At 42.6% G+C, this 144179-nt stretch overlaps 2 protein-coding genes and 1 long non-coding RNA gene across 3 annotated transcripts; 1 reads left to right on the top strand and 2 right to left on the bottom strand.

The window, feature by feature from the left end:
* Nucleotides 1–3028: 3028 nt before the first annotated feature.
* LOC120437881 (E3 ubiquitin-protein ligase TRIM21-like) lies at nucleotides 3029–7531 on the bottom strand. Its single transcript, XM_039608435.1, has 2 exons — nucleotides 7508–7531; nucleotides 3029–4953 (listed from the first exon to the last, which is right to left on the bottom strand). Exon 2 carries the CDS (start codon nucleotides 4942–4944, stop codon nucleotides 3247–3249), a length of 1698 nt encoding a protein of 565 aa, XP_039464369.1. The 5' UTR covers nucleotides 4945–4953; nucleotides 7508–7531; the 3' UTR covers nucleotides 3029–3246.
* Nucleotides 7532–32108: 24577 nt separating this feature from the next.
* LOC120435055 (NLR family CARD domain-containing protein 3-like) lies at nucleotides 32109–84918 on the bottom strand (the record flags this gene model as incomplete). Its single annotated transcript, XM_039603850.1, has 8 exons — nucleotides 32109–32221; nucleotides 41173–41718; nucleotides 41867–41913; nucleotides 65674–65847; nucleotides 77525–77698; nucleotides 80203–82000; nucleotides 82146–82347; nucleotides 84844–84918. Coding segments are annotated over 8 exons (3129 nt in total), but the record flags the coding sequence as incomplete, so codon positions are not given.
* Nucleotides 84919–131789: 46871 nt separating this feature from the next.
* Nucleotides 131790–133112, top strand: LOC120437897. The gene is made up of 4 exons (XR_005611483.1): nucleotides 131790–131967; nucleotides 132655–132720; nucleotides 132815–132853; nucleotides 133079–133112. It is a non-coding gene; the product is annotated as an uncharacterized LOC120437897 (long non-coding RNA).
* Nucleotides 133113–144179: the final 11067 nt, after the last annotated feature.

A 144179-nucleotide genomic window follows, 5' to 3' on the forward strand; every position in this document is an offset into this window, starting at 1 on the left:
CTAAACGCGTAGTGAGGGTGTGCTGGGAACACCTAGCAGAGGCCCCAGTCCGTGAAATCTTCAACGCACACCTCTGGCAGAGCTTCAACAGCATTCCGAGGGAGACTGGGGACATTTAGTCCGAATGGACCATGTTCAGCATCTCCATTGCCGAAGCTGCTGCATTGAACTGCGGCCACAAGGTGGTTGGTGTCTGTCATGGTGGTAACCCCCGAACCAAAAGGTGGACACCAGAGGTGAAGGGAGCCACCAGGCTGAAGAAGGAGTCCTATCGGGCTTGGTTAGCCTGTGGGACTTCGGAGGCAGCTGACAGGTACCGACAGGCCAAGCAGAATGGGTGAAGCAAAAACTCGGGTGTGGGAGGAGTTCGGAGAAGCCATGTAAAAAGACTTTCGGACCGCCTTGAAGAGATTCTGGCAAACCGTCAGGCGTCTCAGGAGGGGAAAGCGGTGCTCTACCTGCATTGTGTATAGTGCTGGCGGAGCGCTGCTGACTTCGATTGAGAAAATTGTCGGGCGGTGGAAGGAATACTTCGAGGACCTCCTTAATCCCACTGACATGGCTTCCGAGGAGGAAGAAGAGTCTGGGGATGAGGGGGATGACACGTCAATCGCTAGGAGCTAGGTCACTGAGGCAGTTAAACAACTCCTTGGTGGCAGAGCCCCTGGTGTGGATAAGGTCCGCCCCGAGTTCCTGTAGGCTCTGGACGTTGTAGGGCTGTCCTGGCTGACATGCCTCTACAACCTTGCGTGGAGATCAGGGGCAGTACCCCAGACCAGGGAGGTGGTCTCCATTTTAAAGAGGGGGACCGGAGGTTGTGTTCCAACTACAGGGGGACCACACTCCTCAGCCTCCCTGGGAAAGTCAATGCCAGGCTGCTGGAAAGGAGAGTTTGTCTGCTAGTCAAGCCTCAGATACAGGAGGAACAATGCGGTTTTCGTCCTGGTCGCGGAACACTGGACCAGCTCTAAATCCTCTGAAGGATACTTGAGGGCGCATGGGAGTTTGTCCAACCAATCTACGTGTGTTTTGTCGACTTGGAGAAGGCATTCGACCATGTCCCTCTGGGTGTCCTGTGGGAGGTGCTACGGGATTATGGGGTGTCTGGCCCATTGCTACGGGCCATTCGATCCCTATACAACCGTCGCAAGAGCTTGGTTTGCATTGCCGGCAATAAGTCGAACTCGTTCCCAGTGGGTGATGGGCTCCGCCAGGGCTGCCCTTTGTCACCAAATCTGGTCATAATTTTTATGGACAGGATTTCTAGGTGCAGCCAAATGGCAGAGGGCTTTCACATGGGTGGCCTCAGAATCTTATCTCTGCTTTTCGCGGATGCTGTGGTTCTGTTGGCTTCATCGGGTGATGGCCTCCAGCTCGCACTGGAATGGTTCACAGCCGAGTGTGAAGCAGCGGGAATGAGGATCAGCACCTCCAAATCTAAGGCCATGGTTCTCAGCCAGAAAAGGGTGGAGTGCCCACTCCGGGTCGGGGATGATTTCCTGCCCCAAGTGGAGGAGTTTAAGAATCTCGGGGTCTTGTGACGTGAAGTGACGTGAGAAGGGAGCTGGAAATCGACAGACGGATTGGTGCTCTGGCTGCAGTGATGCAGATGCACCGGTCCGTCGTGGTGAAGAGAGAGCTGAGCTTAAAAGCGACGCTCTCAATTTACCAGTCGATCTATGTCCCTACCCTCACCTATGGCCACGTGCTTTGGGTAGTGACCGAAAGAACGAGATCATGGATACAAGCGGTGGAAATGAGCTTCCTCCGAAGGGTGGCTGGCGTCTCCCTTAGAGATAGGGTGAGAAGTTCAGCCATCCGGGAGGGGCTCAGAGTAGAGCCGCTGCTCCTCCACATCGAAAGGAGCCAGTTGAGGTGGTTCGGGCATCTGAGGTGGTTCAGGCATCTGGCGCCACCTGGGTGAGGTGTTCCAGGCATGTCCCACCGGGAGGAGGCCCCGGGGCAGACCCAGGACACGCTGGAGAGATTATATCTCTCGGCTAGCCTGGGAACGCCTTGGTGTTCCCCCAGATAAGCTAGAGGAGGCTTCTCTGCTTGTGCTGCTGCCCCTGCGACCTGGCCCCAGATAAAGCGGAAGAAGATGGATGGATGGATGGAAATTATGTTAAGAGTTACATTTTAAGCGTTTGTTAATGGGTTAAATTAGATAAAACAAGCGGAATAACCGATTGGGGAAAAAGCGCTGCAAATCCCAAAGATGTTGTGGTCAAAGCTCTTTGAAATAGTTTGTACGGCATAAAGAAAAACACAGGTATATTTCAGTATATTGTTACTGAGCCCAAACCGCCGTAGTCACTGGTAGTGTTACTGAAGGAGGAATTCTCCCTTAAAAAATAAAAAAAACAGTAAAGTGTTCTTTAACAGTTCGACATTGATAGAGTTACAGGTGTTTAATGGGTTTGTTTGTGTGTTTTGAGAGTTCAGACCGAAAGGGATCGCACAATCGTGTGTGAGTGAGCTTGGTGTGTGTATGTGTGTGTGTGTGTGTGTGTGTGTGTGTGTGACTGCAGCTGTTCTTTGTGTTTTTGCGTGATCGTTGCCTCAGGGGGAAAAGTTGTGTCTGGGTTCAACAGGTAGACTAACACAGACTGAAGCTGTCAGGAGCCACACACACTATATTCTTTAAATCAAAATCACATGTAAACATTTTTAATGACAGCTCAGCTTTAGCATCCTATTCATTCTGTGATTGCAGCCATTCCTAAACTCTCTGTTTATCTTTAAACCAAATCATCAGAACATGGAAATATAATCATCACATCAAAATGATGTGAGTGGAAGAATGCAACAGTCTGTGCTCCACCTGCTCCTTTCTCCTCCACACCTCCAGGTGGAGAACATGGATGTATGAATCTCTACAGAGTTCTTTGAATATTATCTATCTTATTGGTTTTCAGTGAACAAAAATCCTCACAGAGCCAAAATAACCAGTTTGTATCGAGCATAACTCAGCTGGACTCCGAATGCTCCGTATAACACCCACACATGATTCACTCAAAGCATTTAACAAACTTTATTGTGAAATGAAGCTTTTGGACATTTATTCTCTGATATTTGCTCTTCAGCTTGAGTCTCCATCAGTGGGAACATTTCCTGATTCAACTTTTCTTCTGTTTGCATCAAACTCCATGAGAATCAAAGTGTGAATCAGAGTCCTGATAATCAGATTCTATAGAAACATGGAGACTGTAGAGGATTTACACTCAATATGTTCATTTGTTCCCTTCAATCAGAATCAGAATAGAAATCAAGTGGTTCTTCCAATGAAATCAGGGATAGATTAATGTTACTGACAGGACAGATGATCAGAGGTGCAGAGTTTTTACCACCATCATTCAGACTGGGACTGAAGTATGGGTGGAGTTTGTGAGTGAAGGAGCAGCCAGTAAAGGAGTAGATCAGAGCTGCAGCACCTACATCATAAAAGGAGACCAGACCCTCCTCATAATCCACAAACACCCCCACCTTCTCAGGACCAGGATGAAGACAGAGATGGACTGAAGGACCAGCAAGAGCTTTGTACTCATTTCCTTTTCTCAGCCACACAGTCCAGAAACCATCCTGAGGTCTCAGTCTGATTATTCCCTTCCTGTTGATCGACTCTGTGGCCACTCCTAAAGCCCACTCAGTCTTTCCTTTAACCTGAACTTCAAAGTAAAATCTGCCTGAAGAGAAACTCTGCTCTCCTAAAATCATAACACAGTCAGAAAATCTCTCTGGGTTGTTTGGAAGATTCTTCCTCACATCACTATGATACACTTGTTTTCCATCATCAGACAGGATGAGTTCAGGATTTGCTGTATCAGGATCCAGAGTCACATCCACCTCATACTGCTGGACCCTCTGCAGCTCAGCCTCAAACAGCTTCTTCTTCATGAGTTTCCAGACTGTCTCCTCCAGCTGAGCCACAGCTCTCCCCACAGTCCCATCATATGATGGTGGACGGACTCTGACCTCTGTCCAGTCCTTGGTGGGTGGAGCAGCATTCAGGGAGGAGAAGCTTTGGAGGAGGTGGAGGTGGTCTTCAGAGTGTGAGAGCTGCTCCACCTCAGAGCTTCTCTCCATCAGCTCAGAGATTTCCTGTTCCAGATCTTTGATGAGACCTTCAGCCTGTTTCTCTGTAGCTTCCTGTTTGTCTTCGATCTCCTTCATGAGCTCCTTCAGGCGTCTCTCAACAGACTCCATCAGGGCCATGAAGACCTGAACACCTTCTGCTTTCTTTCTGTCTGCAGCATCTTCACTCATCTTCACCGACTCTTTGACCTCCTGAATCTTCAGTCGTCTCTTCTGGATCATCTGCTGAATCTCAGCCTCTGTCTTCTCCAGCTCTGCCTTCTTTCCTTCATATTCTTCTCTCAGAGGAACAAACTCGTGGTTCTTGTGCTCTAAAACAGAGCAGAGCATGCAGACACATGTCTGGTCGGTCTTACAGAACAGCTCCAGAAGTTTATCGTGCTTCGTGCACATCCTGCCTTCCAGGTTCTCCACAGCATCAATCAGCTGATGTCTTTTCAGACGTTTCACTGTCAGATGAGGCTCCAGGTGAGTCTGACAGTAGGAGGTCTGACACACCAGGCAGGACTTCAGGGCCTTCAGTCTGGTTCCAGTGCAGAAGTCACAGGGAACTTCTCCTGGTTTGGCAGCTTGTTGCTCTGAGCTGCTGCTGCTGGCTTTCTGCTGAGCTTCACGTCTGAACTGAGCAACCATCTCAGAGATGAAGGTGTTGACCCTCAGCTGAGGTCTAGTGTAGAAAGTCTCGTTACACATGGGACACTGACACATGACATTCAGGTCCCAGTGCTGACTGATGCAGGTTTTGCAGAAGTTGTGTCCACATGATGTAGTGACTGGATCAGTGAACACATCCAGACAGATGCAGCACAGAAACTGATCTTCAGATCGCAGATTGCTGGCAGCAGACATGTCTGCACTCTGACGGAGAAAGAAAAGAAACATTTTATTCAAAATTCACTTTAAATTTCATTTTAAAAAGAGAAGCAAGCATCAGTAGTCTGAGGAGCTTGGAAAGAAAAGTGTCAGGACTTCTTTAAGTTTCTTGAAGACGTTTCATCAGAGAAGCTTCTTCAGTTCTAAGAGTAACTGGTGGAGACCCGGCAACACACTCAGACACAAACTGGTTCATCCCAAACACAAACTGAACAACGTAGTGTCTGCTGTACAGTGCAGCGTCCAGATGAACAGAATAATTTTTGGGGATGAACATAAATACAGTTGTTAAAATTGTCGTTGAAATTGTGTCTCCGACTGTTTTACAGAAGGTCCAAGATTCATCCAGGTCATTTCTATATTTGAATAAATTGGTTTGTTGAATATATTCCATGAATTATTGTGAAGTAAACGTCCTCGACCTTCTTAGTGACTAAATACTTCTTATTGTAAGTCCATATCAAGGAGCCATTAATATTATAAAGTGACTGTTCCAATAGAACTGACATTGAGGAGTTGCAGGACAATGAATCATATACCTCAGAAATGTGTAATTAACTGTTTGATCCAGTATATTAATGGCATTTATGAGAACATGTTTATTCAGTGGTGTCTGTATATTTGGTCCATTTGTGCGTCATTAAAAACTGTCCTGTTTTCTCTCACAGATACTGGAACATCACAGCTCCTCACAAACTCAGGATATGGAAGAAGATGACCTTTTCCAGTCACTCGCTGGGATACATCATTCATATTATTCTGGATCCATTTCTCAGAAAAATTTTATTTATTTTTGTATTTCATATATTTGTTTGTCCAAATCAAAGATTTATGTTTGTAGAGAAGAAGCCAACATGATAAAGCCTGTGTGTGAAAATGAGATAAGTGAATTTTATTGAGATCAAAATCACATTTAAGGAGGAATTCTGTCCTCCAGTTTGTTTAAATAAGCTTTGGGATTAAACACCATCATCTATGTTTGTGTTTGATGACATGTTTGATCCAGTTCAGCTTGAATATTACAGCTGATGTATGGAACTCTAACATATTTAAACACTTGATTATCATGATGATTTAGTCCACATCTGTTTAAATAATGAGATTTATGTTTCCGCACAAAGTTAGAACGTGAAGCATCGACTGTTTTCCAAATGATTTAGGAACATCTGTGACTCTTACAGGATACACAAAGGCTACGTTCACACTGCAGGTCTGAATGGCCAATTCCGATTTTTTGATTTTGATTTTTATGTCTGCTTGTTCACACGACAAATAAAATGTGACAGCAAACGTACTCTAGTGTGAACGCTCAAAGCGGCCCGCATAAGCAAAAGCAGACATCACACACAACGCGCTCTGTTTAGACCCAGAGCAAACAGTATTGTTTGACTGTTTCAGACTTTACGTTTCCCAATTTTGCTTTAAGTTATAAAGTTATTTTGTTATTTACATATGGCCTAATAATTATCGTTATTGTTGTTTTAGAGAGGAGCGGTGCTTCAAAGGATAGTTGCAGATTTGTGTCAGAACCTGCAGATTATACAGTACAAATAAAATGTTCAAGTGAGATAATCCCTCCTTGTAAAATGTTTGAATGACTTTTTTAAGTACTGACCAAAATAAGATAAGATGAGATGAGATAAGATAAGATAAGATGAGATGAGATGAGATAAGATAAGATAAGATAAGATAAGATACCTTTATTAGTCCCACAAGTGGGAAATTTCATGTTAAGGCTGCTATTGCATGCAATGGCGGCACCATCTTTCCCTCCGACCATACATACATTACACAAAAACATCACATGGGGAAGACACGTCAGAGAGGTATAACAATGGAAAAAGCACCACATGAGGAAAGATAAGGAGAAAAAAAATAACTCCCCCCAGACTGAGCTCCAATAGGGAGATCAGTTCATCAGGGATCAGGGAGATCATTGCTCTTTAGGGCGATCGTGGCTCAAGAGTTGGTAGTTCACGTTGCGATCAGAAGGTTGCCGGTTCGAGCCCTGGCTCAGACACTCTCGGTCGTTGTGTCCTTGGTCAAGACTCTTCACCTACTGGCAGCAGGCCTCTGTCAGCCTGTCCCAGAGCATGCAATCCATTATTATTTAAACAAACTGTTAACTGTATATTTCTGTACATTTACGTATTATGATTCATATTGCCACATTCATTGACCTTGTTTATAGGTAATTTCATTGTTTAATCATGATAAAATGTTCCTAATTTAATGTCTAAAAGCGTTTGGAAAAGGCAGAATCCCATGTAAAATTAGCGCAACAAACTGTATTGTCATTACTGGAAGTAACCGTATTTTTATGAGGAAGTTATTTTCTGTTATTTTACGGTAGTATTTTGGCGCCCCAGCTGCCGGAATATTACCGTTTTTTTAAGATGTTTTTTTTTAAACAGTGTACAGTGGATCTGTGGTTACATGAGCAGATTTCTATGGAAGCAATGTGACTGTGATGAGTCAGCATGAAGTGAACAGAGTGAAGATTTGTGTAGAAACAGGAAGTGTGATCAGCTGCACTCACCACTGTTGCTGAGAGAAACCTGATGGACTCCCCTGAATTTTCTTTTAGAAACAAACAGGGCTCGACTCCAGTTCTGCTGCTGCTCTCTCACACTTTCACTTCTGGAAAATGACACTGAACTTCTCATTTTTGCTCCGCCTCTTCCTGTCTCTTCCTTTACAGGATTTAGCCAGTCTGTACTCAGTGACTTTGTGCAGCGGGTGGGAGAAGTGAGGAGTGGTGTGTGGATTAAAATAAACACCTCCCTCTGCAATTGGATCTTGGACTTCCTAACTGACAGGCCCCAGTCTGTCTTTATAGGAAATAAAACCTCCAAAGTCGTCAGACTGAGTACAGGATTGCCGCAGGGCTGTGTGCTTAGCCCAGCCCTTAGTGGTGGGTCTCATCATCAACAACAATGAGTCTGAATATAGAGGGGAGGTACAACACCTGGTGGACTGGTGTCAGAATAACAACCTGTCTCTAAATGTTCAGAAGACTAAAGAGATGGTTGTTAACTTCAGAAAGGCCTCAATGGCCCACACCCCACTGCACATCAACGGATCTGCTGTTGAGATGGTCAACAGTGTGAAGTTCCTGAACACCACCACCATCATGAAGAAAGCCCAACAACGTCTTCACTTTCTTAGGAAACTGAAGAAGGCCAGTCTCCCTCTTCCTATCCTCACATCATTTTACTGGGGAACCATTGAGAGCGTCCTCTGTTGCTACATCACTATCTGGTACAGGAACTGCACCCTCGCTGAAAAGAAGTCTTTGCAGTGGATAGTGAGGACAGCAGAGAGGATCATTGGAAGCCCTCTCACATCCATCTCCCGACTCTATGACAGACACATCATCCGACGGGCGAACAGCATAGTGAAAGACACTTTCCAACCCTTGCATGCACTGTTCTCCCTCCTTCCATCTGGCAGACGGTTTCACAGCATTAAAACTGTAACGACCAGACACTGCAGACACTGCAAGAGCTTCTTCCCCCAAGCAGTCAGAGCCCTCAACTCACTACCACAAAAGGACTGACATACACATGCACCTCTACAAACACCTTACAGTACTCATCAAAAGACTCAAAAACAACAAGAACTTTCACAAATCCGCTTCAAACTGGTCCTGGGAACAATATGCTTATTTGCACACTCAGTCACATAGTTACTGAACACACATCCAAATGATATTATATTTGGACATTTTGCACGTCTTTGTCATGTCTCGTCAATAATATCCTGATAATAACTTGAAACTGGTATTCAATGTCTTTGTTTATCTTTCTTTATCGTACAGTTAATATTGTATAGTTACCATTATAGTATTGTATAGAATTGTATAGTTAGTAATTAGTACCTTTTTATCCCTTAATTTTTATCAAAACGTAGCATTTTACTTATTTGTAATTCCTAGTTTTATCTCTTGGAGATATATCCTTTATATATTTATAAATGCACCATGGGGGGCTCAGGGTGAAACAGCATTTCGGTACACTGTATACTGTGTATACTACTGTACTGAAAATAAAGCTCTTGAATCTTGAATCTTGATTCACACAGTAATCTTATTGACACAGCATCTTATTGAATGCAAAACACCTGATTGTTCTTTAAATAGTTTGAAATGGTTATTTAAAAAATCAAGGTAAAAGGTAAATGACTGCAAATAACTTTGTTATTTGTTTGCAAAACTTGTGCATAGGATTTTAAACTGACAATTTATATTTGCATTTAAAGTTATGAAATATGATTCAATAAACATGTTTGTGGTTGTTACAGTAAAAAAAATATAACTTTTTCTACTCTGATTTTATGTTTTTTGTCTGATTTTAGATCAATTGCGTTAATACGGTATGTGAAAATGAAAACATAACTGTAAATTCAGACACGTGAGGTTGTGCTGAAAAGGATGAAACCAAACATCATCATTAAGTAACGCAATAGTTACTTGTCAAGTAATTAATTACTTTTAGAATATTGTAACTCAGTTACTGACTCATTTACTTCTTCAAAAAAGTAACTAGTAACTATAATTAATTAATTTTTCAAATTGATGATGAAAAATCAATTTGAAAATGATCTAAACCAATCACAGTGGGTGAGACAAAAGACTGTTGTAACTGAAAAGATACAGAGAGTCTCTCTGTGTGTGTGTGTGTGTGTGTGTGTGTGTGTGTGTGTGTGTGTGATGGTATAAAAGGGACGCTGCAATGCCCCAAGGTTAGAGCACTCATGACTGTAAACTTGTTAAGTTTTAATGTGTGTGTTGTTCTCCTGCATGCAGTAATAAAATAGCTTGACTGCAGGTCAGATGTGTTGGTTTTAGATGTGTCCTTGATCCAGCACAGCTGATTTAAATGGTTAAATTACCTCCTCAACATGTCTTGAAGTTCTCCAGAGGCCTGGTAACGAACTAATCATGCGATTCAGGTGTGTTGACCCAGGGTGAGATCTAAAACCTGCAGGCCCTTGAGGCCTGGAGTTGGACACCCCTGCCTTAAGGTGACATAGCAACAACCACATGTGTGTCTTTGTTGTGTAATGAACAGCACTGAAGGACTCCTTTGAAAAGACCAGTTCCTCAAGGCTCTTAATACCATATTGTTTTCTTTTTTTTACATCATTAATAGAAAGACTGTTTTCACCCCCATTTTGTGAATCAAGCTGTCACAACAACCCATCGTTTGTTCACTACAAGACACAGCCCATATTTAAATCAGGGTGGGGAAACATGATCACACTTTCACCAAACAGCCCAGAGGACCAGGGCTGTATCGTCACTGATTCAATTCAGTTTGGACTCAGACAGTCAGAAATATTATAACTCTAATCATTTATAAGTACATATGCATATTATATATGTATAAAAACAAAGCTGATACTGTGAGACTTCATCAGAGGTGTGAGCATCACAGTGTGGAATGCCAAGACTGCCATAATGAATTAATTAAATACACCATTAAATAATTAATTAAATGTGGCAATAATTAATTAAAATTGGAAATAATTTATTAAATAAATATTTTTGACATATTGAATTAATTATTTATTTATTTCCACACTTAAATTAATTATTGCCACATTTAAATAATTATTTAATGGTGTATTTAATTAATTCATTTTAGCACACTTGAGTCCTTCAGATCTCACCATGAATTTATTGTGTGGATGCCCTAAAAGGGCTTCCACACTATTGAGATCCTGTTTCTCTTTAAACTTTATTCTTCAAGTTGCTCCCCGTTTTTGCCGTGGATCTACTCCCACAGTTTTCAGCCGATTTTCTCCGCTCAAACTCTAAACTGTTCTGCTATTTCTGCTAATTCCGCTATATCTTTTGGTGTTTATTACTATTATACTTTTTAAAATATTACACTTTTGTGTCCCATTGAAATGAATGGGAAACTTCCACAATTCTGCTAAAACTTGCTTGTTTTTGAAACTTAACTACATCCTCATGCTTTCACCTAGAAACTCCATTCAAATTTTAAAATGTTCTCAGATTATTGGGCTATTCCTGTTTGATTCAGTTTTTTCAGATCTTCTACCGTTTTAATCTTATCTCTCTTTAAGTTTTCAGTTGCAAAATTGTGATTTTTCAGAAAATACATGCGTTGCTATGGTTGCTATGCAATTAAGTCAGAGTGAGTGCTGGTCCGTTCTGAATTTTCTCTTCATGTCTAAACAACTTCTTGCTACTCGCTCAATTTCCACTCAACCCCGACAAATTATACATCAAAACGTAGGTATTTTTGCTGGCTTTCAGAAAATGTCACCATCACTGTTGTGGAAGTTACAGATTTTTATCAAATCGCCTCAGACCAACACAAGGTCTTAAAACTCTCCATACAAAGTCAATGGAGAGTCTGTTCAAAATCAGCGCTGGGACTCTCTAATGAGAGGCATTTTCAAATCGTCATATCTCTTAAACAAAGCAAAGTTAGGACATGAGGCTTGTGCCAATATATCTTCAGACACTGCTGACACTCACAGTGGAAGCAGTTTTTACAATTATCTTACCGTTGAGCAATGAATTACGTTTGTTTGAGGGGTGGAAATCTGTCCTCCTCTCAGTTTTCAAACTCCGAAAATGAAGCCGTTTCTTCTCTCGTCATATCTCCGCGACAGAGGTACAAAGAGCAATGAAAATCGCAGTCAAAGTACACCAAAGTCCGCTGATTCACCCAGTACAAGAATTATGCCGCTAGCCCTCCTAGTTTTTGAGTTACACGACGTTTTGTAACACCAAAAAACGGCGTTTTTTTGCCTCTCACCGCGATCTAATTCTGAATGATCAAGTCTCTGTCTTTCAGACCCCCGCCCCCTTTCCAGGTGGTGCAATCAGTAATGACACGGCTCTGCAACTCAAAGGTGGTGAGTTCAATCCCACCTTGTTCAACATTTTTTTTTCACTACAAATTGATACACTATCACAGACGTGTAATTTATATTGCTAATTTATTACAATTCTGCAAAGTTTTATGATTTTAGCAGCTTTTCTAATATGGACCTCAGATTCTTGTTAACGCTCCATGGCAGAAACAAGTACACAGCCTGATGAAGCAGACTGAGGCAGTACCTCTGATTGGTGAATTTGAGCAGAACCAGGTTGTTCTTTCATTTCATTTCTTTATTTATTTCACACATGGTTCAACAGTGTTTCTTTTTCTACATACAGAACCTTCTGCCTCTTTTCAGCAGAAATTCTGCTCATTCACCTCTTTTCAGCGCAACGTTCTGCTTCTTTCCCTCTTTTCTGCAGAAATTCTACTGAGTCCCCTCTTTTCTGCAAAATTTTCAGCCTTTTCACCTCTTATCAGCACAATCCTCAGCAGCTTCTGCTCATTCCACCATAATTGTCAGTCTCTCCAGCTCTTTCCTTGTGAGAGTGAGTTTGGCACAATGAGATGAGTCATTGCCTTGAGTCCAGGAGGGCTGGGTTCGAATCCTGCTCAGGGTGACGGGTTTTTCTTTCACCACCATGCAACTTTTCAGCTTTTTCAGCTTTTCAGCAGAAAGCTTCACCGTTAAGGCATCCACACAGCATTTTCGCAGGAAATGCAAATTTTTCTAGTTCTTTATTATTCTAGTTGCTTCCGTACGTTTTTCGCCGTGGAACTAGTCCCACAGCTTTTATCCGATTTTCGCCATTCAAACTTTAAAAAATTCTGCTCCTTCTGCTAATGATGGCTATGACTTTTGGTGCTCATAACTTCTATACTTTTTGAGATATTGATTTTTTTTTGCAATATTTTTTGCCCATTTTTGCCATATTATCAGTGGCCTCACTGATTTTCCTTGCCGGGATGACCTGTGTTTTAGCTCAGTGAGATGAGCATCCGTTCTCAGACTGGGAGGCCGGGGTTCAAATCCCGCTTATGGCAACATTTCTTTCAGTTAACAGTTAAACTTTTTTTAACTCTTTTCAACACAAATTTCAGCTTTTTCACCCCTTTTCAGCAAAATTTTCAGTTTTTTCACCACTTATCAGCACAAATCCCAGCTTTTTCTGCTGTTTTCAGCAAAAACCTCTTTTCAGCAGAAATTCTGCTGATTGAACTCTTTTCAGCAGAATTTTCAGAATTTTCACCTCTTTTCAGCCCAAATTCTGCTTATTCACCTCTTCTGCAAAATTTTCAGCCTTTTCACCTCTTATTAGCACAAATCTCAGCTGTTTTCAGAAAAAACCTCTTTTGAGCAGAAATTCTGCTGATTCATCTCTTTTCAGCGCAACTTTCTGCTTCTTTACCTCTTTTCAGTAGAAATTCTGCTGATTCACCTCTTTTCTGCAAAATTTTCAGCCTTTTCACCTCTTATCAGCACAATTCTCAGCAGCTTCTGCTCATTTCAGCAGAATGGTCAGTCTGTCCACCTCTTCTTTGCAAGAATGAGTTTGGCTCAGTGAGATGAGTAACCGCCTTAAGAACAGGAGCGCCAGGTTCGAATCCTGCTCAGGGTAAAAAATTTTTTTTCACCACCATACAACTTTTTGCAACTTTTCATCTTTTTCAGCTTTTCAGCAGACAGCTTCAGCGTTAAGGCATCCACACAGCATTTTCGCAGGAAATGCAAATTTTTCTAGTTTTATCTGTCAACCTCACCCATGAAACCCAGGGGGCGGGGTTAACGCTGATCAAGTCAAAACCATTGCTTTGGCCTGGTGGTCATTGTTTTTAGCACAAAACAACCTGCATGTTGAAACTAACAGAACTGAACTTTGAAAAACCCTGTTTGTGTGTCACCAAATACACTTTTAATATTTTTTTAGCCAAGAATGTAGTGGTTTAATCCTCAGATATCTGGTCGGTTTGTCAAGATACAGCCTCTTTGCAAAAGTGCTTCGATGTTTTCGGACATGTCTGCCCAGCCCAGTCTCACGGCAAAGCGTAGGATAGACCCGCTTGCCTCCCAAGCAATCAAGCTGTTATTACCGCCAACAAAGCGCAGGCCCCAGTACTCAGCTGCCATAACCTCCGCTGTACACTGACTTCATTTAGGTAAAGTGCTATACAAATACAGGCCATTTACCCTTTACTATTCATTTACTGAGGTTATATTTATCGGGTTTTTATTTCCTGATGTTCGTATGTGTCATACGTGTTTCATTCGCCAATTCTGAATTATAACTAACATTAAAAACATGTTTAAGGAGGAGAGAGAACAAATAAATCTGATTAACATCTGATCTTTGTGTTTTTGTTCAATAATCAATGTGACCTGTGTATAAACACAAACTTTATTAAAAGAAATAACGTTGGTGTTTCCGTCATGTAGTAATTGCTAGGTTTAACTGTACAAAGGTTATTCGACACTATGAAACACATACAGACATGTTCGGCTAATATTTTTATTGTGAATATTAATCATGAGGGTGTGGTGGACCACTAGAGGGTTCCACTCACACCCAGTATTGAGGAAGTGTGTTGCTGTGTTTTGTGGCGCGATGTGTTCAGTTGATGTTGGAGAGGAATAAAGAAGGAGTGAGAACTGAGAGCTCTGTGTCGTCCATGCTTACCTCCACATTAGTGACCCCTGACTCGAGCATGCTACGGGCCGAGGACAATGCAGACTCCGCTATGGATGCATCAGCGGCTGCCGGTCCTCCGCCTCCTGCTGCAGCTACCTTTGCTGTGGCGCTGAAACTGCTGGACTTTTGGCTCCACGATCCCCCGTCGTGGTTCGTGCACGTGGAGGCTCATCGCGCGATGACTCTCCTCCGGGACCCACCCGCCCAAGGGAAATACGCCGCCCTTAAAGAACTGCTTCTTCAGCGCTATGCCCTCTCCGACGCTGAACGGGCCGAAAAGCTCCTCACCCTGTCAGGCTTGGGTGGCAGTACTGCTCTCGAGCTCATGGAGAACATGCTGTCGTTGCTAGGGCCGGATGACGGGGGATTCCTCTTCGCCCACCTCTTCCTCCACCAACTAACGGCTGTCGTGAGAGCTGTCCTCAACTCCCCGCTTTTGGCTGCGAAGGATTATCGCTCCCTGGCTGAAGAAGCAGATCGCATTCTTCTGGCTAGCCGCACTTTCGACATTCACGCCCTGGCTACGGACCCGCCGGCGGCACCTTCCACACCTCCACCTGCCTCCCCCGGAGCATCCGCCCCTTTGCTGACGGCAGGGATTGCTACACGCCGGCACCGCGGAAAGAGCATATGTTTCTACCATCAGAGTTTTGGCGCCAGAGCGCGTTGCTGCCTGCCGCCTTGTGCTTTCACGGCCCAGGGAAACAGACCCGCCAGCGCGCCGTAGCAGCCGCGACCGCTGGCAATACAGAAAGGCTGCTCTTCATAGAGGACTCGCGCTCCGGGAGACGTTTTCTCGTGGACTCCAGCTCCCAGAAGAGCCTCCTTCCCCCGACCGCTGCCGACAGACTAGCAGCGAACTGTGGGCCGCAGCTCATTGCAGCTAATGGCTCTCCCATCACAACGTTTGGGGAAAGGTTGGTGACTGTTTGGTTTTATGGCCGGGATTTCCAGTGGAACTTTGTTGTTGCCGCTAATTCTGTACCTATTTTAGGTGCTGATTTTCTGTGTGCCCATGGACTGCTTGTCGATGTTGCTAACAGACGGTTAATTGATGCTCTCTCGTTTTCTTTGCTACCCTGTTATACTCGGGCCGCTGAGCCCCTGATTCAGACTAATGTAGTGACCTCCGGGGATGCTTTTCAGCGTTTGCTTTTAGAGTTCCCATCGCTGTCTGTCCCTAATTTCTCTAGCACGGTAACGAAGCACGGGGTTGAGCATTTTATTCCCACGGTCGGGCCCCCGGTGTTCGCACAAAACGGAGTCCACGTTCTGATGGACTCCGTTTTGCGCGGGCTGCCGTTCGTTTTTGTTTACCTGGACAATATATTGGTGGCCGGCTGCTCAGCGAGCCAGCACGAGTCCCATCTGCGCCAGGTTTTCCAGCGTTTGGCGGCGCACGGCCTGATCATCAACCCTTCCAAGTGCCAGTTTGGGTTGCCTGTTCTGGATTTCCTCTGGCACCGCATTTCCACTGACGGTGTGGTTCCGTTGCCTGACAGAGTCCAGGCTTTTTCAGCCCCACGTCGGTTAAAGCGTTGCAGGAGTTCTTGGGGAAGATCAATTTTTACAACCGCTTTCTCCACAGGGCTGCCCACCTGCTACAGCCGCTCTATGCTGCCTTAAAAGGTCAAACAGCCAAAGATCCTATTGATTGGCTGCCGGAATGGATCCAGGCGTTTTCCGCAGCCAAGTCTGTGCTGGCTGATGCCGCCCTGCTGGCCCACCCGTTTCGGTCGGCGGAGATCGCGTTGACCACCAGCGCGTCCGACGTGGGAGTGGGTGCCATGTTGGAACAGCGGGTTTCAGGTCTCTGGCAACCGCTCGCCTTTTTCAGTCGTACGCTCCGGGATGCCGAACGCAAGTACAGTGTTTTCGACAGGGAGTGTCGACACTGGGGTGTCCTCCAGTATTTATACATTTCCGAAATCACATTGTAGTGACGTGTACTGAACACAACATGTTATATAATGTAAGCAACTACCTGAGAAACATCAGATACAGCAGATAAATTAATTATAGGCCATTACTTTTGTATCGTTTATTGCATTTATGGAGGGAGAGGTGTAAAAAGGATGTATTGTTCCGACAACAGTTAATCCTTAATATGTTTTATGTGTGTGTTTTTGTGGTTGTGGTGGTGGTGGTGGTGGTGGTGGGGGGGCGCCAGAGGGAGTGTTCGCCCGGGGCGCCAAACAGGCTAGGACCGCCACTGGCTTTGACTAACCACATTTTTTACCATATTAAAAACATATATCAATGATGTATTTCGATGGGCTGTAAAATCCCTCATTTACTTTTAGAATTTTATGAAAAGTTTTGCACTCAGTGGTGAGTGATGTAGTTAAAATCATTTGTGCGGGATTTTGTCAGTCACAGTTTTTTGAAGCTTTTGTCTCCACGCAGTGTTTTTCAGTTGTGGTAATTAAGCTAAAGTGACTCAGTCCAGCAACATAACTGGCTTTCATTTTCATGCTGTCGGAGCCCTGTGACTTTAGTGCAGGCACAGCTCACATAGAGGGATGATGCGAGTTTCCAGTTAAACTTGGTCGGTGTATCAGTAAGACCCATGCTCAGTCACGATGTTTATGTTTCTGTAGAACGATCTTCAAGACAAAGGTACATTCAGGAAATAATATAGTAATATGTGTTTAATCTGACATAAGTCTTTCATAATTTGTATCTTTAACAAGATTTATAACTGCAGAAGCCTTGAGGTGGATAGTTTATGCTCAAAAAGTATTCATGTATAATAAATTAACCTCTCTGTCATTTTAGTCAGTAAAACTGTTTGGTCGCCTTAGGGCATAAATGGATAATAGTAAGAATGCTCTGTATTTAACGTCAAATTAACACCCAATGGTGTTTGGATACAGAGATGATATTGTGTAGATTAAAAGGACGTCTTTTCAAATATAGGAAGATATATACATATATGCATACATATAAATACATAAACAGTGTTATTTCATGTCATGATCTGTCACCAAATCGGTACAGAAAATAGGGTCTACCCCCATTTTAATCTAATAAAGAGTTTCATGGTTTTATAAGTGAACCTCACCTTTAAAAATTTTAGTATTACTTCAAATTTGTCTTTAACAATTTGTGTGTGTAAAATTTTACTTGGGAGAGTGTGATTGTTATTAATGTTGTGTTCTTTTCAGTTGTTGGAAGATCCCTCAACTTAAATTCAGCTGATCAGTATGTAGACTATGCATTTTAAATAAGTTGTGATGGATGATTGTATTAAATTAAACTACTAGTTTTGAAATTGAAGCAGAAGAAAATGACTAATTTGACCCTACTTAATCTAAGTTAACTCTGCCCATTTACATTTTATTCTAGGTTGAACGAGATAGAGTTCCATGTAATCACTGATGACCAAATCGAGAAGTTGGTTCTTCCATCAGGGATCCCACCAACAGTAGATGACTGCATAGTGTTGTGAAGGATACCTTTGGGATTTCAAACGACTTCAGTCTTCAGTATTTGACACCAAAATTTCAGGACTACTTCACTATTCACAGAAGTGACCAGTGTCAGGTGGGAGTAACGTGTTATGCTGCTATTATTTGCTGCTATTTTTTATGATCATTATTACTATTCCATTAATTATTAATATTGATATTGCATTTAGATGTTTAAACATATTGGCACCCAATTAAGCTTTTATTACAAGTCCAGCGAGAACCACTTTAAACTGTTGAGTTGAATCTATAATTTTAAAGGCTTTTGAATGTTTTTATATTCTTACACTGAAGTCTTCAGTGGGGGAGAAACTGAGTTGCAGGCTGACAGGAAACGGCGTGCTTTGCAAAAGTGAAACCGAAAGCAGAGTCTGAGTGCAAGTACTGTGAGTAGGTTATGAATCTGTAGTATTTTATTATGCATTTATATCTTGGGATTAAGCTTTTAGTAGAGGCTTTTGATTAAAACATTTATTCAGTAGATTACATATATAGTTCCAGTTAGGTTATTACATGTAAGGATGAGCCTCTGTTCTGGTGAAAGGTCAGAAGTGCAACGGGTGAGATGAGAGAGCATTTAAGGACGAGACACACATACACACACACATTTGTAGACTCATTTATATAGGTAAGAGTTTAATTATGTTTTGCTTGCAACTGCAAAGTTGTGCCTGCATGAGTGACAGTTTGTGCAGAACGTGGGCCTGATGTTCCAGAAGATAAGCCTGGGCAGGATGGTGACAGGAAGCACCTGGGTTCGAGCCAAGACAATGTTCTTTTTAAACTATGTTAAAAGTCGTCAACAGAACAGTTGTGGTTTTGGATTGACGTATGCTGTATTGAGTCTGCCTGGCAACAGGCAGACTGCCAACCCTATAAAGCCTTTGTTCTGACTATTGTAAGACAGTTCAACACTGAAATCTGCACAAGTGTTGGACTCCGCATGTGTGCATTAAAATCTTCGTCTAATTGCACCAGGCCAGGTCAGTGGTTATTATTTTTGGATTCCTCCTCAATATCTGAACCTTAACACCAGATAAAAGACAAAGACACTGTGAAGGTTGTTGGCATCACCCTGGTCATCCGGCCAGTTTTCGACAGCCCCTCTGATCAACTGTCAGCTGACTATGACTCATCATCCAATCCAGTTGTATCCAATGCAGACTCTGCTGCAACCACTTCTCAGGACACCATTATTAAAAAGGCAGAACTTGTTCCCCATTCCACAGTCAGCATAGGAAACTGAAATGCAACTGGAAAGAGCCACTGAGGATTATAAAAAGAATGTAAATCTTCTGCCCACCTCCAAAGTAAAGACTGACATTCTCGAGAAGTTGGCTGAAACTGTATTTTCAATTATGGCCTTCCTATTATATTATTATTATATTATATTATTATTCCAAGCACTAGTGAAAAATTTCAGTGCATACAATCTAAATTAATCAGAAAAATGTTATATTATAAATTTTGTATACGTTTTATATTCCACAATAAAAACAATTACTGTTTGAATGTTCTCTTTGTGAAATTGATTCATTTTACTCAGAAAAGAAATTAAATTAACTTGATTTTCTCTTACTATTCAGTCATTGTCCATCGTCCCGATACCCAAAAACTCCAACCCATCTAGCCTCAATGACTACCGCCCAGTAGCCCTCACCCCCATCATCACTAAGTGCTTAGAGCAGCTGGTCTTAGCACACTTCAAATCCTGTCTGCCCCCCACCCTGGACCCCCACCAATTTGCATACCGCCAGAACAGGAGCACAGAGGATGCAGTCTCCATCGCACTGCACTCTGTCCTCTCACACCTGGACAACAACAACACCTACGCCAGAATGCTGTTTATAGACTTCAGTTCAGCATTCAATACAATCCACCCCTCACAACTCATCAGGAAACTGACAGACCTGGGCATCAGTTCCCTCATCTGCAAATGGTTACTGGACTTCCTGACCAACCACCCCCAACATGTCCGGCTGGACAACCGCTGCTCATCTACAATCACAATGAACACCGGTGTACCACAAGGCTGTGTGATGAGCCCTTTCCTCTACTCCCTCTTCACCCACGACTGCAGACCTGCTGATGGTTCCAACACCATCATTAAGTTTGCAGATGACACCACGGTGATTGGCCTCATCAGTGACAACAATGAGACTGCCTACAGGGAGGAGGTGGATCATCTGGCTGAGTGGTGCAACAGAAACAACCTGCTGCTTAACACTGAGAAGACCAAGGAGCTCATCGTGGACTACAGGAGGAATGCTGACCCACATCCACCCATCCACATTAAGGGGACGGCTGTGGAGCGTGTGAGCAGCTTCAAGTTCCTGGGAGTCCACATCTCCGAGGATCTCATCTGGACGACCAACTGCTCAAGCTGGTCAAGAAGGCTCACCAGCGCCTCTTCTTCTTGAGGACTCTGAGGAAGAACCACCTGTCCTCAGACATCCTGGTGAACTTCTATCGCTGCACCATCGAGAGCATCCTGACCAACTGTATAACAGTCTGGTACGGGAACTGCTCTGCCTCGGACCGGAAGGCGTTGCAGATGGTCGTGAAAACTGCCCAGCGCATCACCGGAGCACCACTTCCTGCCATAAAGGACATCTACAGGAAGCGGTGTCTGAAAAGGGCTGGGAAAATCATCAGAGACCCCAGTCACCCATCGCATGGACTCTTCACCCTCCTGCCCTCTGGGAGGCGCTACAGGAGCCTCCGGACTAAGACCACCAGGTACCGGAACAGCTTCTTCCCACACAGCTGTCAGACTCCTGAACTCTGCCTCCTGACATCTGACCCACGTTAAACTCATGGACTGAACATACACACACCCACAAGCACCTACACACACACACAATGGACAACTGTACCCTCAAACACACAATAATAACATGGACTGAACCACCACTCACAACCACTAGCACTTTATATAGCCTCTGTAGAAATTATCCACATATCTCACTTATCTTAACTGCACTACTGTATAGTTCTGTGTAAATAATCATTCTGTACGTACAATAATTTTTAATCCTACAACTGTTTATAACTTGCATAGTTCACATTTCTGTATAACTGTATATCTCATATTTCTGTATAGTTTTTATTTCATATTTATATCCTGTTCATAGCCTGTACATACTTATAGTTATAGAATATTCATAACATACTTCACACTGTGTACATTATAACATACCATAATAGACCCATTTCTGTAATATACTTACATATCTATATTATTGCTAATATATATTGTAATATATCTATATCACGGCTAAAGCACTTCTGGATGGATGCAAACTGCATTTCGTTGCCCTGTACCTGTGACATGTGCAATGACAATAAAGTTGAATTCTATTCTATTCTATTCTATTCTATTCTATTCATTGTTTATAAAGTTTAATTGGAAAATGCTGCAGTGATGGTGGTGGAGCAGCATTAATGATGATGCTGTAGAACAACAGGAACACGGGGATATCAGACTGTTAGTGGGTTTAGTCATTCCTGCTGCACTGTTTGTCCTTCTTATTGAAGTAACCTGCTGAGAGCTCACACTGTTCTCTGTAGAAATTATGTCAGTCTGACTCGTCACATGTTTGGAGGCGTGTTTGATGTTTGCTCTTCTGGAAACTCTTAGTATCAAATATGGAAGATGCAAAGGAGACACGCTTCAGTCTGGACCTGTTTCTGTAGCTGCCACCATCATTCTCCTCCTCTCTGGAGCTACACTTCTGCTTCATCTCCGCCTCTTTTCTTCATCCTCCATCTCTCTTTTCTCTTCTCCAGTGTTCTGCAGCCATGGAGCCTCACAGCCATTAGCACACCCATACCTGAGCAGCTAGCATTACCCAGCATGCCGTGCAGCAGTGTCAGTTTGTGAATGTGCAATAATTCCTGCTCCAAACTGTTTCTGTTTCACAGATTGCTGTGTGCCGTGACCTTTGACCTGCTAAAGTGAGTCAGCTGTGGATTATTCATTGTTGTGTCTGATACTTAGAACTGTGAGGAAGACGCTACACAGTTAATCAGGGTCCCCTCTCTCTGAATCAGGAAAGGTGGGCAGGCGGCGTGTGGGCGCAAGGGCCATACGTTGAGTATCACTGTTTGAAATGTGAACATTGTTCTGCTGCAGTCAATGGACTAAACCAGAGAAGAAGAAAACAGACTATACCATGAAGATCCTCAGTGTGGATCAGTATAATATCAGCCTGATGTCTGCAGTTTAGTGTCAGCACAACTTTCACATCATATTCATCTCAGCACAACTAAAACATGCTGACTGACCTCAGAGTTTCAAGTCCACATCCTGGACTCTCCAGGAAACCACACAGCTGCTTCACTCCTGAATCCTGCAGCTTGTTGTTGTTACTCAGGTCCAGCTCTCTCAGATGGGAGGGGTTGGACTTCAGTGCTGCTGCCAGATAATCACAGCTGATCTCTGACAAACCACATCCCCTCAATCTGTATAAAGAATGAAAGATGTAAGTTTATTAGACAAAGTGTGAGCTTGAAATCATTCAGTGTTTCATCATCTGTTCAGAGCTGAAGAAGGTTCAGAATGTAGAAGTTTAGAAAATGGAAACTCCAAACAGCTGAAGCCAACAGGAAGCAGCTTCAAACAAACACAACAAGAGAAAAAACTCTGAATGTTTCACATTAAAGTCGTACATTTATCATAAAAACAGGACAAAGACTTGAAAAAGTCGTGTTTTTCCTTCCAGGAACCACAAGGCTTCACTTTTAAAGGTGAAGTGTGAAAGAAATGGACATATTTGAAGTCCAACACCTTTTTCCAGTCACATTATTAAAGCAGACAAACTACAAGCTCATTTCCATTCCAACAAGTCATCTTCTGACCTGGACTAACAACACTGGTCTCTATGTGCAGCTGGCTGTGAGACCAGTGCTCAGGGAGCGTCTACAAAGTGCAACACTGAAAGAACATCACACATTAATTTGCTTCCAGCACTTTCACACAAACATCTACTGTCATTATTGTCACCAAACTCTGTGGATCCTTTATTGCAAATTCAAATGGGATCAAATGGTCAGACAAAAGAGGGTTATGAGGAAATATGATGAAATGTTGTGTATTAGCAGCAAGTTATTGAATCATTTTCCTCATAAACCAAACAAAATGATTGACAAACATGTTTTTACAAACTCAATGTTGGACTTGGATCAGCAGGATAAGCTGATGTTTAAAGGCATTTGAGTCTCGCTGTATGAGAGTCCAGTTATTCCTCAATATTTATGGATGATGTTCTAAATTAGGCTCAAATATGTGACAGACATTTAATCCCATTTCAGTTTGGCCTCATCTTGGGCCGGATTATCCAACACACACTCAACACAATAAAAACATGAGCATATATATGTTTCCTGATAAAATGATGTGACAGGTAGAACAGAGTAAAGTGGTGGTGTTACAGCCTTTCTCCCCTCTGCTGCCGAGGCTGTTAGTTTCTCCCAAACTCAGCTACAGGACTTCCACATGAATGAAAGCAGCAGAAGTGGCTTTACACATGAAAGAGGAAGAGGAGAAGAAGAGGAGAGGGAGGCCACCCTGACCATCACTGCAGCTGAAAACATCACACTGCCAGTAAAGTTAGTGAGAAAATGTCTGTGAAGGTTCTCAGTCATGCAGGTCATCGTAGTCAAAGGAGTTTGCAAAGAAAAGCGTCTGGACTTCTTTGAGTTGCTTGAAGACGTTTCACCTCTCATCCGAGAAGCTTCTTCAGTTCTAAGGTCAAATGGCCGAGAGTCCCAGATTTAAACCCAGTGGGAGTATCCCCCCAAGGAGGGACAAAGGACCCCCTGGTGATCCTCTAATCACATGAGCCAAGGTGTGAGAAAGCGGGTGTGGGACCTAATCAGCCAGGGTTTCGGGTGAGCTCATTGTGAAACCTGGCCCCACCTTGTCATGTGAATTCCTGAGGTCAGATGGCCCAGGATGTGAGTGGGCGTTAAGGCGTCTGGGGAGGGAACTCAAAACTGTTTTGAGTTCCCTCCCCAGACTTGGTGAGAAAATGTTGAGCAGGATGAGCTGCTGGCTAATCTGGAGGCTGTAGCAGCAATCACCGATCAGCCACCGATCAGCCCAATTGTGACCAGCAGCTCACAATTGGAGGTGGCTGTAGCTCAGGTGGTAGAGCGGGTCACCTACTCACCAGAAGGTTGAAGGTCGATCCCAGGCTCCTCCAGTCTACATGCCAAATTTCCTTGGGCAAGATACTAACCCCATGTTTGCATACTGGTGGTGGTCAGAGATGACTGTGAACAGAATAGATGTAACAGTAGTTGTTGTACATGTACAGACCATAAATATGGAGTCCAGCTGTGTTTGATGCTGCTGGGCAGACTGACCACTGGGAACCTCTGAGCTCTGCTGGTCCACTCTGGAGGAACCATGAAGAATTAGATCAACACAGGATAAAGATCCAGTAGTTTCTGCTCAAATAACTTCATCTGACTCAAGTTTCTCAAGTTTTAAACTCTCAGATTGTGAACATATCAGTAATTTTCAGTCTGTTTTCATGGACGTCCTTTCAGTGGTGATGTCAGGGATGATTTTGAAGAAGCTCATTAAACTGAACCATCAGCAGATCACTGCTCCAACACCAGAACATGATCCGAGGTCTCCCTCCACCACCAGAACACCAGCTTTACTAACGTGGTAGATCAGTGTAGTACAGATCAATAACTGATGAGTCATTTGATCAAAATCACTGAGTGCTTCACATCTGACCCTCTGATGTTTCTGTGGACATTTTGCATATTTAATGAATGTCTGACAGTTTTACATTCATTCTATGAATACAGTGGAAATGTTGTGTTATAGTCTCCATGTTTTTTCCAGCATCATAAATTCTTTTTTAGATTAGATTCTTTTTTCACAGCTGAAAAACAACATTTCTGCATGAAATCTGCATCGTCCACTCCAAAGGTCACAATCTGAAGGTAACATCTGGTTTTGTTCCCTGTGATTAAATCTGAGCATCAGTATGGTGGGATTATCCACTACATCCACACCACTGTGGTTCAGTGTTGTCCTGATGGAGTAACAGCAGCCAGTATGATCCAGGCTTTAGCTGCTGGGTCTCTGTGTGACCTCTCAGACTGTTTAACAGATCAGACACAAAGAGAATCAGAGCAGCTCTTTAAAGACAAACATGAACCCACTCAGGTCACACTTTCCCCACAGATATGAGCATCACTGTCCTCAAACAGCAAATGACCAAGTCTAACATTTTGATCTTTCCTCTTTCATTGTTTTCTCTTTAATGAATCTTTGTAACGATCTGAGGATGTTTCAGGTCAGATTTATCCAGGAAACACAAACATGTAAAGGAGTCATCACAGCTCTCTGACCTCGTTGGTCCAGGTTCACCACTGAAGAGTGGAGGGTGATCTTTGGACCGGTCACTCCTCACAGACGGACAGCTGGACCCTGCAGACTCTGCTCTGTCCTCCTCTTCCTCCATCATCATTTACACCGATGTGTTTTATATATGCATGTGTAAAGTGAGTGTGAGAGCCCTTGTCTGACACTGTGTCTGACACACAACCTGTCCAAAGGGGAGGGGTCTGGCTGCTTCCAAATACAGCACATTTCATTCATAATGTTGTCAATCCAAGCCCCTTATATATTAATTATTTTTTCCTGGGTTGTGTGAAATCCCAGAAAAAAAAAAAAACCCTAAACAAACTGAATCTGTGCACTAAGATGTAGGTCTGGTTGTGTTGTGGTGATTCTCGGGTTAGGGGATGGGTGTTGACACTGGAATACAAAATAACACCAATGGAAGATGGACAAGAAGAGGTCAAAGGTCATCTGGTGCTCAGTTTAGAAAAAAGAGAAAAGAAAAAAATGTAAGCAGATTTGTCTTTGGATATTAGCAGGTATTATGCAGGGCTCTAGAGTGCGACCAATTTTCTTTTCTTTTTTTAAAAAATTGAACAGTTTTTATTCATTATCAAGAAAAGCATAAAAACACAACAAAGCAGACAAACAACAAACAAAAAAACCCCAAAGGGAATATATTAAAGTCATTATATATCTGTACAAATACACATATGGGGTAAAGAGGAGAAAAAAAAGAGAGAAAAAAAAGGAAATATATTTTCGCTCATTTACCCACAGATTTAGAAAGAGAAAAAGATAAACTCCAAGAGTGAATTGTTGTCCTTTACGCTTACTTCCTATTTAACTGAGAACATCTTAATCACAACCACCCCCCCTCAACAGTTGGGACAAATCATTTGGCAAATAAAAAACCAAAGGGGACCAAACATTGAGAAAGAGACCCTCATTTCCTCCTAAAATAGCAGCAGTTCTTTTGTGAGGAATAACTTTAAATAATTCTCTGTACCACAAACTCACAGAGGGAGGTTTATCCTTAACCCAATTAATGAGAATACATTTCCTAGCTACCAGCAATAGTTTGTCACATAATTTGCGCTGCGAGTGATTTAATGTTAGTTCTTTTGAGGGTAGGCCAAGAAGAAAATACCCAGGGTCCCTTTGGAGCAGATTGTTGAGATATGGAGCTCCAAAAGCTTTTGATTAATTTACATTCCCAAAAGTAATGAAAAAAAGTGCCAGTTTCTTTTTGACATTTACTACAAAAATGGGAAATATGAGGTGCAATCTTATGCAAGACATTAGGAGCTATGTAAAGGCAATGTATGATTTTGTATTGGGTTTCTCGCAAGCGGTTGCAAGTAAAAGTGGAACTACCTATGTTAATGGCTCCTTTCCACTCCTCTTCGGTATATTGATTATTAAGATCTTTCTCCCATTTATGAATAGCACTCAATGTGTTGCTACTGAGAGTATATAGGAGAGAATAAAAGGCTGAGATAAAATGAGTTCTGTCTTTTCGCTTAATAAGAAATGTCTCAATATCATCATATATAACTATTGCTGAAGACTGTGGAATTTTAGAATGAACAAAGTTACGAACCTGGAGAAAGCCAAAAAAGTGGTCTCTAGGAATATTAAAATTTGACTGCAATTGCTCAAAGTTCATCAGTGTGTTGTTTTGAAACAAATCGCCAATTACCCTTAATCCCTTTTTGTGCCACTTATCGAACATACATTATGTAGGTATTATGCAGGGCTCTAGAGTGCGACCAATTTTCAATGGTACGACAAAAAATATCCTAGATCACACGGACGAATTACAATGGCTGTTTGTTAGCCAATGCATACTATCTATCTGTGTGTGTGTATATGCATGTGTGCACACACACACAGATAGATAGTACACACACACAGATAGATAGTACACACACACATGAAATAGACTTATTACATGTAAAGCAAGATATTTCAAGCCTTTATTTTTTTATAATTTTGATGATTATTGCTTGCAGCAAATGAAATCCCAGTTTCAAACGCTGGACTCACAGGTAGGTGAAGGTTGGTGTTTATTGTAGACGGAGTGAACGAACAGAACAGAAGCAGGAAATGGCTGGCTGGAAAGACTAATGACTGAGTGACTGACGTAACTGACGTAACTGACGTAACTGAACAGCGACAACCTAACTGCGACAATGACACGACAGTGAACTGGTAAAACTGAGGAACTTAAATACACAGACTGGATGATGACAACAATTGGCAAGAGGTGAGTACACGGCTGAAGATAATGAAACAAGAAATGGAACATGTAGGAAATAAACAGTGAAGAACAGAAAACACTGAGTCAAGGCGACGGCGTGGGAGCCGGCGGTGACGGCAGAGCGGCAGCTGCAGGGCCAGCAGGTGCGGAAACCTCTGGCTGGCTGATAGGGGTGGAAATAATGACTGGGCGAGTGATACTGACAGGTTTAGCAGGGATTATTCTGGCACCGAGTTAATGTGATCTGTGAATTGTGGTACGTCCTGAGATTTGATTTTCACCCAGGTGTCATCCTCATATCTGAACCAATGGCTTGGTGGTGTTCCAGGTTAGGATAGCAAAGCCCTCTTTTCCACTTCTTCCATGTACAAATTGGCCACGATGGGTGAAACTGGGGAGCCCATGGCACACCCATGTTTCTGCCTGTAGAACTGACCCTTGTATGTGAAGTAGGTGGAATGAAGACACAGTTCCAAAAGCAAACACACTTGGTCGATGCTGAGAGTGGTCCTGTTGCTGAGGTTGGTGTCATCCTGTAATCTCTTACGGACTACCTCCAACGCTTCCATGACTGGGATACAAGTGAAGAGAGATGTAACGTCGTACGAGACCATGGTTTCGTCTGCCTCCATAATGACATCTCTCACCTTCTCAACAAAATCCAGGGTGTTCCTGATGTGGTGTTCAGAGCTGCCCACCAGCGGGTTGAGGATCGAAGCCAGAAACTTGGAGATGTTATAGGTGACCGAGTTGATCATGCAGACAATCGGTCTGAAAGGTGCACCCTGTTTATGTATTTTCGGTAAACCATACAGACTTGGTGTAGACTCCCCTGGGTACAGCCTGTGGTATGAGGTCTGGTCAATAGCTTTGTCCTGTTCTAACTGCTTCAGACAGTCTATCACCCTCTTCCTGTAGCCACTTCCTGGGTCTCGTTTCAGGGGCTCATAAGTATTTTCATCACTGAGGAGTGACAAAATTTTCTCATGATAGTCTTTCTGGTATAGCAATACTGTGCACCTACCCATATCTGCCGGAAGGATCAGGGAACTGACCTCCCAGCCCATTGTTCCTTCAGTGGGCTGCTTTCAGTCATTATGCAAATGTACTGTTTATAAGATTGGAGAAACCTGCAGTCAGCTGAGACTGAAGAAGTCACTTGGATGAGTGACGAAACGTTTTTCCCACAAAACGCTACGTCCAGATGAACAGAATCAACTTTTGGAGATTTACTTTCCTGGATGATTGAGAATCCATCAAGACTTATGCATGTGCATGTGGCGATATTAATCCCAGGAGCCACATTCAGGTAAAAGTGTAAGAGCAAATGATCCATCAATAAAGGATAATGTTGGATCAGTGTTTCAATATTTATATCTTTTATTAGATGTGCATGTGGTTTGGTTATTTGCTTTTTGGTGAAAGTACACTGAGAGAGGACTTTTTTATTAGTGATCTTAATAATTTTTTTTTTCATATTAATGTAATTTTTTATCTAATTGAATACAATCTATTTGTGTATGATTGTCAGTCGAAAGAGGGAGAGAGGAAAGAGGGGAACGTGAGGAGAAAGTACAAGGTCAGGAAGAACCCTGTTAGAAAACAGACAGGGAACAGTGACAGGCAAAACAGAAACTGTTTAACTGCTTGAGAGAGTTGACCACCAAAAAGTGATCGACAGATTTGCCAACCTCAAGCTGAGGCGACATAGGTTAAAATAAAAGAAAAAAATCTGCAGAGCCATATTAGTAGTATCTGCAGTAAACATCTTTTCATACATTGTACCATAGGCACAATTTTTTTTATCAATATTTTGTACATTTGTATATTTCAAGGACTCTTCTGTTTTTGGAGTGTATTTTTATACATCTGTATTGTATTATTCATACACATTAAAAGTGAATCTCTGTCCAAAACATGCACTCAGTTTACTTCTTACTCACTATGAGCATCATTTTCACCCAGTAATTAAGGTTAGGATATGTATTTTTTTTTATCCATTCTTCGTTTACAGCATTTAAATAACCTTTATCAGATTTGATGGTTTTGTTACAGACTTTTCAAAAAAGTGTTTTGCTTTTCTTTCACAAATGTGGGGATTAAATTGTGTTAAAATGTACAAAACAGTGATGTCATGTTTTGTGACGAGGACCCAGGCAGAGAGAGACTTGATGAATTTAAGAATCTTATGATTTAATAAAGAAATTTGCAGACTTGCACAGAGATGGTAAAATTATGATGACTGATAACAGAGATGAAGACAACAGACGATGAGGACAGGGAGGAACAGGGGTTTAAATGCACCAAGGAGACAGTCAGAGGGAACTCGGGACAACTGGAGACATTTAAGGATGCAGGGACTGACAGAGACGGGGAAGAAGTCTCATCGTGAGGAGTACAGTTTATCTTGCCTGGCTGGGCAGCTCTCTGGGTGCTCAGCACCCCAAAGCTCTGATCCTAGAATCGCCCTGGTATAAATGATGAGGATCTGCAGCTGTGCAGCGCTGACATCACTGAGTTATTTGGGAGAACAGCGAGAAACTCCCTCATGCAGCTCACTTAAAGTTCACACACAGATTCATTCATCAGAATCAGCTCAGGCTGAAAATCCTGCAGCAAACACAGCAGAGCGATCAGTGCTGCGTCAGTGGATCTTTACTGTCACAGTCAGTTTCACAACTCACCTCACCGACTGCACTTCAACTGTTCAGCCAGAGTCACAAACTCTTTATCCATGTGCAGCTGTATGAGATGAAAGTCTTTAAGGTGGACTGATTGTGTGTTCAAATACAAAACTAAGACAGAGACAGAATCAGGGAGCAGACATCAGACACAGATCATCGCTGCAGTTCTTCACTTTCTCAGACTCTGATCTTCATGTTGATGCTTTGATTCTCAGTGTTTACTCTCATGAAAGCTTCACATGGATTCATGTCACCTTTAAACTAAAGCAGGTGAACTTAGAAGCAGGACAGCAGCAGTTAATGAGCAAAGACTGCATTTATACTCAGACACGTGTCAGGAGGAACAAACAGCAGGATCAGGTTTGATTCGCTCCCGGAAGAAAAGATCTGACTACACAAATTAAAGAATAACTCCTGATGTGTTGTGTTTGTGGAGCAGAGCTGTGAATATTAGAGGAGTAAATATTACAGAAATTATAAATATATACATACATATATGTATATATATTAGGGAACATGTACAAATGAGAAAAACCATTTAAAATATCTTGCTGCAAACAGTCAATGAGTCAGAGTGATGGTGAAGAATTGCATTTGTGTAACTGTCACAGATAAAGTGGAAAAATCCACTCTGGGCAGAGGTCACAGAAAGAAAACTAAAAAAGTCCGTACATGCAACAGTAGCTTAGCAACATAACAGAGTCATGACTGTGATCACAGGAATGAACTGTGCTGATGAAACTCCTTCCTGTGACCACCTTTATTCTTCAACACAATTAGTCCTCAAGAATATTTCTCCAGACGGAAGGGAGGCAAGTGACGGAAGTGACGACAAGGTAAGGGACTCATGTTGTAACTGACGTCAGACGCTGGAGATTTTGGCGGAAAATTAAAGCGAATGGTAGTTTAGATTTGAACAAATTCCTTTAAGCTTCAATCTTACCAAATACATTTATCAATTGTCTTACAACTAACGTTATTTGTCTAAATAATCTCCAACACCCTGGAGAACAACGGGGAGAGTTTAGAGGCTCTCCAAGATTATATTGTAGCGGGCCGGGGTTGTTCGGGGATGTTATGGACATTTATGTTCTGTTTTGCAGTTCTGTTTGTTGTGATGTTGTCATGGTAACAGGTGACGCTCCCTCTGTGTGTGTGTTTCCGGTGAGAGAGCGCCTTTTTGTGTTGTTGTTTTGGTTGCCGCGCTGAGCAGTTGCTAGCGGCAGTCCTCTCCGGAAAAAGGGCTTAATAAACGGCTGTGCTTTCTGGCTAGCTCGCCGAAAGCAAGACCAAAGAAACCTCTGTCTCCTCCGTTTCCTGAGCTCGCCACAATATTGATCAGTGCTTTCAGGATCTAGTGATGAAGAAGGCCCAGAGTGCAGTTTCCCCGGCTAAATATGAGACGCCGTCGTCGAAAAGACTTCGCCCGGCAGATTCCCCCGGCACAACATCGCCAGCCGGCAAAGATATTGCCGACATACTGGAGTCAATCGACAAGCGATTGTCCACTTTCGACGCAAGGCTGTCCTTGGTGGAGCTTCTTCACCGGGAATTTAAATGCTTATGAGAATCCCTGGAGTTCAGCCAGCAGCAGGTGGAAACGCTCGCTGCTGAAAATGCCACGCTAAGGGAGTCGGTGAAATGTCTCACAGACAATGTTACTGAGCTAAATAGAGAAAATAAAAAAATTAAAGAAACAGTTATTGATCTACAAGCTCGTAGCATGCGTGACAATCTGGTATTTTCTGGTATTCCAGAAGCCGCTGGAGAGGACACGGAGACCACGGTAAAAAGCTTTATCAAAACCCACCTAAAGCTGCCGGAGGACACTGTGAAGAACATCGTCTTCGATAGGGTGCATCGCCTCGGCCCCATTCGGGCTGCAGCCGGGAGACCACGTCCTATCGTGGCCAAATTCGGCCACTTCAAACAAAAGGAACATGTGAAAAGTCATGGCAGGGAATTAAAAGGAACGGACTTCAGCGTGAACAACCAGTTCCCCAAAGAGATCCTGGAACGACGCAGGGTCCTCTTCCCAATCCGACGCGGCTTCATCCAGAAGGGCTCCCGCGCTGTCATCGCTGTGGACCGGCTGTACGTGGACGGACAGCTCCACCGCGACCCCGATATCACTCCGTGGCTGTATTAACTTCACACCAGATAAGAATCCGCTACACCCTTTCCCCATCCACTCACACTAACTTGCATTAACTTAACATTAACTTGCATAATCTGTTTAACTTAGTAGTATTAAATCGCATCTTAAGTGTGATATCATAGCAGAATTAACACCGTCACTCTCCGTCAATGGTTTAATTGGAATGTTTCCGTTTTTTGTTTCTTGTTTTTTCCTCTCTCTTTTCCCCCTCTTGTTTTTATGCTGCTCACCCTTGTCCTTGGTTTCTTTCTTTATTTCTTTCTTTCACTGCTTCGATCACCTGCTTCCACACTCATCCACAAACAACATCCTTTATTTCGACACATACGCTTTGCACGATCACGCACAGTCATGCGCTCAACGGCAGCACATTTACATCAGTCAGACAGCGCACACAGTCGTATAGGATACACACACTTAAGCCAAGCGTACTCATATTAGTAAATATGCAAACACATAGTCAGACTCAGGGAGCATCTCGCCACGCATTTTTTCTCTCTCTCCCTCTCTTTATTTATGAACAAGTGATGTATTCTCTCCACCTGTCTAAGCGACACACACAGCATACACCCCTAGTTATACACAGACATCTGTGGGTGCACTAAGATTCGTTACATGGAATGTAAATGGAGCTGGCTCCAGAGAAAAGAGGTTAAAAATATTTAACCAACTCAAAAAACTACAGGTAGATGTTGTCCTTTTACAAGAGACCCACAGACCTCTTAGAGGTTCGAATGAACTTAAAACACCTGAGTTTCCTAATGTGTTCTCAGCTTGTTATAATTCTAGACAAAGGGAGTAGCAATTTTAATACATAAAATATTAATTTCACAGTACTCGATACAGTTATAGATCCAGAGGGCAGATTCTTAATCATTAAACTATCTATACTTGATAAAAAGCTATGTATTGTAAGTGTATATGGTCCAAATGTTGATGATCCCTCATTCTTTCACGGTTTTATCAGTGCACTCTCTGAACACTTAGATGGCACACTTGTTCTTGGAGGCGACCTCAACCTGGGACTAAATGAAGAAATGGATAGGCTCAATACAGCAGGAACTCAGCGTAATTGGCAGTCCACAAATATAATCAAACAGTATATGAGCGACTTTGGTCTTTGCGATGCATGGCGCTCCCTCCACCCCACCAGTAAAGAATATACTTTCTTCTCACATGTTCATCACTCCTACTCTCATCTGGATTATTTTTTGGTCAGCAGCTCACTGCTGAGTGACATTTCAGACACTGAGATTCACCCTATAGCTGTCAGCGATCATGCTCCTGTATCTTTAACACTAATGCACAAGAATAATACTACGCCAAGTAAAAACTGGAGATTTAATACATCACTGCTTAAAGATGAAGAGTTTATCAAATACTTTAAAAAAGAGTGGACTTCATATTTAGACTTTAATGACACTCCCGGAACATCAGCTTCTCTTCTATGGGAAGCAGGGAAAGCCGTGATGAGAGGTAAAATAATCTCTTTCTCATCACATAAAAAGAAAAAAGAAAACAAAAATATTCAGGAATTAGAAAAAACCATCAAATCCCTAGAAGAAGCCTACGCGTCCCACCAAGATCAGGAAACACTGAACAAAATACGCAAAACAAAACTAGAATTAAATGAGATAATTGATAAAAAAACAAAATTCTTAGTACAAAGACTACGCTTACAAAATTATGAACATAGTAATAAATCCGGTCAATTTCTAGCAAACCAGCTAAAAATAAATAAAGAAAAAAACAACTATATGTGCTGTTCAAGATTCATCTGGGAACACAATATATGAACCAAAACAAATAAACAACATTTTCAGGGATTTCTATAAAACGTTGTATTCACCACAAATAAACCCATCTAAAAAGGAAATTGATCAGTTTTTAAACAACATAACTCTTCCAAAATTATTAGACTCTCAAGCAATGGCACTGGATTCGCCACTGACATCAGGTGAACTCCAGGAAGCCCTGATAAGTATGCCCAATAATAAGGCTCCAGGTCCAGACGGCTTTCCTGCAGAATTCTACAAAGAATTCTGGACGATTCTAGCACCAGTTTTTTACAGAACGTTGTTGGAAATCAAAGAAAATGGCAGACTTCCATCAAATATGAATTCTGCAAACATTAATCTCCTACTAAAACCAGGCAAAGACCCTGTATATCCCTCAAGCTATCGTCCAATATCCCTTATAAATGTAGACCTTAAAATAATCTGCAAAACTCTCTCAAAGAGACTAGAGAAAATAACCCCCCTTTTAATTCATCCTGACCAAACTGGTTTCATAAAAGGTAGGCACTCATCAATAAATACACGTAGATTACTTAATTTAACAGACTACTCATGCAGTAAAAACATTGAAACCATAATATTGTCTCTTGATGCAGAAAAAGCGTTTGACAGAGTTAACTGGAAATTTCTATTTGCAACTTTACATAAATTTGGTTTTGGATCTTCTTTCATCAACTGGTTAAAAATATTATATAATTCCCCAACAGCTTGTGTCAGAACAAATGACCAGACATCCTCCAGCTTCAGTCTCCTGAGGGGCACCAGGCAGGGATGCCCACTCTCCCCTTCACTGTTTGCAATTTTTATCGAACCACTAGCAGCAGCAATTAGACAGAATTCAGTAATTAAGGGCATAAAATGCAAGAACGTGGAACATAAAATCAGCCTTTATGCGGATGATGTGTTACTCTTTCTCCAAAATTCACAAACCAATATCTCTGGGGTGATTGAATTGATAAACTCTTTTGTCTTTACTTATACTGGTCAATAGACTTTAGTCAACACATGATTGAAAGGTGTTACACATGAAATAAAAACAGTGTTTCATCTTTATTCCTCTGAAGCAGCTGCATTATAACCAATCTGCTCCTTTGTGGCCTTTAAAACAGCTTAAATAACTGTTGTTATATTTGTTTCTGCTCCTCTTGGACAGACGACTCTTGAAAAGACATTTTTGAATTTCAATGTGACTTTAACTGGATAAATATGGGATATATAAACGTCCCTCTGCAACAAACTGATTCCAGCTTCTACCTCATGATAGGAATGTTTTTGTGGCTCAAGATGACCTGATATCTTTCATGATGGAGACATTTGACACGTTTCACATATTATAGACCAACAAGTTATTCATAGCAGTTTAAATACGGGAGTCACTTTTTTGGGCCCAGCAGATAAAACAGAGCCAATATTTCCTTCTTTATTTAAGTGACGTGTGTCACAGATGTGACCTAGTAAAGTGTAGCTGAACATTAGTAACGTTATTAACACTCTCAGCTCGTCCTTGTTCCAGACCTGAAGATCCTCTTCTTTCATTCAGCAGCAGCTTCAGGTCTCTGATGGTCCAGGCTTGTTGTTGGGAAACAGCCCTGCTGGGATGATGGTGTCCTCACAGAAACAGTCAGTGATGCTGTTGATCTCCATCACAGAGCACGTCCCAGTCTGCAGTCTCAGTCCTGCAGGGCCTCGCTGGCTTCCTGACTCCACCCAGTCAACAACAGGAAGTGTTTGAAGTGCAGGAACAAACTGAGGCTGTGGTCAAACAGGAGTTTTTATCTCCTGGCTCTGACTCTCACTGCGGCCCCGCTGCTGTGTCAACATGTGTTTGTGCTAAACAATGATGGAAAGTGTTATAAATGACTTGTTGGCCTCTGATCTGTCACAAACAGCTGAAACGTGTCTCTCATGAGTCACATGAAGGTTTCTGACAGAAAGGACAAAATGTAGCTGCAGTCAGTTTGTGTCATTTTTATATTTATTCATCTGGGAGAAAAATCTGAGGGACATTAAAATGTGTTTTCAACAGAGACAAGAACATAAATATAACGTCACAGGTAAATGAACATATTTCAAGTAAACAGCTGGACTGATCAGGTCCAAACACAGAGTGATCAACAAACAGCTGTCATATCTTTATATATCAGCTCTTTATAAATCCTGTTCACTGCAGTCTGTTTACTAATAATGTCAAACTGTTAGAAACACAGAAACATCAGAATCGTCTTTGTTGACATAAACCTGTCTGGGATCCTTTGTTGTTCTTTTGATGCAGAGTTACATTATAAATATAAAGAGTTATTTCAGAGTCTCATCAGTTTTCCTGCATGTCTTTATTGAACACATCAGCAGGGCTGAAGCTCTCATGTTAAACACACACTGATCTATGGACACGTTCATGTGTTTCTAACAGCATCATAACCAGGCTGTTATCAGCTGCACTAACATGATGTCACACACACTGAATGTAACAGTGACAGTTTACATCATCACACAATCAGCTGTGATTGTTTCACTGTCATCAAACTAGTCAACAGGAAGTAGAATCAATAGAAACAATCATTTACTGACAGCTTGTCTGATGTAAATAAGTGCAGATTATGTATGAAGTATAACTGCACACAGTAACTGTGTTACAATAAGGACTTAACAGCGCCCTCTGCTGGAGTGTTTCAGTACTGCGTTAACAAGAATACACCACCTCCTCCTCCTCCTCACACCACCTGCTACAGCTCTACTCTTCTATGACTACAGTCATCCACAGCACTGATGTGAGGTCACATGGTTCATATGTAAGGAGCACAGAGACGTCCTAGCAGCTGACCTCAGGTCAGTTTAATGACTGTGAGCAGCAGCTGTGTTATTGTCACTGTGACAGGGAGACACTCTCAGACACAGCGCTCATGTCAGCTTGTTCTCATGCAGGAGGATCAGGAGCTCCATGTTTGTCTTCATGTTTGAATCATGATGTGTTTGTGCCATCAGAGTCTGTCATGAGTACTCAGGGTTTCACAGCAGCTCTTCTGAATGCTGACGAGGACTCCAACCTCATGTTTCACCTCTCTGAGCTTCTGATGTCTGTGAACACTGTGTTTCTTCTCTGGGCTCATCTGGACAAAAACACCTTTCTGTGTTTGGCTCCAGCCTCATTCTGACTGACAGGAAGTGTGTTATCCATGAGCTTCTTTGTTTCCTGCTGTGTTTCCTGTCTGTGGACAAACACGAGTGTTTCAGCTGAGGACTTGGTTCCTTCCACCTGTCCATACAGGACATCACGCTGTCTTTTCTCTTTAAATGCAGCTCCAGGTCCTTCCACGTGCTGCTCTGTATTTGTGCAGTTTGTAGTGTGTCCTGGGAAACGTAGCACACATGGTGTTCTTCTGGTGTTTCCTCCTTTCACTGAGTGTGAAACACTGACGCTGTGCTGTTGTTCACAGAGCTGATTCTAGCTGCAGCTGGACTCTGTCATCTAACTGAATGTGTTGGTGCTGATCACGGGGCTCTGAGGGGAGCAGCAGGAGGACTCTGGATGCTGACGTCAGTGTATCTGTGGAAGCTCACACAGCGTGTCTCTGTCATTCAATATTGTGCTATATATTGTATCTATGCAAAGATGAACAGACTGTGTGTTCACTGGTCTCTGTGCTGCTGACTGCTTTGCTGCAGCTCTGATGTCATCATCACTCCCTCCTCCACCCTCAGCAGTCCCAGCATGCTGCTGTGGTGCACCCCACCCTCACTCTACACCTGAGCCATAGACCACACCCTCCACCTCAATATACACCACAGTTTTCTCTGCTATGGAAATGAGATCAGGAGGAAATCAGGAGGAAATGCAAACAAACCCTGACACTGCACCATCGTCGAGCTCCATGGCAACAACAACAAACAGCCTCACATATGTTAACAGAGGCTGTTAGAAGCACAGAGTCTTTACAGTCTTTCTCCTGTTTGTACACAGATCTCTGCACATCTTCATCACAGTTACTCACAGACGTGCAGAGTGTGTGGATATCAAAGCTAAGTTTCCACCATGTTTGTAGTCTGTACTGGGACTCATGGAGCATCTCTCTATGAGCACTCAGTGCTTTAAACAGTGAGTCCCAGTTTAACCAGCAGCCTTCACACCACACATCACACAGACATGGAAACTTCAAACCCTCAGACTGAAGTCACTGGCAGTCTCTGGCACCAGCGACTGCGCTAACAAACATACAGCAAACAGTGAAGGTTTGGTAGAGAAAGCTGGTTGGGTAATACCAAGTATGCAGCGGAGAAGGCGGGGTTACATTACTAGATGATTAAACATGAAACTATTTTGCTGATAATAATTGAAACGATTAAAGAAAATCAAGATGATTCATAATTTTATAAACAGGAATGATGAAATTATATTGGCTGGATCTGATTATTGGGGTCATGACCCCGTAACTTCCCATGGAAATGACGCGCCTGGTCCTGAGGTCAAATCCACCATCTTTGTTTCAGTGCTTCATGTTCTCCCGTGTTTGTGTGCGTCCTCTCCGGTACTCCGCTTCCTCCCACAGTCCAAACACATGCAGTTAGTGGGGTCAGGTTAACTGTGAGTGGTTGTGTCTCTGTGTTATTCCACCTTAATAAATGACTTCCTGTTAGCATTAAGTGCTTCTGTAGGACTGATGTCATTTTCATGGTTGGATCATTTAAATGAAGCTGGACTCAGATGCAGTAAATAAGTTGATTGATCATTAATGAATAAAGCTGGTCAAATCCATCACGTGGACACATGTGATTGTGTAGTATTGATCCCAATGCTGGTATTAGTCCTGGATCAATAACACTGGATGGATGCGTTCAGCATGGAGCCCTGAGCTGTGTTACAGACAAACATGAAACTGACAGGTCTGTGTCATTCACAGTCTGTAACACTTCTAAACAACAGAGGCTGACCCAAGTGCCTCAGAGCCAGGCACGCTCACATCACAGCTCTCTAAAGAAGTTTCAAAATAAGAGCTGAAAGCTGTGTTTGCTTGTGTTAGCTTATTATTGTGGAGACTAACATTCAGTGATCATGTGTTCAGACTCATAATGATCACTCTCATAAATCCTGATCTTTGTATTTACTGTGTGTTGGATCAATAACTGAGATTCATCGTATCACACAGCTGTGCTGCTGCTGCTGCTGGTGATGTCAGCACATCTGGAACAATACGAGGTATCTGCTACCAGACTGAGCAGGATGTGAGACCTGTGGACTGTTTAAAGCTGTCCCTCCACAGCTCACTCAGACCTGATCCACACCTCAGTGAGATTCTCTGACTTCCTCAGTAGAGACAGAAACCATTCAGATCTGGGACGATCAGCTGACTGATGATGTCACACAGACTGTGTTTTTCAGGAACAGTGATTCTGATGTGAGCCTGCTAGCTGACAGCAGACCTGATGAAACCACATGTTGACATCTGTGAGGACAGACTGGACTCTTTGACTGCACCTTGGTTCTCCTCAGAGGTCTGTACAGGAGCATGTCCACCCCACTGAAGATCTCAGTCACTGTGAAACATAGAAACCTGCTTGTGTGGCCTCTGCCTCACATGTAGATGCAGCTACAGGTTTCTCTGTCAGTCAGACTGAAACAGTGTCCTGATGCTGCATCATTCAGCTCTGTGCCCCAGTCAGCATCACTGTGTCTACCAGTGTCAGTGTTTCTTTTCCTGTAACACTCAGCACAGGCTCAGCTGGTATCCAGTGTTGGACTTTCAGCTGCTGTCATAGATCCTCTAACATAGATCAGCTCTGCTACATGTTGTTAGATCAGTGCAGCTGCCTGTCATGTCCTGATGTTTCTCTGGGTCAGCAGCTTCTCCATCAGAGGTTCACATGGAGCTGATCCAGTATCTCCAGTAACTGTGTTCTGTGCCTCACTGGTTCATCCTTCTGTCTGTGTGACGTCAGTCAGATGTTAAACTCTGTAATCTTCACTGTGTCACAGAGTTCAGTGAGTCCCGTTATTCACAGGATCAATCAGATCATCAGAGAACAGCTGATCAGCAATCAGTGGTGCCAACAGCGCCTCCTGTGGTGAGAGGATGCAATAATGCAATGTAGCATTTTTACACTGAACACTTCCAGTCATGGAAACTGTCTGTTGGATCTGTGTGACGTTGCTTTCTTGGTTAGAGTTCCTCACAAATGTCCAGATTATTCTTCTAATGAGGCGTCGACCATGTTTTCAGTTCTTTGGAAGAAAACATCGCCTTTGCCATCCTTACTTTTCTTTGACTTCTTCAAATGCAGCTGAACTCCAGCTGGTATTTGATTGGACTCTGCAGCTGTTTCTGGTCATCAGTTCATTCCTGCAAACCTCTGAACCTGAACAACAATGATGCTGCATTGCTGGCTGATCCCAAAAGGTTGATTCTGTTCATCTGGACGTTTTCAGAAACGTTTGCTCACTGATCAGGTGACTTCTTCAGTCTCAGCTGACTGCAGCTTTACAACCTTACAAACAGCACATTTGCACAATGACTGAAACCAGCAGCACCTGATATATATGATACTAATATAATACATATACATATATAATCCATACTAATGATGAAGGAACTGAGCTCACAGTGTTCATTCAGTGAACTACTCAGTTTATTTTGGGCCTCAGAAATGCTCACTCTGTTTGTACATCACTGTCAGCAATAGACTCATTCTGCTGTGTGGACAGGAACACATGTGACATCACTTCCTGTTTGTTTGTGACTGAAGAGGAAGAAGTTTACAAGGAATCATTTAGAAGAGTTTCAAACATCAACTGATTGAATCTATGAATCTGAAAACGTGTTTGTGAGTGAAAGAGACAGACATGTACAGACTGAACTATCTGTTCAACAGTCAGAGTGTTTCTCTAACAGGAGACACTCTTTACACTCAGCACAGGGACACTGAGGAACCAGGAGACCAGAACCTAAACCCAGGATAAAGAGTTTGAGTGAATGTGGTGTTGAAGGTGTGGAGGTGGATCAGAGTGTCAGAGGAGACTCTGTAGAAGGACAGAGTGCCAGCAGGACAGTCCACATACACTGCTACTCTGTTAGAGACAGAGGAGGAGGAGGAGGAGGAGGAGGAGGAAGAGGAGGAGGAGGAGGAGGAGATGGATGTATCTCTGTTATTGTGCCAGACAGACTGAGGACCATCATCAGAGCAGTTCAGACTCCAGGACTGATCATTGAATCCAAACCCACAGTCATCACTGCGTCCTTTCCTTCTGATGCTTCTGTAACTCACTGACATATAAACGTTTCCTCTCCACTCGACCTCCCAGTAACAGCGACCAGTCAGACCATTTCTACACAGCAGCTGTTCATGAACACCAAATCTGTCTGGATGATCAGGATATGAATAAACCCCCCACACATCATGTGTCACCTTCCTGTTGTTGTCAGACAGTTGGAGCTTTGTGTTCACTGTGTTTGTGTCGATTGTGAGTTGACAGGAATCTGATGGAGAGAACAAACACAATCCAGCTGCAGTTATTGATCCATCATCTGTTCATTGATTGACACTTTGATGATGACTCCTGACATGATGAAGATGGTTGAATGTGTGCTGCTTTGTTTTCATGAATCCCATTAAAAACACACTTACACTTCCTCAGACCTGGTCTCAACCATCGGACTCCAGCAGGCTCCACCCTGAAAGGAGGAGGGGTCAGAGCAGTCAGCATGCACACATGGACATTACATGGCTCTCACACACACACTGTTACACACTGAGCTCAAAGCTCGGCTCCACTGTTTGATTCAAAGAAATCTACATTTATTTATCAGCACATTTAAAAACAGCTTGAGCCAAAGTGCTGCACAGAGTAGAGATAAAATAGGAAACATACACAGTAATTACTATAAAGACTCGTCAGAATTGAAAGCTACAGAGTACAAATGTGTTTCCAACCGGGTTTTAAAAATGTCGAGTGTTGGTGACGACCTGATGTGAAGGGCGACTGTTCCAGAGTTTGGCTGCAGCGATCGATAAAGCTCACCTCTGTTTTTACGGCTAGTTCTGGTCAGAAGCTACTTATCTGCAGACCTGAGGGCTCGACTTGGATTATTTTTGTTAAAGAGAGATAAGATGGAGCCAATCCATTCAGAGATTTAAAGACAGACAACAAGATCTGGAAGTGGATTCTACGACGTACTGGTAACCAGTGGAAACAGCTGGAAAAAGCTGGTGATGGGTCGTCTAGCACAGAGCCACCGCTGGAACCAGACAATTCATGAGGGAGAGAACTGTGACAGCGCCGTTCCTTCACTTGACCTCAGTCGCTCTCGTCTGCTCCCTCGTAACACTGCTCTTTATTGAGGTTACATGAATATGCATGAGTTCATTAACATATGACGTCTTACACAGGTATGAACAAAGAGTACCAGTCTGTGCATAGTGTAGGTAAGAGTCCAGCGGTCCCCCTAACAAAGGGCTCTTATACTTAAGCAGACACAGAGTAGGTGTCCTCCTATACCAGGGCTCAACCTTTAACACCCAAAGAGACACTTGGATGTGATTTCCACACAAAAGAAAACTCTGGAGCTCCAAATACTTGTTGACATCTAAAATGAAGATAACACTGAATATTCTGTTTTTTACCTTTGTGTGAACAACTATGGAACGCCAGGACTGCTTAATGAATTAATCAAATACACCATTAAATAATTAATTAAATAATAGTTACGACACATTTAATTAATTAATTATTAATTAATTAATTATTGACACATTTCATTAATTATTTAATGATATATTTATTGATTTCATTTTGGCAGTCCTGGCTCTCATCATGAATTAATTTTATCTTTCAGCCTCACCCATCAAACTCAGGGGGCGGGGTTAACGCTGCCCATGCAGCTTCTCTAACATTTGATTGGTTGCCGTGCAAAGTAAGTCAAAACAGGTCGATCCTAGATAATCGATTGCTTCTGTAGACTTGAGGCAGCCAGGTATCCCAGAATGCATTTCAAATCACAGGCAACAATGGTGGTGGTGTAGTTTTAAAATAGCCCATTTTTCTGTCACCAACTACACTTTTAACAGTGTTTTAGCCGCGAATGTCGCACCGTAATCTTCACATGTCTGGTCAGGTTATCAACATAGAACATGTTTGCAAAAGTGCTCAGATGTTTTCAGAGATTTCAGTAGCTCTGCTAACAGTCAGCATGCAGAGTGCACTGAGGGGGTTACGTCAACCGGTTTGTTTACATATTCCACTCTCCGTGTTCCACATGTTGCATTCGCAGATTCGCATTTTCACCGAACGATCGTCTCTTTCCGCCTGGTCTTGTGTGTCTGTGCTTCTGTAACATAAAGAACGAGCTGACATGTTTCTCATGACACCAGCGATCAGCTCAGCAGGCCCTCAGTTTACCTGCATCCTCCTCCTCACCTGTCAGCTGTTTAACACCTGCTGCTGATTCAAGAAACACGCCCACGTTACCTGGTGATCGTCACAGTTTAACTGGGCAGCCGGTGCTCGATATAATGCAATGTCAGCGCATTTTTCTGCATAAGATAAGTAAATATAGTATTTCTCCCGAGCGCAGAGTTGCTGTTTCCTTACAGAGCACTTTATAGGCGAACCAGCTTTATCAGCGGCTGATGTCCAATCACAGCACAGCTTTGAAACCTCACCTGAGTTTTAGCTCTCAGTGGTTAAACGCTGGACTTAATTCACTCAGGTTTTGTCTGTCGGGTCATGTTTACTTCGCTGTTTTATTTACAACTGAGCAAATCTGTTTGGCTGAGGTTAAAGTTACGTTTCATAACTGCATAGTTTTACTGAAGTTTAATGGTTCACATGTGTTAGACTGAACTATTCGCTTTTCTTTATCTGGTGTGTTTTTAACAGTGAATTTTGAGATTAAACTGACTTTTAAAATGTTTTTATACAAAGAGGAAAGAGAAGGCGCATTTCCACCGAGAGGAGCAGAGTTTGCAACAGCATGTTCATAATGCAGACTGCAACCTGGACAGAAATATTATATCATCTGTTTTTTAATAGTTATTCAACTGTATTCTAAGCACCAGCTGTCTGTTAGAATTTTTAGAGTTTACTTAACTAAAAATAAATGAGGTTAACATATAATTTGTGTGATTTTTTTTCCTCTTTTTTTTTTTTTTTTGCTTTTCCGGTCATGTTGTGTTTAACTGTCAAAGGCTTGTAACAAACTATGAAACACATCATGCATGAATGAGCCTAAAGGCAGGAAGGTGTCCTTTAAAACTGAACATGTTAGTAGGACCTCCACATGTAGATCTGAAGAGCTGAAGATCTCGTGGATATGCTGACCTCGCTCCGTGGTGCACAGTTTACCCTCATGATTAATATTCACAATAAAATATTAGCCGAACATCATGAAGTCTGTGTGTGTTTCATAGAGTCGAACAACCTTTGTACAGTTAAAGCCAGCAGCTACTCATAACGGAAACACCAACGTTTCAGCAGTTAATTTATCTGAAATTATGTTCAAAGCAATCGAAGAATGGGAGCTTACAAACAAAAATCCAGTTATCGTAACTGACAATGCTGCAAATATGGTGCGAGCTGTGGAAATAACGGGCTTGTTGCACATTGGTTGTTTTGCCCACACACTCAATTTAGCTTCACAAGCTGGACTGAAAGTTCCAGCTGTTGCTCAGCTGCTTGGCCGAGTGAGACGCATAGCATCCTTTTTTCATCGCAGCACTGTTGCAAGTCGCAAGCTTAAAGAGAAGCAAAAGATACTGAATCTACCTGCCCATAAGCTGGTGACTGATGGGGCGACCAGATGGAACAGCACGTTGGAGATGCTGGAACGCTTCCTAGAGCAACAAGCAGCAATCTCTGCAGCTCTGCTCTCACCTGAAGTGAGGAGAAGTGACAGTGATCTCTGTAGTCTTACAGAGGCTGACATAACTGATGGAGAAGATATAGTGAAAGCTTTGAAGCCGCTGAAAGCAGCCACACTGGTTATGTCTGAAGAAAAGTCCCCGAGCCTTTCCATCATTGCACCTCTGCATGCACAGCTGCTGGAGAAGATGATCAGTGTCTCTCACGACTCCTCAAGACCTCAAGACTGCTGTATACGACAACTTGAAGTCAAGGTATGTTTATGAACTGTGTGTATATGCCATGAATGAGTGTAACTGTATGGATGCATGTATTACATGAAAATTCTTACTATAGTGAGATTATATATATATTATAAAAATGTTAGTGAAGCCCACTTGTCTAGTAATAGGCCTTTTGATTTTACATCTCTCTATCCATAGATGTTTATATATAAATTATGGAAACAAAGTCGTATATTAATGTTTCTGATCTTGCATGAGTGTATATGTAACCATGCACATGTATATGCAACATAATAAACTGAGTTAAATGTGCAAAATCTCTTTTCAAGATATGTGGCCCTAAAGGACAAGCTGTACATCAGCATTAGAGCCTTGCTTTAAGGCCATTCTTGTCCAAAGAGACCTGTGACAACACATTCTCTCAGTTGGTGTTGGAAGCAGCAGGTGTGGAGAACGTGGACACAGCTATTGTGACTTACAGAAACAAAAAATTATTGTTGTTTGCATTACTTAAGTTAGAATATAAATAGGTTTTCATTTTTCTACAGCGAGAGTCTGATGGTGACACATCTGAGGAAACTGTCCCTGACATCTCTCTTGGTGATGAAGTGGATTATGCCCCTCCAATTAAGAGGTCAAAGGACTCTGCATTAATTTTTCTCCTTGGGCCAGCCTACTCAACAAAGACCACAGCACCACAGAAAACACCAACTCAGAAGGCAAAGAAGTGAATGGATACAGGGACGTTGAGCCTTTCTGAGGATCCTTTGATCTGGTGGAGGGACCATGAAAGGCAGTATCCTCTTTTGGCTCTACGAGCAGAGCAGTATCTTTCCATACCTGGGACCAGTGTTCCTTCTGAACGAGTGTTTTCAACTGCTGGTGACATTGTTACCGCACAAAGGAGCTGCCTGACTCCACAACATGTAGACCAGCTTCTCTTCTTGCAGAAAAACCTTACAGTCTCAAAGAAGTGAGGGGGTAGTTATAAATAAGGCTAAATTGCATGAGTTTCACAGATGTTTTGCAATACTGTTCAGTATGTTTTTTGAAGTATTTTAAAAGGCAGTTTCTGTCAGTTCACTTGTACATGCTGTGTTATCCTGTGTGTCTCCAAACCACAATAGTGGATTTCAGAAAAAGCTGTGTGAGACACTAACAGCAAAACTATTTCTCTGAGGTTTTACTGATGTTTACAAAAGATATGTTCTATTTGTACTGGATCCCTGATTCACTTGAAATGTATGTATGAAAATAAATATATACTAATGTTAATTAAAACTTACATTATTGTAACTGCTTTAGTATCTGTTCTTAATTTTGAAATTTATATAATTCATTCACAAGGCTTAGAGGGGTCTTTTGACAGTACATATACAAGGTGAATTATCATCATTTTATATATATTATGGTTCATATACTAATATTTCGGACTGATTCAGAATCGAATCGAATTAAATCGAATCGAATTTAATCGAATCGTGGATCGAATCGATTCAGGACTTTGTGAATCGGAATTGAATTGAATCTAGAAATCAGTGACGATACCCAGCCCTAACTGATAGGTTTGCAAACTCCCAGCAAAAAAAAAAAATAGGGAACCACCCCCCACCTCATGATGCTTAATTGATGTAATCAACTTTAATTTGATGCAGGGTGAAATAAAATGCACAGAAATAAATTATTTTTCAAGAATAATTAAATAGATTCAACATCTTTCTTCTACAGAATTGCAGAATTCACAGATGGTATTTTCCCAAAGGAAAAAGTATATAGCTTACTAGGGTGTATTAGACTTAACAGTTACTATATACAGTAATGGACTTCTATACATTTTACATCAGATTTAATGGTGTATTTAATTAATATTATTATCATTCCTGGCGTTCCATAAACAACTAAGGTGTGCTGCTTATGAAATCCTTGAAGTTACATGTTATTTATGAATTTAACACATTTTGAACTCTTAAAGAAATATAACAAAGCAAAGACACCGTGCTGAACTAAAATGATCCAGCAGACAAAAACTGTTGTGAGCGCCACCCTTATATCGCCTTTGGGCTTTTGGAGCCTTGACCTGACTTTTAAAAATTAATTGTGGAAAAGAGCACTTTGCTGCTAAATGATGAAAAATAGATATTTGCAAAATTCTGCCTAAATATGTATTTTACCTGGTTAATGTGTGTGGCGGGGGCGTGGTCTGCAGCGCTGCTGCAGGGGAGGTGGATGCACCCACAATCACGCCTTGCCGCCTTAAAGTCTGTGCTCTCTCTGCTGTTGTGTTGGCGTGTGTCGGGCTGTGAGCTGCAAAGCTACAGCCGGCTGTATGCGTACAGCAACTGTGTGGGAAAAGTGTCAATAAAGAGATGCTCAAAAGCATGTTCATGGAAACATCGTCAGTTTGCATGAGACTTCTGCTCCTGAACCTCTGCGCGCAGCATCTGCAGATCGGGGCTTTCATCTTTACGCAGGACTGTAAGCTGTCGTCTGTGAGGCGTGAGTGTGTTTGTTTGTAACATAGTTCACGGTGGAGAACAGCTGCTGACATAATGTGGATCCGAAGATCCATAATTGGCCCTCCTGGGGCTGAAAGTCTCGATAAATGCAGTGTTTAGGCGGGTATATCAGCTCCCACAAGTGTGACACTTACTATGAGCGATCAAAAAATAATAGAATATAATTTTATATTTATATTTCAATATCACAATAATCTTCCAATTTTGAAAGACAAGTTAGAAAAAACTAACATAAATAAAATATCTTCAGCTAAATACTTCTAATTTATTTTCCCACGCGGAGCCGCACTAAAAGGACTAAAGAGCCGCAGGTTGACAACTCCTGTCCTATACAATAAATGAGTAAGAAAAGGTACGACCTCTCTCATGACCCCAAGATGTGTGTGCATGCCAGAGCACTCTGGAAGGGACAGTCTTTACAGACTACTAAGGATCAAACCTCTATCATTATGCAATTGATTATAAAACTCTAAGCATATATGAGTAAATATTTCTAAGCATAAATTACAATCAACAATATAAACCTTACAGCTGGTTTTAATAACAAAATTCATTTGTTCCTCATATGAGAAAGAGCTATCGAAACACTCCTGAATCTTTAGTTCTTAACTTTTCCAGTGGGCCAAGATCAACATTATCTGCTAATGCTAAATAGGCTGCCGTTATTAACTAAATGCTAATTTGATGTGAATTAGCATTATGCAGTAATGCTAACACTTACTTTTTAACAATGTGAGTAGCTAGTATGCTAACACTATTTCCCTTAACTTTAAAACAATGTAAACGGCTAATGCTAACACTCTTTTCCCTATCATTACAACAATCTGAGCTGCTAATGCTAAGTAGGCTGCCGCTAGGACCTACGTCTTATTTAAAATACGCATTAGAACCTAATGCTCATATCGTTTTCCTTTGCTTTATAGCAATGTGAGCAGCTACTGCTAAATATACTAATGTTATTAGCTAATGCTAATTTAATGCGAGTTAGCATCATTTGCATTAAACCGATGTAAGGAGTTAATGCTAAATAGACTGCCATTAGTGGCTAATCCTAACTTTAGGTGAATAGGAATTGGCAACTAATGCTAATACAATATTCTCTTGATTCCAGCTAATGCTAAGTAGGTTGACGTTATTAGCTAATACTAATTTGAGGTGAATTAGCATTATCTGCTTATGCTAATAATGTTTTTTCTTACTTTTTAACAATACGAGTAGCTAATGTGAACACTTTTTTTATTCAATTTTAACTTTTCCCCTGTGATATGAAGAGTTAATGCTAAATAGGACGCCATTAGTGCCTAATTCTAATTTAAGATGAAAAAGCATTAGAAGCTAATGCTAATACCATATTTTCTTGCTTTAAATCAATATCACTAGTTATTGCTAGGTACATAGCCATTATTAGCTAATGCTAATTTAGGTGAATTAAAACATTGTTACCATTATCTACTAATGCTAACAATGTTTTTGCCAACTCTTTTCCCTTGCATTATAACAATATAAGCAGTTAATGCTAACAGGCTGCCATTATTAGGTAATGCTAATTGGATATCTATTTGCATTATCAGCTACTGCTAGTAATGTTTTATCTTACTGGTTTTATAACTTTTTAACAATATCAGCAGCTAATGCTAACACTACTTTCATTTCAGTTAAGCCTATTTAGTATTAACTTTAGGTGAATAAGCAACTAATGCTAAAAGAATATTCTCTTGATTCCTAACAATGTGAGCAGCTAATGCTTAGTAGGTTGCCGTTATTAGCGAATACTAATTTATCAGCTAATATTAACTAATCAAGGGTGAATAATTATTAGCAGCTAATGCTAATACAGTTTTCTCTTTCCTTATAACAATATGAGCAGCTAATGCTAATTTGACGTAAATAAGGACTATATTAGGCAGGAGTTAATGCTAAGTAGGTTGCCATTAGCAGCTAAAGGTAATTTGAGGTGAATAAGCACTAGTAGCTAATGCTAATACCCTTTTATCATATCTCTTTTTTACAAGGCACAATCTCGCTCTCCGTTTGGCAAATCCGATCATGCCGCCATCTTCCTCATTCCAAAATACAAACAAAGGCTGAAACAGGAAGTTCTGGTTCAGAGGAAGGTCGGACGGAAGGACCAATTGGTGGCTGCGTTACAGGACGCACTCGACGACGCAGACTGGGACATGTTCAGAAACAGCTTCGATGATGACGTCAACATGTTTACGGAAGCGGTTGTGGGATTCATCGGGAAACTAGCGGATGATACCGTGGACACTAGAAGGGGGAATTATGTTAAAATGCTCTTCATCGACTACAGCTCTGCATTTAATACCATAATTCCCTCCACACTCACCACCAAGCTGGAACACCTTGGACTCAGATCATCTATGTGTCAGTGGATCTCCAACTTCCTAACTGGCAGACCACAGGCAGTAAAGATGGGTGGACATGTCTCAGCCTCCACCGCTCTCAGCACTGGAGCCCCCCAGGGGTGTGTTCTGAGCCCCCTGCTGTACTCTTTGTACACATATGACTGTGTGGCCACTACCAGCTCCACCACTATCATCAAGTTTGCTGACGACACCGTCGTGGTGGGCCTGATCTCTGACTACAACGAGACGGCCTACTTGAAGGAGGTTAGGAATCTGGAGACCTGGTGCCAGAGAAACAACCTCCTTCTAAACGTCAGCAAAACAAAGGAGCTGATAGTGGACTTCAGCACTAAGCAGGAGAGGAACTACCAGACCCCCGTCATCAACGAGTGCCCAGAGGGAAGAGTGGACAGCTTCAAAAACCTCGGAGTTTACATCACGCAGTCATGGTCCTGTCACATCAGCACCGTGGTGAAAAAGGCCCGGCAGCGTCCCTACCACCTCAGACGCTTGAGAGACTTCCGACTGCCCTCCAAGGTGCTCAGGAACTTTTGCTTGTGCACCATAGAGAGCATCCTGACGGGAAACATCTTAACCTGGTTCAGGAACAGCACCATGCAGGATAGACGAGATCTACAGAGGGTTGTGCGATCAGCTGAGCGCACCATCCGATCCGAGCTCCCTGACCTGCACTCAATTTACAGCAGGCGGTGCTGGACCAAGGCCAGGAAGATGCTGAAGGACCTCAGCCATCCCAACAATGGACTGTTCTCTCTGTTGAGGTCAGGGAAGCAATTCTGCTCCCTGAAGACCAACACAGAGAGACTGAGGAGGAGCTTCTTCCCGCAGGCGATACGGTCTCTCAATCACACCACCACATAGAACGGACCCACACTTATGGTTCCTACACACACACTGGACAGTCTGGACTTTTTTTTCACTTCATCACTTAAATGACTTTAAGCATGTTTGCACTGCACATTATTGCTGCTGTTATTGTATATATATTTATATTTCTTGATACATTCTTATATATTTCTACACTGTGTATTGTGTATTTTGTTGTACAGTTATTTTTTTTCAACTTTAACTTATATATTTTATCGTATTCTTTCCCAGTTAAATTTACCCTCATTCGAATTTGTGTTGTACAGTTATTTTCATTTTTAACTTTAATTTTTATATTTTATTTTATTTTATTCCTTCCAATTAAATTGACCTTTTTTAATTTTCATTTTTCCCCTATCTTATTCATAGCCTTTTCTTTTTTCACGAGCAGTTGTGTAAGCATTTCACTGCATACCGTACTGTGTATGACTGTGTATGTGACAAATAAAATTTGAATTTGTTACAATGATGTGACGTTAATGCTAAATAGGCTGCCATAAGTGACTCTTTTCCCTTGCATTATAACGATGTGAAGGGTTTATGCTAAGTAGGCTCCCATTAGCAGCTAAAGCTAATTTGAGGTGAATAAGCATTAGTAGCTAACGCTAATACCCTTTTCTCTTGTGTTATACTGATGTGAGAGGTCAACATTGTTCTCAAACAAAAGAAAGAAAGAAATATTGAATGTAACAGGGCCCATGAACAGCATTAGCTTAGCAGCATTAGCTTATCAGTTTCCATCATGGTCACACAAATCCTTAGCAGAGCAAAGTGGCCTACTTAGCATTAGCTGCTCAAGTTGTAGAAAGCAAGAGAAAACAGTATTAGCATTAGCTGCTAAATGTGCACTTGAGAACAAATTTATGGTGAATTCAGCTGTCAATGTAAAGTTTCCAGTATTTAAGCTTCCATTTCCAAATGTTAGCTGCTCCTGTCTGCCTCTTTGTCACACACACAGACTGAAATGATTCACAGCCTTGTTTCATCCTTCTGTCACTGTGACATACAGCATGGGAAACATACACATGGTTGACACTTTATCAGGCACACAGTGGCATCTATCTCAGGTACACCTGTGACCTAGATGTTCCTGCAAACAGACTCCTTGGAGACCGCCTACATAAATATCCATGTACTATCCAGCTAGTGTGTCTGTCCCTGAAAATATTCCTTTTTTTTTTTTTTTTTTTTTTTTTTTTTTTTTTTAACCTGTCCCGTTTGGTTCTTTTGCCATCAGAATTATTGTCTAAAGGCGAAGAAAGATGCCCAACGGATTTACTTTACCAAATGGACCATCCCAGCCTTGCCGTAATGGTCCATTTGATTCACCTTTTATTGTTTATTTTATTTTCACTTGCTGAATACGGGACAGACTTGACTGGTGGAAAGAAAAGGGGAGAAAGAAAGAGGAAAGAAAAACAGCTGAGAAGAGGGACGGGGAGAAGGGCAAAACCAAAACCAACAGAATAAGCAGACAAAAATACATATATCGATCACCTGGATCACCTGTTAAGAAAAAAAGAAAGCAAGCAGAAGAAAAAGCGAGAGTAATAAACAACATCACAATGATATATGGGAATATGACAGTAAATACTAAATATTAAACATTATTGTGCAGCACGTAAGATCGACAGCGCACAGTGTGCTTTGAGGTAGGAGCCAAAAAGGGTGTAGTTTGTGTGTGTGATCACCCGTGTGTGCACCTGTGAGCATGAACGCTTTGTTGTTTTAAAAAGGTTCCTTCATGTAATGATCTGCTAGAGGGTGTGGGGGCCACTGCCCCATCCTCCAGGGCATGAAGCAGGTATGGAGGAGATCAAAACTCCAGACATCCAGAGGCCCCCAGAACACAAGAGACCAAGGAAGACCAACAGAGGGCAGCCGCTGCTATCCCAGAAAGAGCTGAGGAGAGTCCCAGATGAGGGGTCACTCAGCAGCCGCGAGCAGAAGCCGGGGGTTGCAGTGACGTGCCCGTGAGCTCCGCCGGCAGCCAGCTGTGCCTGAGTGACCGAGCCCGGGCCGAGGGCCGAGGCACCCCATCCCAAGTGGCCCGAGCAAGCCCCAGGCTCCAGGCCCCGATAAGCAGCCGCCAAGGAGTGAGCGGTGGGTACCTGGGCGCCCACCCCGGACACAAAGAACCACCAACGCACCGATGTCTGAGGGCGTCTGCCACCGGCAGGGGAAGTGGTGGGGAGATGGGCCTCAAACCTTGGAGGGCCTGAGATGTCCCCAGAGAGGTGGCGTCTGATACCCAACCTGACATATAGACACAGACAAACAGGCACACACAGATACAAACATCTATTCCCACCCTCATGCTCTCATATACAATTACTCAACACTCACCCAACGTGGAGACGGACATAAAGAGACGCTGTACACACAATCACACTCCCCAAGCGTACTCTAAGCCCCGGGTCTAGGTACCCTTGCCCCTGGAGGGGAACCTGCGCCCAGACCCAGGTGATGTTACCCTTTTCCCTGCGGTGGGAGAAGCAGACTGCCCGACTCCGCAGCAGCAGGGAGGCCCCACATTCCAGACCCCAGTCGGACGGCCAACTCCTCCTCCTAGCCCCCCGCTCCAGCAGGCCGCAGAGAACGGGGTGTGGGAAGACTCAAACCTCCCTCCACCCGCTCATATGTAGTGTTGATGTATGTGTGTTCTAAGGTGCATTTAAAACCCAGGAGGGCATGGAGCTACCTGCCAGAGCAGCAGGTAAGCGTATAGCCCCTCCTGCTAGCCCTCAATGTCTACGTGTATTTAAAATTGAGAGGTGGGCAACGCACCAGGGGTGAGGTGTACACCCTGATGGTAATTTGGAATCCGTGTAGCGTGCCCACCCCAAGATCCTATATGTATGTGTAATGAGAGTGTGAGTAATGTGAATGTCTAAGTTGTGGGATAAAATTGAGGCAGAGGCAGCCAGAAGGGGACAGAGGGGGGGATGTCTCCTCTGCACCCTGGTGACACACCCCTATCCCAAGGCCCTGCATGTGGGTGATTCTGGTGGAGCGGGAAGAGGGAGGCAGCTGGAGATGGGGAGGGAAGGAAGGAGGGCAGTGACCCCTCCTGGGGCCAGCTCCCCGCTGACCCCAGTAGGCACCCCCATACTCTGCAACCCGCCAGGAAAGGGGGCCCAGGCCCATCCGGACCGGGGCCCAGTGCAGCAACGCCGCCCAGCCCCCACAGAGCCCGGGACAGTCCACCCGACCCCACCACAGAGAAAACTGCACCCACCCCATCATCCACTCATCTTCCAGACTACACAAGACAATAGACGCCCAGGCTGAGATCTTCCTCCACCTCTCCTGTATCTCCCCTCCTGCAGAGAGAGTTCCTGAAGAGAGAAAATCTCCTGCAGGATTTGACAACCTCCCCACCAGTTGAAGAGCCCCCAGGTGGTTCGATGCACAGGCGGCACCCAGCGCCAGGACTGGGCCCCCATACACCCACCCGCCCACAACCCCGCAACACACCAACCAGGACCCAAGCCCCTGAGGCCTGGCCAGGGCCCCAGCCCAGAGACGGAGTGCCCCAGAACCTCACGCCCATCCCGGACCCACCCAGGGGCAGCCAGGCTACCAGGTCAGTAACCCACGTCCGTCAGCACAGACCCTCCCTAGCCCTGCTGCACGCAGCCACGAGGAAACCGTCACCTAAGAGCCAACAGAGCCCCTAATTGGCCATGACCGCTACCCCGGGTTGAGCCCCCAAGGAAGATGCTCCCGGGAACCCCTGATGCCCTAAGCCTGTCCCTACCCCCACACCAATCACAACAGTGAAGGTGGGACCAAACTAAGACCCCCACCCCACTAGGTGATGGAGCTGATCAAAGGAGCCCAGAGAAATTGATCTGATGTGGTGGCAGAGGCTGTATCAAGACTAATGTAATCTAATAAATAATTTCTATATTGGTTAGAATTAAGATTATTTTATTTTTCCAGTTCATGAGGACTGTTTTCTTGGCTATGCATAGGGCAGTGAAAACCATATGGGCTATATTCTTTTCCGGAGTGACATTATCTAAGCTGCCCAACAAACATACTAAAGGGAAGTTGGAATGTTACATTTCAGACACTTTGATAAGTCTTCACATATCTCGCGCCAAAACTTCTGAACTGGTGGACAGAACCAAAGAGCGTGGATATAATTGTCCGTGAATTGGTTTGGCAGTGTGAGCAGTTGTTGGTAGACGTAAAGCCCATCTTGAACATCCGATGGCCTGTATAGTGCACTCTATGTAGTATTTTGTATTGAATTAATTGAAGACTGGGATTTCTAATTAGATGAAAGGTTTTTAAGCAAATCTGAGACCAGAAGTTTTGGTCAAAGTTAACTGATAAATCCGCTTCCCATTTTGCAATAGGAAGTGATATTGATTCATCTGTTTTAGAAAGCATTCTGTATATTTTGGATAGTAATTTGGGGGTTTTAAGAGTAAGAAATTGAACCACACTTGGTGGTGTTTGTAGTTCAACTTGACCTGGATTAAATCTCTGTTTTACTATGGATTTAATTTGCTGATATTCTAAAAATCTTTTCTTGTTGATCCCATATTGTGTAACTAGTCTGTCAAATGAAATAAATTCTGTTCCTTCTAGTATATGTTCTAAGTATTTGATTCCTTTACTACTCCAATCTGAAAAGTTTATCATATTATTGTTTTGTAATATGTCAGGGTTGTTCCAGATAGGTGTACGTTTGCATGGGATTAATGAAGACTCTGTCAACTTCAGAAACTCCCACCACGCTGTCAGAGAAGAGCTGATGTTGATGCTTTTGAAGCATTCATGTCGTTGGATGTTTGAGCTGATAAATGGTAGATCTGAAATCTCTAGATTATTGCAAAGTGCTTGTTCTACATCTAGCCAAGGTTCATCTAAGAGGGTATGTTTTTGCCATCCTGAGATAAACTGAAGCCTGTTGGCTAAGAAGTAATGCTGAAAGTTAGGTAGTTCTAATCCTCCTTTATCCTTGGTCTTTTGTAGTGTTTTTAAGCTTATACGTGGGGGCTTATTTTTCCAAAGGAATTTGGACATATATGAATCTAGAGATCTGAACCAATCTTGCGGCGGTTTAGTTGGGATCATTGAGAATAAATAATTTATTTTTGGTAATACCATCATTTTTATAGCGGCAACCCTTCCCATGAGTGATATGGGTAGACATTTCCACCTAGCCAGATCACCTTCTACCTTCTTTAAAAGTGGGATATGGTTTAATTTAGTTAGATCTGCAAGCTTGGGAGATACATTAATACCTAAATATTTTATATTTCCCGATTGCAGTGGAGTAGAAGAGGAATTATGGAAGGAGCAATTAATCGGAAGGACTGTAGATTTTGACCAGTTAATTGAGTAATCTGATATTCTTGCAAAAGAGTTTATCAGTTCAATCACCCCAGAGATATTGGTTTGTGAATTTTGGAGAAAGAGTAACACATCATCCGCATAAAGGCTGATTTTATGTTCCACGTTCTTGCATTTTATGCCCTTAATTACTGAATTCTGTCTAATTGCTGCTGCTAGTGGTTCGATAAAAATTGCAAACAGTGAAGGGAGAGTGGGCATCCCTGCCTGGTGCCCCTCAGGAGACAGAAGCTGGAGGATGTCTGGTCATTTGTTCTCACACAAGCTGTTGGGGAATTATATAATATTTTTAACCAGTTGATGAAAGAAGATCCAAAACCAAATTTGTGTAAAGTTGCAAATAGAAATTTCCAGTTAACTCTGTCAAACGCTTTTTCTGCATCTAAAGAAAATATTGTAGTTTCAAGGTTTTTACTGTATGAGTAGTCTATCAAATTAAGTAATCTACGTGTATTTGTTGATGAGTGCCTACCTTTTATGAAACCAGTTTGGTCAGGATGAATTAAGAGGGGGTTATTTTCTCTAGTCTCTTCGAGAGAGCTTTGCAGATTATTTTAAGGTCTACATTTATAAGGGATATTGGACGATAGCTTGAGGGATATACAGGGTCTTTGCCTGGTTTTAGCAGGAGATTAATGTTTGCAGAATTCATATTTGATGGAAGTCTGCCCTTTTCTTTGATTTCCAACAACGTTCTGTAAAAACTGGTGCTAGAATCGTCCAGAATTCTTTGTAGAATTCTGCAGGAAAGCCATCTGGGCCTGGAGCCTTATTATTGGGCATACTTATCAGGGCTTCCTGGAGTTCACCTGGTGTCAGTGGCGAATCTAGTGCCATTGCTTGAGTGTCTAATAATTTTGGGAGAGTTATGTTGTCTAAAAACTGATCAATTTCCTTTTAGATGGGTTTATTTGTGGTGAATACAACGTTTTATAGAAATCCCTGAAAATGTTGTTTATTTGTTTCGGTCAAATATTGTGTTCCCAGATGAATCTTGAACAGCACATATAGTTGTTTTTTTCTTTATTTATTTTTAGCTGGTTTGCTAGAAATTGACCGGATTTATTACTATGTTCATAATTTTGTAAGCGTAGTCTTTGTACTAAGAATTTTGTTTTTTATCAATTATCTCATTTAATTCTAGTTTTGTTTTGCGTATTTTGTTCAGTGTTTCCTGATCTTGGTGGTACGCGTGTAGGCTTCTTCTAGGGATTTGATGGTTTTTCTAATTCCTGAATATTTTTGTTTTCTTCTTTCTTTTTATGTGATGAGAAAGAAATTATTTTACCTCTCATCACAGCTTTCCCTGCTTCCCATAGAACAGAAGCTGATGTTCCGGGAGTGTCATTAAAGTCTAAATATGAAGTCCACTCTTTTTAAAATATTTAATAAAGTCTTCATCTTTAAGCAGTGAAGTATTAAATCTCCAGTTTTTACTTGGCATAGTATTATTCTTGTGCATTAGTGTTAAAGATACAGGAGCATGATCGCTGACAGCTATAGGATGAATCTCAGTGTCTGAAATGTCACTCAGCAGTGAGCTGCTGACCAAAAAATAATCCAGACGAGAGTAGGAGTGATGAACATGTGAGAAGAAAGAATATTCCTTACTGTTGGGGTGAAGGGAGCGCCATGCATCGCAAAGACCAAAGTCGTTCATATACTGTTTGATTATATTTGTGGACTGCCAATTACGCTGAGTTCCTGCTGTATTGAGCCTATCCATTTCTTCATTTAGTCCAAGGTTGAGGTCGCCTCCAAGAACAAGTGTGCCATCTAAGTGTTCAGAGAGTGCACTGAAAAAACCGTGAAAGAATGAGGATCATCAACATTTGGACCATATACACTTACAATACATAGCTTTTATCACATATAGATAGTTTAATGATTAAGAATCTGCCCTCTGGATCTATAACTGTATCGAGTACTGTGAAATTAATATTTTATGTATTAAAATTGCTACTCCCTTTGTCTAGAATTATAACAAGCTGAGAACACATTAGGAAACTCAGGTGTTTTAAGTTCATTCGAACCTTTAAGAGGTCTGTGGGTCTCTTGTAAAAGGACAACATCTGCCTGTAGTTTTTGAGTTGGTTAAATATTTTTAACCTCTTTTCTCTGGAGCCAGCTCCATTTACATTCCATGTAACGAATCTTAGTTCACCCATAGATATGTTTGTATAACTAGGGGTGTATGCTGTGTGTGTCGCTTAGACAGGTGGAGAGAATACATCACCAGTTCATAAATAAAGAGAGGAGAGAGAAAAAATGCGTGGCGAGATGCTCCTGAGTCTGATTATGTGTGTGCATATTTACTAATATGAGTAGTACGCTTGACTTAAGTGTGTGTATCCTATACTGTGTGCGCTGTCTGTCTGATGTAAATGTGCTGCCGTTGAGCGCATGATTGTGTGTGATCGTGCTGTGCATATGTGTCGAAATAAAGTTTGTGGATGAGTCTGGAGGCAGGTGATCGAAGCAGTGAAAGAAATAAAGAAAGAAACCAAGTACAAGGGTGAGCAGCATAAAAACAGGAGGGGAAAAGAGAGAAAAAAACGAGAAGGAGAGAAAAACAATAGCAAAACCAAAAACAAACAAACAAACAAACAAACAAACCCGAAACATTCCAATCATACCGTTGACGGAGAGTGACGGTGTTAATTCTGCTATGAAATTAAGATGAGCCGATTTGATACTGGTAAGTTAAACAGATGTTAATGTTAAGTTAATGCAAGTTAGTGTGCGTGGATAGGAAAGGGTGTAGCGGATTCTTATCTGGTGTGAAGTTAATACAGCCACGGAGTGATGTCGGGTCGCGGTGGAGCTGTCCGTCCACGTACAGCCGGTCCACAGCGATGACAGCGCGGGAGCCCTTCTGGATGAAGCTGCGTCGGATTGGGAACAGGACCCCGCGTCGCTCCAGGATCTCTTTGGGGAACTGGTCGTTCACGCTGAAGTCCGTTCCTTTAATTCCCTCCCGCGGCTTTTCACCTGTTCCTTTTGTTTGAAGTGGCCAAATTTGGCCACAATAGGACGTGGTCTCCCGGCCGCGTCCTCACGGCCCCCAAGCGATGCACTCTATCGAAGGCAATGTTCTTTACGGTGTCCTCCGGCAGCTTCAGGTGGATTTTAATGAAGCTTTTCACCGTTGCCTCTGCATCCTCTCCGCAGATTCTGGAATACCGGAAAATACAAGGTTGTCACGCATGCTACGGGCTTGTAGATCGATAACTGACTCTTTTATTTTTTATTTTCAGTGTTTAGCTGGGTCACATTATCGGTGAGAGATTTGACCGACTCCGTGAAGTGGCATTTTCAGCGGCAAGCGTTTCCACTTGCTGCTGGCTGAACTCCAGGGATTCTCGCAGAGATTTAAATTCCCGTGTAAAATCTCCACCAGGGACAGCCTCGCATCGAAACTGGACAATCGTTGGTCGATTGACTCCAGGATGTCTGCAATGTCTTTGCCGGCAGGTGATGTTGTGCCGGGGAGTCTGCCGGGCGACATCTCTTCGATGACGGTGTCTCAATTTTGGCCGGGGAAGATGCACTCTGGGCCTTCTTCATGACTAAATCTTGGAAACAGCGGTCGATGTAATCTTGGAGAGCGTCTAAACTCTCCCCGTTGTCCTCCAGGGTGTTTAGAGATGATAGGACAGATGTTGTTAGTTATATGACAATTGATTATTATATTTGGTAATGCTAAAGCTTAAAGAAACTTTGTTCAGTTCTAAACTACCATTCGCTTAAATTTTCCGCCAAAATCTCCGGCGTCTGACGTCAGTTACAGCATGTGTCGCTTACCTTGTCCGTCACTTCCGTCACTTACCTCCTCTTCCGGGTCTCCCTGAAAATATTCCTGCATGTGTGATTGTTCATGTGTCATCTGCAGGGAACAAACAGGAAGTTAGTGAAGGACACAGGAAATGTTTCCAGCTCTTCCTCCTCTATCAGACATTCTCTCCATACCTGAGAGTGTCCAGTCTCCAGCCTGGATCCTTCAGTCCAGCCGACAGCAGCTTCATTCCTGAGTCTCCTGGATTATTGTAGCTCAGGTCCAGCTCTCTCAGATGGGAGGGGTTGGAGCTCAGAGCTGAGGCCAGAGAAGTACAGCCTTCCTCTGTGATCAGACAGCCTGACAGACTGCAGACACACAAAACAACAATCTGTCAACAATCGTTTTCTCTTTGTCACAATAACATCTGTCCATTTACATCCATTCAATGTAACTTTATTTATAAGTGACAATACCCAACAAACAACAGTCATCTGAAGCTGTTTAACAGTGTAAGGTAACAGCCTCCAATACGAGAGAGAAAGCCCCAACCAGACAATCCACTTTGAGCAGCACTTGGTGATGGTGGGAAGGAAGAACTCCCTTTGACACAAACATCCTCCCAGTGAAAACAGGCTCCAGGAGGAGCATCTACCATGACTGGTTGCAGGGTGAGGGGAAAGAGAAGAGATGAGCTCAGAGAGACAAGAACAAAACACAAACTAAGGAGAGAGAAGACTAAAGTTAAGGACATGCAGTAGTGACATATAAAAGCATCAGGAGTGAAAAGAGGGGAGTGGAGAAGAAAGCAGAGCATCATGGGAAGTCCACCAACAGCCTGAGCCTATAGCAGCATAACTAAGGGATGGTTCAGGGTCACCTGATCCAGCTCGAACTATAAGCTTTATCAAAAAGGAAAGTTTGAAGCTGATCTTCAAAGTAGAGAGGGTGTCTGTCTCCTGAACTCAAACTGGGAGCTGCTTCCACACCCAGTCCAACATAGCCAGGCTTTCTTTGACAAAACCTCAAATCCCAGTCAGAGATGATGAGCATCATCACAGTGATGATCATTTCTCTGTTAACCCAGGCTTTCTGCTTCAGGATCTGTGCACGCTCACAGAACAAGGAGACCTTTAAACATCATTTCACTAAATGGATGGACTGAGCTCAGCCTACAGATGAACTGGTGCCAGAGATCATAAAGAACATCAAACAGTCAAATTCAACACTTTAGATGGAAATATGAGATTAATGCTGCAGACAATCATGAACCTGCTGAATTCATGAACATCAAGAATGCAGCGAGTGGTAAAATAAAGATTTGACCTCAGTGTTTCTGTCTATTCCTAACATATTCCTAACATGATAGCTGCACTTTAGAGCTCTAAAACTGGAACTGACACATATTGAAACTCTACATGTTACTCAGTACATTCAGTTCTGACACTCGCCCACAGTCCAACAAAGGAAACATGGAGATCACATCAGTTTGTCACCAAAGTCTAATTATTAGGGCAACTTAACCTGTTATTATCTCGTTAACTCATTAACTGATTAATGTCAGCAATTATTTTAATCACAGTTTTTAAAATCATGATTATTGTGAAAGTGCTCACTGGCTCTGAATATAAAAGCCACGGGTCACAGGAGGGATGTTGGTCAGTGCTGGCTTGAAATGGCCGTCATTATGCGTCTCAGCCAATGAGAGCATTGAGGGTGGGCCTAATACTACTGCAGCGCTCACATGACCCAGGACAGAAAGAAAGGGGCGGGGACAGAAACATGGAGACAGGTACAGATCTTTGACATATTCAATTTAAACTGTTTCAGTGGGCAGTGTTGATACAACTAAAGTTATCTGGAAGCAAAGTTGAGCTTTCTTATCACCGGAGTACTTCATGTCTGAAGTATCACTTAAATGCATTACACGATGTTGACGGCAGCAAACAAACCACCCAAACAAACGAACGTCATCCCTCGTTCCCCTTTTCTGTCTCTTGAGGGTGGAAGTCCTGCGGGTTGTGAACAGTAGCACACCAGAGGAGGAGGAAGAGTTTTTCTGTTCAGCTGTTACAGTAGCTCTCCACTGAATCTTTGATGTTAAACCCTTTAAGATCTACCATAGAACCAAGTCCGCCAGAGCTTATCTTTAGATTTTTACATGTTGTAGAGCCATTTTGGGGAGCAGTTCAAGTTGCTATACATCAATACAACCGTTATAGCCCAAATTTTAATAATATGTATGCATTCAGTACATAGTAACTACATATATAGCAAAAAAGTGCAATAAACTACAAAAAATTTAAAATTGTTTTGTTTTTTTACATATATTTGTTGTTAGAGAAATTTAAGAGGTTTATCCCTCAAAACTGAAAACCAAAAAAAAAGGTTGCACAAAGTAGTTTCCAACCACAGGAAATGTAATTTGAGTGTATTCATAGTTTTATTATTCAGATACCCCAAATTTTTTATACTGCATGAAAAACATGCAGTAACTATAAGTTACTAACTAACCCACTAACTAACTCACTAACCCCAACCCACTGCATGAAAAACGAAAATAAATATTAAAATGCGAATTTGCAAGAAAAACCTCAGTGCATCAAAATAAACTATTTCCAACTGTGTAATTTGAGTTCTAAGCATCCCAGAAACTATACAGAAAAGCATAAACTCAAACATGGCTTTTAAAAACACCAGTGTAGGCTTAAAAAGCCTTGAAGGTAAAAAAAAACAAACAAAAAAAACAACTAGAACTTCCGCAAAAATAACGTCACTTCAGGTTTCGGGCAGATAATGGCAGACATACGATAGTTGGCGCTGACATCTATTCCAACATAGGAAGTGCTATGAACAGCTGATAGGATTGGCAAAGCGTGTTTCTGGAATATTACTTTTTGTTGCTGCAAGTGCTTTTCATGCAACTTTTGCAAATCTATGTGTGGAAAAAAAATGGTGACCTAGGATAACCTGGATGCATAAGATGTAAATACAACTCCGGTTTCACATGCAAAAATAAAAATTATTGTGCTAGCTTATGTGGTTGCAGATCTAAAGGCATTTAAAAATAGTTATACAAAACTGAATTCCCGCTCTGACCGGCCTTAAAGGGTTAACAGTATCTCCCGATCATAATTTAAAGCAGCAGAAATTAAGTCAGAACACAAAAGAGCAAAAATGACTTTACAAAAAATGATTGACAACAGTGAAAAACTACAATGTTGCCTCGAGCGAGCTGCAGCAGCAGCAAAGCCAAACACAGGGGCCATCTTGCTTGACAGAAGAACTTACCACACAGCAGCTACAAGCATAAAGTGCACCACTATTGTTCAAATGGAAGAAATAGAAAACACTCAATAAAACCTTCAACAGCTGAAATTAATGTAGACAATGTCAGGGGAGGAAGTAAAACTGAACTTATGACACCAAGCACGATAACTACCAAAACAAAGCAGGAAAAGTAAACTAAGAAACCTTAAAGCAACTAAACAGAGCAGCTAACATTAAACAAGAAGTCTAAACCATAAAAACACAGAAGCTAACATGCTAACACTAGCATCACTGTATGTAGCCCGACTCTTCGCACAGCAACATACAACTGTCATGGCTAGACGTCTCACTGATTGGCTCATGTTGGCTTGTGAAAATATAAAGTCCCAGCAGCACTAGCTGTTTTATATACTGTTTAAAATAAGCTAAATGTGCTTATAATGTGTAAATAAAGGCTGAAGCAGCTAGCACTGTTAGCATCAGCACCAAGCCCTGTTACATTTATAATAATAATAATAATAATAATAATAATAATAATAATAATAACAATGGATTGGATTTTATATAGCGCTTTTCAAGGCGCCCAAAGCGCTTTACAATACCACTATTCATTCACTCTCACTTTCACACACTGGTGGAGGCAGCTACTGTTGTAGCCACAGCTGCCCTGAGGCAGACTGACAGAAGCGAGGCTTCCATATCGCGCCATCGGCCCCTCTGGCCAACACCAGTAGGCGGTAGGGTAAGGTGTCTTGCCCAAGGACACAATATACACTGTTAGAGCAATGGCTCCAATCTACAGCATTTAAAATAATGATTAAAATGCTGTGATTGCAGCCATTCCCCAACTCTCTGTCAATGGTTTTCATGGCCATTTGATCAGTGGGCCTTGATCAGTGGTTTTTGATCAATGGAGAATTTTCATAATTATGATTCATGAACTGAGCTCCCAGCCCATTGTTCCTTCAGTGGGCTGGTTTCAGTCATTATGCAGATGCACTGTTTATAGGGTTGGAAACCTGCAGTCAGCTGAGACTGAAGAAGTCACCTGGATGAGTGACGAAACGTTTCTCCCACAAAACACTGCGTCCAGATGAACAGAATCAACTTTTGGAGATTTACTTTCCTGGATGATTGAGCATGCATCAAGACCACTCACTCACCCTTCCCTTCTGCCTCTCAGCTGCTGAAACTCACAGTTTGTTACCATGGAAGAGTCACTCCTTCATCTGAGATGAAGCCTGATAGTCTGACTGATGCAATATAACATTCAGTCTGCACTTTGGTTTTTGTGCAAAGATGATAAGCAGACTAAAGGAAAAATATATGAACTCAGTTCCACCACTATTAAAAAAAGAAAACAGTGTCTGACTCACATTAGCAGCAGATTGTAAGTAAAATATTCTGAAAGTCACTATTTGACTAAATTATTTAGATGAGAAAATATATATTTAACAGATTTGGGGAAATACTAATAAAATAAACAAAATATATGTCCGATTTAGAAATCTTAATTTTTTTTGCTCTATAAAATAGTTGTTTTTATTTTTTAATCACTCATCGTAGCAGTAGGATTTACAAGAAAATAAAAACAAATTAAGTTTGAGTGAAAAAGTTCATTTTTGGCACTCTCTGGGCAACTGACTCAGTGACTCAAATGACTTAAAAGACATGATGCATTTTGGTCAGTGACTCATTTAAACTCGATTCGGTAAAACGAATCAAATTTACCATCAGTAATACAAATCCCTTTAGAGAAAACAGCTTTAAAATATGTTTTGTTAAATTCCAGATGTTTCTTTGCAAGGAAAACTCAAACACTGCAACAATACCAACCGGTAACCTCCTACATATGGAAATGTGGTGTCATTAAAGACTTTTCATTAATACCCAATATCCAGCAAAATATGTAATTTGTACATTTGATTCCTAACGAAATCAAATGTATATATTGTGGAAGATTAGCCAAATTTATATAAAATGGCCAGTACATGAATGTTTTAAAAAAATAAACAAAACATTTGACTGTGACAAATTTTACACAGTAATTCAGAGTCTAATAATCCACTCAAATATAAATATAAGTTCAGCTGAAAGCTCTATTGATAAGTCAAACAATGATATAATTCACATTTTAAATTATGATATGTGTTAATATATCCTGACCTGAGAGTTTCCACTGCACACTGTGAGCTCTTTAGTCCAGCAGACAGAAGCTTCACTCCTGAATCCTGCAGGTCAGAGTTACTCAGGTCCAGCACTCTCAGACTGGAGGACTGGGAGCTGAGGATTGAGCACAGAGCTTCACAGCTTCTCTCTGACAGGTTACAGCCGCTCAGTCTGAAAAATAAAAGATAATCTATAATACTTATGTAAAGTTTGTTATTATATTATTATATTGCATGCCATCTTTTTATTTTTGAAGGAAACCTTAACATACTAAGATACAACATCATATGGATGAACTTGAACAAAATGTTTAATTGGTTGATTTGAAAAAACAAAATGTCAATTGATCTGACCTCAGAGTATTCAGTTTACAGTTTAAACTTTGTAGTCCAGCAGACAGAAGCTTCACTCCTGAGTCCTGCACATTTCTGATACTCAGGTCCAGCTCTGTCAGGTGTTGGGATTTAGAGATTCTTTTATTGCTGCCATATACTCTGCCTTATGATAAATGCATTAATAACATGTTCTACAGTATTATTTTATCAGTAATATTGTTTACAGGGTTCATATTGCATTGAATATGTTTGTCATCACATTGATTCTATTCACAGGTTGAGTTCATTCTATACACAATGCATAACTGTGCTTGTTTAGAGTTGATGTTCTATCCAAGAGGGTTTTAAGCTTCACTGGTGAGAGTGTCCAGGTGATACATGGTGAGGGAAGATGAGAACATAGCAGGTTAATGGCATGCATGCTTACAATACACATAAATCTAGTAGCAGGCCTGAGCGAAGGCCCAAGTGTCTTCTGCTTCTTATTTGAGACCTGCGAGAATTCAGTCTACTTAGTGATTGAGGACGAGGGTCCATTATTAGCCCTTAGAGGCCCTGAAGCTGAAGTTATTACCTTAAAAGGAAGGTGTTATCAAAGAGAGAAGTTATATGTCTGTTTATAGTTATTAGAGATGTACAAGATGTACCCTTGTCTGTAAACAATGACTGGACATAATGTATTTTTGACCTGTATTGACGTGTATGTGGGGTGTGATCCTCTATGCTATAAAACCAGAACTCAGTGTATTTTGTCAGAGCAAATAAGCCATATGCTGACGGTTGTTCTCCGTTGTCAATAAACTCATCGTTTGATTGCACTTTTCTGGGCCTCCGCCGCTTTGTTGTCTGGTCTACAGTTGATCGATCTCGCTTCATTTGGTGGAGGATGCAGGGCAACTAAAGATCAGCAGTAAGAGGTACAGGTGTTTGTTGTCGGCGGAGGTCGAAGCCAGATCAGGTGATTGAACGGCAGACGTCACGGTGATCGCTTGACTATTGGGCCCACAAAAAGGTAAGGCACAAACCTCTTAAACTGAAATTGTGCTGTAGTGGATTATAATTCTAGAATATGTAGTCAAGTGGTCATCCGTTGATCTCTGTTTTGAGTTTTGTTTGAAACGAAAACCTTTGTTGCAACGAAAGTGAAACTTAAGAGTAGTATTGTGTTCACGGTCGCTCGGAAAAAGCAGTACTGAGCTAAAAGTAATTTGTGTTGTGTTCATGGTCGCTTGGAAAAAGCAGTACTGAGCTAAAAGTAACTAGAGATGTTGTTTTAAGGAAATAGAGAGGAATAAAGAGATTATAAGTGTCTAAAAGTCACGGAGCCGGAGGACTCCACCCCGGAAAAGACGTTTCCTGGGTATTAAACTGGGGAAGGGCCCCACTGAGATTTTGTGGCCTCAGATATAGCCCTGGTGATCGCAGAGGATCATTGTTAGGGAGACACTTAATTGTGAGAAAAGAGTAAAATACCGGACGCAAGAGTCCGAGGAAGTTGATATATGATTTAAGAGAAACTCAGGTCAGCTGTAAGCTTGAGGTTTTGCAGTAAAGCCAGCCGAGCAGTAAAGTGAAACTAAGGTCTGTTGTGTTGAAGTAACTCTGAGAATAAATACTGTGAGCTATGAGAGACGATTAAAAAGTATTACCTATGCATTTGTGGACCCGCCGTGGTCAGTGAAAATTTGTGGACCCGCCGTGGTCAGTGAAAATTTGTGGACCCGCCGTGGGCCAAGAAAAGCTGTGTTTTGTTGATATTCCTGGAGAATTTGCAGACCTGTTGACGTCTCTTAAAGACGAGCAGCGGTGTGTATATCCGGGTCGTAGGGACCCACTCATACAGCTGGAAACCGTGACGTAAGAAACTGTCTGAAATGATTTAAGTGCCAGCCGGCTGCAGGCTGTGTGTGAGAGAGCTGTAAAGTCTCTTTTCCGTTCTTTTGCTGGGGAAAAGTGCGCAGTTAAAATTTGGGTGCGGTCACTTCCCTTTTAATTTTAACAAAGAATAGATACATTGATTAAATGAGGGTAGATAAAAAGGCATGCTCATTGTGCCGGTGTTTCATTATAGGTGCTTGAAATAGACAGTGAGAGGCCCACGGGGATCCCATTAAGGCTGCTGAAGCATTTTCCTGTTTTGTGAGCGTGCCTTTGGTGATTTTGAAATACAGTATCACTGGACAGGGTGATTCTAATATAAGAGTTATTTTAATCCAACCAGAAACAGAGTAAGAATAAAGCTGTGAGCCTCCTCCTGAGTGGAGAGAATTTGCAGAATTTTTGAGTATCTCTTGTTAAAGAAAAGGGAAAAGAGATTCTGTGTACGGCAGACCGTGAAGTTTCTAGATTAAATCAGAGAGAACTAATGTGGCGAAGGTTGGATCTGATATGAGGCGAACAGAAGACCGGTCTAAAAAAAGATTAAGAGGTACGCACAAACCTGTTCAATAAGCAAATTTGTGCAAATTGGCTGAATTCTAAATTATCTGTTCGCTGAGTAGATGATCTTAACTACTAAATTGGCGCAGTAGGGTAAAACTGAATTCTCGAGAATAAAGTAAAACGTTGAAGTAATGAATGAGTAACTTGGAAGTAATGAGAAGCTTTGAAGCAAGGATAATGAAACTTTGAGAAACAGACAGTGCTGAGTTAAAAGGTTATATGGTATTTCATGGTAAAAAAGAAAAAGAGACCAATGCATGTTTAAGAATAGAGAAGAATATAAGAGTTATTGGTCAGCTTATGGTTTAATAAGTGTCAAACTCACGGGATTGGAGAATCCTGTACTTCTTTGAGACTTCAAAGAGGAGCTCCGCGTGGGCATACGTCAGGTGGTGTTGCCGAGAGTTGTGGGCTCGGTGAATAGCTAATGATCAAGAGGATCATTTTGGGAGACGCTTATTTGTAAGTAAAAGGATTAAGTTCGGACGAGGAAGTCCGACAGAAAACACCTGGTGTTGTCAGGATGTTTAAGTGACACAGAAGTTCAGAAAATCGAGTCAGAAATGGTTTTGTGGCTCTTGGTAAACTGATTTTGAAGGAAAATCAGTGTTTATTGTGCTGAAGTAACAGATCCGGCGCGGTCTGAGGAAAAGAAATAAATCGGTTAATGGCTGATATATTTATATGAATTTTGGTGGATCTGCTGAGGTCCAGAAAATAATCAATGCGGACTGTGTTTGTTCGAACGTTGATAAATGATCCAGGAAGAATTGCCCTGGGTCTGTGTCTGGTGTGTGTGTTGTTCAGTGACAACATGCGCAGTTTAAAATTGGGCGCAGTTCCTTCCTCTTTTTAGTTTCAAAACACAAAGGATGTTGGGTGAAGAATTACTGTGTAAGGAACGGCTTCACTTTTGATTAGGGAAATAATATGCTTACTTTTGGGTTTATGAAGATCTCGTAACAATCTGGGGGAGATGCCGGGGTAAAAAAAAGAGTGAGCTCGGACGAAGGGGTCCGAGAAAAGAACACCGTGAGTTGAGCAAGGTGTTTTAACTGACTCAGGATTTCAGAGAATCGAGTCAGCTGTGATCTCGAGTTTTAATGGTAAGTTGATTTTAAAGGAAAATCAATGTTTACCATGTTGAAGTAATTCTGATGATATTACTAGATGTGTTGTGATACAAGTAAAGAATAAGTTGTGTAAATGTGGACACACGATTGTGTTGAGATGTATGGATCGGCTGCGGTCCACCTGATAAGTGAATACTGGGTAAACTGAGACAATAAACTGTTTTTAAATCTTCACTGGCTGCAGTGAGATACATGTGCTGAAGATTACTGGACTCGGCGAGGTCCATATGATGAAGTTCTTGGGGAGATAAATGACAGAAACAGTTTCTGAATTTTGAGGAGAATTCTGAACCACTGAGGTTGAATTTTCTCTGTGCTTGGTGCGCTGTGTGGACTTATATCAGAGTTATAAGTCCAAAGGTTATGACCAGGAGGTCATTCATGGTGTTTAAAGAAGAACAGGAATTAGAAAAGGATATTTAATGTCATATTTTGTGTAAATTGAGGAAAACTCACCACGTGTTCACCTTTTTTCATTTAAAGGGACACGGACATTAACACACACACACACAGTACTTGGGTGTGAGTTACTTCCTCTCTTAATTTTAAACTGCAACACGTGTTCATTGAACTAGAATTTCAGCAGTGGATGAGACAGGATTTAGGTTAGGGCTAGTCAAAGATAAAGATGACTTTTATTAGTCCTACCGGTGGGAAATTTGGTTTGTTAAAGTAAAAGTGCAAAGTTATGCAGCAGAAATTAGAAAACACTGGAATGCAATAAAATAAAGTAGAATAGAATAAAATAGAATACCAGTACTATATACAGCTGAGTAAGAAAATACAAAATACAACTTTGTCAAAGAAAGAAGTGCACATATAGCAGTCTTAGTCTTAGTATGAGGGTTCTTGTAAAGTAAAAGATTATGCTCAAAGTTTTATGCCCTGGAGGCCAAGAGTCGTGTGTGAGAAAGAACATGACTTAGAAACGGACATTAAAGGTCACATTTTGTCTAAGAGGGGAGAATTGTCCCATATGTGTTTATTTCTCTTCTTTTTAAGAGGACAGACGCACTGAGTGTTGTCTATTTGCTCTTTTGATTCTAAGCAAGCATGTTTGATAAAATACTCTTAGGAAAGCGTATTTTGAGTGCTTCTAAGTGTGTGAATGTTGTGAGTACTTGATTTGAATGATTCTGTGTGATTTGTACAAAATAATAAATAAGTAATAATAACTCATAGGAGAGTGCGTGAATAGAGGAGGCCTGAGAGAGAACTGTGTGCGTCAAACAGGAAGTCTGATTATAGCTGGGGAGAGACGTTGCAGCATGAAAACAGAGCAATTAGAGACTGAATGTCTTAAGAAAAAGTAATAAAATATATTAATTACATGTTTTAGAAAAAGAAAAACTGAGAAAATAAATACATGAACTAACATTTACATTAATGAATTGAAAACACACGTACACAAATTGTTACAGGTGAAATGTTGGGAATAATCAAGAAGTGAGATAGCTTAATATACTGATGAAATGAAGAAAGCAGCTTACACTCCTTTGATTTCCAGAGTCAGTGTGTCTCCTCCCCTCATAGAACCCGTGCCCACTTGGCCCCCATATCAGGCGAAGCATGGAAGGCTGGACAGCCCATGACGGGTAAGATCCCACCTCGAAACCCTGGGACAACCTAAGGCAAGGCGCAGTCACGATTGCTTGAACCTAGGTCCCTAAGTGAGCTGGACTCACTGGAGGAGACAGGACTACAAGGGTAAAGCCGCTGGGGCAGAGGGGAAATGTCATTAACAATGACGAGTGATGAGCCAAAGAGGGAGACACTCACTGTCTTTCAGGGTGAATTGTTCCCTGAACCTGAAAATCAAGCTCTAACTTCTGGCTGAGGACAAGGAATGTTGTTATTTAAGGAGGAGATCAAATTTGCGAAAGAGAAAACTGACTGTTTAAGTGGAACCTTGTGAGGGAGTCTGAAAAAACCACGAAAAGAAACATATACACAATCACACACACAAATAGAAAATGCGTTAACCTTTGAATAAAAAGAGCTCATGAAGATCAGATAGCAGGTTTAGCATAGGAGTCTGTTTATCATGTTGTCCAACTCGCTTAGTGTGTAGTAAGTTTTCAGGAGAGAAAATTTAGAATTTAGTGATGATGGTGTGCAAGTTGTGTGGTGTTTAACGAGATTTTCTGTGTATTGAACAGGTGAAATTATGTTAAGTTGACCTGAGAGTGTCAGGACCCTGAAGAACTCGTGGCAAAATGTTCTGTGTTTAAGATTGTTGAGGTTGTTGTTGTAGTGATGGGTTACTTCTATCGGTTAGATTTGTGTTGTTTTCTTATTTTAATAGAGGGAGTTTTATCAAACATGCACATGTCTAAGGGGTTAATCATTTTGTAACAGTGCACTTAGAAAAAACCTGTCAGGTGATTTTGTTTTGTGTTTGGATGAGCCAATAATCAGCTCTCTTTTTCTCATTTTTGTTCTAAGCAGGCCTGCAAAAGAGTGGATAACACCGCTGAAAATTCTCGGTGACCTTCTCCAGATTACAATGGCCAGAGGAGAAGGCTAAGTCTCTGTCTAAAAAGGATTGCCATGAGCCAATCCAGTCTAAAAGCAGAAAGAACTATTTTCTTAAAAACAAAGTAAAACAAATAAATGAGTTGATGTTGCTGAGAGTGAAGACTGAATATTTGCGAGATAGTCTCCACTGTCAGCAAGACCTGATGTTAATGCATGTGAGTGAATGTGTGTAAATGGATGGTGACTGGACGGACGAGGCAGACCATAGGTTGGACCGACTGGACACTGAGATAAAGACTGGACTAAGGTTAGACACATGACTGATAACTGTTCTGGTTTAAGTTTCCTTTCTTATAATACAGGTTGGATCATAAGTGGGGAAAAACTGAGGATGAAATGTGAAGTTCTGGTTAACATACAGGTTTTTGTTTCTAGGAAGTTCCAAGGATGCAGGCTGTGGATGGAGCCGAGAAAAGATTTGACATGATGATTAATTTGATTTCATTCCTTAAACACAGGTTTGAAGGGCCGGAGCATGTATGCCTAATATGATATGACTAACCTTTTTCTTTTAATCTCCTAAGCTCGAGTGAAGGATTTTGAGTTTGTAACACATAAGATGTGTTACAAAAGGGGGAGTTACAGGATTTAAGGTTTAATTTGAAATGGGTTTTAGGATCGTTTTATGACGTTTGGGGTTTTTGATAATTTAGATATAGAAATTGTTTTGTGGTTCTTTTTGATCTGTTTCTATGCTTAGATGGTGATGGTTTATATCTTACCCTGGGTGTGTTTAATAAAACTAAAAGTGTTGCTCACACACATGAAGGGCATGGAGATTAAGTAAAGTTAATATAAAGGACAGAGCCCAGAACATGATATGGTGAAACAACTTTGAATGATTAAAGGAACCTTAGATGAATATAGTAGATTAGTGAGGTGTAGCAGAGAGAGGCTGTTTGTTTTCTATCCTTTACAGGAGAAGAGTTCAGGACCACAGCAACCACAGGGGTGGCAAGAATCCTGGAAGCCTGAGATCGAACGGAACCAACCAGAGAAAGGAGAAAAACAGAGCACAAATACACCTAGTTGTTTATATTACAAAGAAGATCAAAAGCTTGTTAGACATAGGTTATAATGGAAGCATAAAAGGGATGAGAGGAATAGTTTAAATTAGGATTGAAAAAAATTAAACTAGGTGAAAAGGGGGTGTAGCAAGTAGATTTAGGGCAGCTCACAGCCTGGCGTAAACGCAAGGTGCCGTCACACAGCTTAAGTTATTTGTTTGATTTATTTTAAACATTGAAAACATACAACCCGTTGAGGAGACAGATAGGGTTGGGGAATTGAAAGGTTTTGTTTGTTTAGCATAATTTCTTTTGTTATATTTTAGCTTTAACAGGGAACATGCCTCTCTGGAGCTTCTCTCCTGATGCTACCCGCCAAAGACCCTTATCCATAGAGACTATGTCAGCTCCCAAACAGACAGCAACAAACCAAATCTAGCAATAAAACAACTTAAACATCAATAGTAACAAAGCAAGAACAATACAGAATCCACATCTGAACCGAAGAATAAAACAGTGAAATGTGGATTATTAAATATTAGGTCTCTCTCGTCAAAGCCTCTGTTGGCTCACGCCGAGTGGTCGCAGCAGATGGCTGCCCGTACCTGAGCCTGGTTCTGCTGGAGGTTTCTTCCTGTTAAAAGGGAGTTTTTCCTTCCCACTGTTGCCAAAGTGCTTGCTCATAGGGGGTCACAAGATTGTTGGGTTTTTCTGTATCTATGAAGCGCCTTGAGGTAACTTTTGTTGTGATTTGGCGCTATATAAATAAAATTCAATTGGATTGTATTGAAGTAAACTTAATGTGATAAATTAGGAATTAGTTCATTTCTCAAGTGAAAAATGAAAAAGGGGGACTGGTGTTAGGAATAAAAGAAATATTTTTAATGTGTACTTTAATAATGAAGGCTTGTAGAGCAAGGCTACCTTTGACTTACAAACAAGAGCTCAGCCAGACTGAAAAACAGGAAGTTTTAGTGCACAAGGCATATTAATAGATATAGACACAAAAAGAGGAACTCCCCATATAAACAACGTTCAAGCCTGTGTGACGTGTAAAGTACCGAAATAACACCATATAGGTCACAGCTGATGATTCTAATGTTAGAGAGCTCTTGCAACTGGCGTTTGAGCTCTGCAGAGGTCTCTCACCCCCGGAAGATGATTGAATAAAGAAAGACAGGTACTTATGTATGTCAGCATAAGGTGGAGTCCAACAGAAGCAAGGCACCCTACATGCGCACAGCATGCAGCAGGGGTTGCCAAAATAATATAGAAAACAGCACATGCAGTGAGAGAACACCCACTAAAAGTTCTGACTACACATAGTGTGGTGGCATATGTGAACTCATGAGGCGTTCACTATGACATCATTAGCACAACAGAGACTGAGTAAAGTTTTAGATGCTCCAAATCTGACATTTACACGTGAAGGAATCAATATGGCAGATTTAATGGGATCAGGAGAACCTCATGATTGTACTAAGAAAGCAGAAGTTGAAGGAAAGTCAGGGAAGATTTAAAAGCAGAACCTATCCCTGGAGCTGAGGATTGGTTCAGAGATGGCTGCTGTCATCGTGATGAAGAAGGATCGAAAGCAGGCTATGCTATAGTCTGCAAACAAGGAACTGAATTTGAGCCCACGAGGAACTCCAGCAGTGAAAGGAGCCACGCTGGACGGGTCCTTATGAGGTCGTTGCCAGAACAACTACAGCAGTTCAACTGAAAGGGAAAGGCGATACCTGGTATCATTGGTGCGCAGTGTGCGCCAGCACATGAGAGCTTGCCAGAGGAAAACTCGTCTTTAACTAACACAGGTGTCAACGATAACGAGCAGAGGCAAAATAAATCCTCTCACCTGTGCAACGGGCCAACCAGTAGTCTACCTGGGAGGCCGAGAGAGAGAGAGAGCAGCGCAGAAGGTCGCCACGCTAGCAGAAAGGAGCGGTGACAAGTTGAGGACTCCACAAAAGCAGGGGAGTTTCATTCCAGGATATAAAGTTTATATAACATGATGCAAACACACGAATCAGAGACACGTAATGAGAAAACTGATTAGAATGTTCCTTACAACTACATGTTTATTGTATGCAAGGATATTAATGATGGCTGTGTTGTTTATTGTCTATATTTTGCAGGGCACTCCGGACCACTTGTCTGAACACGGAGGCCAGTCCAGCCCAGCACTTCCTGAGACTGTAGTTGCTAAAACAGGATCGGTAAAAAGACAAAAGCGCGAGGTGTCAGGTAAAGGTGATGAGTGTCTCAGCATGAATAATGGCATAGAGTTGAATTATGGTAAAGGGTCTACCCGCTCATTCACATTTGATTTGTGTGACGTCATTAAGTGTACAGGAGCTAGTAGTAGCTGGAGAGCATATGATGTATGGGTCTGCAATCACCCGTGATATGCTTAGGGCAAATTTAGTTGATGCAAAGTCTAAGCCGCTCAGAAAGCTTAATCACCATTCTGACTGATCAGATGGTAACTTCGAGAACAGTAGCTCAAAAGGAACAGGAACCAAAAGAGATTACTTCTGACGACAGATTACTCCAGACTGAAGCCTAAGGATTTGATAAAGCGTGCCACCGGTTTCAAGGACAGTAACCTCTGGCTTGATTGGGTGGCTCAAAATGCTAGAGAACAACATGTATCTGACTGTGTTGCCTGTGCTTCAGTTAGGCAGGTAAAGGCTATTCCACAACACAACACACGTACCTTAGCCGCCAGAGGTAAGAGACATATTTTGGCCGAAAGAGGGACCCAGGGTACACATGCATATGACCCTAGGTTAAACTCTCCAACCTAGACTCTATTGGAGTGCCCAGGAGAGTTCCAGATGAGTACAAGCTGGTAAATCTGATAGTGGTAGAATTTGAAAGTAACTATGTTCATTGGAATCTGCTGAGACTCTCTAACCAAACCAGGGACGCCATGATGGGGTTCGCAGAACAATTGGGTCCGAGTTCACTGACGGAGAGCAAAATCGAATTGTCTAAAACTATGCATGAACACTCAGGTATCGAAAATCTGCTGGCGTACTGGATGACATCTGTGTTTGGACAATGGAAAGGTGTGGCGATGTCAGTGATGTTTTCTTTGACTGTACTTTTGGGAATACTGGTCATCGCTAGTTGTTGTATCATTCCTTGTGTCAGAGGATTGTTGGTAAAAGTAATGGCGAGGGTTCCTAACCCTGGCTGGGTTGAGGGCATCTACCAGATGAACTTAGAACACATAGAGTGGGCCAGGGGTGATACAACATGAGGTATGGTGACATTCCTTGATGGAATGTCAAAAGAGGGAATGTTGGGATTTAGAGATTCTTTTATTGCTGCCATATACTCTGCCTTATGATAAATGCATTAATAACATGTTCTACAGTATTATTTTATCAGTAATATTGTTTACAGGGTTCATATTGCATTGAATATGTTTGTCATCACATTGATTCTATTCACAGGTTGAGTTCATTCTATACACATTGCATAACTGTGCTTGTTTAGAGTTGATGTTCTATCCAAGAGGGTTTTAAGCTTCACTGGTGAGAGTGTCCAGGTGATACATGGTGAGGGAAGATGAGAACATAGCAGGTTAATGGCATGCATGCTTACAATACACATAAATCTAGTAGCAGGCCTGAGCGAAGGCCCAAGTGTCTTCTGCTTCTTATTTGAGACCTGCGAGAATTCAGTCTACTTAGTGATTGAGGACGAGGGTCCATTATTAGCCCTTAGAGGCCCTGAAGCTTGAAGTTATTACCTTAAAAGGAAGGTGTTATCAAAGAGAGAAGTTATATGTCTGTTTATAGTTATTAGAGATGTACAAGATGTACCCTTGTCTGTAAACAATGACTGGACATAATGTATTTTTGACCTGTATTGACGTGTATGTGGGGGTGTGATCCTCTATGCTATAAAACCAGAACTCAGTGTATTTTTGTCAGAGCAAATAAGCCATATGCTGATGGTTGTTCTCCGTTGTCAATAAACTCATCGTTTGATTGTACTTTTCTGGGCCTCCGTCGTTTGTTGTCTGGTCTACAGTTGATCGATCTCGCTTCACAGGGTAGAGGACTGAGAGCTGAGCATTGAGGACACAGCTTCACAGTTTTCCTCTAGAAGTTCACAGACGTTGAGTCTAAAAATGAAAACATGAACAAAGACTGCTGTTAAAATGTAATCAGGGTCCAATAACTAATCTTATATTTTAAGAATCCTTGTTGTTTTATGCTGAGCAGATGTGGTACGAAACAACAGTAAATTAATCATGTTTACCCTTACTTTTCAAATTGCTTGATTCTCAGTTTAAAACAACATACTAAGATACAACATCATATGGATGAACAGAACAAAACAAACAAACAAAAGAAAAAAGAATATAAATCGGTCAGACCTCAGAATATTCAGTTTGGCGTGTGGGCTCTCCACTGCAGCAGACAGAAACTTTACTGCTGCATCATTCAGGCTGTTGGTACTCAGCTCCAGCTCTCTCAGACTGCAGGACTGGGAGCTGACGGCTGACAACAAATCTGTACAGCCTTTCTCTGACAGGTTACAGCTGCTCAGTCTGAAAAAAACAACAAGAACAACAAAACAATAATATTTATTATCAAATAAAATCTCTTTATATGTTGAACCTAAGTAATCAAATGTGTACAAATGAGTACACTACAATGCACAATTAAATAAAAAAATGTTCAATACTTTAAGTGTAACAGAATAAAAATATTTCAAAATAAACACAATTATTCTAATGTATGTAAATGGAAACCAGTAAAGAGCAGGTTAATTTAGTGACAGTAGTTCAGTGTCTGCTGGCACAGGCCTGTGAGTACTGCAGTATTACAGTTACTACAGTACTGCTGGTCACGTTATCAATTCTAATATGTGTGATTACTGCAAATGTAGTTATAAATAATGTATCACATCCTGGACTTGGTGCAGACTCTCGTTTCATTTTCTGTCTCAAAGCTGCTTTGGCTCATTCCCCTTTAAAGCCCCGCTTTCCCTAAAGGCCAACTTCATTTTGATTGGATGATTTCATAAAGCACGCTGAAGGGCAGCAGCCAGTTATCATGAGCTCCATCTCCTCCACCTTCTAGTTTAGAAATTATAAGAAACTGTAAACCTCATAAAAACTTGCTTGGTGCATGCTCAGTCATCCAGGTTAGTAAATCCCAAAAGTTGATTCTGTTCATCTGGACGTAGCGTTTTCAGTGGGAGAAATGTTTTGTCACTCATCCAGGTGACTTCTTCAGTCTCAGAAAACTGCAGCTTTCCCCAATCTTATAAAAGGTACATCTGCATAATGACTGAAACCTAATGGTCAAGGAACTGACCTCCCAGCCTATTGTTCCTTCAGTGGGCTGGTTTCAGTCATTATGCAAATGTACTGTTTATAGGGCTTTGGAGTTGACGTCACGCCGCAATGCCTGGTCAACCTGTCCATTGTCCACACCTGACAGTAATCTACTAGGCTGAATATAACACCAGCACTCTCAATAACTCTGCTAACCTCCTAATCCTCGGATCATCTACTCACCCTTGGAGTTCAGTCACGTTTTCCTGGATGCTGGTCTTCTTGAGTCACTCACAGCCACATTAATGCCTTTCGTCTCTTAGACTTACTGGACCCCTTTGCCTGGATTCAAAGCTAACAAGTACTCACCCAGACCTCACCACCTGCCTTCCCCAAGTCGCTTTCCAGCTGCTGACAAGTAAGACATTGAAGATAACCTCGTTCACTTACCACCTCCAACAGTGATCTTTCTGACGCTGCTCTACCTCTGTTACAGTGACTCAGATCACTATCTTTGGAACCAAGACCCATTTCCCGAAAACTACCACAGAGCCCACTTCACCTGACCATAGTTCACAGCTCATGTTAAAAAGTCAAAGTGTCAAGTTCCTGTGTGTAAATAAAGCCTTCACGTCTAGTAATATTCAGTTCCTTCACCTTTGTCTGTGTTATGATTCAGTGTTATGGATATTTTTGTACTGTGTTTTTTGGTCTGCCACACCAGAGGGTGGCATAGTCTGTGTCCTGTGTTATTGCTGCTATGTGAGTTCCAGGTGGAGGCTGACCATTGGTGGAGGACTGGGAGAGGCCGGCTATAAATGAGGACCCTTCTCAACTGGCACGCCCCCGCCTACTTCCTGTTCCCAACGGACTGTGCATGTGGTTGCGTGTGAATTTGTATTCTGGAAGCTTTTTCCGTGTTGTAAATAGTGTTGTCAATATTTAATTTTACACGGTAGCAGTACGGGTGAGAAGCCATTTTTCTTTGGGAACCTTTTCTCCTGTTTTTGGTTAGGGAGGCAGGTAAGACACCTGTAATTTTCTTTTGGGGTTTTCTGTGAAGGTAAGCCAGCTGCATTTCATTTCTAGAGTTTTTGGTGTGTTGTTTTGGCCATGCTCACCCTGACGCCCACTACCTTTTGGGCCTTAATAAACTGACTGGCTGTTGTGAAATCCGTGGCAGTTGTCTTTTTGGTTTGTCTTCCTTGAGAGCAGGGAGTGTGGGGGCAGTTCTCCTTATTTTTATTTTCCTTATGTTGCACGCCACGTTTCCCTGGGCTGGGGTGTAACAGTCTGTATTTTGGGTTCACCATGTTGTTCTGGCCACACCGAGGTAACAGATTTATATTTGAAAAACAGAGAGTCATTGGGGATTGTAGGTGAGATAAAGGTGAGACACAAACCAGACCTTAAAATAAGAACATCTGAAAAAGATGTAGGTGCAGTCTGGTAGCTGAAGTATTTGCTTTAAAAAAAACAGAGCTAAAGTCCTGGTTGTTGGAGACAAGTGAACAACTTGAGGATAATAAACCTGTCAGTGAAGGATCAGAGCTCATGTTCTTTTAGGCTGCATCTGGATTGTGCTTTGATTAGAGTTAAAGACAAAAATATTTTAGAAATGCTGACACGTCCTGCTGGAGTGAAATATTTAAAGTATCATATTTGACTAAGTGACATTTTTTTTTCTTCAAAGGCAGTGTTCTTTGAACTGAGCACCTCTGATTTATTTCCCATGATTTTAAGAATGAAGCGATGAGTTCATGTTTTCTTACAGAGCTTTGTTGGAGGCTTTGACCACTGGCAGCAGCCTCAGAAGAGCCTCCTCTGAAGCAGAGTATTTCTTCAGGTCAAACACATCCAGATCTTTTTCTGATGACAGTAAGATGAAGACCAGAGCTGACCACTGAGCAGGAGACAGTTTATCTGTGGAGAGACTTCCTGATCTCAGGGACTGTTGGATCTCCTCCACTAGAGAACGATCATTCAGTTCATTCAGACAGTGGAACAGATTGATGCTTTTCTCTGCAGACAGATTCTCACTGAGCTTCTTCTTGATGTACTGGACTGTTTCCTGATTGGTCTGTAAGCTACTTTCTGTCTGTGTCAGCAGACCTCGTAGGAGAGTCTGATTGGTCTGCAGTGAAAGACCCAGGAGGAAGCGGAGGAACAAGTCCAGGTGTCCATTTGGACTCTGTAAGGCCTTGTCCACAGCATTCTGGTAGAGGAGAGACTCTTTTTTTCTAAAAAAGCTAGACCGCTTGGAGGTTATTTGTTTCTGTTCCAGCAGATTGCGTCCAGAGTTGATGAAGGTCAGATGGACATGGAGAGCAGCCAGAAACTCCTGAACACTCAGATGGATGAAGCAGAACACCTTGTCCTGGTACAGTCCTCTCTCCTCTTTAAAGATCTGTGTGAACACTCCTGAGTACACTGAGGCTGCTCTGATATCGATGCCACACTCTGTCAGGTCTGATTCATAGAAGATCAGGTTTCCTTTCTGCAGCTGATCAAAAGCCAGTTTTCCCAGAGACTCAATCATCTTCCTGCTCTCTGGACTCCAGTGTGGATCTGTCTCAGCTCCTCCATCATACTTGACCTTCTTCACTTTGGCCTGAACCACCAGGAAGTGGATGTACATCTCAGTCAGGGTCTTGGGCAGCTGTCCTCCCTCTCTGGTTTCCAGCACATCCTCCAGAACTGTAGCAGTGATCCAGCAGAAGACTGGGATGTGGCACATGATGTGGAGGCTTCGTGATGTCTTGATGTGTGAGATGATCTTGCTGGCTTGCTTCTTATCTCTGAATCTCTTCCTGAAGTACTTCTTTTTCTGTAGATCAGTGAATCCTCTGATCTCTGTCACCATGCCAACACAGTCAGGAGGGATCTGATTGGCTGCTGCAGGTCGTGTGGTTATCCAGAGGCGAGCAGAGGGAAGCAGTTTCCCCCTGATGAGGTTTATCAGCAGCACATCCACTGAGGTGGACTTTCTAGGGTCAGTTAGGATTGTAGTTTTGTGAAAATCCAGAGGAAGTCGACACTCATCCAGACCATCAAAGATGAACACAACCTGGAAGTCTTCAAAGCTGCAGATTCCTGCTTCTTTGGTTTCAGTAAAGAAGTGATGAACAAGTTCCACCAAGCTGAACTTTTCCTCTTTCAGCACATTCAGCTCTCTGAAAGTGAATGGAAATATGAACTGGATGTCCTGGTTGGCTTTGTCTTCAGCCCAGTCCAGGCTGTATTTCTGTGTTAAGACTGTTTTCCCAATGCCAGCCACTCCCTTTGTCAGCACTGTTCTGATTGGTTCATCTCTTCCAGGTGAGGCTTTAAAGATGTCTTCTTGTCTGATGGTTGTTTCTGGTCTGTCTGCTTTCCTGGATGCTGTTTCAATCTGTCTGACCTCATGTTCATCATTGACCTCTGCAGTCCCTCCCTCTGTGATGTAGAGCTCTGTGTAGATCTGATTCAGAAGGGTTGGGTTTCCTGCTTTAGCGATGCCCTCAAACACACATTGGAACTTCTTCTTCAGTGCAGATTTAAGGTTACGACGACAAACTGGAGCTTGAAGTTCTGAATAATAATAATAAAAATACAACTTCAACAATCAGATTTTACAAAACACTGATGACAATTTCTGACCCACAGAGAAACGACTGAACTCACTGGTGTCTCATTTATCTAACAGCTTAAAACCTTAAGTAAGAAATCCTCTTACTGCTCTGCAGATGGTCAGCCAGCTCCTCCTGCTTCATTCTCCTCAGGAAGTCCACTGTGATCTTCACAAATGCCTCTCTGCTGCTCCTCCGCTCATCATCCTCCCTCTGAAACTCCAAGCACTTAGGCTTATTTGGATTCAGAACCTTCTTGATCTTCTTCAGCTCGTTCTTCACAAAAGTGATGATGTTGTCCTCCAGCAGCTGGAACAGAATATTTATGAATGACCCACCACTCTGAACTTTAGTCTACACAACATCCACTTCTTTACGATCAAGGAGCATATCATCCACGATCTCTTCACCAATAATAACTTTGACTTTATCTGATTAACTGAGACTTTGTCAACAACTCCATGATCATAAAACGTTGATTCTGTTCATATGAATGCAGCGATTTCAGTGGGAGAAACATTTCACTGGTGTTCAGAGCTGAACTACCAACGGGCTGATGATAGAAGCCAGAAACTTGGAGATGTTTCAGGTGACTGAGTTGATCGTACAGCCAACTGATCTTGAAGGTTCACTCTGTTTACACATACAGATCAGTATTTAAGGTTTGACTCTCATCATCCACTGGAGCACAAACTGGGCGTCATCAGGACGCAACAACACAGAACAAACACCATCCCCACAGACACAGCAGCCAGGGAAGCAGAAGAACATCACATCAAGAAGGTCCTGAGGAAATGTGAACGCTGGTTTGAGGGCGGAGTCAAGGAGGCCATTTATGTGAGAAGGGAAAGACCATCTCTGAATGGAGGAGGGGCCTAAGGGTACATCTGTCACCATCTTACAATGCTGTGATTGCAGCCATTCCCCAACTCTCTGTGAATGGTACTCATGACCATTGATCACTGGGTGTTGATCAATGGTCATGACAATATGAGTACCAATGATCAATGAACTGACCTCCCAGCCCATTGTTCATTCAGTGGTGTTCGTTTCAGCCATTGTGCAAATGTCCTGTTTATAAGGTTGGAAACCTGCAGTCAGCTGAGACTGAAGAAGTCACTTGATGATGATGAAACGTTTCTCCCACTGAAAACGTCCAGATGAAGAGAATCAACCTTTTTGGGATTTACTCACCTGGATGATTGAGCATCAAGACACAACTCTGTGACTTTTCTCAGTTGAATAAATCCTCTCCTCCAGGTTTGTTTACATCTACCAGCCCTGTGGCTCTGCCCAGGGACAATAATCTATGTGAGAGGTGGAAAGTCATACAGGTGTCTGCTCCTGCCTTCAGTTATTTTTATCTACTGTGTGTCAACTGGCTGAACCTACTCCAGCTGTCTACCATCCCCCTAAACTCAACACTGACTTAGTGATCTATCCATTCTCTGACCAAACAAATCCTGCTGCAGGATGTTAACATAGCAGCACACTGATGATCCCACTCACTGTGAACAACACATTTGGACCTGATTTGCTGCTCTGGTTTACACGTGAACTTCAACTACTGCTGTCACCAACTTGAGAGGCTCTACAGAAAAACTGGACTTGTCCACAAAAAGATTTATAAAAATCATGAAGTACATTACAAGGACAGCATTGCACCAACTCTAATTACTATGGCCATGTTATCTCTTCTAATTAAGGTACAGACACTCAAACTTGCTGCTTTCAGTGAGAAGTCAAATGTCTGAATATGAGCTGGAAGCTGCTGAGAGTCCTCCTCCTTCCAATGGGGTTTACTTTCTCTACTACTTTCACTATAAACACGCCCCTTTCATGCACCTGCAGAGGGCCACCAGCAGATGGAGCTGTCTTAAACAAATCCACTTGGATAGTTAGCTGTAGATGATTTTCTCAGTATGATTGTAGGATTTTGACTTATTCTTCAGATTTATTTAAACTCTTATATTGTGCACAAGTGTTGAGCGACCCGTAAGTTCTCTGTACTTTTCATAAGAGCAGCCAGACTTTCAGCAAGTTTTTCTTTTGCTCTGCAGGCTTTATGAATGTGTGTCAAAGTTGTTCTGTGGCTGCTGTTTAAATCATTTTCAGTCCTCGTACAGGAACCTTCTTCAAGCTAAATCCAAGTGTTTTAGACCAGAGTTACCTTGATAGATATGTGTGGGTGTGTAACTCTTAGAAGCTGATTGGCTGCTTTTTATGGGGGCTGGATCTTTGGAAAGTGAACAAACCACAGTATTAGTAACACACCCTGAACTGCACACTTTAACAAACAACATGAGATTTTAACAGTGATGTAAAAATCCTGTGATTCATTGTTATTAAGCACAAACACATCTATGGCCCCGTTTCCATTAGTAGCTGCTCAGATCGACTCACCACAGGTCGCCACGACTGGACTGGATCCACTGGTTTCCTTTACAGTTGAGGACCACCTAATGTGGTCGTCTCAATACAGCCGGGTGTCGACTCACATCATTAGTAAGTGCTAATGCTGCTAATTTCCATCATATTTGTCATTTATTTCTCTAAGTTACTGTAGAAACACTTATTCAGCTTCATTCCCACTGATCTCGACTACAAACTGTTTCACTTTGGTTTTTCTTTAAAGCCTCGATGTTTAAAACGTTTCCCTGTGATCACATTTGCACCGTCTGATTTCAAAGTTTGTTTTCTTTTGGTAATTTAGTCCACAGAGTCCTTGGTGTTCTGAAAGGGAGCTATAAATAAATGTATTATTATGAATATTAATAATAAAGTAGTTATTGTACACGTACAGACCATAAATATGGAGTCCAGCTGTGTTTGATGCTGCTGGGCAGACTGACCACTGGGAACCTCTGAGCTCTGCTGGTCCACTCTGTGGAGGAACCATGGACACACACACACACACACACACACACACAGCCACTTTGATTGTTAAAATGTGAATTTAGCCTCTAAAAGCTGTGTTCAGTCAGTGTTGCTGCTTCCCTGTGTCTGACCTCACGTATGTGCTTCTGAAAGAACCGTTAAAGAGTCCCGTAAACACTTTTTACAACAGTTAAAGCTGTTATATGTTGAATTCTTGGCTGACATCATATTAAGTGCTGTGGATTCAGAGTATGATGTCACTCAGGTTTACATGTGCGAAGGCAGACGAGTCAGTACTTTTGGTAATACAGTGTAAAGTTGCACTGATTGATTTCCATGAACAGCACTGTGGTTCAGTGTTGTCCTGATGGAGTCTCATTAACAGCAGCCAGTATGATCCAGGCTTTAGCTGCTTGGTCTCTGTGTGACCTCTCAGACTGTTTCACAGATCAGACACAAAGAGAATCAGAGCAGCTCTTTAAAGACAAACATGAACCCACTCAGGTCACACGTTCCCCACAGATATGAGCATCACTGTCCTCAAACAGCAAATGACCAAGTCTAACATTTGGATCTTTTCTCTTTCATTGTTTTCTTTTAATGAATCTTTGTAACAATCTGAGGATGTTTCAGGTCAGATTTATCCAGGAAACACAAACATGTAAAGGAGTCATCACAGCTCTCTGACCTCGTTGGTCCAGGTTCAGCACTGAAGTCTGGAGGTCGATCTTTGGACCGGTCACTCCTCACAGACGGACAGCTGGACCCTGCAGACTGTGACCTCTGACCTCTGCAGACACAAACATGATTGAAGCAGCTGTGATCACACAGACTGCAGATGATGCAGCTGTTTCCTGTCAGTAACATCCTCTTAGATTAGAGTTCAGCTTTTTACAGGAAAACTGGACAAAACTGATTTTGTTACAAATTCATTTTCATTTCCTCTCAGCTCACAAACACAGAAAATCAACCAGAATCAACACTGATTATAATGTCAGTGCAGAATTATTTATGTAACTCAGTGAGTTCAGCTCTCTGACCTCGTTGGTCCAGGTTCACCACTGAAGTGTGGATTTTGACCTTTGGACCCGTCACTCCTCACAGACGGACAGCTGGACCCTGCAGACTCTGCTCTGTCCTCCTCTTCCTCCATCATCATCTTCAGTCAGTCTGAGAGGTAAACCACAAACACTCAGTGAGTTCACATTAACAGGAGTAACTGAGTTACAGTCGCTGATCTCTGACCTGTCATGTAACCTAGAGACCAGGTCAGTATGTCTGTAGGTTCTCAGTCATCAGGTCATGGTGATCTAAGGAGCTTGGAAAGACAAGAGAGACTTCAAGTTTCTGGAAGACGTTTCATCCGAGAAGCTTCTTCAGTTCTAAAACCAAACGGTGGAGAGTCCCAGATATTTAAACCTGAGAGGGAAAGAAAGCATGTCGCTGACCCACTATTGATCCTGTTATTTCAAGGAGGAAACTGAGAGTCTTTTCACCAGGAGCACAGACATCTGGAGCACAAACGTCTGGAGCACAAACGTCTGGAGCACAGACATCTGGAGCACAAACACCTGGAGCAGCATGTCGATGCTGTTGGTTGAGATCCTGAAGACTGAAGTCCAGGCAGCTCCAGCAATGATCCACTGATGTGTTTTTATTCCATGTATGAATGTTGTTATTGACAGAGATGAAGTTTGTGTGTCAGTGATGCAGTGACTGTTGTTGTTACCTGTACAGGCTGGTTAGACTCTATGAAACAGATCAGACAGATCTCTGCATGTTAGAAGAGACTATTAAAGGTCATGAATGAGACAAAGGCAGGGAGGCATCCTTTACAGCTAAACAGCAGAGTGAGAGAACAGCCAGCACCTCTACATTTATCACATTATACAGCACATGTATGATACTGACAGGGATGAGAAGAATTTAGTGATTCCATCATTGATATTACTTATTGATTCTCAGTAGCTCTGCTCTGACAGTCACCACCATCACTGAGCAGCATATCAAAGACATTTGTGCACATTAACTGCATGTTGTGGGTCAAATGTTTGTGCATGTTGGAGGCATTTCCTCTTTGTTGTGATCAGTGTTGGTCATTACTCAAAAAAGTTATTATTACACTGTCGACCATGTAACAACATAAAGCTGAGGTACAGCCCCACACACCAACACAGATCCTGATGAGGTCACGTGATGTTTCTCTGAGTGTTTATGAGCACAAATAAAGATGAAACAGCACAAAGACACTTCAAAGTGATTCTACTGTAGAAACATGAACAGGTAGAAACCTGCAGCCTGACTGCTCATCACTTTGCTACCTGTTCAGGTTCAGCAGCAGCAGCTCACTTTATCACGGTGCTGGTCTGGGGTCAGTGTTTACTCAGCTTTCACGTCACTCTGGGTTCTTGGCTAGCTTAGCGATAGCTTAGCTTTAGCTTGGCGTTAGCATGCTGTCTGACTAGCTTAGCGTCACAGCTCTACAAGTGTCTCGTGTGTAAATATTAATCACAGCGACAGTAAAGAAGGTTAAGGGCTGTGACGTCATCACGTACGCTGCGTCCTCTGTGGACTGAGTGAACTCAGAAAGTACAAACTATAAGTACACAAACACGAACGTAGCTCAGGGGTCCGTTCTTCGTACCTCGCCAAGTAAGTTAGCCGGATTTGAATGTTGACGATTTCGCGTGATCTTGGATCGTTCGGTTCTCCGAAGCTCATCTGGGACTTGCTGTCATAGCAACAGATCCGTAAGCGTAAACCTGCTCGGGAGCAGGTTTACTTTATGTAAACAGGATTAGATCGCGGCCTCTCAGGTATGTCCGCTGCAGTTATATGAAAGCAAGAGCGATATTTCGCCACTGTTTTACCATAAATAAATATTAGCAATGTAACTAAAGATAATGCAGCATTTGATTCTTTTATTGATTTCATACAGATACATACAGGTCATTTCCGAAAAACAGGGAAATGTACTATTAATCATTCTATTACATGTAGTAGATCATGTCAGATGTAATTCATATTTTAGGGTAGTAATAGTAAATTACTACGTGCAATCAAGATGAGACCACGACTATAAAAGCGAAGGTGGATTTGGGAAGTCTGTCGCAGCCATGTCCTGTCCGTTTGTACGCGAGCAAGGAAGGTGCAAGATTGATAAGGAGAGTTTACAGAATTTAGCGTATATTGCGGGATAGACGGGATCCTTTAGCTCGGCGCGACGGTGTGCTCATAGAGAGATATCGATTCTCCCGTGAGGGTATTATTTACTCTCTCCTCCTCTCTCTCTCTCTCTCTCTCTCTCTATATATATATATATATATATATATACTTACTGTACTGTATATACTTACTCCCGACTTACTGTGCATGCTTCAGTCACCCCTTGCATGGGAACAGGTAAAAGTGATGGAGTGTTATGTCAAACTACACACAAAAAAACCCACAATGTCAATAAATGTCACAGTACAAAAAGCCGGGGTGTGACGAGGGGGTGCAGGACCACCACCTGTCTTTATTTGCTCTGCCCTTTTCTTGGTTGCTGTTATAAACAAACAAACAGATTATTTCAGGGTCTCTTGTCATAGACTAAAAGCAATATAAGTGATAAATATTACCATTCTGTGGAATATTCTTATATTTCACTTTTACTTTTTCCCATGTTCTAGTGGGTCCTGTTGTGGCTCTAATGTGAAAGAGGATATGATGTAATATAATATAATGTGGTATAATATAATATCACATGATATAATGTAATATCAGGGATCACTTACGAGTTTAATTTGTCAGCAACTTTCTGCCAGGCCTCTCTCCTTGCTTTTGCAGCCTTTGCAGTGTTCCCCTGCGTTTTAATTAGACTCTGAAACTCCTGATATCCCTCAATCAAGAGTTCTTGGTCTGCTGCCGTGAAATACTGTGCGCGCTCCTTCGACATCTTCGCCGACCAATCACAGGGTTGCCGATCAATGTTTCTACTATTGATGCGTAGCCCCTTTTAAGCCACCCAGTGATCTCAGATTACTTCATCCAGCTATACTAATCGTCAACAACAGGTGTGTTCGGAGAACCGGATTAGCGAGCTCAAAGTTAGCGCGATGATTTGATCTTGGATGTGTCATTTGATCTTGGATGTAGTAAGCGAGGTACGAAGAACAGGCCCCAGAGTGGCGGACACACTCGGCCTCGTTGGTCCAGCTGTGAGTCCGTTACCGTGAACTATGGAGCGGCAGATTTGTGCTGAACTAAGCTGCACACAGCTGATGTTAGCCAGGAAAACATTACACACTGACTTTAATGGAGAGACCGGAAATATAAACACACACAGTTTGTTGTGTGAAGAAATCAAACATGAGCTGAACAAACAGTAAAGTTCCTAAAGACAAACTGTTAAAGGAGGAAACAAAGCAAACTTACAGTTTCTTCACACACCAACAACAAGCTCCACTCCACACCTGGGGCCTGTTCTTCGTACTGTGACATTTATTGACATTGTGGGTTTTTATGTGTGTAGTTTGACATAACACTCCATCACTTTTACCTGTTCCCATGCAAGGGGTGACTGAAGCATGCACAGTAAGTCGGGAGTAAGTATATACAGTACAGTAAGTATATATATATATATATATAGAGAGAGAGAGAGAGAGAGAGAGAAAAAGTAAATAATACCCTCACGGAGAATCGATATCTCTATGAGCACACCGTCACGCCGAGCTAAAGGATCCCGTCTATCCCGCAATATACGCTAAATTCTGTAAACTCTCCTTATCAATCTTGCACCTTCCTTGCTCGCGCATACAAACGGACAGGACATGGCTGCGACAGACTTCCCAAATCCACCTTCGCTTTTTAGCCGTGGTCTGTCATCTTGATTGCACGTAGTAATTTACTATTACTACCCTAAAATATGAATTACATCTGACATGATCTACTACATGTAATAGAATGATTAATAGTACATTTCCTTTTTTCGGAAATGACCTGTATGTATCTGTATGAAATCAATAAAAGAATCAAATACATTATCTTTAGTTACATTGCTAATATTTATTTATGGTAAAACAGTGGCGAAATATCGCTCTTGCTTTCATATAACTGCAGCGGACATACCTGAGAGGCCGCGATCTAATCCTGTTTACATAAAGTAAACCTGCTCCCGAGCAGGTTTACGCTGCGGATCTGTTGCTATGACAGCAAGTCCCAGATGAGCTTCGAGAACCGAACGATCCAAGATCACGCGAAATCGTCAACATTCAAATCCGGCTAACTTACTTAGCGAGGTACGAAGAACAGGCCCCTGGACACTAAACACGGACACACAGGTGAGCTGCTTCCTGGAAGGAGGCGGGGCTCCACCTGAAACTCAGCACAGGTGGGAGGGGCTCAGCTGTGTGTGTTGATGTGTTAACTTTAAAAATATGCCGTCTGACTGCTCAGACTGAGTCAGAGTAAAGTTCACATGCTGACGTGTGGAGACATGAAACCTTGTTGTAGCTGCAGGTGTGAACACACTGATCCCAGTTCAGCTCTGTTGTATTTGTAACATGAACATTTCTGCTGCAAAGCTTCAAATGTTCAGCATGTTTGTCTGTTTCCAGTCTATAGAGATTGACAGACCACGTGACTTTCGCGCATTGCATGCCGGGTACTCGTGGCAAAACAATCAAAGCAATGCATCAAACGCAAGCATTTGCAGCACCGCAAAACGTTCATTCTCCGGTTCCAATACCTTCTTGCTTTTTCTTTGCCCCCCAAAAAAGGTATGCACAAAACTAAGGAGAACAATGCCGGTCCGTACAAAGACAGACTTGATGAAAAGTCAAAGAAAAGATACGAGGAAAAAATCAAAGGAGTGAGAGGGTCAGACCCTTACGAGCACACAGAGTGGACAAAAGACGTTAGCGTGCTGCCCAACTTTCACCACACTCAGATTTATAATTATACGGTTCTTGGAGTGAGTGCATACACTCATGAAGTTTTTAGTAACTTCAGGTCACTGCAACAAGCCCAGGTACAGTTTACCAACGGATGGGTACAGGACCTTGAAATGCACCGTGTAGAACAAAAGACCGTCGTACAAACAAAGGTAAGTTTACCTGTCTCACAAATCGTCTTCATAAATACAGATTTGTTAACCGTTTATTAATATAACCTTTGAGCTCAACGGTAATTAATTAGTAGTGGAAATAATTTCTGGTACGCATTACAGAAATGTAGCAGTGACAATAATATTGTATGCTGTAATCGTACATGGCAATTAGTGATACAAAAAAACTGTTTTATCCTGTGAATAAAAGTATATGTTTTTGTCAATGTACCGTGGTAATAACAGAAGCGAAACGCAATATTGTGTCAGGACAATTCACTATTTATGCACAATAAACAAAGGAGCATAGCGCGACAATTTCTGTTCAGCGCCAGGCTTGCTTGTAACCTATATCACCAATTATGTTAAGAAAAATGACGTATTAACTACTACAAAACACTGACCTTTGTGGGAATGCTTGGAGCAGACTGGGACGTTATATTTGGTCTTTGAATGGCTGCAATCCAGGCCATCCGTCGCCTCTTTGTTACTTCAGAAACACGGCTCGAACAATTTCTCTTCAACGATGTAATCCGATAACAACCGATCTCTTTACCCGTCGGCTTCCCGTGGCTGTCATGCGACCGGCTATTGCAGTTAATAATACAACAGCTTCTTGCCATTTTTTGTGTTTCTTTTTATCGCTGTGTAACTGAGTTCAATTGAAAGCCTGCGTGCGCTAGTACCGCTTGCCACGAGTTCCCAGAATCCTTTGCGGCTTTACCCCTGAATGACGTCACATTTTCAATCTCTATAGATCCAGTCACACTTTCTACCTTCACCTGTGTAGTAAAGACTGAGAGCAGATCTGAAACCAACCGTCCAATCAGTGAGCAGCATTAACACCTGAGCTTCATTCAGACTCTGTTGTTGAAGATGTTGTTGGTACAAAGTTCATGTGGTGCTCACATGAATCCTATGATGAAAGCTTTATTTCACAGACTGTTTCTTTAAAGCTCATTTCAACCATAGGCACAAGTACGCACAACCAACCTTGAAGTCATGAATGAAGGTGCAGACTGAGAGTGGATCACATGATGTTTAAGGTGTGTCATGTGACATGTTCAGTATTGTCACACATGTCTAGATTGTCCCTGATATCATAACTGCTCAAACACTGATGATTATATTTGAAGAATTATTCCTGATGGCAGCAAAGTTCGAATGGAGCTCTCTGTCTGTGCTGATTTGTCGCCCTCTGGAGGTCAAAACACAAAGTGCATGATGTCACTGTAACCACCACAGTGACAGGAAGTGTTTTTAAATCAGCGGTCCCGAACCTTTTTTGCGCCATGGACTGGTTTATGCCCCACACTATTTTCACGGACCAGCCTTTAAGGTGTCGCGGATAAATACAACAAAATAAACTAGTACCGGTACCGAAAAAAAGAAGATTTATTCATAACACACGTGAAAAGACCCAGGAAAACCGAGTTAACGATAAAAACGATAACAAAATAACGCTGAAAACCGATAAAAACCCTGAAAACCATATTTTTCACACCTGAGCCTCAACTCTTGCGGCCTGGTACCAAACGACTTACAGACTGGTACCGGTCCGAGGCCCAGGGGTTGGGGACCGCTGTTTTAAATGACTGAAGCACTGAAATGATGCTAACGGCTGTCGTTAGGCTCACTGATAGCAGTACTGATGTGTTCATGTCAAACACTGGCTCAGGTCAGGCTCCTTCATCCTTCTCCAGCGTGAGGCTGCCCTCAGACCCACAGGAGCTCTGACCTTTGACCTCCCGACCCTAACCACTTTAGTCTCTTTTAATCTTTAAATGGAAATCCATCCAAACTGTAGCCGAGCAAAAGAAGCTGGAAGTTGTTCTATGAATGATGTTGTCGAAGGAGCTTGGAAAGAAAAGCGTCTGGACTTCTTTAAGTTGCTTGAAGACGTTTCACCTCTCATCCGAGAAGCTTCTTCAGTTCTAGGGTCAAATGCTGGAGAGTCACAGATTTATGCCCTGTGGGAGTGTCCCCCCAAGAGGGACAATTGACCCCCTAATGATCCTCTACCTAATCACACGAGCCAAAGTGTGAGAACGGTTGTTATCCCTCTGCAGGCGTTTGCACTCCATAGCAGTAGTGCTGTCGTACCATGCAGTGATGCAGCTGGTCAGGGTGCTCTCCACAGTGCAGCTGTAGAACCTGCTGAGGATCTTGGCCAACATACCAAATTTCCTCAGCGTGCTCAGGAAATACAGCAGCTGCTGAGCCTTCTTGACCAGCTGTGTGGTGTTCAGTGTCCAGGTGAGGTCCTCACTGATGTGGACGCCCAGGTACTGCTGCTCACCCTCTGCACTTCACACTCCCGGGTAAACAGCGGCTGGTGAGGCCTCTTCTTCTTCCTCGTGTCCACTATCATCTCCTTTGTCTTATCTGTCTTGAGGGTGAGGTTGTTGTCCTCACACCATGACACCAGACCAGCCTCCTCTCTCCTATAAGCCACGTCGTCCTCTCCAGTGATGCGACCGATCACTGCAGTGTCATCCGTGAATTTCAAAATGATGTTGTCTTTGTTGGAGGTGACACAGTCATGGGTGACCAGGGTGTAGAGGATGGGGCTGAGGACGCAACCCTGTGGGACGCCAGTGTTTGTCTGCCAGTCACAAAGTCCTGTAGCCAGTCACAGAGGGTGGAGGGTGCAGGCCGAGTGTTGTCAGCTTGTGAGTGAGTTTGTGAGGGATCACAGTATTGAAAGCGGAGCTGTAATCAACCAAAAGTACCCTGATGTATGAGTCTTTGTTTTCCAGGTGGGAGAGGTAGTAGTGAAGGGCAGCAGCGATGGTGTCTGATGTAACCTGTTGGACCGGTAGGCACACTGCAGGGATCCAGAGTGTCTGTGATGTTGCTCTGGATGTAGGTGGCAGATTTCTTTTCTCATGTATTAATCACATATTTAATCATATCACATTAGTTATAGTAATATCACTTTCTCACTTTACCATAGTAAGAGCACTCCTGTCACCAGTTTACATCCATGTGGAATGTTAACACAGTGAGGACGTTGTAATGGGAGACGTTAAACAGATAGTGAGACTCCTTCTGCTTATCAGGGATGTAAATCTTTAGGTGACGGCCAAGCAGAAAAAAGGTCATAATTGTCTCTGTGAGGGAGGAGGTATAGCTCCCCCTGAGAGGGGCCAACATGTAAGAGTCTGTGAATGTTCTTTGTCTGTGTGTCTGTATATAAGATGTAAGGATGGTGGGCACAGAGATGGTCCTGGTGTTTCACTGGGATGTTCTCTCCACATTGCAATGTGTTTATTAAACCCACTTCAAATCAAGCTCACTGGGTGTGTTGCAGACTATATAGTTAGTGTAGTTGTTGTTTTGTGGGTCAGTTCTACTACTAAGTGTCACAGTTGCTGCAAAAAAGCCACCAAAAGCAGGTTGAAGTGTAAACACTGTGGGGAAACAGGAGGAGTGATACACCTCCTGTTTTCCAACTGTTGAGAATAGATTCTTTGATATAGATCAGAGATAAAGAGAATATAGTTTGTGATTGCTTGCAACATTATAATATTGCGGTTAATGAGTGTAATTCTCCACTGACCTTGGTGGCGTCTCCCATTTTGACCTGGCGACTTTCAGGCCATATTTGGCACAAATGTTTCTGTGTATTATGCCGGCCACTTGGATATGGCGTTCCATGTATACCCTGCATCTTACACCCTGCTGTTATTTGCTAGATTGTCTCAGGGGAATCTTTACACAGCCTGCACCTGGAGTCTTACCTGCTGTCTGAGGTATTCACTGAGCATGCGGTCAAATGGGGCCATCTTCCTGATGTATTCATGGACGTTCGCAGCCCCATCCTGAACTGTGGTGCTGATACTCACCAGTCCCCTGCCTTCTTCCTTCCGCTTAGCATACAGCCTCAGGGTGCGGTACTTGGGGTGAAACCCTCCATGCATGGTCAGGAGTTGCCTGGTCTTGACGTCAGTGGCTTCTATCTCCTCCTTTGGCCAACTTATTATTCAAGCAGGGTACCTGATCATGGGCAGGGCATAGGTGTTGATACCCCGGATCTCATTCTTACCGTTCAGCGGATTCCTTAGGACCTGCCTGACCCTCTGCAGGTACTTGGTGGTTGCAGTTTTCCTAGCGGCCTCTTCATGGTTCCCATTTGTCTGTGGGATCCTTAGGTACTTGTACCTGTCCTCTATGTCTGCAATGTTGCCTTCTGGTAGTTCGATCCCTTCATTTATGACTACCTTCCCTCTCATCGTTATTATCCGACTACACTTCTCCAGTCCAAATGACATTCCGATGTCATTGGTGTATATCCTGGTGGTGTGGATCAGTGAATCGATGTTGTCTTGATGCATTCTCAATCATCCAGGAAAGGAAATCTCCAAAAGTTGAATCTGTTCATCTGGACGTAGCGTTTTGTGGGAGAAACGTTTCGTCACTCATCCAAGTGACTTCTTCAGTCTCAGCTGACTGCAGGTTTCCCCAAACCTTATAAACAGTACATTTGCATAATGACTGAAACCAGCTCACTGAAGGAACAATGGGCTGTGAGGTCAGTTCCTTAATCATAATTATGCAAATTCTCATGACCATTGATCAACAACCACTGACCAAAACCCACTGATCAAAGAACACTGATCAATGGCCATGAGTCCCATTCACAGAGAGTTGGGGAATGGCTGCAATCACAGCATTGTAAGATGGCGAAAGCTGTACCCTTAGGCCCCTCCTCGATTCAGAGATGGTCTTTCCTTTTCACGTAAATGGCCTCCTTGACTCACGCTCAAACCAGCGTTCTTCCATGTCCAGGATGTGTACATCCTCATCATTGAAAGAGTGTCCACTGGCCTGTTGGTGTAAATAGACTGCAGAGTCCTGGCCTGACGAGGTAGCTCTTCTGTATTGTGCCATCCGCTTCGCCAGAGGTTGTTTGGTTTCCCCGATGTATAAATCCTGGCAATCCTCCTGGCACTTAACAGCGTACACTATGTTACTCTGTTTGTGTCGGGGGACCCGATCCTTGGGGTGGACCAGTTTTTGGCGCAGCGTGTTTTGGGGTTTAAAAGCCACAGAGACCCGGTGTTTCGAAAAAATGCGTCTCAACTGCTCCGATACTCCTGACACATATGGGATCACTACAGGTTTGCTGCCTGTACAGGTACAGGTAGCACGCAGACCAATGACTGCATTCATTTCCACGTTTAAAGCAGTGAAGAACACAGTCTGTAGGTCAGGAAGAATTTAGTGAGAGCAGATGTTTGGATGGAATTCCTCCAGTTAACAGCTGGAACCGTCCATCTGGATTGTTGGGCTTGTTGTTGGGGTTCCTACAGATCTCAGAGTGGACACACCAAGGTTCTTCTAATGAATGAAAGTCCAAACTCAAACTAGGAGGGAAAAACATTTTCATCAACTTCAATAAAAATCTGAAGATTAGAAAAAGTGAAGCAACAATGAGTCCTAGTACAGTCCCAGCACTGAAGTCCCTGCTGCTCTTTATACTGGATGTGCTGCATCACTGACTGACAGCTGATGAAGAGTCTCTGGAAACACTTGTTTATCTCCTCTGCTCTTCCTTCTTCTCTCTGCAGGTGGAGCTAATGATGGTAAACAGGATGGTGTGTGTGCTGAGAGGGGAGGAGCTGTGTCCTGATGATCCAGAGAGGTTGAAGCAGCAGCAGCAGCTTGTTTGTAGAGAGGATCTGACTATGGCGTTATTTTTGTGCCACTATTCTGAGCGCACTTAAAAAAAAATTGAAATTTTTTATTTTTTTTTGCAGGTGCAAGTGTTGCATTTAAAGGACAAATTTATTTTGAGCGAAGAAAAGCTAAATTTGAGTGAACAAAATTCATTGCTGCGTGCAAAAAATGTATTTCAGTGTTTGTTATTATCCATACACACACACACAATAACAGCCCCTCTCGCTCAGTTTTTGCATTTGCGCTCGCTCGCAATGTGTTGCTTGTGCTCTCAACATTTCTGCCCATGCGCGTTCAACTCTTTCTGTACACCGTTATATTTGTGCCACAAAACCAGCCAATCACAGACTTGAATGCAAAAAAAATCTGATTGGCTGTTTTGGTCTCCAATCAGCTTGAAATGATGAAATGCAATATCCCAGAATGCATTTCGTCCAAAACTCAAACGAGGCAGTGGTGGAGGAACACAGAGTGGCGGAGAATATTACTTTCTCAATCAAGAGAGACAAAGAGACAAGCAAGTGAACAGGGGCTGTTATTAGTGTTTCCTGTATGTTTCTAGGTCAGTCAAACAGCCTGGAGATGCTCATTTTGAATCCACCAATCAGAAAGGCTGCTGGTTTCCCGCCAAAACAGGTGCACCAAGTGAAGCCTTTTAGACACAGCACACACAGAGAGAGAGAGAGACGCCTTTTTGCTGTCTATTTCTCATATTGGGGATTCCCCTCAAACAAATGGCCATAATTTCCTAACCGTAGGGGCTAGAACGGTCATTCTTACACGGTTTTGTTCAGAAGAGATGGGGGAATCTTCAAGTGTAGACAATTTATCATTAAAATATGAATTATTAGAGATATATGACGTAGATGATTGGTTGGCTTAGCAGCCATGAAGGCCCGATATGCAAATTTGAATACACCAGCCCTCAGATATGATAAGCTGCCTGGGAAGCCATGAAGGCCCTGATATGTCAATTTGAATGTCTCAGTCCTCACAGAGGCTTGGCTGCCTGGAGACCTGGCAGAAATATATAGAAATACTATGATTAAGCAGAAATACTACATTTAGTAGAAATACTATATTTAGCACAAACACTGAAAAGTGGCAGAAATATTATAACTTAACAGAAAAACTATGATTTAGCAGAATAATAATAACTTACATAGAAACATTGGAAAAAAGAAAATGGAAAGCTGAAAAAACCTGAACATGGTTAGGTTACAAAACTACTTGTTGTTCAACTGTGAAAAAATGGCAGAAATAAAGAAAAACAAGAATGAAGAGCAAGCAGATACACACAATTACAAATATGGACACATATGTAAACACAAATCCACAGACAGACAGACACAGGATCGATGCCAGTCGACCAGTCTGAATATATTCAATGTCATTCCTACAATAAAAGGCTGCCAAAAAAGGGTCTCCCTCTCTCTCTCTGTCACACACACACACACACACACACACACACACAGGACATGACTCTGTGACTCTGGCAGATCACTGATCTAATGGATGCACCGCTACATTTACCCACTTAAAAATAATCCATTTAAAGAATAAAAACATTGTTTTTCATCATAAGGTGAAGATGACCCTGTTGCCATGGTGAATTCCTGTTTCAATGGCTGCACCGATGTGCTGGGAGAAGTTGTTTCTAACTTTGCCATAATTCCTCCAACTCTGATTTGCTTTGTTGCTAAAAGCAGCAGCAGCAGCTTCAATGACAGGAGGGGGAATAATTATCTGTTTAGTTACAAACAACAAAGTCTCTGATTTGATGCTGTTTCATTTTAATGCAGACAGATATCAACAGCATCACAAAGGCTGCAGATAAAGTGTTTTCATGTCCCTGAGTGAGGAAAGTATTAGATGCTACAACACACACACACTCCTGATCTCAGCTCATGTGTGGATGAAGCACAACCTTTCTTCTGCTCCACCCTCTCCACCACCACAGGACCAAAGAGCTAAACCACCCTCACCCCCATCACTGCTAACCTCTTACAATAACACACTTATTGACTCAGGCTGTGGAAACTCTTTGCTCGTCACTCCTGCCTGGATTTTGCACTCAGCTCATAATCATCCATAGTTCATATTTTCTAATCTATATAAGATAAGATAAGATAAGATAAGATAACCTTTATTAGTCCCACACGTGGGAAATTTGTTTTGTCACAGCAGGAAGTGGACAGTGCAAAAGTTATGAAGCAAAAATTAGAATAAAATAAAATAAGAATAAGTACAGTACACAACTGTACAGAATAGAATAAAATAAAATACTATATACAGTAGAATAAAATAGAATAAAATATACAATGAGATAAAAATAGAATACAAATGCTACTGAGTAAAAATACAACGATGCCAGAAAAGATTATTGCACATTAGTGGATGTGTGTGTTTGATCAGTTAAAGTCTTTATTGTGGAGTCTGACAGCAGTGGGGAGGAAAGACCTGCGAAACCTCTCCGTCCCACACGTGTGGTGCCGAGTCTCCACTGAAGGAGCTGCTCAGTGCTGTCACAGTCTCATGCATGGGGTGGGAGATGTTGTCCAACAGGGATGACAGCTTAGCCGCCATTCTCCTGTCACTCACCACCTCCACTGGGTCCAGAGGGCATCCTAGAACAGAGCTGGCCCTGCGGATCAGCCTGTTCAGTCTCTTCCTGTCCCCAGCAGAGATGCTGCCGCCCCAGCAGACCACACCGTAAAAGATGGGCAGGTCTGGTCTGGAACAGGTGAGTGATCAGCAGGTGTGACCAGCCCACCTACTGACCAATCAGCTGTCATGAGGGTGTGTCAGAGCTGTGTGGGGAGAGCACAGTTGTTCACAGTTGTTCCTCTGATGAGCATCAGTGTTGATTATGGAAGCTCAGACACAACTTTACTCTCTGATTCTTCCTCCATCAGCTGCTCTGTGAGCAGTAATATAGGATCCTGTCTCTGACAGACAGATGATGACCTTTGATGACCTTTGTGAACTCTGTTTTTAAGTTTACTCTGAGCGTGAAACAGCATGAAAACTCAAATTTAAACATTCATTTAATGAAACACGATTCTTCCTCACATTCTCCTCGTCTTCATATTGATGCTACGCTCACTAAACATCATTAATACTTCTCACACACCAGCTTTGTCTCAAAAGTCCAACATAATAAATCCCTGTGTGATGTGTGATCAGCTTTAACATCACTGTCACTGCTGTGGGCGGAGCTGAACTCTCAGAAGGAGACAAACTAGCGTAAAACTGCGAGTAGAAGAGAAACTGAGTGAGACTGAATGAGATCCAAACATTTGGAGCTGATTTTACCTTCATCTGTTTAAACTGTAACACACCTGGATCGCTGTGATTTTATTATTACGGCCCCTCACGTGTGATATGTGAGGAGTCCAGCACACACCTGCTTCCTGCTCTCTGCTGACATCGTGACCCTGAGCAGTCGTGTAACTGTGCAGAAGGTGGAGCAGCTGCTTCCTGCTGCGTCTGAGATTTATTCAGGAGGAAGAGAAGATGTGTTTGTCTCTTCTTCTCTGGAGCCAACCACAGTCCAGCTGCAGCCCTGATACGCTGCCTTCAGCTGCAGATACTGAGTGTGTGTGAACCTGCTGTGTGACTGTGTTTGTTGAGCCTGTAGTTTCAGACTGTTGTTAGTGTAACTGTGCTGCTGCCTTAACTCGGCTACATTACAGGACGTGGCCACGATCCTATAGGTCCAATGAAAACTCTGCAACACTAAATGTTTTTAAAGTGTCAGCCTCCTCTAGAGCAGGGCTGTCAAACATAAGGCCCGGGGACCAGAATCGGCCAAAGTCTTCAGCCCATTGGACAGCTTTGGAAAATATGAAGCAGGGCATCAGTTTCTGTAACTTTAAATATATGAAATAAGTCTCACAGCGCCCTGCGACAGACTGAAGTCCAGGGGAAGCCCACCTCTCCCCCCATGGTGACTGGGAGAGGCCGTCCTGTCCTGTAGAAACACTGAGACGTGCTGCTGAAGCTGCTCCTTTATATTAACATGTCTCAGGAATCAACAGTGACTTAAACATCTTTGCACTGACACAAAGAGGAGCTTCACTCGTCCGGCCCACTGACCATCAACATGTGTGTAAAATCAGTGTGATGCTGCGCTCTACAGGAAGAGGACGACACTCCACACACAGAATCCAGAAACTAGAAAAGCTGAGGACAGAAACCCGAGAGGGGCGCGAGCAGAACCACGGTGTCAGCGACAAAGACGAGAGCACGATCAGATATCTGCTGCACCGAGACACCGAGCCAACAGCTGGATGTGAAGAACATGTGAGAAGATAGCGCGTCCCAGAGGCCGACGAGGGAACAAGATGTTCCCACAGAAGCTGAAACAAACACGTCTTAAACTTTATATCCTGTATATTTAACTTCAGCTGTGCTCTCAGACCGACCGTTGACCCAGCAGAACTGGGTTCACATCTCTGGGCCACTTACATCACCTTCATGTCCCGGGTCCATGAGAGCTCTTCAACACCACCTGGTAAAGAACTCTATGGGACCAGTGACTGTAGTACAGAACCATCACTGTGTGAGGACACAAACCAGTATGTTTGATGGTGAGGACAGGACCCAGTAAACTATCTAAATACTGCAGATTTAATGAGGGTGTGCTAAATGATGAGCTCACTAAACAGGAAGTACAGAAAGATTTAACTGTGTGTCACATGATGATGTCACAGTCTGGCTGTCTACCCTGTGGGAGGGGCCTAAAGTAGGCATGAGGGGGGCATTACAGCCATTTCCTCCAGACTGAGAAAACAAAGCTGAAGCAGAGAAACTAGAGACAGAGCAGCAGCCACACAGACAGGAGGCGTCTGCATCAGTGAAGGACTCTGTGACATCCACACCAAAGCAAACACACACTGGGACAACACACAGGAAGATGATGGACGAGGTGGGAGGCGGAGCAAGTCTCCAGTTTCACCAATCACAATCCATCAGGACTGTTCATCAAATGAAACGCTCGCGTCGTAACGAGACGTCGACACGACCAAACGCCATCACAGACACGTCTCTGCTCGCTGTCAGAAGACGAGGACGATGAAACAGGAAGGATTGAACTCTTCTGTGACATCAACGCCAGCAGAGGCTGAAACACGTCCTGACCTTGAAAATCACAGATCCCCACGGGCACGCTCCCATCTGACACATCACATCCTGTAACAGGAGGAGAGCGCCGGGGTCGTGCTCAGGAGACATGAAGTTCAGTCACAGCAAAGACCATAAAGCAGCGTGTAAACAAAGTGCACAGGGTTCATTCATGTTTGCAGGGCGCCATCACTGCGCCTCCACAGCTGGAAGTGTGTGCGAGTGTTCAGTCACCCTGCAGGGATCTGTGATCACTCTCAGAGAAAACCAATCATAATACAGACACTTTTCTTTCTCCCTGCTGGAGGTTGGCTGGACTTCTTTACTGTCCAACAGGTGAGCTGAGCTGAAACAATCACAGGTTTCCCTGAATGAAGCTCACCTGTGATCAGCGTGGGAGGAGTTTCAGGCCTTCAGACAGACGGCTGCAGTGCTGCACCGACGTTGTTGGTCCTGAGTCATGGGGACAGCAAACGACTTGTCAAAGCATCTGCAGGAGAAGAAAGCTGAACTTTATTAAGCAGCAAAAGGACATAAAAGCACTAGATGTCAGTAAAGAGCTGCTCCTCGGCCCCATCATCGTGGGCTTCCATGCTGCAGCTTCTACATCAGGTTCTAGTGGACAACCATGAACCTGAACTGAAATGCAACACCTGAAACTGTCCAGCAGCTCTTTGTGTCTCCACGTCTCTGCTGGATGGACTCACCCACATCATCGTGTGTGAGGTCTGAGGTCTGGTCCTTCTAATAAAGATGCATTTCCTCCAGTATATCCATGAACTCGTGGGGCTGAATGATCACATGTTATCACAATGATCATGAGGCTCAATGTAAAAAGTTCAAATGCAGGGAGTGCAGAATTATTAGGCAAGTTGTATTTTTGAGGAATAATTTTATTATTGAACAACAACCATGTTCTCAATGAACCCAAAAACCTCATTAATATCAAAGCTGAATGTTTTTGGAAGTAGTTTTTAGTTTGTTTTTAGTTTTAGCTATTTTAGGGGATATCTGTGTGTGCAGGTGACTATTACTGTGCATAATTATTAGGCAACTTAACAAAAACAAATACATACCCATTTCAATGATTTATTTTACCAGTGAAACCAATATAACATCTCCACATTCACAAATATACATTTCTGACATTCAAAACAAAACAAAAACAAATCAGCGACCAATATAGCCACCTTTCTTTGCAAGGACACTCAAAAGCCTGCCATCCATGGATCCTGTCAGTGTTTTGATCTGTTCACCATCAACATTGCGTGCAGCAGCAACCACAGCCTCCCAGACACTGTTCAGAGAGGTGTACTGTTTTCTCTCCTTGTAAATCTCACATTTGATGATGGACCACAGGTTCTCAATGGGGTTCAGATCAGGTGAACAAGGAGGCCATGTCATTAATTTTTCTTCTTTTATACCCTTTCTTGCCAGCCACGCTGTGGAGTACTTGGACGCGTGTGATGGAGCATTGTCCTGCATGAAAATCATGTTTTTCCTGAAGGATGCAGACTTCTTCCTGTACCACTGCTTGAAGAAGGTGTCTTCCAGAAACTGGCAGTAGGACTGGGAGTTGAGCTCGACTCCATCCTCAACCCGAAAAAGGCCCCACAAGCTCATCTTTGATGATACCAGCCCAAACCAGTACTCCACCTCCACCTTGCTGGCGTCTGAGTGGGACTGGAGCTCTCTGCCCTTTACCAATCCAGCCACGGGCCCATCCATCTGGCCCATCAAGACTCACTCTCATTTCATCAGTCCATAAAACCTTAGAAAAATCAGTCTTGAGATATTTCTTGGCCCAGTCTTGATGTTTCAGCTTGTGTGTCTTGTTCAGTGGTGGTCGTCTTTCAGCCTTTCTTACCTCGGCCATGTCTCTGAGTATTGCACACCTTGTGCTTTTGGGCACTCAGTGATGTTGCAGCTCTGAAATATGGCCAAACTGGTGGCAAGTGGCATCTTGGCAGCTGCACGCTTGACTTTTCTCAGTTCATGGGCAGTTATTTTGCGCCTTGGTTTTCCACACGCTTCTTGCGACCCTGTTGACTATTTTGAATGAAACGCTTGATTGTTCGATGATCACGCTTCAGAAGCTTTGCAATTTTAAGACTGCTGCATCCCTCTGCAAGATATCTCACTATTTTTGACTTTTCTGAGCCTGTCAAGTCCTTCTTTTGACCCATTTTGCCAAAGGAAAGGAAGTTGCCTAATAATTATGCACACCTGATATAGGGTGTTGATGTCATTAGACCACACCCCTTCTCATTACAGAGATGCACATCACCTAATATGCTTAATTGGTAGTAGGCTTTCGAGCCTATACAGCTTGGAGTAAGACAACATGCATGAAGAGGATGATGTGGACAAAATACTCATTTGCCTAATAATTCTGCACTCCCTGTAGACTGAAACACTGTAGATAAAGGTCAGAGGTCACGTTGATGCCTTCATGTTTGACCACAGAACGGTCAGTCTGTGTAACAGACTCTGTGATCAGTGATCAGTTCTGTGGGTCCAGGTCAGAGGACATGTTGGATCTCTGATTCTTTCACGTCCATATTAAACAGCTGCTGCGATGAACTGTGACTGTTAGCAGTAACTCATTAAACATGTCTGCACACTGTGAGAGAGCCGTCCTCCATCAGTGAGGCTGACAAACGCTCACACTGGGAACAGGAAGCAGATTTCTGTCTGACTGTCATGATGGACAAAGGATGAAATCCTGTGTAACACAGTCAGCCTGTTACAGCCCATAATAACAATGAACACTTATTAAAATATGAAAGGATCACGTTAGATAAAACTGTTTTTAATCAAATATGTAAACAGATTCAACAACATTCACACAATAAGATCCAAATCATTAGTTCCAGCTGACATGGACTGGAGTGAGGACACCAGTGACTGAAAGAACCAGTGTTCCCATCACAGACTCATCATCATGTGTTATGTTAGTGTCTCATTCAGCACAGACACATTATTTCTGTTAGGTCCTGTCAGCTGTCAGCACTCTGTACAAGCACGACTGTGAACAACAGACTTCTTTTAAATGTGTCACAGAAACGTTCAGTGTGGATTTGATCCAGATGTTTCTCCGTATGGAAGTTACTCAGGCATCAAATAGATTTGAAGTCTTTATGATCCTGAGCTGACTTCAAACAAGGAGCTTCTCAGACTAACAGCACGAGCACAAAACTGAAAGGATGAGAAACAAAAGTTTGATTTTAATGCTTCACAGAAAATCTATTTGAATACGCTGGAGACTCATTTAGGTCACTGCTGTTATCTTTCACTCAGTGCAGCGTTTCTGAAATGTCTTTGTATTATAGTGAAGTTTGAGCTTTGCAGGATACAAAGAAGAAGAAATCAAAGATGTGCACACAGCAGGTAGTTGTACAGAGGACGTCAGTTGATGGAGCAGAGGGAGGCACACTGTGGATGAATGAGGAGGTGAAGGCCTGCAGGCCGGGTGGAGACAGAGGAGGTGATGGTCACTGATGACTTCAGAGCAGCTTTCACCTTATTAACATAGTTGTTTGGTCACGTTGTGTTTCAATGAGACACGTACAGTTTGTGGAGTGGACCCGGGGCTTTGTGTGTCTGTGATCAGTCTTGGTGTTGAGGATTTCTCATGTTCAGCTCCCAACCAACAAAGTTGGAGCTAAAACTCTTCCTGTAGCCACGTGTGCTTTGCATTCTGCAGCAAAGTTCTACAGATGTGCAAAGATCTGGGCGAGCAATGAGCTGTGACATCAACATTAACTTCTGTTTCCTCCAAAAGTCCACAGCACTTCCTGTTGTTGCTCAGACGTGACTGATAACTAGAATTGAACACTGATTGAAGAAAATAAGAACAACCCCAGGTTTCTCTTCAGCACTGTAGCCAGGCTGACAAACAGTCAGAGCTCTACTGAGCCAACCATCCCTTTAACGTTAACTAGTAATGACTTCATGAACTTCTTCACAAATAAAATTTTTATCATTAGAGAAAAAATAGAGAAAAAATTACCAATAATCATCCCACAGATGTAATATTATCTACAGCTACTCTTAGTACCATCAATGTTAAGTTAGACTCTTTTTCTCCAATTGATCTTTCTGAGTTAACTTCAATAATTAATTCCTCCAAACCATCAACGTGTCTTTTAGACCCCATTCCTACAAAACTGCTCAAAGAAGTCCTGCCATTAATTAATTCTTCGATCTTAAATATGATCAACCTCTCTCTAATAATCGGCTATGTACCACAGGCCTTCAAGGTGGCTGTAGTTAAACCTTTACTTAAAAAGCATCTCTAGACCCAGCTGTCTTAGCTAATTATAGGCCAATCTCCAACCTTCCTTTCATATCAAAAATCCTTGAAAGAGTAGTTGTCAAACAGCTAACAGATCATCTGCAGAGGAATGACTTATTTGAAGCGTTTCAGTCAGGTTTCAGAGCTCATCACAGCACAGAAACAGCTTTAGTGAAGGTTACAAATGATCTTCTTATGGCCTCTGACAGTGGACTCATCTCTGTGCTTGTCCTGCTAGACCTCAGTGCTGCGTTCGATACTGTTGACCATAATATCCTATTAGAGCGATTAGAACATGCTGTAGGTATTACAGGTACTGCACTGCAGTGGTTTGTATCATATCTATCTAATAGACTCCAGTTTGTACATGTAAATGGAGAGTCCTCTTCAGACACTAAGGTCAATTATGGTGTTCCACAGGGTTAAAATTTTCATAAATTTTCACTGCTATGCAGATGACACGCAGCTCTATCTATCCATGAAGCCAGGTAACACACACCAATTAGTTAAACTGCAGGAATGTCTTAAAGACATAAAGACCTGGATGGCCGCTAACTTTCTGCTTCTTAATTCAGATAAAACTGAGGTTATTGTACTCGGCCCTGAAAATCTTAGAAATATGGTATCTAAGCAGATTCTTACTCTGGATGGCATTACCTTGGCCTCCAGTAACACTGTGAGAAACCTTGAGTCATTTTTGACCAGGACATGTCCTTCAATGCACATATTAAACAAATATGTAAGACTGCTTTCTTCCATTTGCGCAACATCTCTAAAATTAGAAATATCCTGTCTCAGAGTGATGCTGAAAAACTAGTTCATGCATTTATTACTTCCAGGCTGGACTACTGTAATTCACTATTATCAGGAAGTCCTAAAAACTCGCTGAAAAGCCTTCAGCTAATCCAAAATGCTGCAGCAAGAGTCCTGACAGGGACTAGAAAGAGAGACATATTTCTCCTGTTTTGGCTTCCTTCATTGGCTTCCTGTTAAATCCAGAATTGAATTCAAAATCCTGCTCCTCACATACAAGGTCTTAAATAATCAGGCCCCATCTTATCTTAATGACCTTGTAGTACCATATCACCCTATTAGAGCACTTCGCTCTTGCACTGCAGGCCTACTTGTTGTTCCTAGAGTATTTAAAAGTAGAATGGGAGGCAGAGCCTTCAGTTTTCAGGCCCCTCTTCTGTGGAACCAGCTTCCAGTTTGGATTCGGGAGACAGACACTATCTCTACTTTCAAGATTAGGCTTAAAACTTTCCTTTTGCTAAAGCATATAGTTAGGGCTGGACCAGGTGACCCTGAATCCTCCCTTAGTTATGCTGCAGTAGACGTGAGGCTGCCGGGGATTCCCATGATGCATTGAGTTTTTCCTTCCAGTCACATTTCTCACTCACTATGTGTTAATAGACCTCTCTGCATCGAATCATATCTGTTATTAATCTCTGTCTCTCTTCCACAGCATGTCTTTCATCCTGTTTTCCTTCTTTCACCCCAACCGGTCGCAGCAGATGGCCCCGCCCTCCCTGAGCCTGGTTCTGCCGGAGGTTTCTTCCTGTTAAAGGGAGTTTTTCCTTCCCACTGTCGCCAAAGTGCTTGCTCATAGGGGTCATATGATTGTTGGGTTTTCTCTGTATTTATTATTGTGCTATCTACTGTACAATATAAAAGCGCCTTGAGGCGACTTTTGTTGTGATTTGGCGCTATATAAATAAAATTGAATTGAATTGAATTGAATTGAATTGAATTGAACTATTTGAAATGACTTAGCTTTAGCTGTATGCTAGCTACACTCTACAGTGACTTTCAGCTTCTTTTGCCGCCAGAATGTTTCCCTCAAAGATGCTTGTAGGTGGATCTGACTGTGGTCAATCAACACCTGCGCCTTGCCGCCCTGATCAGATACCCAGCTGGGATAATGAGCTCGCCAAAGGAGAAGACTGAAAGCACTGACACGAGGAAGGAATGAGTCAGAGGACCAGTGAGTGTCAGCAGAACCACTGTTCAGGACGAGACCACAGACATCAGCCACAACTGACCGTGTACTTAGTGAACACCTCAGACAGCAGAAAGCAGAGAAAGAGGAGGAGCAAGGAGAGCAGCCATGATGGAAGGACAGGTATGTACCACCAGCAGAGAGAGGAAGTGGCTCTGTAGATGTTTATAGTCAGTCCTCATGCATATGCTGTGCATATAGTAAGTGTCTGTCATGAAGGCGTCATGTGTGCATATCTGTGGTCAGTAAAGCTGATTGTGATTAATAGCTACACTACAGAGAGCCCACAGAGTTGTTGCATTGCTTGTTAGCCTTGTTTAGGGAGGGCTGGGGTTTCTTTGGAGCCCCAATTCATTAAAGTTAGTTCAGCACCAAGTGAAAAGAATCCCTGAAGACTCAGCACAGAAAGTGTGGGACAGAAGTTTGCTTTGGAGACATGGACTGAGTTAGAAAACTAGCCAACATGATTTATAACGGACAGTCATCATTAATGATGGAGAACTGAAAGGACATGAAGGCTGCGCTGTTACACTTTTTGATAGCTGGAAACTTTAACTGTCATCAGAAAACATCAAATATTCTGGATCCTCTCTGCAGTGTCTCTTCTTTCCTCTGTGACTTCCATGGATTTTAGCTCAAAAACGTTTTTAAATGGTTTGTCAGCAAACTGACCTCTGACCTCTGCAGTACTGACCTGTACAAAGAGCTGTCAGTCTCAGCTCTTCTCTCCCAGCACTGGTGGAGCAGGTGTAGTTGCTGCTGACAGCCATTGTTGGTTTTCTTAGAGACAGGCGGAGGTCTGAAGTGTTGAGAGCATCAGCTCTCATCGATGTCTTGCCGCTGTAACGCTGCTTTTGTCCTCTGAGATCACCAGGTATGAAATCCGAGTACTGACAGGGCAGCAGGACAGATCTTTCCCCCTCATTCACTTCCATGAGCACAGCCAAAGCATGCTGGGAAACTGAGGACACACCAACAGATGTAGAAATGACCTGCATGCTGTGGGTTTGTCTCAGAGTCCTCACAGGTGACACATTAGCTGCAGAAACCCAAGCCAGGTGTCTGAATACTGACACATGGACTCTTCCCATCCAGAGGGAGGATTTAGTCGCACTTTATAATAACGACACAATAGTGAGCATTAGTGTGTAGTTTATTAATGGAACCAGACCCAAACTGTTCCTTTTATACTTTCAGGACCTCCAAGTCTGCATTTATGTTTATTATCAGTTGGAGCCCCTCCTCATTCTTCTTCTTCTTCTTTGGTGCAACCCTGTAAATTTTGGGGTACCCCTTTGGCCCCTCCCCTTTTCTACAATCCCCCTGTGGGAGAGGTCGGTGTCATTTCTTTCCCAACACTGTACAACACACATATAATGTATATTTAGCCACCCTGATGTTTCTGATTGTGTTTTTAGTTCAGTCATTGTCATCATTGTGTCTTTGCTAGATGCTGTAAATGTGTAGTACGTGTGTGCCACAGATGTGTTACAGGCACAGTCTATGCTAGCATGAATAGATCATTCTTGCTAGCTTGGAAGTTGTGGTGGGTGGAGCTAACCCTCTTCCCTACTGTTTGCATTTGGTTGTAGGAGCTGGAGCGAGCAAGTTAATGACTTGGAGCTCTTTGTTTCTTTGACCTTTCATTGTCAGACACGACGTAGGAACACGCCGGTTACATTAAGACAGATTTCAAAGATCTGGATCAATAAGTTCAGAACATCATCAGTGACAGCAGTTTATATGTCTAAAGTATTACATCACAGACAGAGCAGTTATTTAGGAGCTGTTATGGTTGTAAATTATAGGTTTATTACTTAGAAAATGATTAATGAAGTATTTAGATAATAATAATGTTTCAGATGATTAACATACAGGATAATTCTGCTTCTATAAATGTTATGAAGTTTGATTTCTCTGAGGTTTCATAAATACTTATCTCTGACTGTAATTTCTGGTAACTGAGGCACTTACTAGTCGTTATTGTTAGTTAGTGCTTTTGTCTGATCTCAACGAAGGAGACGATTATTCAAACTTTCAGGAGGTTTTAGATGAACCTGAAAGGCCCACAGAACCAAACACGTCTCAGCTGTGATCACACCAGAAACAGACAAACACAAAGTGATCAAACACACACCAAAGCCTACACTGCCATCTAGTGACACAAACTAGTACTGCTAGACAACCAGGCTGCTTTAAAGCTGCTGATATTTAGGTTGGAAAATAAAAAATAAGATGATAATAAACATTTGACAAAATCTTTTGGCAGCTAACATCTGGAAGTGAGCTGTTCTTTGGTGTAATTAACAGTTTATTCTTGTTGGTAATTATGTAATGAAAGGTAGCAGGAAAAGTCACACACACACACACACACACACACAGAGACACATACATGTCTGACAACAACAACTACAGACACGTCTGTGACTGCGATGAACACCTGAGTGTAAGACGAGGACTGAATATGATACAGTAACAGTCAAATATGAATGTGTGTAACAGAGCATGATTATGTTTTATACATATATCAGAAATATGCAGTGTTGGGAAGGTTACTTTTAAAATGTATTCCACTACAGAATACTGAATACATGCCCCAAAATGTATTCTGTAACGTATTCCGTTACGTTACTCAATGAGAGTAACCTATTCTGAATACTTTGGAATACTTAATATATTATTATGCTGTTTACAACTACGTGAATGTACTATTGCTGTGATTTATTACTGTTACTGAAGGTCCGCGGCTCCGAAACGTAGTAAAGGGACCTCTGGCTAATACGGTGGGTTCCGTGTCGGGCTGGTAGCCGAAAACTAGCTTTACTTTGTTGTCTGGGTCAACTTTGCTTGCCAGAGACAGAGAGGCGTTGAAAGGCTGCTCCAACGGAACTTATTTTTCCGGAGGAAAACACGAACACAGTGTACAGTTGAGTCTTAATAGCTTACTTACAAATGGGCTCGTCAGGCACTCTTCTTGGCTGCAGTGGTTATTATTATATTTACATGCTTCCAGCTCCCGTTTTTGCTCGTGACAGCTCGGACTTTTCCTTTCTCTCCTCCCTCGCTCACAGACACATAACGGGTATGGTAGTCCATTCTCCCTGCAGCACGGACTACACTGCCCATGAGGCTACATTCTTTAGAGCTATGCCTGTAGCATTCTGCCTTTTAGCTTAGCACAACAACAACAACAAAAAAGCGCTCTCTCACCCAGGAAACACACAGAGAGAGAGCGCGTCACCCTGTAACCATGGCAACCGTAACGCTGCCGCCTGGAACAACGGAACGTAGCTGTCAAACAAACCCAAACAGTCCTGACCCACGACAATATGAAACAGGGAAGTACCGCCGTGTATTCCATTTATTTCAACAAAGTAACTGTATTCTGAATACCACCTTTTTAAACGGTAACTGTAACGGAATACAGTTACTCATATTTTGTATTCTGAATACGTAACGGCGGTACATGTATTCCGTTACTCCCCAACACTGGAAATATGTGACATTTAACAGTTGTAGAACATCTGACTAATATTGTTCATTAATGCTGCTTTAATATACCTGTTCCGTGTAGTACGCTGCGCGCGCACGCAGTGAGACAGCGCGAAGGTGGGACCCGCCCCCCGGGAGTGAGGTTGCTTACGTGTAATGTCTGCTCAGTTACACAGTAAAACAAAGCTTGCTAGTGATCATGAATCCAGAGTCATTACTGAACGTCAAACAACAGTCAAATCTCTCTGAACATGAAACCAGTGTTAAACCATTTCAGTCTCAGTCAGTGTTACTGAAACATTCATCTCCAACAGCATCACTGACACAGACAGTTGGAGCAGCTACAGTCAAATCATTGATCAGTGTTTTTATAACAGGAGCTGCTGTTGCTGCACTAGTGCTGCTGCTCTCTTTCTCTTATTGTAGGTCTTTAGCTAACAACATCAAGTGTCTTCATGTGACTGTTGTCTAATGTTCAAATGTAGATAACACCACCTGCACCACCCTGTTCCACAGCACAGCGCTCTCATGTAGGCTTGGCTGCAGCACATATTAGCAGCTGCAGTGACATCAGCTTTCTGTGCAGAACTAGACAGGAGATCCGCTCCATAGTGTCATCACATCTACAGACTGTTACATATTCTCATCTGGTAATAAGAAGCTGCACACAGCTCCAAGATTAACAGACTGAAGGAAATACAAATGAAAGTTACAGTAAACTGAAATCTTGGAAACACAACATGAAACAGCGGGAAATATGTTCATGTTGCATAAAACACGTGTTGCATTACAGATATTTATATGATCCATATTTAAGGTGGATGGGCTCATCCACCCACTCTCACACCATCATATCACCATCCTGGGTTAGTGTCTTGGTCTCAGGTCACAACATCAGCACAGTCTTGGCTTGGCTGAGGTAGCTGAGTGGTTCTTGTTGTCCCTGACAGCTGCAGGGACAGTGCCATCAGCCATGCAGCAGCACAATGACTGCTCACAGTCAGTGTGGCTCAGTCTACTGTAAACATTGTCCTAAAGTGGTGGCAAAGTGGCTGCAAGCTGGCTGTACATGCACTGTGTCCAGTACTCCCAGTACGTGCACCTGCAGATGATATCCACAAAGCTCTGAGTGTCACAGAGTGGGCCTGTGCTCAGGTCACTCTGCCCCATTGAATTCTACTTACAGAGTTTTACAAGTGTGAGGAAAGTTATATATACAAGTTGGTGGCTGATAAGTTCTTGTAGTGACCCCTGACCCCGTGGTTCTTATTGGTTAATAGTAGCTTAGAGCATCTGCACCAATCATAAAGCAGCAAGTTTGGAGCTCGTGGGTCTCTGCAAGTAAGTCCCTGTAATGTTGGCCAAGCCTGATATACTAGAAACATCTGTCATTACCAGCAGATGAAGCTGCCCTTAAAGCAGGATCTCACTTTAACCCTGACAAAAGAATTTGCTATTAGCACACTATGGTTATATGTCTCTCTCCTGTCTCTCACCTGTCTGCCCAGCTGGGCTCCGCCCTTGGCCCACGCACCTGCCGTGAATCTACCTGATGACCTGGACTCCTGGGCTGTTTAAGCTGAGGCTCAGAAGGCTTCTTCACTGGGTGGTGGACTTACTCTCGTCAGTACAGCCCCGATAAACCCCGTTTGTCGTGTGATTACTCTGTTTATGCTCACCGCAGTTCTCTTGTGCTCAGGTTCTCGCACTCGTCCGTGACCCCGATCTGTTTCCCTGGTGGCGTGGAGTGGAGTGAGAGTGAGTGTGCTGAAAACAAATGCGAGAGGAGCGAGTGAGCGGAGCGAGTGTTGGACTTTGTCCCTTTTCCCCTGGACCATTGCACATCCTGCCCTGTACACGTGGGGTTTGTAAATAAATGTACGACTGCTGTTCTAGTTCAGCTGCTCTGCGCCTGCTGACAGCTGCAGTTATTATATGACATTTTATTATTGTATTATCCATCCATTCACCTCTACTGTTCTTGCATTACATCACATAGTCAGCATAAATATGTTTTTTAATGAATGATGAAAGTGGGATGAATTTAATGAGCCTTGTTGAGAGAGGTGGGACAGAGAGAGACAGAAGCCCCCCCCTCACCTCTTATTGGCTCTGAGAGAAATAAAAAGGTTTTAACATTTAGGCTGTTGTGTTTACAATGATATGAAGTGCTGTTAGTAAATCATCTTCATTCTGAATCAGAAGTTTAATGAATATGTTGAATGAGAATAATTGACATAATTTAAATGTGTAGATGTTGTGTGTGTAGACTCAGCTTTGAGAGATTAGTGTGTGTGTGGCTGCAGGAAGGTTGGAAGATAAGAAATGTGCCAGAACTCCATCCTGATAAAAGACATTAAGAGTTAACAATAGAGTCATAATTCATATGTGATTGTGCTGATAGTTAATCCTGCTTAACTGACTGAAACTGTTTAGAATACAATCAGGTAGAAGTTTAACCAAAGCAACGAATAAGAAACTATGATAATAACTCTGTCGGCCCCACACTGCCCAGATAGCAAGGAAACATTGAAACAATGTTGAGTCAATATCAGGCGACGTCATTGAAGCAACGTTGAAGTGTGACGTTGACCCAACATCACTCTTGCACCCATTTTTAACGTTGAAACAACGTCAGGTTTTGATGTTGAATCAATGTTGAAACCTGACATTGATTCGACGTTATATTTTCTAACACTGTTGACATTGAAACAATGTCAGATTCTGATATTGAAACACTGTTGAGCTATGGTATTGATTTTCCACCTCTTTCGGCGCAGTTGCTTTTTTGATTGAAAAAAAACAAAAAAACAAAAAAGGTCAATAGACATGTATCATTTGCAAAATACTTTATTAAAAGACAAAGTTTCCTATTTACATTTCCATGTTTCACGTCACTTTTTATTATTTACTCCGGGATGGGGATGGATGATGTGTGTCCTGCGCGCCACCCGCATTTATCTGGAGCATATCTGAGCCATTTCTGGACTGCTTGAGCAAAGACCAACTCAGACATAGAGTTCGCCCCTACCTGCTGCGCCAGGCCATCTAGGACAAAAATAGACACACACACAAAAAAAAACAAAGACAAAAAAGGGAATTAGAGCACATGAATAAGCTCTTGTTAATTGTCTTCAGCAGGGAGAAAGTATGTAAACTCCTAGGCTGATAAACATGAAAGTCACCAGACGGAAATCAGCAAACTGCCGCATTTGATTCCCAAAGAGCTATAAGCTGAAAATGTGATATGTCTTAGCATGGTGTGCCGTGTATCCTTTAAAAAAAGAAAAAGAAAACATGGGGTCCTCGGGCTGTACAAAGTGTACAACCCGAGGACAAAACAAGCCGAAGACCAAAGACTCCATCTCCAGATTAACCGGACATGAAAGTCTTATTAAGAAAGACAGAGTCTGTGTGGAAAGGATGGAGGAGCCACTAATCTAACATTAACATGGAAATCAAATCAATTATACTGAATATATTTGTTTCTGGGAAGAAAGTTTTCCTGTGTGTTTGAATCAAAAAGACATTATGTGGATGTTGATGTGAAAATGAGCTGATGGTGAATCTAACTGAAGATGAACTGCATGGGTTGATGCTTCATAAAGTGAAGTATATTCATATGCAGCCAAATGTTCATAATGGAATTTTCTATGTTAAGAAGAAAAGAAGAAAATGAAATGAAGCGATTTTGAAGCTAAAAGTCAGACACAGAGAGGATGAACGTTTATGGTTAGTTGCTCGAGTTCTTGCGATGAGCAGGAGACGTCATCTGAAGACTCGTCCCGTGAGTCCACAGTTTGACAGAAATTCATAGAAATTCTATCAGGATAAGATAGAAGATCTTTATTGTCACTGTTACCAGAACAATGAGTAGTTTCTCTCCATTGGCAGCTTGTATCTGTTTACATTCAGATTCTCAGGATAATAGAAGAAGATAAATAAAGATAAGAACAAGTTTCAGAGGTACCTACACAGGAATGTGTGTAATGCACAATAAATGAAGTAAACAAAAGGATCTGCACAAGTTCTATACAGAAACAAATCTATAGATATATCTGCAGGTACAGTGTAAAGAGGAGGATCAGGTCAGTATAAGGTGCTCTGTGATTGGTGGGACTGCACATTGAGTAAGCGGTAGGAATGCTGGTTGCTGCTGTAAAAGAATACAGTTCTATAAATAGAGGCAGGAATTCTACTGTAATGAATACTGGTTAGAAATAAATCTAGTGCAAGTGTCCATGAGTGTTAACAGCACAGTTAACCTTCAGTCAGGGTGGAGGTAGAAACTTCTACTGAGTCTGTTTGTCTTTGTTGGACCTGTAGAGTTTACCAGAGGGAAGGTGGGAAAGTGAGTGTCCAGGGTGGAGGGGTCCTTGATGATGATGCTTCCTGCTGAAGTCTGCCAGTATAGATGTCTCTGAGGGGGGTCAGTGAAGTGCTGATTGGCCGCTCTGCTGCCCTCACCACGCGCTGCAGTTTCCTCTTGTCCTCCACAGTGCAGCAGTTGAAGCAGAGGGTGCAGCAGGAGGTCAGAAGGCTCTCGATGGTGGAGCAGTAGAAATGAATTAGCAGGCTTTGGGGCTTGACATTGCTTCCTGAGGAAGTGCAGCCTTTGTTGTGCTTTCCCTACCTGGTGGGAGATGTTTGTGGACCAGGTAAGGTCGGCCGAGATGTGGACTCCGAGGAACTTGAAGCTCTCCACCCTTTCTACCTCCTCCATCAATGTAGAGGGTGGAGTGCTCAGATGGCTTTGTTCTGCTGAAGTCGATTATCATGTCCTTGGTCTTGGCTGTGTTCAGGTTGTTGTGGTCACACCATTGCTTCAGATGCTGAACCTCCTCTCTGTAGCTGAATCATCGTTGTTGTCCATCAGTCCTATGATGGTGGTGTCATCAGCACATTTATAATGGTGTTACTGGTGTGGACTGGAGAACAGTTATGGGTGAAAAGTGAGTATAAGAGGGGACTGAGGACACACGTTCAGAGTGAGGGTGGAGGAGGTGTGGCTCCCATCCTGACGTTCTGGGGTGTGTTGCTCAGGAAGTCCAGTATCCAGCTGCACAGTGAGCTGCTGGGTCCTAAGTTGCTGAGTTTATGAACCAGTTTGTGGGCTTGAACTGTGTTGAAGGTAAAGTCCACAAACAGCATTCTCACGTACGTGTTTCCTACTGTCCAGATGTGTGAGGGTTGTGTGAAGAGCTGTAATGATGGCGTCCTCTGTCCACCTGTTTGCCTTCTACAGACTGTAGCAGTGAGAGGTTGAAGATGGAGGTGAAACCTCTGCTAGTTGGTCTGCACATGCTTTAAGCACTCCACCGGCTGCACCGTCAGCACCGTCAGCACCAGCTGCTTTCCTCACATAGACTCTGTCAGTGTGGCTCTGACTTGATGCTGCTCCAGCTGGATGGGGGCGTCCTCCCTCTCTGTAACAGCAGGATAGGTGTTGGTGTCACTGTTTTGTTGGTCAAAGCGGGCGAAGAACTGCTTTATGGTGTCAGGTGAGGTGATGTGCGGGGAGTTTGTTTGTGTGCGATTGTCCTTGTAGCCAGTGAGTGTCTTGATCCCTGCCACATGTTTCTGGAGTGGTTTGTGTTAAAGTGTTCCTCGATGCGCTGTTTGAATCTGCGTTTGGATTCTTTGATGCCTTTAGATCAGACGCCTCTTTGTAGGTTTGTTGGTCTCCTGATTTGAAGGCACTGCTCTCAGTAGAGCTTGCACCTGGTGAAGTCTGGAGAGGCCTCAGAACCATCTCAGGCCACAAACATCAGAACTCTCTGCCTGGGAGGGATGTGAGGTGGGCAAATGAACTGAATCATTTCTTCAACAGATTTGATTCAGCCATGAGGCAGTCTCCAACATCAGCTGCAGACTCACCCACCCCCACTGCTGCTGTTCCACCTCAGACACTTCACACCTCCTCTATTCACCCTGCTCACTCCTCCCCACCCCCAACAACAGCATCCAATACACACTCAACAGAAGGTTCCAGCCTGTCTCTCTCAACCACCCAGGTTAGGAGGGAACTGAGGAGGATTAATGGCAAGAAGGCAGCGGGCCCAGATGGCATCAGCTCAAGGGTCGTCAGGTCCTGTCTGTGAAGGTTCTCAGTCATCCAGGTCATCGTAGTCAAAGGAGTTTGCAAAGAAAAGCGTCTGGACTTCTTAAAGTTGCTTGAAGACGTTTCACCTCTCATCCGAGAAGCTTCTTCAGTTCTAAGGTCAAATGGCCGAGAGTCCCAGATTTAAACCCAGTGGGAGTATCCCCTCAAAGAGGGACAAAGGACCCCCTGGTGATCCTCTAATCACATGAGCCAAGGTGTGAAAGCGGTGTGGGACCTAAGAAGTCCAGACGCTTTTCTTCAAGAAACTCCTTTGACGTCGTCAGGTCCTCGCGCGACCAACTGTGCGGGGTGATGGAGCACCTCTTCAACCTGAGCCTGAGGCTGGGAAGAGTCCCACAGCTCTGGAAAACCTCCTGTGTTGTACCAATGCCAAAGACTTCACACCTCAACAGCTACAGGCCGGTGGCTCTGACATCCCACCTGATGAAGACCTTGGAGCGGTTGGTCCTGGCTCAGCTTCGGCGCCTTGTGAGCTCATCACTGGACCCACTTCAGTTTGCCTACCAGCCTGGCATTGGAGCGGATGATGCCATCATTCACCTTCTACATCGTTCCCTTGCTCACCTGGAGACCGCTGGAAGCACTGTGAGAATCATGTTCTTTGATTTCTCCAGTGCCTTCAACACTATTCTTCCCTCGGTTCTGAAGGACAAGCTGGAGAACTCAGGAGTGGACCATCACCTCACTACCTGGATTCTGGACTACCTCACCGACCGACCACAGTATGTGAGGACTCAGGGCTGTGTGTCGGACAGGGTCGCCTGCAGTGCGGGGCCCCACAGGGAACGGTTCTGGCTACGTTCCTCTTCACCATCTACACTGCAGACTTCTCCCACAACTCCACCCAGTGCTTCCTGCAGAAGTTCTCTAATGACTCTGCAATAGTCGGCCTCATCACTGATGTGGACGACAAGGAGTACAGAGGACTGACTCAAGACTTTGTGGACTGGTGCCAGCTGAACTACCTCCAGATCAACACTAATAAAACCAAGGAGTAGACTTCCGCAGGCACAAACATCCTCCACTGCAACCACTGAACATCCAAGGTATGGACATCGAGGCTGTGGACAGCTACAGGTACCTTGGTGTTCATCTGAACAACAAACTGGACTGGACTCATAATTCAGACGCCCTCTACAGGAAAGGGCAGAGCAGGCTGTACCTGCTGCGGAGACTCAGGTCGTTTGGAGTGGAGGGCCCACTCCTGAAGACCTTCTATGACTCTGTAGTGGCCTCAGCCATTTTTTATGGTGTGGTCTGCTGGGGCGGCAGCATCTCTGCTGGGGACAGGAAGAGACTGAACAGGCTGATCCGCAGGCCCAGCTCTGTTCTAGGATGCCCTCTGGACCCAGTGGAGGTGGTGAGTGACAGGAGAATGGTGGCTAAGCTGTCATCCCTGTTGGACAACATCTCCCACCCCATGCAGGAGACTGTGACAGCACTGAGCAGCTCCTTCAGTGGGAGACTGCGGCACCCACGGTGTGGGACGGAGAGATTTTGCAGGTCTTTCCTCCCCACTGCTGTCAGACTCCACAACAAAGACTTTAACTGATCAAACACACACATCCACACATGTGCAATAACACTAAGTGCAATACTCTTTTCTGGCATCATTGTATTTTTACTCAGTTGTATATTTTATTCTACTGTATATAGTATTTTATTTTATTCTATTCTGTACAGTTGTGTGCTGTATTTATTCTTACTTTATTTTATTCTATTTTTTGCTTCGTAACTTTTGCACTGTCCACTTCCTGCTGTGACAAAAAATATTTCCCACGTGTGGGACTAATAAAGGTTATCTTATGATCCAAGCCACACGCTTTAATCAGCTGCCCAGGACAACATGGAGGGCACCTCTGTTGTCCAGGGTGATTGAGGCAAAGACATTAGCAACACTTCACCAAGAAGGGGTAAAGGCACCCAAATACAAAATGTTTTGGGTGAATATACTTGTGATCAAAGGACAAGTTTATTGTTTTCAGACATGACACTGTTGAGAGCTTTTATCATAAATCATTTCATCTTCTTTGAGAAGAAGCAGAACACAGGATGAAGAAAATGACAGCGTATGTGAACTACAAGAGGGACCAATGTGTAGCACATTGGAAGAAATGGAAGGACTATATAATAAGACAGAGGCCAGATGTTGACTTTATTAACCTTAAATAATATATCAGCTAAGCACAAGAACTTATTCAGTACCGTATTTGTAAACCTCCTAAGACCCAAACTCTTCCACGGCATGCATTTTTGATTTCTCTTTGATATTTGGGCATATTTGGACTCAATGAATGTAAAAGCAAAGAATGACCAGATTTTTTTTTTTTTGTTTTACTTGATTTTTGTTTCTAAGAAAAATGAGAGCCACATATGAGGATATTCGTTTAAAATTTCAATAGAACAGTACCAGTATAACGTCCTCGTAAGTGGATATCAGGCTCTTGTAGAGCAAAATTGAGTATTTTGGTCTAAATAACCCAAAATGTGATGTCCACATATGTGGATGCCAGGTCCGGTTCGATCCCCGGCCTTTCTGTCCTGGCCGTTGTGTCCTTGGGCAAGACACTTTACCCTACCGCCTACTGGTGTTGGCCAGAGGGGCCGATGGCGCGATATGGCAGCCTCGCCTCTGTCAGTCTGCCCCAGGGCAGTGGCTACAACCGTAGCTTGCCTGCACCAGTGTATGAATGTGAGCGTGAATGAATAATGGCATTGTAAAGCGCTTTGGGTGCCTTGAAAAGCACTATATAAATCCAATCCATTATTATTATTATTATTGTTATTATTATTATTATTTTCTCAAAACTGCACCTTATGTATGAATTCTGGTTGTGCTTATTGACCATTAACAGATTTTATGTGGTACACGGTGCTCAGAAATCTGTCAAAAATGTTTTAGTACGACTTTGGTAAGCCATGAAGCCACACCACTTGATGGATTGTCAGAGCATTACAGCTACCGTAGTCAGGAGCCTTGCAGAGTAATAGTAATGAACTTCAACATAATATTACTGTATTGTGTGTGTAATAAGGACCCCAAAATGGTACGGAAGCGGAGGAAGCAAGAAGAATAAGTTGAGAAAAGTTAGACGTATCTGACTGTTTGGTTTTGCTTTATGCACCTTATAATATGGTGCGCCTTATAGTCGAAAAAAAATAGGGTAGCTTATCTTTCTTGAAGAAATGTGCTCCAAAAAAGGAACTTTGTGTTTGCAAGATTGTTAGTTAATCATTTATAAATCAGTATTGTCTTTATGGAAAGCAATTTTTTTAAAAAAGTGAACACGTAAAGCTGCTGTGTTAAGCGATGCGGTTGAAAAATTTGGTGCAACCATGGCAAAACGTTAGTCTAGAGCCCTGCCTTAGACTGTTTTTTAATACAGCAAGCTCATACAGCCAAGGCAGACTGTTGCTCTAGTGTGCCGATTGCAGCGAATTCCAGGACTGTGTTTCCTGATGTTGAAGTCTCAGACAGTAATCGAGGTTCAGTTCACATCTTACTACAGTGTTGATTATATTCAACCCCCTCATTTCTAACATTAAAGAAAGAAGAAGAAAAAAGGACCCTTGATTTCTAGATTTAAAAAAACAAAACAAAACAAAAAAAACCACACAACACATGCCCAAAATCAGGTCAAATGAAATCCTGCATTCAAGTTATCACAAGCCCACTTAGCTTGATGATTATGAGTAAAGCCTTGATATTCTTTTCTAAATATTCAAGTTGCAATAATAGTCTCTTGGGTTTATTGGATGACTTTACTAGAGCGAGGGATTTCCCTTTTACTCTAAAACATGAGGGATGGGGGGATTCTGTTCCTCTCAGTGCACTTATGACAGTGAGACAGTTTTTCAAATTAAGATGCAACCTACAACACTTGATTCAAATAACTAATATACATTCAATTTTCTATCAAACTCAGTTTTCAACCCGAATGCTTTCTCATTCTTAACTTTTTAGCTGGCTTCATTTAAATACTCATTGTGGCAATTTGGGAAGGAAATTCAGAATAATCAGACTCACAAACCAGCAGAGTTTAATGTTTAATTTTTTTTTTTTTTATTTATTTATTTATTCGGGGGGGGAGGCAGTCCCGGCAGGAGCAGATCCGTTTTAGATGGGCCGTCATGCTGCGAAGAATTGCCGTTATTCCCTCCAAAATGACCACCATTTCGTGGGCTCCATGGGAGCTTACTATAAAAGTGAGCAAACAGAAGGGGGGGGGGAGAGAAAAAAAAACAAAACAAAAAAAAAAAAAAACAGCATTGCACGAGTGGAAGTAAGCATCAGTCACTTTCAAACAAAACCCTATAAATACTGACCCCTTCCTCTTTCAAAGGAGTCTCCAAACTTACTGTGAGACATTCCCATTACATTTGGCCCACATTCCCTGTCAAAATCACCTCCAATCCCACAGTCCATCTCTGACAATGCAAGAGATGAAACCAGAGATCCAGCTAAATGTAAAACTGTTCTGGAGTGCTGAGTAGGTTCTCAAAATGCCCTTACCATTCATTCTGCCCATCCTTGAAGACATTAACACAGAGGGCACAATGTGAAATCTTTAAACATATATGAAAAAAAAAAAAAAACTTATATCCTTTGATTACCAAACTTTTAAAATAAATCCCATTAAATAGTGTTTCTCTTTGAATAATCTTTGTGATGGAGCACAAAACTGCTGCTACAGTTTCACATTGTTGTTGAAAAGTATTAACAATCATGTTTCGTGAACTTGGAAGGAATCAGTTTTTTTGTGTGTGAAAGACTAATGAAATGCATCAATTTGTTTAGTTTTAAGAATCTGCAGTTAGGTACCTCCAGTACAAGAAAAGACATCATTTTAAACTCTCCAAACCTTCAATGTTCACTTTGTTCTAGAACAAAGCTAGAGTGTATACTCACGGGGAAGAGCAGCTGCTCTACCTGGTGGAGGCACACTAGAGCGAGATTCCTCATCCTGTAAAAATAAAAGTCATTCTAACCATACTCATCATCATATCATGCAGCGCTAATGTACAGTAAAGGCTAAGCATCATATCAGTTTGACCTGCACTGTTCAGCTGTCTATAGAACATTGCTTTAAAATCATTAAGGAGAACACATGCACAGATATCTTGAAACCAAGTCACTGTAATAGCATGTTTGACAGTTTCTCCCTCTGTGACCTCCATCCTTTACTTTTAGGGGTTGACCACTGAGTTGACATGTGATCATTTATCACTGAGTGACATATCAAAATAAACAATCTTATGCAGGTCAAAGTTCATCACTGTCAGTTGGCAGTAGAGCATTGGTCACATCTCTGTACTTCAAAGTAATGGGGCAGTCTCTCCCCCCCCCAAACGCAGATAATCCCCAATGACAGAGGATTCCCAACTACTAAGATATTAGTTTTCCAGCAGTTCTATGGAAGGAGCTTTATTTATCAACCATCTAGCAGCTTTGTTACAACCTTTCGCAGACTACATCATAAGGAGCACATCACACACTCCACCAGGTTTCTGTATCTGAACAATTCCCAGCATAGTAAATAAGGAAACCAAAGCTCAGCTTATTCCCATGGTTAATTTGTGTGTACTTGCATGTACCCTGGATTTGCCTCAGGTGACCATCAAGAGGTCACCTCACCCACTACAAATCAGATTCCAGAGACAATGACACACCAAGGGGAGAGAAGCCGAGAGAACATCGGGGGTTTAGAGCAGAAACAAGAGGGTGTCCGGTGACAGCCAGTCCTGAGCCTTCATTCAGCGCAATCTGGTACAGGTCTACAAAAAGCAAGCTTGAGCTTTATTTTTGTTTGTATTTAAATATGATGACTAGAAATTTCTTAGCCTGTCCTTGTTAGAATTCTCCTGAAACACCAAACGCAGTAGATTCAGGACAACAACAGTTGAACTGGCCAACAGCCTTTTAAGTTTGAGGACCCACAACATTATTCCATTCATGATCACAAGCCATTGGATTGTCAAGTTGGTGGACTTGCTTTACTAAACTAAGGTTAAGTATGAAAAGTGACAAAAAACAATAACATAAACCTATGAGCATGAATCTGAACAGAAAACAAGAAGTAAACCTGGAGAAAGGTGAAACAAGACAAACAGACTGAAGAGTCGAAAATAGAGGACTAAAACACACAGAAGGTCCAAGTTGTCCAAGTCAGTCCAAGTAAAACAAAACAGACTGAACATGGAAACTAGACTTTCAAAATAAAAACAGGAGATAACAGAGAAAACATAACACAAGCCTGACAACATGAACACAACACAGACATGAAACGCATAACCAAGGAGACATGGATATAACAAAAACCAGAATAAAACTCATTGAAAAGCACCATATCAGGGGTCGATCCGAAGCATCCGAACAACTGCACCCTCCTCAGAGTGCGCCCAAATGCAGTGACTCATTTACACAAACTCCTAACAGAAAGAAAGGCAGTAGCCCCTGTACAGAAAAACCCCCCCAAAATATTTAATTTAAATAAAAAATAAAAATAAAAATAAAAAATGTGGAAACAAAAACTGGATTCTTTTTTCCACTATAACAGTGTTTACAGGCCTTTCCAGTGTTCCTGTCTGACACACTCAACCAAACAACAAATGCAAAATTAAAAAGTTAAATCAAAATCCATCTTCCAGGGAATATTTAAAAAAAAAAAAAAAAACACCACACACACCACACAATGAAACCACTACAACAATCTGAATTTGGCACATCGCAAATAAACAAACAAACAAACCCACCCACAAAGTAGCTATACTAATACCAAAACAAACAAAGAAAAATATTCCCTCTAAACAAAACACACACACACACACACACACACACACACACACACACACACACACACACACACACACACACACACACACACACACACACACACACACACACACACACACACACACACACACACACACACCCCCCCTGGGCCTGTTGTCATTTATTGGACTGATTGTCAGTTGTACATTTACATATCGCCCAATCTTGTCCACAACTTTTGTTCCAACATGGTCTCAAACAACACTGTACAACCCCTCAAAGCTGCAGCGGTCAAACAAAATGACCCTGCATCCTGATTTCATAAGGTCAAAAATATGACAGGAGTCAACCCCTAAGCCTGATACCTGACCTTTCCTCAGGGCCTTGAGGGCCTGCCATTTAACATCATACGGATGTTACCCAATTTCCTTCGGGGCCAACCTTTGGGATCAATAAAGTTTATAAATTGAATTGAATTAAAATGTTACTTACAGAAATGCGAGCTCTTTTTTTCACGTGGCGACCACCACGTCTCTTCCACAGCCTCTTCTTCCTGCGGGGAAAGTTCACAAAGCTTTCTAAGCATGCTTTAACAAGCTTTTAGAAGACTTGGAAAACTTGGAAAACTTTATTGCACTGGCCTGTCCATTGCATCTTCCATTTTCCTTTGTTACGATTATATATCATGTCATGTCATTTTTGAGCAGCAAGCTCAGAAAGCCCATGGGGCCTTAACAAGTTTTCACTAGCAGCCTGCTATCTGCAATGCAGCCGCATGGCTAGGCCTCTCCTTGGATGAAGTGGGCCCGTGCTTCATCAAACTGCTTTAAGTAATGCCAAAAAGACAAACGATGACTGAACAGAAAGTGAAATATGTCCACTTTCTCTTGCAACAAAGCAATACTACATGTACTTCTAATCCTAACATACACACAGTAATGTATAACACAGGGTTGCATTCACTAAATAGACAGGCCGCAAATGCACATTCATCATGGAACCTTAATGAATGGACTTACACCTGCTGCTTCTCCTGGGACGGGCCCCCCTTGGACGACTTTTGCCGGGATGGGCCCCCCTCGGACGGCTCCTCCTTGTATGGGCCCCCCTCAGACGGCTCCTCCTTGTATGGGCCCCCCTCGGACGGCTCCTCCTTGTATCGGACCCACTGGGATGACTCCTGCTGCTGGCCTGCTTCCTCCTCCTTGATTGACATTTTGCAAATCACAGGCCACATCCTTCAGAGGCCAAATTTGAAGGCCGGGCTGGCCCTTGTCCTTCTTCATCTATCTTCTTTTGGCAGTTGGCAAACAACTTGCATTACCGCCACCTTCTGGACTGGAGTGTGGATCTGAACAGCTTTTATGCCTTTACACTAATATAAATGCGTGTTGCTCTTAAAAACCTAAATATTGCCATCTTAATCAGCCATATGTTTGTAGCTGTTTATTTCCCTTCCTGCTCCAATAACAACATCAGGAGTGAGGCACTAAATGAACTGTTTCAGCATGTCAGTGAGCAGCAGACGGCCCACCTAGATGCTTCTCTCGTCCTAGCGGGTGATTTCAATAATGCAGGACAACAACAAAGACTGTGCTTTCCAAACTGCACAAAGGCATTAAATTTCCCACACAGGGAAACAACATTTTGGACAATGTTTTCACCACCCAGAGAGGAGATTACAATACAAAACATCTTGCCAAGTGGTGCAGCAACAACAACCTGTCCCTGAATGTGGAGAAGAGTAAGGAGCTCATAACAGACTTCAGGAGAACTCACACCCTTCACGCCCCACTAACCATCAGTAGTGCTGCTGTGGAGAGGGTAAAGCACCACCAAGTTCCTGGGTGTGCACATCTGAGAAGATCTGAGTGTGTCTGTGATTGGCTGATTCAAACAGACTCCTGATGTCCAGATTGTATGATTGAATGGACAGGAGCCTCTTAACATCCAGCTCACAGCCACTTAACTCTCCTTGTCTCCTCTATATCCAACAAAGACTTAGCTGTTTGTACTTCTGAGAATGTGTGTGAAAATCCTGAGCTGTAGTCTTTTTTTGTAACGTGTGAGCCATTTGTAATTAAGATATGTTGTTGTTGTTTGAGCTACGAGCACTTATGTAAATATTTGTTGTAAGTGTTCCTTGTAATTTCTTATTCACTGTATATATTGAGCACTGCAACAGTTCAGTAGGAGTAAGAAGCCCTTTTTGTCTTTTGGATAGGAGCTTAGGTTAGAATTTTTTTTTTTTTTTTTTTTGCTTTGACTTCCTGATAGAGAACATTAGAAACCTTTTTGCGTTTTGTTTTGGGATTGCTCACATCCGAAGAGAATAAACTCCTGATTAGCCACTTTAATTGCTTTGTTGCTGGCCTTTCTTGGGAGTGGTTGGAGTGGGGAGACAGGATTACTCTTACATAACATTGTCCAGACATGCCTTGTAAGGAGAGAAGGAAACAGTGACATAAGGAGCTGTGTGAGGCAGTGGATCCCTCAGTAGCTGGATTACAAAGAGCACACCTGTACCAGTTGTTGTATTGCGGAGGTATTCAAGTATAAAAACTCTAATAAACACAATGTTTTGCTTCTATAACATTTTTATATCATTAATTTATTATGGATTAGCCGCATTAGCAGTTTTTAAGTGTGGATAATTAAATAACACATCAATACAACAGCAAACTGTGCCTTATTCTCAGATGGACAGCAAGTGGAGAGTGATAGATGAAATGAGGAGATGGAGAGAAGAAGAGAGGCAAAGAGTCAGTCACAGGCAGTGAATCACTCTTTGCCTACCTTATTTCTCACAGTTCAGGCAGTTCAGGTTCAGGCTCCATTCACTCAAAAAAATGAATGAGGTGGATTGTTCAGTGTATATTAATTATTTATTTTCATTTTACTTAAAATATATGTTTTTGTTAAGTTAACATATGTTTTTCTAATCAAGTCTACGTAATTGTGTCTATTATTCACTGTACATAATACTAATGTGTTACTTGATGGCATTGTGGAGGTAAGCATTACGACACAGAGCTCTCAGTTCACACTCCTTCTTTATTTGTCTCCAACATCAACTGGACATATCGCGCCACAAAACAGAAGAACACACTTCCTCAACACTGGGTGTGAGTGGAGCCCTCTAGTGGTCCACCACACATGCCCCCCCCGAACACCCAGCAGAACTAGTCCAGGACCCGGGGCCTAAGCAAACGGCCGGAACGGCTGAACCGGGGGGGTGGGGAACTGACAGAGGGCAACCCAGCCCGGAAGCGAGGCTGGCACTGGCGGTCAGAAAAAGCTGCAGACGACTTGGACTCCGGTGATTGTGGATCACTCCTGGGGGAAAAAACAGAATCCAGCAGCCCGGTGGCAGGTGGGCGGCCGCGACGAGGGGCCTGGGCCGGGATCACCTGATCCTCTTGCATAACATGTGCAGGCTTAAGTCTGTCAACAGAGACAACCTCCTGCCGACCGCCAAAGTCCAAAATGAAATGTTTGTTGCCTGGTTTAAGAACCCTGTACGGCCCGTCATATGGGGGCACGGCGGAGTCCTATGGGCATCGTGCCTGGCGAAAACGAAACGAGCAGAGTCCAACGAACTCGGAACAAAAGTGTCAGGCAGGCAGTGGTGCACGGGACCAGGAACAGGAAACGAGCCTTTCGGGCGAAAAAGGCAACAAAGAGGATCAAAACATGGGGAGGGCTCTCAGGCAAGAATTCCCGGGGGACCCGGAGGGGCTGGCCGAGACCAGTTCAGCCGGGAAACCCCGAGGTCTTTTTAACCGCGCCACGCAATCCCAGCAAAACCCACGGAAGACGGTCGACCCAGTCGCCACCTGTTAAGGAAGCCCGGAGCGCGCCTTAAGAGACCGGTGAAACCTTTCGCACATCCCGTTAGCTTGCGGGTGGTATGCTGTGGTGCGGTGGACCTTGACCCCCAAGCCGTCAGCCATAGCAGACCAAAGCTCAGAAACAAACTGTGGGCCCCTGTCCGAGGTAATGTCAGCAGGGGGACCGAAACGGGAAACCCACGTCGACAAAAACGCTCTGGCCACCGTCGCCGCTGTCGTGGACGCCAGTGGCACCACCTCCGGCCACCTGGTTGTGCGGTCCACCACAGTCAAAAGGTGCGTGAAACCCTGTGACTGCGGCAAGGACCAACCAGGTCCACATGAACGTGATCGAAACGCCGACCGGGATACGGAAAGGTTCGAGGGTGCCTGCGTGTGCCGGTGGATTTTGAGCGTTGGCATGGGACACAAACCGCCGCCCATTCTTTCACCGTCTTGCGAAGGCCCGGCCAAACGAACCTGGCGCTGACCAGCTTGACCGAGGCCCGGACGCCGGGATGAGAGAGGGCATGCACCGAGTCAAAAACACGACGACGCCACGAAAGGGGAACCACCGGGCGGGGGCGGCCGGTAGAAACGTCGCAAAGAAGGCGCGGACCGCCGTCCCACACCGGGGTGTCCTCCAGCACGAGGCCCGTTTTCATTGACTGAAGCGCCAGGATGTCCGGGTCAGCATGCTGCTCGGCGGCCATGGCAGCGTAGTCGACGCCGACATACACTGGAGAAACCAACACACGTGACAGACAGTCAGCGACGTGATTGGACTTACCAGCCACGTGCTGAATGTCTGTGGTAAACTCCGAAATGGCCGCCAACTGGCGCTGCTGGCGTGCGCTCCATGGGTCAGAGACCTTGGACATCGCAAACGTCAAAGGTTTGTGGTCAACGTCGCGAGTAAAGTTGCGACCCTCGAGGAAAAACGAAAATGCCGTGTCGCGAGGTGCAGGGCTAGCAACTCCCTGTCAAAACACTGTACTTGCGTTCGGCATCCCGGAGCGTACGACTGAAAAAGGCGGCGGTTGCCAGAGACCTGAAACCCGCTGTTCCAACACCCCACCCACTGCCACGCCGGACGCGTCGGTGGTCAACGCGATCTCCGCCGATGGGAGCGGGTGTGCCAGCAGGGCGGCGTCAGCCAGCGCAGACTTGGCTGCGGAAAACGCATGGATGCGTTCCGGCAGCCAGTCAACCGGATCTTTGGCTGTTTTACCTTTTAAGGCAGCATAGAGTGGCTGCAGCAGGTGGGCAGCTCTGGGGAGAAAGCGGTTGTAAAATTTATCATCCCCAAGAACTCCTGCAACGCTTTAACCGACGTGGGCGTGGAAAAGCTGAAACGGCCTGGACTCTGTCGGGCAACGGAACCACACCTTCAGCGGAAATGCGGTGCCCGAGGAAATCCAGAACAGGCAACCCAAACTGGCACTTGGAAGGGTTGATGATCAGGCCGTGCGCTGCCAAACGCTGGAAAACCTGGCGCAGATGGGACTCGTGCTGGCTCGCTGAGCAGCTGGCCACCAATATATCGTCCAGATAAACAAAACGAACGGCAGCCCACGCAAAACTGAGTCCATCAGCCGCTGAAAGGTCTGGGCGGCACCTTTCAGGCCAAACGGCATGCGCAAAAACTCGAACAAGCGAAGGGGTAATGACAGCGGTCTTAGGGACGTCTTCGCGCCGCACGGGAACCTGGTGATACCCCCGCACCAAGTCAATTTTAGAGAAAATCGACATTCCAGCGAGGTTGGCAGAAAAATCCTGAATGTGGGGGATGGGGTAACGGTCATTCTCCGTGGCATTATTTAAACGGCGGAAATCTCCGCACGGCCGCCACCGACCGTCTGATTTGGGCACCATGTGAAGCGGAGAGGCCCATGCACTGTTCGAACGCTGTACAATGCCAAGGCGCCCATGGCTGCAAACTCTTCCGAGCGACGGACAGTTTCGCGGGGTCGGTAGCGGCGCGCTGCCAACACCGGGGCCCGACCGTGGGAATATAATGCTCAACCCCATGCTTCGTTACAGCGCCAGAGAAATCAGGGACAGACAGCGATGGAAACTCTGAAAGCAAACGCTGAAAAGCATCCCGGAGGTCACTACATTAGCCGAATTAGGGGTTCGGCGTCGTGTAAAACATGGCAGCGAAGAAAACGAAGAGCATCAATTAAACATCTGTTAGCAACATCGACAAGCAGTCCGTGAGCGCACAGAAAATCAGCACCTAAAATAGGTACAGAGCTAGCGGCAACAACAAAGTTCCACTGGAAATCCCGGCCATGAAAACAAACAGTCACCAACCTTTCCCCAAACGTTTTGATGGGAGAGCCATTAGCTGCCAGGAGCTGCGGCCCACAGTTCGCTGCTAGTCCGTCGGCAGCGGTAGGGGGAAGGAGGCTCTTCTGGGAGCCGGAGTCCACGAGAAAACGTCTCCCGGAGCGCGAGTCCTCTATGAAGAGCAGCCTCTCTGTATTGCCAGCGGTCGCGGCTGCTACGGCGCTGGCGGGTCCATTTCCCTGGGCGAGCGCGCGAAGGCGGCAGGCAGCGGCGCGCTCTGTCGCCAAATCGCTGATGGTAGAAACAGATGTTCTTGCCGCCGTGCGGCGTGTAGCAATCCTGCCGTCAGCAAGGGGGCGGATGCTCTGGGGGAGGCAGGTGGTGGCGTGGAAGGCGTCGCCGGCGAGTCCGTAGCCACGGCGTGAACGTTGAAAGTGCGGCTAGCCAGGAGAATGCGATCCGCTTCTTCAGCCAGGGAGCGATAATCCTTCGCAGGCAGAAGCGGGGAGTTTGCGAGGACGGCTCTCACGGCGGCCGGTAGCTGGCGGAGGAAGAGGTGGGCGAAGAGGAATCCCCCGTCATCCGGCCCGAGCAACGACAGCATGTTCTCCATGAGCTCGAGCGCGGTACCGCCACCCAAGCCTGACAGGTTGAGGAGCTTTTCGGCTCGTTCAGCGTCGGAGAGGGCATAGCGCCGAAGAAGCAGCTCTTTAAGGGCGGCGATTTCCTTGGGCGGGTGGGTCCCGGAGGAGCGGCATCGCGCGGGCGGTGGCCAGCGGGTCGAGTGAGGCCACCACATGGTGATACTGTGTCGTCAGCCGAGATGCCGCGAAGGGCTAACTGAGCCTCACGTGCACGAACCATGACGGGGGTCATGGAGCCAAAAGTCCGGCAGTTTCAGCGCCACAGCGAACGCAGCTGCAACAGGAGGCGGAGGTCCGGCGGCCGCCGATGCCTCCAAAGCGGAGTCTGCGTTATCTGCGGCCCGTTGCATGCTCGAGTCAGGGGTCACCAATGTGGAGGTAAGCATTACGACACAGAGCTCTCAGTTCACACTCCTTCTTTATTTGTCTCCAACATCAACTGGACATATCGCGCCACAAAACAGAAGAACACACTTCCTCAACACTGGGTGTGAGTGGAGCCCTCTAGTGGTCCACCACAGCATAACATTTAAGTTAAGTCAATTAGGATCGATATACTTTGTATATCCACTAGGTGGCAGTAATGCAAAAACAGTTGTAATGAAACCGCGAAGAACAACAAGGTTTCACGGCTTGGGCCTGCTCATGCGCAAGACTTCAAATTTAACTTAAAAACGTTGTTTTGGCGCCAAGCTGCTGTTTCTTTGAGAGGTAAGACCACTTTTTTCTTTGACTATGTTGTGTAGTATCTACCTGTCGAGCATGGTTATATTTTTTATGCGTTTGTCTTATAAGACATGTTATATCGTTTATGCGCGCTTGTTCTACATTAGTTTTACTGGGTCCTGGACATGCTTATTTTGTGGACTGTGTAAGAAACATTTTTATTGTTTTTGGTTTTATTAAGGGATTAGCTACAGGGGTTCATGGGGTTATTTTTTCATTTGCTTTCTTGGGATTCCTTTACTGTAATCCGAGAGTCATAAATATCGAATAGGATAGCAAGGATAGCATAAAGTGACATTTAAAATCCAAAAAGTCGAGGGCGAAAGCCACTGTGACACCATTGTTATGCTCTATCAGTAATCTGTATTATGTAAAAATGGTCTGTAAATACAGCATGTTTCCTAGCGGAGTTATACAGATCAGCATAGTTATAAATTACAGTTTGTTAAATCACACACTTACTTTTTTAAATAAAAATATTAACGACATATGAGTGGGCAGACAATGGAGGTCGACAGACCTGGTGATAATTGCTTCTATAGAAAGTTAGTACATGGCAGTGTCAATCTCTTGCTTTTCTTCTGAGTAGTATTTTATTTAGTTGTAATTCAATCAATAATTTGCTTCTTGAAATTAAGTAATGAATTTCTTGTTTTACTGTATAAATTTCAGATCCTGCCTTTACCTGCTCCCTCCTATACTGATGTGGTGTATGTGGTACTGCTGAGCTTGTATGTGGTATGTGAACTGTTATACTTTTAAAAACAAAACTGTTTTATAAGTTAAGTTTTCTTTAGTGACCCATCCCATGCCCCTGTTATTTCTTCTCCAGATCTGAACCATTGTAAAGGTTGCAGTTCAAGGGCCTGAGGTATGAAATTCTTTTCAGATCAGCTGTGATCAATATTTTTTGGAACTTGATAAATAACAATAAAAGCTGTAATGGCTCCATTAGCATTTTGTGTAAATGTTTGTGTTAAAATTATAGCTTTAATGAGGTCTTTCTACATTAGTTTCAGTTATAAAGTATGTATATGTGTACATATAGCATGTATATTTACAGTACAGTATGTTGTGTTTGTTGACATGTTTTCAGGTGGAAGCAGAATTTGTGAGGATTACTACTGCTCCTCTTGTTCCAAGGCTTTTTGCACAACTTGACCAATACACTGACCAGCTCATAAAAGTCTTCAAGAAAAAAGGAGGCACTGCAGTGAAGAAAATTAGACAAATGTTGGCCCCAGCCACACAGGTGCGTTATTCTGTTGGTAGCAAAATATTATGGCTAATAAGATCACTTTCAAATTAAACAGCTAGTGTGTGGTAGCTGCACAGTGTACTTACATTTATATTAAGCAAGACAAAGTTTGGTACTCAAAACTTTGGAAAATTAAAATTACCTAAACATAAGTAAAATCTGATCCCTCAATTTTGGGTTAAACCATAAGTGAATGTTTTTATGTTAAAGATCAGTTTTTGAATGCAAAAAAGATGATGTATTAGTTTGTCTATACCTCCATTATGGACATATATAATGTGGTGGAAACCCTGCCCAACAGGTTAACTATTCATGTCCATGTGATGATTAGTTGGTCTTGTGTACATGTCTATCTGTGCAGTGAATATGTCATTCATTTTGCGTATAATGTGAGTTTGTGTCATCCTAAAGTATTTCTGTTTTCTCTTCCTGTATCTCTGCCACTTTCTACAGAAGGAAACTATTGAAAAGGGGAGGGAGTGTGTCCTCAGTGTACTACCTTTTTACCTGAATGAAGACCCAAGCATCCTCTTCAAAGAATAATTGGTTGGTAATTTTAGTTTAGTTTTTTATCTGTATTAAACCAAATTTTGAATAACTAATGTTGTTGCATGTTGTAGTGTTGTTGTTGTTGTTGTAATTTGCATGGAACCTGTTTAAATGTTTTGGGGAATCTTCTTGTATACCCAAACTATTTATATTTATTATTGAATCTGTAGTCTAAAATAGTAGTGCACTGGGGTGCATGTTCCTAATATTGTGTGTACTTCATTAAAGGGTAGCTTTGGCTCTTTTTTTTTTTTCTTCTTTTTTTTTAATTTAACTGGACGCCATTTTTCTTTGTTTTTGTGTCTAAGCTACAGCTACAGCTGTTCAGAGGGAGCTGGAACAAATTACCCTTGCTATCTTCACCATCGAAAAAGCTGATGCCAGCACTCCTCCAGCCGATGTGGGTATAACCATCTAGAGTGTTCTACATGACCTGGAAAACATGGCCTCTGCATGTGCACTCTTAATGGGTGGGATATATGCACTGAATCTCAGTTAACCTCAAGACTGAAAGCTTTCTTTGAAGTACTTCAGAAGCTCTTCCTTCATCTGTATGTCAGCAGACTCTTGACCAAGGTACAGATACTCAAGAATAAACTGAATGAATAAGCCAACCCTTAATTTGGATGATGAATGTTCTGTCAGATGGACAGAAGTTTTTCAGAGGCTGAATGGGAATAAAACGGTAATTTGTTGAAAATGACAGATAAAGGGAAAATTACATTTAAGAGAAATTTTGAAAAGTTTGTAAACTACTACAATTTGAGAGATTTTACTCTTGTGGGGGGAGGGGTGGCTAGTAAGAGACAATCAAAAGTATTGAGATTTAAAGGATTTAATTGAGAGATGATACTGCACCAGAAATGTTGAAGGGTGGTGTGTATATTAGCGTTCAAGGTATATTGTTATGAGGTGGAAATATGTTCATATTCTGTTTGTGTTACATTGTGTGCATTGTAAAGGTAATTGCAATACATACTAAGAATAAGGGTAAGTTAGGAATGCAGGATGAATGTATATTTTGCAGACTTTTAAAGACGAACTGTTTCCCTGTTAAAATGTTTACAACCCAAGTTTTTTGCCCCAACACTGGTAAAATAAACGTTGAGCGTGGCAAGTGTTAAATGGTTACTGCTGTGCTGTTGCAAAAAAACTGAACGCTGACAAGCTGTTTTATTGTTAGACCATAATGCTGGCATGCTTTATTTAAGTTTTATTTGGGATGGTGATATAATTTTCTTTGATTGCTAATATCAGTGGACTATTTATTATTATTATTATTATTATTATTATTATTATTATTATTACAACATTAATTGTTTTTAATTGTGGCTGTTGAGGTGGACACTTCACTTTGCATTGTTAAAGGAAAGCACTTCATTGGCGTTGTGTTACTGGACTGACCCTAAGCAATCATTGCAAATAGCAACTTTGCTATTCATTTTAGACACCAGAAGAAAAAACACTCCACAGACCTTACTAGCATCACATGTGCATAACTCAAGTGTCATCTTATCAACATGTTATGTGGTCTTCAATGTTTTTTTCTTCTATTTCTGGCAGATACAGACATTTAATTTAAAGTCTTGATGTTGCATCTGTCTACATACTGTTAGTTACTAACCCTAATGAGCTGTTGTGTTTTATTTTGGACTGGGTTTACACAAATGCTCACTGAATGTGTTGGCAATAAAAGAAATTTAAAAAAATAAGTTGGATGTACTTAATTCATTTGTGTGGAACCTGTTGACAAAATAGATTTATGTAAAACTAATTAGTAAAGCACAAGGTGGCTGAAAATATAATATTTGAATTAATCTAACTCAAATTTAACATGTTACTGCCACAAATAAGAAATGTGTTGAAGTAACTAATCTAATCTATCTAACCTGTAAATATATCATTTATGTTCATACAACATAATTTGATTTAGGTAGTCTTAAATATCTCTTGTTAATCTTAAGTAGTTTTTTAAAATTAGATGAACTAAAGATTTTTGCTTTAAACTAACACAATGCAATTTCGTGGAACCTGTTGACAAAATAATTTTAATTAAAGTCAACGTTTCATTTTTTTGAGTGTTCCCTGCGCTCATTGCAGTTGTGTACAGACCCCCTGACTACAGTTTTACAAAACCTGGTAAGTCTTTTAGATTCACTTGAAATAATGGACTGTCACCCAATAATTGTGTGTGGAGATTTTAATGAGAACCAGTTACAGAGTGGAAGAAAACAGATTCTGGAGCAGTTTCAGTCGAGAGGGTATTCACAGCTGATCACCTCTGCCACTACAGACAAGAACACCCTGCTTGACCTCATTTTTATTTCTCAAGATTTTTCATTTATAATGAATGGCTTCCCAAAAATTGGCTTCCCTGCTCTGTCTCTAAGAAGACCATTATACAAAAGCTACCTTAACATTTATCAAACCTTTCTTTTTGGAATTTGCCAAATTATGACTAATCTTCACGCAGAGCACGGAAGATCTGCTGTCTGTTATCATGCACCTCAGATCTGAAATATGCTGCAACAAAGTATTAAACTGACATCATTTATTTTTTGTTCTTATGTTTTAGATTACTAATTCTACTATTTTAAAATGCATTTGTCATGATTTTTAACTGTCATCTCTTTTTGTTGATACTTGATTTTACTGTGTATGTATCTCGACACTGTAAAAAGTGAGAGCTTCTCCTCGAAGGGTTTTCCAAATATTTAATAGTAAATAAATAAATCCCTGATAAATTCAGATATTTATTATGGGTCATATGAATAAATACAGACAATGTTTTCTTGATTATAGATTTTATAGAATCAAACGTTTTTGGGTCAATTAGACTTTGTTGATCATGTTTACAGGTAAAAGATGTCAAAAGTTTTAAAGTATGTTAACTATTACTAATTTTACTAGTATTTAGGCTACCACAGATTTCTATAATAATACATTTAGTGGAGAAAAACATTTTTACAGCTAACAGATTGTGTATAAAAACTGATTTAGGTGTAAATGTAAAGTTTCTGCATCCATTTTCTGACTTGGCCTTTATCTGGGTGGGTTTGGGTGGATAAAGGCCAAGTTAGAATTCTCTGAGCAGCTTGAAACAGCTGCTAATAAACAAAAGACATCAGAAAGTGTGGGCTTTAGGTGTAGCCCATACTTTCTGATAAACTAATTAGACTTAGTAACTGACTCCCCATACCAGCATTACATAGACACTTGGGGCTTAGCTGGGTGGGTGGTGTTAAAAGCGCTTTATGTTTTGTAGATGTATTTTCTTCAGACAGGGCACACACACTCCTGTTTCCTTTGTGGGAAAACCTTCAAACTTCACCATCTCCAGCTGAAACACCATCTTAACACCATCTTCATGAACTGCTGATCCAAACCTGATCCATCAGTGCTGGACCGCACAGATAATTACATGCCACAAAGAGACTGCCGTTTTATGAACTACCATGTGTCTTCAGTGGAGAAGATAACACACCCATCATCTCACCTCCTGCTTAATTTGGAGACCATCACCATCCTGCCACACTCCAAACCTCTGAAATCATCAATGATGAGTGTAATGGAGACTATTACATTAATTACATTAACCATTAATGGTTCCATTACCTGGTTGGTATGGTTACTGATTAATTGTTGGATTGGGTATTTAAAATACTGTAATACATAAAAAACACTTTAGTTCTTATGGAGTCTTTATTAGGTTTATTTGACATAGGATTAAATTGACAGCTTGTGAAGGTGAAGAGACAGGGGGACTGGCCATCCTACCTGTGTCGGAGAAGAGCCAAAGTTAGAGCTGCTTGCAGTTAATCATTTGACAATAACCTAAATCTATGTGAAATGAGAACTTATAAAGGTACTCACCTGTCCGGGTTGCTTCTTGCAGGATGAGGAGCAAACGAGTGAAAGTGGCTCAATCACCTGCTTAAGAGCTCCTGGAGCAGACCAGTGTGCCGGGTTAGGGGATAAAGAGGGTTTTAATTTATATACAGTGGGGCAAAAAAGTATTTAGTCAGCCACCGATTGTGCAAGCGCCCCCACCTAAAATGATGACAGAGGCCAGTAATTTGCACCAGAGGTACACGTCAACTGTGAGAGACAGAATGTGAAAAAAATATCCATGAATACACATGGTAGGATTTGTAAAGAATTTATCTGTAAATCAGGGTGGCAAATAAGTATTTGAATTTTTTGAATTCTATTTGAATTCAAATAGAAGATCTGCTAGTTTTTTAGACTGACTGCTATTGATAGTGTCAGCTTTGACTGAAGGCTTTAGCTGAACTTAGGCTACATTCACACTGCAGGTCTTAATCCCAATTCCGATTTTTTGATCAAATCCGATTTTTTTGTCTGCTTGTTCACACTACAAATAAAATGCGACAGCAAACGCGCTCCTGTGTGAACGCTCAAGCGGCCCGCATGCGCACAAGAAGACGTCACACACAACGCGCTCTGTTTAGACCCAGAGCAAACAGTATTGTTTGACTGATGGCCTTATGTATGTAGCTGCCATCACCAGTGTGTGAATGTGTGGATGACTGGATGTGTAAAGCACTTTGGGGTCCTTTGGGACTAGTAAAGCACTATACAAATACAGGCCATTTACCATTTAATATAAAGACTTCGGACTTTATGTTTCCCAATTTTTGCTTTAAGTTAATTTGTTATTTACATAATGATGTAAATAACCTAATAATGATCCTTATTGCTGTTTTAGAGGAGCAGTGCTTCAAAGGAGAAAGTGTCCCAGATCGGATTTGACAATATCGGATTTGTGCCGTTCACACTGTCACACCATGATCAGATATGGGTCGCATAGGGTCAAAAAAATCGGATTTGTTGCGCTTTCGCCTGCAGTGTGAACGTAGCCTGAAAGGTAGCAGCAAGCTACTGTGAAAGCTACTGTGACACGAGCTTTCACAGTAGCTTTTCTAACTTACTCGTTAGTAAGTCTGTAGCTCCTGCCTTGTTTAAACCATTGTGTTAGTAATTCCAGCTTTGTTTCCGAGTCCTGCACTTTTGGTCTTCACTCTGACTGCCACGCACAGGTTATTAAGACAGTCACATTACTGTGGACCTTTGACCTCTTCCTTAAGGTCAAATAAGGTCAAACTTTCATAAAATGCTTTCTCATATTTAAAACTATGCTTAAAATTCTACTGCCTTTGTTTGCATTTTCATTAGGAAATAATAATACAGATTCTAAATATGACATTGGCCACAAAATGTGTTATTTCTTCAAAGAAAGTATTGTAAAGCCAAAGAATACATCAGAAATATAAGAGTATTCTGGTGAAAGTAAAGAGAATTAGCTGCCTCGGCAGAGAGTTGCTCTGACTGCTTCTTTCTTTAGACAATAATTCTGATGGCAAAAAAAAAGACTGTTTTTAGCCTGAATGAAGGTTTGCTTCTTGTTATTTGAGCCTGTTGTTCTGAATTTGGCTCTGCTGACTAATACAAATTCATCTTAAAATGCATTTAGATAATCTCTTCATGTTTTTGATTGCACATATAGATGAATTTATATCAAAATTAATTAAATAGCTAAAGTGTTACGTTCTGTTTGGTTTTAATAAAGTATTTTAAATTAATTTTAAGTTAAACACTGTAATGTCATTTAATGTCAAAAAAATCAAACATTTAAACATTATTTAAACATAACATAAACATTATTGTTTTTTCCACTTCAGTAAAATCTGAATGTTGACTTCACTGGAACAAACAGGTTTTATCTGCTCATGCTGGCTGTTTCCAGTTAAAGGGGAGAACAGAGTCCCATCACTGATGACTGATCACTTTCTGCTCATAGTTTTAAGTTTAGTATGATTTTATTAGCTATAAAACTGTCACAGTTTCATTCAGAGCTGAGGATGAACCAACAGATTCCCGTCTGTGTGCTTAACTGGTGACAGATTAAAGATAAGAGATCTGTGTGTGTTGATGTGTTAACTTTAAAAATATGCCGTCTGACTGCTCAGACTGAGTCAGAGTAAAGTTCACATGCTGACGTGTGGAGACATGAAACCTTGTTGTAGCTGCAGGTGTGAACACACTGATCCCAGATCAGCTCTGTTGTATTTGTAACATGAACATTTCTGCTGCAAAGCTTCAAATGTTCAGCATGTTTGTCTGTTTCCAGTCTATAGATCCAGACACACTTTCTACCTTCACCTGTGCAGCAAAGACTGAGAGCAGAGTTGAAACCAACCGTCCAATCAGGGAGGAGCATCAACACCTGAGCTTCATTCAGACTCTGTTATTGAAGATGTTGTTGGTACAAAGTTCATCTGCTGCTCACATGAATCCATGAAAGATTTATTTCACTGAATGTTTGTTCAAAGCTCATTTCAACTTGTTGAAGTCATGAATGAAAGTGCAGACTGAGAGTGGATCACATGATGTTTAAGGTGTGTCATGTGACATGTTCAGTATTGTCACACATGTCTAGATTGTCCCTGATATCATAACTGCTCAAACACTGATGATTATATTTGAAGAATTATTACTGATGGCAGCAAAGTTTGAATGGAGCTCTCTGTCTGTGCTGATTTGTCGCCCTCTGGAGGTCAAAACACAAACTGCATGATGTCACTGTAACCACCACAGTGACAGGAAGTGTTTTTAAATGACTGAAACACTGAAATGATGCTAACGGCTGTCGTTAGGCTCACTGATAGCAGCGCTGATGTGTTCATGTCAAACACTGGCTCACGTCAGACTCCTTCATCCTTCTCCACAGCCACACAACGACATGTTTAAGAACCAGTGGACTTTCCAGTATCACATCTGTTAGCTTGGTGTCTCAAATGAAAGAATAGATGTGGATCTGTGTCAGAGCAGCTTCTTCCTCCATGGATGTCCACGAGCATCAGTCCAGCTGCTTTAATTCAATTTAATTCAATTTTATTTATATAGCGCCAAATCACAACAAAAGTAGCCTCAGGGCCCAGCAGAAGGTGGAAGAGGAGGAGGATGGATCAGTGTGTGACGCCCTGTGACTCTCACTGATGCTGCCCTCACATCTGTTTTCCTGTTGGATGGAAACGGGCCACCGTCTGGCATGTCTCATAGTCTGTGTGACATCTCTCGTGTCATGTCAGGTTAAGTGTTTTCAGGATTGTTGTGCAGTTCATGTTTAAGTTATTCATGTATTGCATAGCCTTCTCATGCACTTTGCACAAGGTTCTAGTTTAGTTTCGCCACTGCCCTTTCTGCTTTATGTTGCCCTGTATCAGCCATAATATAGGCTCACCTTTTGTTATAGATATTTCTGTCTCTGTGCCTGTGTCCATACCTGGGTCCAACACACACACACCCCCGCACAGTCTGCCTCAGCCGATTGTGACACAGTTATCAGCCCCATAACTGTGGCTCAGATTGGCCCTCCTGCACCTGCTAGCAGGCTCAGTAGGTCGTTACGACCAATTCATGAGCCGCAGCGCTGTGTCCCAAAAATATTATTTCTCTTATCGACTTGAAACCATTGACATGATCTTTATTTTAAAACAGGTGAGCAGATCCAGTGTCATCAGTGAGCTGGTGAAAAGATGCCAGGACAAGAACATCAGCCTGGACTGTGTGTGTGCTGTCCTCACATATACATGTCAGTATCTTCTTTTACTATATGGCACGAGAACAACATTTCCTGTTTATAAAACACTGTTTGGTGTTTATCAGACAAACACCCACATAGCAAACAGGTCTGGCCCAGATCTGGAACCAAGCCGGCACTGCTGGCTGACTTCCATAAGACGTATGTCATCCAGATACGGGCCATGCCTGGCATAGATGCCACTGTTTATGTGACTGCATGCCATATCTGGCCTGATTGTGCTTTGGGTTATGTGGCCCAGGCTCATAGAAAACAGGTCTTGGGAGGAGGAAGTCATCAGATCTAGGTATACATATTTCTGTTATAGAAGTGCAGCTCCTTCAGAGATGGGACAAAGAGGAGGTCACCAGCCTGCTGAGGCCAAGTTCGATTTGATTTTCCAGTCAACGCTGAGAGACTTTGACCAGGAAGTCAGAGGTCAGCTCATGCTGTGAGCAGGAAATGAATCAAGGAAGAAGGATCGCTCTACTCAATCTCAAAGAAAATCTCCTGGTACTTGTTTTATAGCTGTTATTTATATTCATTATGGCCATTATAATGATGAGCCTTTTGATATTAACAAGCACGTTTTCATTGTCACAGAGAGGGAAACGTTGTATTTTCTGCCTCTCTTCCTCACAGTAAAGGGCTCCACACTTATTGGACTGATTTAACTGTGTTCATTGTCATCTAGCAAATTTTGCTTTAATGTGTCTCTATTGACAACACAAAGCATTTTTTTTCACTATTTATAAAACGTAGAAGACTTAAAATATATCTGCAGTGCTTGGTGTAAATTCAGTGATTCAAGCACAGTTGGTTGGAGTCCAACAGTCTGCAGTGGCCACCACAGTCCACCGTCTTCACATCACAAGGACAATTTCAACATGTCTGTGAAGTCCCCTTGCACTTGTACTCATGCCTTGATGAACAAGTAGGTGGAGTTCAAATGTGGGTTTTCAGTGAGTTTATAAGTACAAGTTACTGTTACTGCTGCTGTTTGTGTTTTGTCAGGTTTTTGTCATGAATATGTTTCAGATAGAAGAATATGATATTCCAACGGAGCTGAAGAGGAGAGCCGTGGATGCCTTACATTTGAAGAGCAGAGCAGCTGAAGAAAAGCCGTGACTCCAACGTCAGATAGACACTGTGATTCATCACCTCCACCAGCAACACACTGACCTGCATTCATCAATAGATGACACTCAGGACCCTGGTTCCGCAGCTGTTCTTGTTCACAGCTGCATCCAGTTAGAGAAGAAACTGTATAACACTAGATTTACTATCCTGCGCAAATTTGCGTAACTTCCCTAAACCCAATACCCCCTAGAATTACTGGCTTTTTTATTTTCTGGTGCAAGTCCCGAGGTGTTAAGCATCCCTGCTGAGATTTTCACAGGTCGTCAGCTTGTTTCTCCTACAGCTTTTGTTGTGCAAACCACCCATTGTCCTTGAGGCCTGGCACATTTGCATTTGCTCACTCAGAGTTGCTCAGATCCAAGGCAGGCCAAACCTCTGTGTTACAACTTTCAGAAATGCCTGATAGAAATGCTTCAACTTACTCATGAGATTTTGACCACATTTTTTGCGGAAGTCACAACTATATTGAATGCACGACCGTTGTTGCCAGCTGCAAGAAATGCTGTTCCCTACCAAGGTTCGTTTCAAAGTTTGAAACACTTTGAAATAAAACAGACTTGTGTACCCATATATTGTGAATGTCTGTCTTTTGTATGTAGGTTGTAACACAGAGGTTTGGCCTGCCTTGGATCTAAGTAAACAAATGCCAATGTTGCACAAACACACACACACACACACACACACACACACACACACACACACACACACACACACACACACACACACACACACACACACACACACACACACACACACAGCAAATCTGCATTTATTTGTCCCCTAAGTGGAAAATCTGCATTGTCATTGCAAAAAAGTGGACAGAGCTCAGTATAGAAAGTGCACTATACAAACAATCTGGAAACATAAATATGGACACGTGTATTCAAAAATATTGGTGTATGTATACACACACACACATATCTATCTATCTACGTGTGTGTGTGTGTGTATATATATATATACACACACACACACACACACACACATATCTATCTATCTACCTGTGTGTGTGTGTATATATATATATATATATACACACACACACACACACATATATATATATATATATATATATATATATATATATATATATATATATATATATATATATATATATATGATATAGATGTGTCTGTGTGTATAACTAGACTTTATGCTTTAAGTTCATGAACTTATGGCATTCATTTCAATCCTGTTTGTAAGAGCAATCATGTGTCCTGTTGGTGCCATTGTGGATTGCTGGTCAGAAAGTTTTCTGGTGCCACTAATCAAAGAGACAATGCCCGAGATAGATTCATTTCAATTATGCAACACCTTCGATTTGATGACAGGGACACGCGGGCAGAACGGGTGAAAACAGACAAATTTGCAGCGATCTCCGACATCTGGACACGCTTCAACGAGAACTGTGCTAAGAGTTTCACTCCAGGGGAACACATGACCATAGATGAACAGCTGTTCCCTACCAAGGTTCGTTGTCCATTCACCCAGTATATTGCAACCAAGCCAGACAAATTTGGGATCAAGTTCTGGATGGCCACAGATTTGGACACCAAATATGTCTGCAGTGCATCTCCTTACTTGGGAAAGGACCCCAGTCGTCAGAAGGGAGAGAGGCTGGCAGAGAACGTGGTCATGAAACTGATG

The sequence above is a fragment of the Oreochromis aureus genome, linkage group 3, assembly GCF_013358895.1.
Source record: "Oreochromis aureus strain Israel breed Guangdong linkage group 3, ZZ_aureus, whole genome shotgun sequence".
NCBI lineage: Eukaryota > Metazoa > Chordata > Actinopteri > Cichliformes > Cichlidae > Oreochromis > Oreochromis aureus.

Coding starts and splice junctions, on each gene's coding strand:
- LOC120437881 (XM_039608435.1), bottom strand. CDS start 4,944: ATGTCTGCTGCCAGCAATCTGCGATCTGAAGATCAGTTTCTGTGCTGC.